This window comes from Molossus molossus, unplaced genomic scaffold (genome assembly GCF_014108415.1).
Source record: "Molossus molossus isolate mMolMol1 unplaced genomic scaffold, mMolMol1.p scaffold_m16_p_20, whole genome shotgun sequence".
NCBI lineage: Eukaryota > Metazoa > Chordata > Mammalia > Chiroptera > Molossidae > Molossus > Molossus molossus.
Window position 1 is genome coordinate 35,239,316 of NW_023425356.1, and position 124,856 is coordinate 35,364,171.

Genomic DNA, 124,856 nt, shown 5'->3' on the forward strand with positions numbered 1-124,856 from the left:
TCCTGCCCCCAGTGGGGCTGCCAGGCCACTGCAATCTTTATTTAATTGGTTTATTAATCTTACAACGCAATACCAGCCTCTTGTCTCATCGTGCCTTTCTAGCTAACCAGCTCTGAATTTTGCAAACATGTTTAATTAAGCTCAAAAGCCACAAGCCTTCTCTCCTCTTGTTGACACTCTCTCACCAGGCCAGACACCAGCCAGAACTCAAATAAATCAATGGCTCTGCCTCCCTGTCCGTCTGTCCCCCTGGGGGTGGTGATGCGAGGGCAGGACATCCTGACGGAACAAACGTCCACTTCATCAGAGGTTTGCTGCTCTCCATGACAGGAGGGCTGCTGCCCTGTGGAGAAACATGAATTAAAGTGCTAGAGGAAAAGAAAAGAAAAAGACGTTATTCAAACTTTTATATAGAAATCACTCCTTCTCCCAGCCACTCATACTTGTTGGGGAGGAGATCTACCCACCACAAAGGAGCAGCCGTGCTCTAGGATCCTGTGAGCTCCTGGAGACAATGCCCCCTGCTGGGGAGTGGGGGGGATGCAAAGCCAGGAGGAGAGGGTGGGAATACCCAGAGGTGGGTCTGGGGAAGAAATGCACTTGTGTGTGTTCTACAACCGTGTTTTAACAGCTGTGTGCACATCTGTCTCACCCAATAAACTGTGAGTCCCAGCTGGCAAGGACTGATATCTGTCACCATGCTGGGCATATAGTAGATATATACATTTTGAAGGAAAATAGTGAGGAAGGCAAGAAGGAAGGGAGGGAGGGAGGAAAACCAGGTGGTCCCAGGCGGTGTGGCTCAGTTGGTTGAACATTGGCCCATGGACCAAGTGGTCTCCGGTTCAATTCCCAGTCAGGGCACATGCCTGATTTGTGGGCTCAATCCCCAGTAGGGGTCGTGCAGGAGGCAGCCGATTGATGATGTTTCTGTCTCTCTCTCCCTTTTCTTTCCTCTCTCTGTAAAATCAATAAAAATATATTTTCTAAAAACAGCAGGTGTGTAGGTGAGGATAGATGATGGGTAGGTGGATGGGTGGACGGGTGGATGGGTGAGTGGATGATAAGGATTTGAATGAGGAACTCACTCACTATTACACAGACCCCATGGCTCCAGAAAACCAAGCAATGGTGTTTCTTCCTCAGGCTGCTCCTCCACGGGCAGAGGCCCTTTCCCGGGAGCACGGGCAGCGATGGCCTCCATGAAGTCTGCATAGCACACGCCCAAGCAATGCCAGCAGGGAGAAAAGAACACCAATCTGTTTTACCAGTTGTTTTGAAGGCAAGATGCTCAACAACTCACTGCTTGGGCTGTAGAGGTTATCTGTACTCATTCAGCTATTTGTGTTTACTGAATTGTGTCCCTAGGGCACCAAGCACTCAGAAGAAGCAAAACCTCAAAAATTAAATCTGTCATCTGGACTTTCCAAAACACCTGGATATTTGGCACCATGTTGACCCCAGCTGGACATCGTGTGGCCATGTAGTTCTAGCCCAAAGCGGCGGTAGGACAAAGAAGGAAGCATGAATAAGGGTGTTTAGAGTGATCATACTTTCTAGAATGCCCATAAACATGCAGATTTCGACTACTCTGGCCCATTGCCAGGCTATGTCCCCATTTCTAATTTGGAAAATATGGTTATTCTAGACACAGGGGTAAAGGAAAGATACTTGGGATGAGGGAGAGAAGGAAGAAATAGACAGGAAGGAGACACAGTGGGGAAGGGAGCTGCGGGGCACCTCTCTAAGCGGTGAGACAGGACAGCTGGAGACTGTACACTGTGCCCCGGGACAGTCCTCGGAGGGTACCTATCCCCAGAGCTACCACCACGGCTAGCTTGAGCCTGCCTCCTCATCCCAAGTCCAAGACCAGGAGGAAATAGCCAGAGCACCAGCCTCTGCTGGAGTTTGTCTTGCGCCAGTGTCAGTGATGCCCCTGCTTTTCCTCACTCCAGCAATGTGGGCAGAGAGAGGAGAGTGAATCTTCCCCTTCTACAGAGAGGAAAGCTGAGGCTCAGAAGAGAACAGAAGTTATCTGGTGATGCGCTAAAGGGAGAGATGAATGGAAGCGCTAAGCTTTCAGGGTATTTTTGCCAGAGGGAGGAGTCCGGAGACGCCTTAACTGAAGTCATTCTCTGTTGCCCAGTGTGCATCCAAAAAGAGGCAGGGTGACGGGGGAGGTGCGGAATAGACGGCATCACTTTAGACATGAACAAGGTGAAGGGATTAAGCAAACACACACACACACATGCATGGGCAAGCAAACAACTCTTAGACACAGACAACAGTATAGTGATTACCAGAGGGAAAGGGGTGTGGGGGGAGGTAGAAGAGGGTAAAGGGGGGATAAATGGTGATGGAAGGAGACTTGCCTTTGGGCAGTGAACACAAAATACTATACACAGATGATGTATTATAGAATTGTACACCTGAAACCTGTAGACTGTTATTAACCAATGTCACCCAAATAAATTCAGTAAAAAAGAGGCAGAATCAGGGGAGAAGCCTGGAAAAAGACTGGTATCACTTTAAATATGACCCAGTCACACACACGCACACACACATATGCACATATATGCCATATGTCCTTAAGGTTCGTTTCATTTTAAACCCATTAAGAGAAAAATATTCTCTCTCCAGGAATCTCCTCCCTGCCCGTCAGCCCTGCATCTTCTCTTAGCTGTTCCAGGCTCACTGTAGCGTGTTTTTGTTTTCTGACTGGGTGATTGATTACAGAAGAGCAAATTAGCTCCCACTGCTTTTAAGATGCATTTTCTCTCTTAAAGAGAAGATGATATGTGTGAGCATTACTCCTCTCCCCGGCTGCCTACCCTGACCGCTGGCAGTCACGGCTGCTTCAGAGAGGCATCTGGAGAGGAGGAGGCACACAGGCTGGGAGCCCACCCTGCTGCCACCCAGACCTGCACCCACCCACCCACCCACGGTCACCTCCTCCTAGCCCCAGGGAATCTCTCTGGTTACTCCAGGCTATTTTTATCCCTCTCTGTGTCAATACGTATGAAGTCAGCTGCCCAGCACAAGGTAGGCAATGCTGAACGAGCGAATGAACACATATATGATGAACGATGTATAAACACTCTCTCAACGAAATGAAATAAATCCATCTCACTTTCTCTCTCTCTCAGTGCTATGGACCTTGCTACTCAAAGTGCAGTCCCTGGATCGGAAGCATGGGCAGTCACCTGGGAACAGGGGAGGAATGACAGGGTTCCCAGGTGACCTAAATGACCTATACACAGACCTATAAACTCGGAGAAATGCTGCTACGGGGTGCTAAGGGGAGGCAGGGTGCTAGACAAGGTGATCTCTTACATGTCTCTCACTCGCTGGTATCAGATGAATATGGTTATGGAAGGCTTAGCTCGGGGTCATTACAGATTAGAGAGCTAGCCTAGGAGACAGAAGGTGGATTTCAATTCCCCCTTCCTTTTGATTGTAGCCCTTCTGCTGTCTGCGCCTCTGGGGTTCCCCGCTGACAGATCCAGAGCACAGCATGGCTTTGCTCTAACCGCCAACAGTTGGCTGTAGCTACACCCGTTATTCCAAAAGGCTCATTAATCTCCTAATGCCGGTGTAGCCACGACTGCTAATGGTGCCTCTCACCCCCCAACACCCCGTGCCCCTCGGGGCACCCTGTCCTGGCCGCACAGCAGTAGGAAACAGCTACCTTCTCAGGCTAAGTTAGTGCCTGGGGACATGGGGCTCAGCTGACTTAGAACCTGGTCATGACGCCCTGTTTATGGTAACACCAGGGGGACAGCTACCTGGGACCTCTTGGATGAGCTGAGTTGCGGGTACAGGGATGGGCTCTACCTTGGGAAACCTTGCCGGATGTCTGGAAACGTGGAAGAGGTACCGTCTAGAAAGCTAATGATGAAGTCGGAAGCACTTCAAAGCCTTTGGCCAAGATTTGAGTCAGAGGTTCAGACGTGTAGTATCCTGTGGCTCTGAGACTGTGATTTCAGTTCCCCCGCCTTTTCCTCTGAGTCCTGCTTCTGTGGCTTTGACGTCAGAACTATGCATCGGAAGGGGAGGGATCTGTGTGCCTCTCGCACCCTGGCCCCCAGGACCCAGCCCTGCTCACCCAGCAGACGCCCACCTAGGCTCACAAATGGGGTAGAGGAGAGCGTGTGAGGGGAAGACACGGAGGAAGAGAAACAGGGAAGGAAAGAGAACAAGTGAGGGAGGGAGCTGATGGGAGGCTCCTCTCTGAGCAGCGAGAATATGAGGAATATGAGGAATAAGATGCTTGATGAAGACTGATGTCACTGCCTCCAGGGGCTGCGGTGAGCCACTTGCTAGGGTCAAGGTGGCACAGTCTATGGCTTTACTCACCTTTTTCTTACACTTCAATAGGTGACTTTTCAGACAGAAAAGGTGAAAGAATTATACGGGAAATGCTCATTGTTGAATATAGGTGGTGGGTATGTAAGGGTCCGTCTCTGTTGCTATTTTTGTTCTTCCAGTGGACCAGACTCTGGCGTCAATTTCACCAGCGTTGCCAAAGCCTACAAGAGCGACTGTCTCCGCAAAGCAGTTGTTGGTGCAATACTGCCCTCTGCTGGTCGTAAGTCCTCATTTCACCCAGGACAGCTCTGCCTGGCAAAGGGCTGGTCCGATTGTTCCCACCCAGCCCTTGGCCTTGTCCCTTCTGTGTCTGCCCTTTGCCGAGGCCCCCCACTTAGTGCTCGTGGGACCCATACAGGCACGGCGGTGGGCACCTGGACTGAACCCCGGCGAAGCTCAGACAATCAATCACTGCGTTAGGCCAGTCAATGTCTTGGTCTTCGTGTTTCTGCAGCCACGACTGCGCATGTGCTGGTGTGAGGCTCAGGGCCGGGCTGCGCGCAGCGCAAAGCTGAGTCTGTGCCGGGGACGACCTACTCGACCCACTCGGAGCCTCGTTTTCCTCCCAGGTGAAATGGGGATCATCCGACTCTTTCTTCCTTGGGGCAAAGCAGGGAGTGAGCAAAAGCACAATACTGTAGACCCAGTGTTTCAGACACACCTGAAAAGAACTAGAAAGCATCCGTCTTCTTAAAGCCACGTGAATCCATGGGCAGGTGGTTTGGTGACATCAGGTAACTACCCTGGGCCTTGATGTGTTTGAGGTTATTCTGAGGTGGCCGGTGCTTAAGTATCACCACCCATGGGAAGGGGTAAAGGGAATGGATCGTCCCAACAGTGGCCACCCATAGGGGTGAAGTGCCCGGCAGCTGGAAGCGGGGAGCAGGGTCCCCCTGCGCCTTGGACCTTTGATTCAGGGGCGGTGTGAGCAGTGGCCCTCAGGCTTGACCTGTGGCAGCATCGCCTGGAGGAGGTAAAAACGCAGATGTGTGGGGTGGAACCTGAGAATCTGCATTTCCAGCAAGTTCTTAGGTGAGCAGAGCAGACAGAACTACGGGGCCAGACTGTGCTATGGTAACAGCTCCTGGACCTCAGTGGATTCACCCATAAACATTTATTTCTTGTTCCTGCTACGTATGGAGTAGGACTCAGGCGGGTCCCTGCAGGACCCAAGCCAACAGATGCCCTGCCGTCTTATCACAGCAGGGGCTGGAACATCTGACCTCTGACCTCCTTGGTTGATGAAGGAAAAGAAATGAAGTGCCTTGTTTGGGTTTTTAACCATCTCAGCCCAGAAGTGATGACACAGACCACGTCCACTTACATTTCATTGACCAGAACTACTGATATGCTCTGCCCACGTTCCCGGTAGACACCTGCTATGTCCCTAGAGGAAGAGGTGAACTGGATGTTGGTGAACACGGTCCATGACACCGCCCAAGCACGTCTCTGCTCACTCTCAAGAACATGTGCAATCAATCAAAACAAGATGGCGGCTCGTGGGGACACATTTTTGGACTTTTAAATGTTGGTCACAGAGCAAAGCTGCTGCTGATGATGATGATAAGTACTGGGTGTTTACTATGTGCCAGGAACTGTTCCTAGTGCTTTTTGTATATTAAACTTGCCCTCACAACAACCCTATGAGATAAGTACCCCTTACATCCCCTTTTTATAAATGAGGCACAGTGTGATTATATCGTTTTCCCAAGTTGCACACTAGGGAGACAGAGCTGGGATTGTAACCAGCCAGTCTGACTCGAGAGTCCATGTTTTCAGTCACTCTGCTCCATCACTGTGCAGGTAACTTATTTTTGAAGAGAGTAGGGGAGATCCTAGTGGGAAGGCCTGGTTTTTGGATAAGCAAATAGTTCAAATCTAAAGGACTGAAATATAAACAGTTCTACAGAGAGAGCATCCTCATACAAGTAACTCTACTCATGATAAACAAAGGAGTCGGCTCAGCCTAGTAGGTTAGAATGGGATCCTCTTCCAATGGAGTGTCTTTAAGGGCACTCACCCAGGCCCTACAAGGCTAGAAGGTGGCGTTTGCTGCCCCAAAAGAACACAGTCTTCCACCCTGGCCGGTTTGGCTCAGCGGTCAGAGCGTCAGCCTGCGGTCCAGAGAGACCAGGTTCGGTTCCCTCTAAGGGCACGTATCTCAGTTGCAGTTTGTCCCCAGCCCTGGTTGGGTCGTGCAGGTGGCAGCCACTCGATGTGTCTCTTTCACATCGATGTTTCTCTCTTTCTGTCTCCCTCCCACTCTATCCGAACAAAAAATGAAAGAATGTCCTTGGGTGAGGATAAAAAGAAGAAGAACACAGCCTTCCTAGTAATTGATCGGTGGTCAGGAGAACGGGACATTTCTTGACTTTCCTCGTAGGATTGCTCCCCATATCATACAGGTCCTCCTTTAATAAAGACCCAGACAGATCCTACTCTCCCCTCCCTCCCTGTTCCCCCAACCCCTCCTCTCGGCCCAACTCCATCCAGAAACACACTGGAAGCTGCGTGGTGTTCCCACCCTGAGATCTGAGCACCTGCTCTCACTCGACCTGGTGGGCTAGTGGCAGGTTCTTACTTGCCAATATCACAGGAAGAGGCTTTAAGTCTTAGTGTTACTGGGGTACAGTCCCACTGAGTAGTGACCAAAACAGTTCCCCAGGGTGGATGTCTACATGCGAAATAAGTCTTCCTCCCATTGATAGTGATATGTTCTCAAAACTTCAGTGAGTTAATGGTAATAAAAACTGTTTCTGTTTTCTGTCTTACCAAAGACCCCTCCCACTCCACAAGAAATTGGGGAAGGAGGAGCTAGGAAAAGATATAGCTGGACACTCTGGATCCAATGAGTTGGTTTAGAGGGCCTCCGGTTAACCCCACAATGGCCAGTAGGAGGCACTGGTTTGATGCCTTCGAGCGCTCCACTGCCCTCTCTCGTCACTCCAGGACATCTCTGAAAGAATGCTGCATCCTCAAGAGGGATCTGTTCAACCAGATGGTCCTTGTCACTGCATCAAAGGGAGCCCGTCTTTGTCCTCAAAATGTCAGATTTCTTCCCTGGGATTTACAATCCTCCTATTTCCTGTGTTTCTTAGTAAAAGTTCAAAATCTCCTTGGCAATGATTTTGAAACACTACAGTTTTCAAGGCAATCTGAAAATACTGTTTAGACAGCTATCAAGGATATGTGGTCAATTATTCCATTTTCTCTTTCTGTCTCTCTCTCTCTCCAACACACACACACACACACACACACACACACACTCACACACTCACACTCACTCAACATTCACAGTTTCTGCTGGCAGCTCAACCCCACATCTGCAGCCTGGGGTCCAACTGAGAAGACAGATGATTGGGAATTAACTGAGCGCTCAGATAAGTTATTCTGCATTGAAGGTCTGTGTTGTAAAGGGTCTCCATCCTATTCAGGAGTGTGCTTAGCACTAATTACCAGGCACAGTTCCATTGTGCAGAGACTAGAGCAATTCTTTCTAGCCGGGTCTCCAGGTGGGAAAAGGCATGAAAACATACCCTTTCTTTCTTGCAAGAGAACCTGTCAGATGGGCCAGTAGTGGGAATCGTGCCCTGAAAACAGGCAACAACTGCTCACTTCTCAACTAATTCTGACATGTGAAGTGTGTGGCACACAGAGCTCCTGGAGGACACCCTCTGGGCTCTGCCTCCACATTGAGAATGAAAAACCAGGGATTGGGGATTTCACAGTTAGCAATGCACGTCTTGAGGGGCAGCGAAGGCGGACGGGATCTTCCATAGCTCTTGTTCCAGACCGCGTGCGGAGGAGGCCAGTTGACCCCGATACCACCTTCCCTTCCCAGCTGCACAAGGATCCTACCCCCAGGGTCAGCCCGACCATCCCTGTGGAGGTGTTTATACTGTCAGAGCTGCTGTAACAAAGTGTCACCAACCGGGGCTTACACAACAGAAATGGATTGCCTCCCAGTCCCGGAGGCTACCTGCCCATAACCAAGTGTTGGCGGAGTTGATCCCTTCTGGGAGCCCTGAGGGAGAGTCTGTCCCATGCCGCTCCTCGTGTCTGCTGTCTGCCAGCGCTGGTTGGCATTTCTTGGCTTGTAGAAGACTCACCCTGATCTCCCCCGTTATTCACATGGTGGCCTCCCGGTGGCCATACCTGCTTCCAAATCCCCACCCTTTATTTTTTTTATTTTTTTTATTTCTTTTATCCTCGCCCGAGGACATTTTTCCATTTTTTGTTCAGATAGAGCAGGAGGGAGAGAAAGGAAGAGAGAGAGAGAAACATCGATGTGAAGGGACACATCGAGTGGCTGCCACCCGCACGACCAACCAGGGCCGGGGACAAACTGCAACCGAGGTACATGCCCTTAGCGGGAACCGAACCCGGGTCTCTCTGGACCGCAGGCCGACGCTCCAACCGCTGAGCCAAACCGGCCAGGGCTATTTTTTTTTTCTTGTTAATCCTCACCCAAGGATATTTTTACATTGATTTTTAGATAGCACGGAAGGGAGGGAAGTGGGGGAGAGAGAGAGAAACTTCAATGTGAGAGATACACTTCAATTAGTTGCCTCCTGCCTGACACCGACTGGGGCAGGGAATCAACCTGCAACCCAAGCATGTGCCCTCGACCAGAGATCGAACCCGCAACCCTTCAGTCCGTGGGCTGACGCTCTAGCTACTGAGCCAAACCAACCAAGGCCATATTCTGCCCCCTCCCCTTTTTTATCCTCACATGAGGAGATTTTTGCATTTATCTTCAGATAGAGCAGGAGGAAGAGAGAGAGAAACATCGACGTGAGAGACACCATACGACCCCAACCGGGGCTGGGGAAAAATTGCAACCAAGGCACGTGCCCTTAGCGGGAACCGAACCCAGGACTCTCCGGTCCATGGGCTGACGCTCTAACCCCTGAGCCAAACCGGCCAGGGCCAAATTCCCCCTTTATAAGGACACCACTTGTTTTAGATTAGTGCCCTTCCTAATGACCTCATCTTAACTGATTACATCTGCATTTACTCTGTTGCCAAATAAGATCACATTCTGAGGTCCTGGGGGTTAGCTGAAGTTTGAGATGGATTTTACACAGATGAAAAAATACAGGATGGGTGTCCTGAGCGAAAGGAGAGCCCTGACATGATCCAGGTCATGAAGCATGACACAGACAGGTCCTGCAGCCACGCAGCTCCGGTTAGATCCTGCAAGGGGAGGGGAGACGTGGGCAGATTCGACAGGCACGCGGGCTCAGCTCTGCGTTACAGCCAGTGACTCTCGGAGCTGGCGAGCAATGGGACTGGGAGAGGGACAACCCTCGAGGACAGTTGCGTCCTGATATCTCCCACTAAATTCCCCACGGCCACACTCCCTGCCAGACTGCCTTCCTGAATCCCAATTTATATTTGTTGAATGAATTGATAAATGACTAGCTGCTATACACGAGGTACTTAAAGACAGTATCTTACGCTAAGGTCTCAACAGTCTGTGAAATAATTTAATAATTGAAGATGGTGACTATAATGGAAGACTGAATTCGGTTTCGCTAAATGCTGCGGAGAGGGTGAATTATTTCGTTAGGGGGGTTTTATGGAGGAGATGAGATATGGGCGGTTCTCGGAGCCCAGTTAGTCATCCTGAGCAGAAAAGGAGAGGACGGTCCAGGCAAAGGCGTGCGGCGTGAACATCTCAGGACCCTCCTTCTCCTGGACTCCCCACTGCTGTTCTCTGCACACGTGTGGTGCCCCGCTGCCTCTTGGGGGAACTTCGGGGTGTGGGGAATTGCTGGACATGGCAGCCACTGCCCATCGCCACCCTCCCAGGGTACTGAGCTCCGCCTGGCCCCGAATCCTTCCATTCTGCACTAGGTTACAGGTGATGATGAGGTCGACCTTATCTTACAGGAAAATGTCCAAAATGATGTGCTCTAAGGGCTGATACTTCCAAAGTATCCCAGGATTGTCGAAGCAATGGGGGCTGCCTTTGCTCTGCTCTTTCCTGTGTCCCCGGAATCTGCCCTGCTGTCCCTAGTCCAGAAGAACAGACGAACTATCTCCTTCCTTCCTCTCTGCCACACCCCATCCTGCAGGCCTGGTCCCCAAACATAACCCTGTCAATCTGCTCATTTAGATCGTCTAGACCCCGAGTACACTGGTCTTGCGGCCAGTGCTGGGAGACAGTCCCTGTCCTCTTCTGGTTCCGTCCCCCAAGGTTTCGGAAACCCTGGGCAGACCATGTTCTCTCTGCTTCCCCCACCTGTTGGGGGCGGGGCTTATAGAAATACTGAAAGTTGAGATCAAAACAGTCCCTGACACTGAATGTCGATGCCAGCCCGCTCCCCACCGCCCTGCTGAGGCCTTGCCTGGGGTGTGAGTGCAGAACTAGCCTTGGGTTTGGAGCGCACTGTGCCTGTTCCTGGGTGCAGCACGGGGAGGGAGTCGGGCCATTGTTCTCCGCTCACAGACTAGCTCTGGTGGCATCGTGCCTGCGTTCTCTCCTTCCACAAGGTTCTTTCCGTCCATCCCTGAAGGTCATGTTTGGACTACAGCCCTGAAAGCAGTCAGACAAGAGATCTGGTGTCTAAATCAAGCCATTGTTTCCTTCCTCAGGAGAAAATGATTCCTGATTTCTACTTATCGCCGGTTCTATTATGTAAATGTTTCATCTCAGCAACAATAGCAGATGAGAACATCTAGGTGGGGGTGCTGCCAGCAGCCTCGTGAACCCTCCTTCTCCCGAAAGCCTAGAAGGGACTGGCAGAAATGGGGAGGCCAGGGAGAGGGGTTCGCTGCTCTCAGAAGGTGGGGAGGCAGTGGACCACTGAAAGAAAGGTTTTCTTTTTGCCATTTTCCCCAGGGGCCCTTGGGGAGCAGGGTATTCCCAGAATACTGTGCAGCTCCCAGGTCCTAGGCATTTTAGTTGTGCAAGAGTCCTGGTTGTCACCCTCCCGAACCCATGATTAAAGAAAGATCAGTCTTTCATCGGCCCCCACTTATGACCAAGTCCACAACGAGGGCATACATTGGACTTTGCTGCTACTGCTGTGCTCAGGAGCTCAGGACTGCTCCCCTTCCTGGAAGACAGTTACCCCACGAGGGGACAGGACCATCCTCTGCGCCTTAGGATCTTAAGCTGAGACCTCACTGTACATGGAAATCCTGTCCCAGACATCTGGTTCACAGGCATGCACGCATGCACACACACGCGCACACACGTGCACACACACGCACACACACACACACCAGTGCTGACACTGCCCCCTCCCTGGCCCCATCTGCTGCCCTCACTCAGCTCCCCTGAGCTGCCTTATCTCTTTATTGATTCCTGCAGACTCTCAAACTGAGTCATGTCCCCAAAGGGCCTCTTCCTGAGTGTTTACCATTTCCCAAGCACTTTCTAACGGTTATCTCAGTTCATGCTTACGACCCTCTTGTTGAGAAATGTATTCCTTCATGCCCAATTTCTGCCTGAGAAACAGACTCAGAAATGAGAAGAAAATTGCCTAGGATCACACCCCTAATAACCGGGCTCCCAATTTAATCTCAGTTCGGCTCTTGTGTGTGACTCTTAACTTTTTTGCTAGAACTCTCCAAGGGGGATGTGCCTATTACAGGACGTTAGGGTCTGTCTGGGGAGGCACTCCTGAATTTGTCTTCACTCAGAAGACACATTCTTCAGTAGATGAATCCTTCCAGAGTGCCTGCTCCGTGCTGGGCACCATGGAGACGGAGATTGGCAGACGGAGATCCTGTTGGGTCCTCTCCACAGAGAGCCCTGGGCCCAGTAATCATCCCTGGAAACTTTCTAGAAGGTTGGCATGGTAGGGATGACTGGTCTGAGACCTCCCCCTCCTAGGGGAATAGGGAGAGCAGAGAGAGACAGGGAGGAAGGGAAGGAGGTCACCTCAGTGCTGGCCCAGTGTCCCCCCGACAGTAGACACCTGATATATACTTGTTGGTTCTTATATTATAGAAAAGGAGCAGCAGTCTCTACCCATATCAGGAATATGGAGAACTGTGAGGCAGGGCTCTTTGAGAAAGAGTTAGTCAGAAACAGTCCTGCCAAGAAAAAATCAGCAGGAGAGGTGGACAGAGCACCAGGTCTGCGCCGAACGTGGTCACTAGAGGGCAGTGGCGGCTCACTCCTGGGAGTGAGGGAGCCCAGATCGCCCATCATCCCGGAGAAGCCAAGAGCAGTCCCTGCGTTGTAACTCTGTCCCTGCAGGGAAGACCTGGGGGGGACACACGACTTCACCTGGGCATAAATGCAACATTACTTTGCATGTTTCATTGGATCCCGACAGTAGACTCAAGGGGTAGACTGACAGCACTAGCCCCATTTGATGTAAAAACAGACCGATCCTTGTGTTTTAGATTCATCCCAGGTTGCTTGGCTAATAAAGATGCTATGGGGACAAATGCTAGGTCCCCTAAACTCCAGTCCAGAGTCAAGTCCAAGACCTGTTTGTGCTGTTGGTATGGGCTAGAGGTTTAGGGACATTCTCACCATCATAATTTTTCCTTTCTAGGCCATTCCCTTTGTTACTTGTTCATGCCCTGGAGGGTTAAGAAGTAATAGGGGGAAAAAGAGATTAGAATTAAATTGGACAATCAGGTACTTTATAAGCAACCTTGATAAAGTTTGGATGAGGCAAGTGATACTCAGGACTGCCCACCCACTGCCCTTGAACTCCCTTCCTGCTTTCGTTCAAGGTCACACACTGGTGGCCTTGGAGAGTCATGGCAGATTCCTCCAGCTGTGGTCACAGTAATACATGCAGGTAATGAGGGACACCGAGAAGAAAGGAACTGTAACCTCTGCCCAGGACCAGAGCAGTTTCCCACTTTAGAATGTCTAGAGTATCAGCCCAAACTCCCCAGTTTGGGCATTATCCTGCCCCGTGGCTTCCTGGAACATGGCCTCAGCCAAGGCTGGGCTCCTTTGGGAATGTGACTCAGGCAACGATGGTGTGAGATTCTTTTAGCACACGGACACACAGCAAACATGTGAAGAGGTGATCAGATGAAAATCTGGTCATCTTACAGACATCTTACCTGCAAGATCCTTTCCACCGCCCCACCCAGGAGACAGCTTGAGAGCCGATGTTTGCTGAGCCTTGGCAGAGGCTGAGGGAGAAGGATCTGGGGAAAGGGTACATGGGCTGAAGGAGTTATGGGCAAGAGGAAAAAGAGAAGGTCCAGGTAGAATGGGCTGATATGGTCTCTTCCTCCCAAGGAGGTGGGGCTCTTGGGAAGCAGCCAGAGATCCTGACTGAATGGCCTACCTGCCATCCAACTCTCTGCAGACTCAAAAGAAATTGGATGATGCAACACAACTCGGAAGATGTAGGCCATTCCATATTCTGGATGCTGCACAGGGATAGGAGGCCGCCCATGCTGAGCCCATAACTAATGCACTGAACTCCTCTGGCTCTCCTCCGTGTCAAACTCAGGACACCCCAGAAAACACTCCTTTTAGGTTTGATTCAGCCTTTGATTTTGTAGATTTTTGTGGAACATGCTCTCTGCCAGTAGTACCGTGGTCATAGGAGCATGATTTCTACCCTTAGAGATCTTGTCTCTATCGGACAACCCTGACATGCATCAGACCAATCTCCACCCCAGGGGAGCAGTGGGGACACCACTGCAGAGCTGGGCTTTGGGAGAACAGAGAAGGTCATCCGTTTGCCTGTGGACCCAGGAAAGGATGCTCAGAAGAGGAGACTGTTTATAGGTCCAGGTCCAGTAAAAAGATGAGCACGACTTCCGGTCAAGATGGTGGGTAGGTAAACGTGGTATCACGTCCTCCCACAACCACATCAAAGTTACAACTAAACTACAGAACAACCATCACTCAAAACCGCCTGACATCCAACTGAATGGAAGTCCTACAACTACGGAATTAAAGCAGCAGCCACATCCAGACTGGTAGGAGGGGCGGAGGTGGACGGGCTGGTCCCACACCCACATGTGGTGGATAAAAATCAGGGGGACACCTCGTCTGGGAAGGTCCTCCCTGAGGACTGAGGGGTCCCCGTCCCACACCAGGTGCCCCGCTCAGGGTTCCAGTGCCAGGAAGAGTAGTCCCCATCACTTCTGGCTGGAAAAACCAGCAGGAACTGAGGCTCAGGGAGGCTGACGCGGCTGGAGCCCCAGGCAGCTCCCTAAGGGGCCCGCGCATGGACTTATCGGACTCTCTCCCTCTAAGCTCGGAGGGGAGGCAGCTCGAGGGGCACCAGAGACATACAGGGAAGAACTGAGCTGTTTGGCACTGGAGTGAGGGCTGGAGAGGGGGCCTTCTCTGGGACAAACGTGCTGTAAGAGGCCTTTGTTCCTTTGGTGAGCCCTTCCCTGGGGCGGCAGACAGTTGCCATATCTGGGACCCCAGCAACCTGGCTCACACTGGTAGCCCCGCCCTGGTGATTCCCTGAGGCCCTGCCCCACCCAACTTTCAGGCCCACCCAAGTTGTTGACAGTTGCTTAACCATAGGATTGGCCTGTCTTGGAACCTACTTCAAGTTTTCTAAATTCTTTCAAACAAGCATCATCTGGTTTCAGTGACCGCCCCATACCTCTCATTAAGCAATACATAGAAATAAACACAGAGAGGCAGCCAAAACGAGGAGACAAAGAAACAGGTCCCAAATGAAAGAACAGAACAAAACCCCAGGAAAAGAACTAAGCAAAATGGAGATAAGCAACCTAACAGATGCTGAGTTCAAAATACTGCTTATAAGGAAGCTCAATGAACTTAGTGAGAACCTCAGTGAACTTAGTGAGGGCCTCAAGACCATAAAAAAGACCAGTCAGAAATGAAGGACACACTAACCGAAATAAAGACTAATTTACACAGATTCAATAGTAGAGTAAGTAAAGCCAAGAAGCAAACCATCAATTTGGAATATAAGGAAGCAAAAACACCCAATCAGAACAGCAAAAAAAAAAAAGAAGCCAAAAAACTGAGGATAGTGTAAGGAGCCTCTGGGACAACTTCAAGCGTGCCAACATTCGCATCTTGGGGGTGCCAGAAGGAGTAGAGAGAGAACAAGAAATTGAAAACCTGTTTGAAACAATAATGGCAGAAAACTTTCCTACCTTGGTGAAGGAAACAGACATACAAGTCCAGGAAGCACAGAGAGTCCCAAACAAGATGAACCCCAAGAGGCCCACACCAAGACACATCATCATCAAAATGCAAAAGGTTCAAGACAAAGAGAGAATCCTAAAAGCAGCAAGAGAAAAGCAGTTAATTACCTACGAGGGAGTTCCCATAAGACTGTCAGCTGATTTCTCAAAAGAAACTTTGCAGGCCAGAGGGAGTGGCAAGAAATATTCAGAGTGATGAAAAGCAAGAACCTACAAGCAAGATTACTCTATCCTGCAAAGCTGTCATTTAGAATCAATGGCCATATAAAGAGTTTCCCAGACAAGGAAAAGTTAAAGGAGTTCATCACCACCAAACCATTATTATATGAAATGTTGAAGGGTCTTTTTGAAGAAAAAGATAAAAAATATGAACAAACAAAATGACAATGAATACATATCTATCAACAATTGAATCTACAAACAAAATGAACAAGCAGAACAGAAACATTCTCATAGATATACAGAACATTTTGTTGGTTGCCAGAGGGGAGGGGGTTGGGGGAATGGGTGAAAAAGTGAAAGGATTAAGAAGTACAAATTGGTTCCTAGACTGACAAACCTCAAAGGGAAATGGGGTTGGGGGTGAGAAGAAATAAACCAAAGAACTTATATGCATATATGCATAACCAATGGACACAGACAACAGTGTGGGAAAAGGCAGGAGGGGGGCGGGAGTGGGGAGGAGGGAGTCAATGGGGGAAAAATGAAGAACAGCTGTAATACAGTCAACAATAAAGATAAAAAAAATAAAAATAAATAAATAAAAAAAGATGAGCACATCGCAGGCTGCAGGAACAATGCACACCAAGGCACAGGCATGTCTATTCCTGGAAGTCCTAGAAATCTGGTGTCTTATTTTTAAAACAAACACTAAAGTATCGAGTCATCCATTAATTCATGCCTGTGTGCCAGCCTGTCTCTATTGTCACATGATTTTGATTCCCTCCCTCCTACCGCCACTGCCTGTGCCTATTCCATCCTGTAATCCGACTTCAGATTGGAGTGTTATGAACTAAGTATCATGTGATCTGCAGTGGGCCTTCTCCCTTCTCGTTATCCTCCCCGTCACCCTTTCAAGGCCGTGTGCAATCTAGTCCTTTCCCACCTCACCAGTGCATTTGGGGCTTCTCTCCCCTGTGTCCTCACTGCTCATTCACAGTGCACTTCTCTCTGTCTCTCTAATAGGTGTGGCTTGTCCACCCCAGGACCTTTACACAGGCTGTTCTTTCATTTCTCTGACTTTTTAAAAACTATATTTATTCATTTCTCGAGAGAGAGGGAGACAGAGAGAGAGAGAGAAACATCAATGTGAGAGTGGACCATCGATCGGCTGCCTCTTACACACCCCCTATGGTGGATCAAGCCCACAACCCCAGCATGTGCCCTGACGGGAATCAAACCAGCAACCTTTCAGTGTATGGGATAATGTCCAACCAACTGAGCCACACCAGCCAGGGCTCTCTGACTTTTCTTGTACTGAATTCTTTTTCCTTCTAATTCCAGTTTGAAAGTCACTTCCTCTGGGATAGGTAAGGTCCCCGTAACATGTACTTTCATAATGCCCTAAACTATTCATAGCACTTATCACAATTATAACGATCTGTATTTGTTTAAAATCTGACATTACTGCTAGAACCTCAGTCATCAGGGCAAGACTGTGCCTATCTTATTTCTGTCTGTTCAGAGCCGAGCATATTGCCTAGGACGGAGTAGGTGCTTACTAACAGTTTGTTGTATGCATGAATGAATGAATGAAGACCGTTTTCCCTTCCCTTTTCTGCCCTGACACCGCGTGACGTCTTGTTGTCATTTGGCTACCTGAAAAGCTCAATCTCAAGATCTAGTTAGATATAAAAGACGATGCAGAGCAAAGTGAGGTGAGAAAGAACTGCTGTCCTCATGATCACTTCCCTGTTCTCTTACATCAAACCATAGAGGACCTCTTTGTGTATTTCAGGGGTAAGCACAACCACAGGGGAGCAGCGAAGGTGAGCACCTGGGAGGACTCTCGGCCACATCTCCCTTTGCCAGCGTCACCTGTCCTTTTGGGTAGGAGAAGCACGCTCCCTGACAGGCATCGGCACCTCCTTCAGGTCATTCCCTTCTCTCCACTCCTGCTACCCTCGTAGTCCAGGCCCTCACCCCTCAGCTCAGAGACTGCGGAGCCTTCCTGTGGACTTCCAGTCTCTGTCTCCCAACTTCAGAGACACAGCGGTTTCCCAACACCCTTACTTAGGAACCGACAATGAGTGACTGTCTGCTGACTTTGTCGCCAAGTGCAAAGCCCTCTGCCGGGCTCCTCATTCACCCTGCCCGGCCAGCCTGACCCCCGCCACATTGCAGGGCCATCTGTCATTTCCAGCATGCATCCTGTGTATTCCAACCTCTGTGGTTCTCCTAATCCCACCCCACTCACCTCACCTCCCAAATCTGGCCCTCTTCATCCTTAAGGCCCAGGCCGAGCTCCATGAAACTCTTCCATGGAAACTTTCCTGATGTCCCCAACCCACAGCATCCCACCCACTTGGCCCCATCTCTGGTGACAACATGAGTTAATAGTACCCTGCTTAGCTATTGATGGATCTCTGATGGTTTTCTGTATTTCAGTCCTATCTTGTCTACAGGGCACAGAGTTGATGTTTAATAAGTATTTGGTTGAATGGTTGATTGGGAAAAATGTAGACATAAGGCCATTAAAAGACTCTGAACCAAACAAAACTGCAAGCATGGGTATGTAAGTGTGTATGTGTGTATATGTGCACTGTACATGTGTTATCATGCCAAGAGGTCCCTTCCACCTCCTTGAATAGCATTCCCAATGCCCCTGCAGTTCTTGGTCACCTGTGCCAGTAATAAAGCAATGGATGCTTTGCCCCCTCTTGGCCTCTGATGTCTGGTGTGTGGCCTGGTCAGCACCTGCCAGGACATCTGCCTTCTGAGTTCAGCATAAAAAGGCAACACTTTTTCCGATGGCATCCAGCGTAGGAGACCCACGCAGGACCTACTTCTGTTTCCACAGCTGTAACTCATTCCTGGCTCTGTGGCTCGCCGAGGCCAGCAGTGTGCAGGTGGACCGGAGGGAAGAGGACGGAGCAAAGAGGACTCTGGTGAGCTGGTGTTGACAGGCAGCTCCTCGCCTGATCCAAACTTGTACAGGGCACATGACAAAGCCCAGAACTGACTTATTTGTGTCCTTGGACAGTAGACGTTCTGTGAGTATAGGGTCTCAGTCTGGTTTCGTGTCCCCAGTACCTAGCACCCAGTCAGTGCTTGATAAATACTTAAGGAACAAGTATACGTATGTGTGTGCTGGAGAAGACGTCCAAGGCGGAATTCAGCACCTGACAGAGATACACCTTCTAAGGTTTGTTGATGTCCACAGGCATTGCTGGACTGTCTCAGGCCGTGATTAAACTCTGCAGCCCCGTGTTCAACAGGAGGACAGCTGCTGGTTGGGATACTATACCCAGAGAATCTAAGCAATGGAAATGCAAAGTAGAATTCAAGGCAGAAAAAAATGAAGAACCAAGAAGAGCTGCCCATGATGAGTCTGGGGAACAGCACAGAGGAAGGAGTGATTAGTTCTGAGAAGGTCAGGAAATCATGGAAGGCTTCATGGACAAGATGGCATTTGATGTAGAGTTTTTAAGTTGATAACATTTCCATGGGCAGAGACTGAGGAAAGAGCATTCTGGGTGGTAGGTGAGCAGAGGCAAAGGCTGGTCTCTGCCGGAGACCAGTGCCCCATGTGCTATGACAGGGGTGTCAGCTGGACAGACGGAGCACCTGAGAGAAGAGGGGAGTTCCGTGCCAGACCCAGGGATGCCTTCAGTGACGGCCTAAGGTGTTTGGCTTTCATTCTACAGGTAACAGATTGTTTTGAGGTGGCAGCTATGTGCTTTATGGAGATAACTATATCAAGAATCAAAGTTGGATTGGAGATAAAATAATCCTATCTCACATTCGCTGACTGCTTACCATGTGCCTGTCACTGTTCCAAGCACATGTATTCTGTTTCATTCCACCCTCCTAGTCTATGAAGAAAGCTCAGCAATTACCATTTTACAGATGGGGAAACTGAGGCACGGGGCAGTTAAGCCACTTGGTCAAGGCCACACAAGTCAATGGATGACCCAGGAGTCCAACCTAAGTGTCTTTTCCGAAGCCTTTTTTAACTATCCCCACGGGTCACCTTCCCTGGGCACCAATTAGAGCCTAGTTTATTACAATAGTACCTCAGAGAGAGGGTGAGGGTCTGAATTAATATAGTAAAGATGAAATATAAAAGAAGCAGCACTTACTTATCGCCTTTTGTGTAAGAAAGGTAGAGCTACATATGTGCTTGTATCCACATAAACAAATACTGGACAAATACATGAGAAACTAATAAAAGTAGCCACCTATAGAGGGCAGGGTAGGGGGCAGGGGGCATGGGGTGTAGAGTGGGCATACACCCCATTGTATGCCTCGTAATAGAGTTCTGAGTTCTGACCCATATGAACATATTTATTCAAGTGGCTGGAAGTGGATATTTGGATGTTGAGATCAAGGTCGACCATCCAGACGGGGGTGTTGATAGGGGACATTCACATGAAGACCCTGTGAGTGTGTAAGATTAGGGGAGAGTAGAGAAGGAGGAGTCAGAGGGCAGAGACGGAGGGTCAAGTACCCTGCACTGAAGGAGCAGCAGGGAGAAGCTGGGGTGGGGACCTCAAGGCCTGGTCAAGGGCAGGACGAAGAGGTGAGTGTGAGGGAGCAGAGTTTCTGAAGGACGGGAGTGGTCTCGTAGGGTCCAGTGAGTTAGGACTGAGAGGGGTGGTAGGTTTGGGGGTGGGAATGTCGTGCTCCTAGAAGTAGGGGAAAGGAGCTGTAGCAGAGATAATGGGTAGAACCATTCAATTTAGGGTCCCCCTTGCAGGACATGCAAGGACTTCTCTGTAAGAGACATCAAGCCAGAATACTGAGGGCTCTGTATTCAGCCAATGTAGAAGCCCTACTGCTCAGTAGGTGTTTTCAACAACACATCCCAGCAACTGAGTGGTTAAGAGGGAAACTGAGGCAGGCAGACCTAGAAAGCTTCTTGGACTTTCTGTTGTCCACCCATTGAGGGCAATGGAAACCTGGAATCTGATGTTTTGTCTTTGCTTTTTATTTCTCCTCTCTCTCTTTTCATCACACACATCAATGCAAACCCTTACACACGCGTGTGCACACACAGAGAGAGATGGCATAAAGACATAAAAGGGCTTTGCAAAAGCATCTTTCTGGATCAGACTAAATACTGCTGGGAGGGAGGGAAAGCAGAGCAGAGGAAAGGAAGGAGAGATGCAAGCCACCTAGCTACTTTTCCTCCCCTTTAAGGCTGCCTGGTTACGGTCCTGGGAAAGAAAACCCCTGCATTCCTCCCCTTTAATTCGGTTTATTGTTAAAGCGCTGGAGCAGCTAATCCTCACAGACCTGTAGGAGCTGGAGTGGGAGCACCGGGAGCACGAATTCTTTCCGAGTCCCTGGGTAAGATGAACCTGCTTCTTTATTGATTTTAGGGGGGGTTCCTGCTTAGTGGGAGGCGGCTGGCTCCTAGAGAGTGGGTTTAAAGAATCACTTCTGTGAGCAACTTGGGTGTTTATTTCAGACTCAGTTCTAGTCTAGCCTGATCCGTGTGGGATCAAGGGTAAGTTGTAGCTGCCTTGGAAAATGAGTCTGAATGAGGTCTGGGTGAGACCTCCGTGGGGAACCGCTGGCATCACTTCAGTGTTGGTTTGAGTGGGAACCTTTTGCACTTCTGGCCAGGAAAAGGGGAGCCACATATCTGTCCATGTCCCCCCTGCAATGCCTGCCTGCAGGCTGCATTCCAGGGACAATCCTCGGGGCTCTGTGCCTGGGAGGGGCAGTCCATCTGCAGGGTGTAGGACCTCCAGCATGCTGCACCCCTGCCCCCTGCTCAGCCTCCATCTCTTAACCTCTCTGACCCCATCTGTCCAACAGGGCAATGCCTGGTCTGCCTACCTGTCTGGGTTGTGGTGAGGATTAGGGCAGCCAACGGGCAAAAAGGTCTGTAAACAGCCTGTGGCTCTGCAAACCCAAAAAAGGTAAACCAGCCTCAGACCCCTGGCAGGGTCCTGGCACAGGCTCCAGCTCCGTCCCTGGCTGCATTAGCATGCAGAGCTCAGCCACCCAGAGCAGGAGGAATTGCTGTCAGTCACAATACCACTCCTTCACCTTCCCCAGGGGTGCGCCCATCTCCCTCCTGTCTAAACTTCCCTAGTTCAGTTCTCAGGGAAAGATACTAAAAGGAGGTCTGGGTGCACCATCGACACCCCCACCCCCACTGTGGCCCCCTCTCTCCACGTAACTTTGACGCACAGACCTTAACCCTGAGGCTCCCGGCAGGCAGCTCGGCCAGGTCTGGCGCTGGTCTGGCTGCAGTGCGTGGCTGGCCGCCTGCTTGCTCTGCAGCCAGATAAACTGATCAGGAGGAAAATCGTCGAGAAGGGTCAAGAGAGTCAAGCAGGTCCCATCTTCCCCAGACCAGAGGACGGAGACAGAGCCTGGCCCCTGGCAGTCCTCCTGACCCAAGCTTAACCAGGGCCAAAACAAGACCCAACAGGCCATAACACAAAGTGCTTAGTAATACCAGATATGGGGACCACACTTCACAGTTCATAGTGTGCTTTTTTAAAATTATCTTTAGGACAAGGCCATCAGGTTTGTGAAACAAGCATTCTTTCTCCTTTAGTATAGATGAGACCACGGAGACTCAGAGAGGTTTAACGATTTGCCTGGGGTTGCAAAGCTGGATACTGACAGTATCCACTCGATGGTTGTAGCATTTGAACCCAGATCTTCTGGCATAGTCAGTGACCTTTCCATGATACTGCAGATAGCCACGGTGTGTGTTGAGGGTTGGGGAGAGGGGTATTAAGACTACTCTTTAGAAAAGGGGGTAAAACTCTGGAAAAGAAGCTTCAGGTTAGAGAAAAGGTCTGAGCTAAATCAGGGAGCAGCTGGGGCAATAGAGGTGCCAGTCCTGCCTCAAGGCCAAGGAATCTGAGTGTTCTGAGTGTTCCAGGTTGCAGCCTTTCCCAGGTCATCAGAGCCACGTGTTTGGGGGGAGGAGGGGAGAGCAGTCAGGTCTGGGGAGTTCACAAAGGCATCCTAAGGATGTGGGCGGAGGTAAGTGAAACCCAACAACCATCTCCAGGAAAGAGGCAACAATGTTACATGGTAGGGGGACTAGGAGGCTGCGGTTGGCCCCTGCTGGAACGTCATTGACCATCGGCTTGATTGGGGGCCCATTGCTTAACGCGACTACCCATCAGCATCCCACCTATAACATGGGTTTAATGATACCTACCTTGAAAGGCGGCAGTGAGGCATTCAAGCAGACAAAGCTGGTCAAGTGCCTAGCACAGTGCCCCGCCCAGGTGATCAGCCCGGGCAGGACTGGAGCGATTCTGGCTGGGCCTGGGAAGAATGCCTCTGCGAGAGGAGAGTGCCTCCCTCGCCCCCTCTTCCCGATTCACGCACGCACATGGCCATAAATAAATTGCCGCACGGAGTGCCTGGGAGGGACGGGCCGCCGCAGCCTGCCAGCCGAGTGAATGAGCTGCAGGATGAATGGGCGCGGAGAGGTGGGGCGGCCGGCTGCCAGGCGGTGCGCGCGCACTACAACTGGGCGCCCTCCTGGCCAATGGCGAGGGGCTGGGGCTGGGGCTGGGGCTGAGGCTGGGGCTGGGGCTGGGGCTGGGGCTGGGGGCCGCCACGGGCAACGCCAGCGCCTGGGGGCCATCTGGCTGCAGGGGCTGGGACGTTTGACAAACCTGGTGTCCTGGGAGGGAAGGCTAGTAAACAGAGCTGCTTGCCACAGCAGTCCTGAGCTCGGCCTGTGCTGCTGGGCGCCCCTCCCCGGGTGGAGATCCCTCCTCTCTCCTCCCGGAAGGCCCAGTAGAAAGCCTGGCTGGGGGGATTTACCGTAATTATCCCCACACCTGTTCCAACGAGGCACCTCTTGCGTGGGCGTCAAGCGCAAAGGCAGCGTGTGGCAGACAGTCAAAACTATTACCCTTGAAAACTCCTTAGAAAGGGGCCCCAGTGGAGATGAGCATATTGCCCACAGGGGAAAAAAACCGACACCAGCAGTGTTTCCTACAGTGTGGCAACAGATCTCTGTTTTCTTGGTTGAGTACCAGATGAAGTAGTTGGTTTGCATTTCAGGGCCGTGATGTATGAGAATTTATATATCTTTAAACACTTCGGAGTCAGAGTGAGGAGAGATGCTCACACTGGGAGAGGCGTGTGGGAGCTGACGGGATAACAGATTCGCATCTCCTGTCCTGCACTCACCCCTGTTGAAATCATCGTTTGTCTCCCTCTCTCTCCCCGTTGCCTGCAGCGTGGGCACGTGAGAGGCTGCAGAGTGCTTTCATGCCCACTGATGCCCTGGACATCCACAGATCATTATTCCCATTCAGCAGATGAGAACACGGAGGCCCACTGTGTTAGAAGCACATTAAGAATAAGTTGCTGCCCTGGCCGGTGTGGCTCACTTGGTGGTGTGTTGTCCTGAGCGCCAAGGTGTTGCTGGTTTGAGTCCAGATTAGGGCACACTCCTAGGTTTCCCAGTGGGGGGTGTGCAGGAAGCAGCCAATCAATGTCTTACTCTCACTTCAACATTTTTCTCTTCCTCTCCCTTCCTCTCTCTCTAAAAATCAATTTTAAAATCTTAAAACTATATATATAGCACCGTCTGATCTCTCCAGTGACTCCTGTGTGTTGACTTCTCAGGCCCCCAGTGAAGCCCTAGGGAATGTTCCTCGTTTCCTAGATGAGAGGCACACAATAAACCTTCGGCAACACGTGAATCCTGGCTTGTCACTGCAGCAGGCGGAATTTGGTTAAACTTAAATGTGGGTTTGAGCCCAAAATAAACTGCAGGAGGCAACTAAGAACCGTCCTTCCTCGGTGATTTTATGAACAAAAACTGCAAGCAGTGTTGACCTTTGAGATAGCAAAATTGGTGGGAAGGCAGGGGATGGAGCCCACGTTCCGTAGAAGTTCTGTCCAGCCAGAAGTCTCCAGGAGGCTTTAGGGTCCGGGGCCTGAGCTCTGGCCAGCTGACCAGCCACTTGAGTTGCAGTCGCTGAAATGGAAACAGATTCCGACAGCGCACACACAGACCCAGCCACGTGTCCGTGACTCTGAGAGCAGGACTGGGAGGGATGGCAGCAGGCTTCTGGAAAACTCATATTGCGCAAACAAACAGAGAATCACAGAGCAATCGAGATGGCCTAGTCCCCGTTTTCCAAAGTGAGCTCTGAGCAATGCTAGGTTCCCCTGGAGGCTAGTAGGTGTTACAAAAGGAAAGAATTTCACAGTCTAGTAAATGTGGGGGATGCCCGGTTAAGCAGCATGAAGCAGGTGTTTCGAATAGGCCCCAGAACCTTGGAATAATCGAATGCGTACATTGACGACACCTGCTAAAGAGGCAGCACCTTCACTTGGCTCAGCATCTCCCGGGACCAATATTCTAAAACACAAGATTCAGGGCAACTTAATCCAGTCTAATCTCCTCTTTTCACCAAGAAGAGAGGGGGAAGCCCAGAGACGTACAGTGATCTACCTAGGGATGTACAGCTGCTCAGTGCCGAGCCAAGACTGGTGTCGGAACCGGTGTCTTTCTAGTGTGTCTCTCAATCCAGAGCCTGATGGAAAGTCCAGTATGGGCCCAAGTCCAGAAAACAGGGGGGCCCAGGAAAAAACAAAGTCTCAGCTTTAGCCTCCCAGCTGCTTTATAACCAGGTGATTGATGTACTGCCATGAAGCCTGTGCCCCAGCCTGGAGGCAGACAGCACATTCTATGACAGGTGATCCAATGGATAACCTCCCTCCAAGACCCACAGGCCTTTCTGAGTCATGATTCAAAGACATGGAAAACCGTGGAAGCACAAAGCAGTCTGAGGGTGACCTGATTCCTGGGAGGTGAGCAAAAAGGCCACATACGGTCCCCCACGAAGGCTCTGAGGCCTCTCACCACACCCCGAGTGAAATCACCCGGGAAGGCGTAGCTCTTCTTGTAGGTGGAGCTGAGAGGCTTTGCCGTGGGTTGAAGGCTGCACAGTTGCTGCTCAAAGATCCTCTCCTGCCCTGGCCAGTTTGGCTCAGTGGTTAGAGCATCAGCCTGAGGTCCGGAGAGACCCGGGTTTGGTTCCCGCTAAGGGCACGTACCTCGGTTGCAGTTTGTCCCCGGCCCTGGTTGGGTCGTGCGGGTGGCAGCCACTCAATGTGTGCCTTTCATGTCTATGTTTCTCTCTCTCTCTCTCTCTTCCTCTCTCTCCCTCCCACTCTATCTGAACAAAAACAACAACAACAAAAAAATGAAAAAATGTCCTCGGGTGAGGATTAAAAAAAAAAAAAAGATCCTCTTTTTCCTTCCCTGTCCCTACTGTCCCCATCCCTCTGCTTTGTTGTGCCCAGTTTAGGAACTGGACTGTGCGGGTTTGGGGAACACATGGCATTGAATTGACCTGAATGCCTCTGGGTTAAAACCTGGTGCTCAGAGACTCTGGGACACCTTATCAGGAGGGATGGCACTCGGGCAGTGAGCCCAGCTGAGTGAGTTACTAAGCACCTCAGAGCAGAGTCCTAAGTGGCTGTGACTCAGAACAGGAAACCTGTGATGAGGAGGTTCCGTGGAGCAAGGCAGCCAGAAGTGAGGGTCCAGAGAGAGGTTCCAGAGCAGTGGGGGTCATGAGGTGGCCTGGCACCTTCGGGGTATGGGGATGACGATGAGGAGGCCACTGAAGGTAAGCTCATCTGCCTTTGAGTTCAGTCTAGGGCTCCTGGGACCTCACGAGCCTGGGAAGGAGAGGACAGGGGCGCCCCATGGAAGAAGCACGTGACGGGCGCCTGCCTCTGGGCTCACAGCCCGGGATCTATCGGCAGCGGCTCATAAGTGGCCAGGCTGGGTGCACGGGGACCGCACAGCCTGTTCCCCGGAGCTCGGAACGGCCTGCTCAGAGGCAGTGTCCACTCCCAGGCTGTGTCCTGCCCTTCAGGAAGAACCTTTTCCTGTGCAGTCTCCCCCAAGCTGTAAACGTTCTCCCCAGGAGCTCAAGAAGACCGTCTAAAAAATATCACTGAGTACTAGCTGGAGCCAGGCGCTGAGCCAGGCCCCAGGGAGGCAAGGAGATGGACCAGGTCTCTGTCCATATGGAGTCACTTTCTAGGGGGGATATGATTTCACATAAAGCAATAGAATTTCAGGTGGTCAGATGTGTTACAGAAGACAGGCTCAGTCTCACATTCTGGAGGAACTTCGAGGGGGAGGAGAGATGACTCTAGATAGAATGGTCAGGAGAGGCCTCTTCGGGTGCCCCAGGAAAGTTATGTTGACCAAGAATTGGACCTAGAGCCCACCCAGGCCCTGCATGGTCTGTCCCAGAAGTGACCATGATGGCATGGAAGGCAAGCTGATTGTGCCCACTCTGCTGCTTTGCCCCAGGCAGAGCCCCCCAGTGGAAGCTTTAGGGAGGAGCTCCTGCCACCCGCCCTGCCCAGGGTGCCCTCTTCCCCACTGATCTCTCTAGAGCAATATCAAGACCACATCTCCCCACCCTCCCATACCCACACGAAGTCCAACTCCTCCTCAAAGCGATCCCTGGCCAAGCCCCCTTCTCCCCCACCCCGGGCTCTCTTCCCTATCCACTCATTTAACAAATACGACCTGGACCCTTAGTATGTCCCAGGCTCAGTACCAGACACTAGAGATTCCCAGACGAGGAACGCGTGGCCCCCGCCCCGGAAGCACCCACATTCTGGTGAAGGAAACCCATATGGAAGCCGTCAACCTGCAGGCAACCGCAGAACCGTTCTGGCCCTGACCCAAGGTGTTCCTTCATTTACCAACTCCCAGAACCGGTCTGTGTTCTTAGGTATGTGTGTATATACCTCTGCTTGGTCTTTTCAAGTTGATTGTAAGGGCTTTCCAGGGTAGCCTCGTGTCATACAAATGTCTGTATTTAGTACAGTGGATATACAGGAGGTACTCAGGAAATGCATGTTGAGTGAAGGAGCATCACCTCCACAACTCGAAGATGGTCCCATGCAATGAGGTCATTTCCTTCGCCAGGAACTGTTGTCAGAATATTCTTGAGGGTCTGGCTCTGCTGAGGAGCGAGGGACCGGAACCAGCTGGGCTGGGCAAGCCACTCTAAATCCCAGGGAGGTCTGCAGTGGCTACTGTGGAGCTGCGAAGCCAATAGAAATCATTGCCAGAAACAGAGAGAGGCAGGGAGTACTTTGGAAACACAGGAGAGTGATATTGGAGCTTCGACCTTCTCAGAACTTGTTTTCTTTTCCTCTGAAGGGGCCTCGACGTTTTTCTGAGGCCAAGCAGGGGCGGGAATGGAGCAGGGCTTCAGATCTGGCTCAGGAGTTTTCCACGTAGCTCTGAGGATGGAACTAAATTGTTAGGATTGAGTGTATGGGAGGAGGGGTGGGCGGGGAAGATGTTTTCTTATAGCCTAGCTGAGGCTAAGAATACTATGTTTTTAAGAAGCTATTTAAAAGAGATGGGAAGGAAGGAACAGTGAGTACGGATCTGCTAATGAGGTGGCGATGCCGCCTGGAGAGCAAGCAGGCCGTCATTCCACGGGGGCGCCACTAGGGGGAGTGGTGACCACCCCGCTGAAGGCCCGAACTGGAGAGAAGGCTTTTGATGGACTCCCTACCGGAAAGGCCGAGTCTGCAGCCCTGCTCTTTGGAAGGGGAAAGAGACTGAGAAGGAGACATACACACTGACCTAGCTGATCTGGTTCCTTTTAATGCCCGCTCCTTTGCCCCACATTATTTAAGACTTCTCAGCCACAGTGTGTCTACACATTCAGACGCATTTGGTCCAAGCCCCAATGCCAACCACTCTGATAAGTGGAAGCTGCTAGATTTGGGGCTAAGAATCTGCAGAATTGTATCTGGCTAAAGATAGCCCTCTACTGTAATATTTCATCCTCCTCAAAGTAGTCTCTGCCAGTCAGGGTCCATTTGTCTCCACCTTGCAGACTGTGCCCTCAAAGTCCAGGGCGGGTCCTCCTCTGACAGTTCTGTGGTCCCTTTGGGCTGCCAAAGGAGCACCTCAACCAACAAGCCACCAGATCCACACTCGGCTGTACCGAATGTGGTTTTCATAACTCTATAGCCAGGATGCAAAGTTACACACTATGCTAAAATGTGCAAAGAAAATACAGATTCTTCATTTCCTATGAAATCTTACCCCGCCAGGCAGCAAACAGGAAATAGGAAACTTTACATCTGAACTTGTCCATTATAACATCTCAGATTTAATAAAGAGTTTCCTTTAGCTTTTTATAAAGTGCCTTTAAGGAAAACACAGCCTGGACAAGGCCTTTCCTCCTCCTGTTCTAGTTCAAGGTCGCAGTTTGCGTTATAAAGTACCCGATCTGGTTTTAGTACGGGAGAGGGGGCCATCAGACTTACCAGGGACCTCGAATCCCAGTTGCCTGGGATCTCCTCAGAAGCTGTCTAGTGGCCTCGGAGGTGTGACTGGTCTCACCTGGTCCGTGGAATGTCATGCTGACACCCTCCAATGAGGGCCCTGATCCCAGCCATTTGCTTCCACCGGAGACTCCCCGAGTGTAGTGGTTTCTTCATCCAGACCCCAGGTGACATTCCCTCTGGCAGCAATAAATCCCCTCACCAGGGCCATGGGCAGAGGGGAGCTGATAAATGTTTTGTTTGTCGATAAATGTTTAGCATCTGGTTCTTGGAGGGTTAGGGGAAGGTGGGGAGAAGCCCTGCTCGTAGCATTTACCTGTTGCCATGGAGTAAATACTCCCTCGACGGCTAACAGCACGAGGCCACTAGCCTGGAACCGAGAAGAGACGTGCACAGTCAGCTGGCACGAGCTGGCACAAGCTGGCTCCAGCCCCCGCATCCCCTGGGCAGCTTCTGCAGGTCGTGCAACTTCGTCTCACTCAGCTTCTCCCTCTCAGCTGGCCCCATCATTACCTTCTGACCTCTTAGATGTGGCTGCAGCCAGAATTCCATCTAGGCTTATAGTCTCCACCACCAGGGTCCTGGGACGCCTGATTCCGGGGTGGATGTTAGCAAAGATGTGTGCTTCTGATGACTGCTCCATCTGTCTCCCCATCTTCTTCCCAGGATCCACTTGGGCCAAAAGTATCAGTCTTCCCATGCCTGTCATCTCTAGGAAGAACCTCACTTACGTCACATTCTTCTTATTCCCAGGGTCTAAGCCTCACAGTTATGTCTTAATGGCAGGAGAACTTTCCTTCTATAGAACAGAACCTATGTTCTGACATGATTCCTCCAATGAAAAAAACATCAGCTTAATACTCCCCAAATATTACCTCTGTCACAACTGTTTAATACGGGTGAGACAATATGCTAACTCTCTGTGTATACAATTTCATTTACTGTTCACCATAACCAGAAGGGGCTTTGTCCCCATTTTACAGATGAACTAATGGACTCAAAGAGGTTATTAACCTTCTTAAGGCAATTTAACTAGTAACTAGCAGAGGTGGGAATTAAACTCAGGTTGACCTCCAAACCTGTGCTCTTTACCTAATGCTAATTTGTGGAGACACAAACGTCCTCTTTGTTCTAAAGCTATTAGAAGACCCCTTGGATTGTACTGCGATTTTTCTAATAGGGAAGGAGGGGCATTGCCCAAGACATACAGCCATTAGACGTGCTCTCCTTTCTCTCTGTCAGGTCCAAGAAGTTTGTGGGAGAAGGATGCTGGCAGAAATGTGTCTCACCCACCACCCCCAGAAACTCAATACCCCTCCGTCCAGCTGCACTAGGGTAGCTAGGGCAGAGTGCCCAAGGAACCTAGTCCTTCCAACCCTCCCAGTCACTCCCCAAGAACATGCTTCTCTCTGGTAATCTTGACCTCAGAAAGGGCACCACCACCCTGGGACTTTCCTACCAGAAGCATGAGAGCCCATCTAGACGCCTCTTACCCCACCGTAGACATATCACCTAGTATCACACAATGCTCACTCATCTAGGTCCATGCGCTTAATCTGTAACAGGTAGGAGAGAGGTTCGGTAGCAATGACTGGGGGTTGGGAGAGGTGGCAGAGCTGGGTTAATAGAAAAGGAAGTTGGGCTGACTCAGCAATGTGAATAAACACCTTGGGGATCACCCAGTAACATAGGAAATGCCTTAGCTCAGCCCAGGTCCCGTCAGGGTGGATAATCCCATATGAATCTATACATGTACGTGTTACTGTCCTTAAATACATATATACAAAGTAGAGTTTCCACTGTAGGCTACATGTGAAACTCCCTGAATGTGTGGCAAGCACAGTAGGTAGAAGACACTCAATAAATTTGTAGTGATTTACAAAGCAGGTGGAGAGAATAGTCTTTTCTTTGCCAATTATCCAGGATTTGCTCTTCATCCTTCTAGCTGTTCCATGAAGGACGCATTTCCGATCCTTTTTACAAAGTACCTCATTCCATGTGAGAAACTCACTGATCAGACCCTCTCTTCCCTCCCTCGAACAAAGCATCCCCAGAAGCTTCAACTCTGGAGGCGATGGGTCGAAAGGAAGAAGATGACTGCAGCTCCTGGAAGAAACAAACCACCAACATCCGGAAGACCTTCATCTTCATGGAAGTGCTGGGCTCGTGAGTGCGGGGCTGGGCGGTGACGGGGTGGCTGGGGCCTCCTGGGCGCTGGAAAGGGGTTGTTCTAGGCCAGCAGGAACTGATAAATTGGGACATCATCTCAGCAGCTCCAGGGGACCTGGGGAGGTGGAGTAGCGGCCTCGTGATGGAGAGGAGGGAAGGTACCTAAGGACAGTACAGAGGAGAGTTTACTACACTGGAGCCCTCAGGGAAAACCAGCCCTTCCCCAGCTTCTACCTCCTGACCTGCCCCCAGGGACCTCTCCCCACTTCCATAGCTGCCACAGGCCTTGAGTTCTCATCCTGGTCGGAGGAAAGAGACTTTCTGGAGATTCAGTGACCCTAGAACTTTCCTGGGCCTCCTCACCCAGCCTCTTCATTTCCCTGAGCAATGCAAGGTCAACCCCACTGTCCACTATAGATGCAAGAAAACATGCTTTGGAGGCTAAGAGCGGGTGGGTTACACACACCGGGGTCAGCTCCCCACCCCACCACCGTCTCTGCTCGATGGTTAAGTGTCATATTGGAAAAATAAGAGGTCAGCTTCCTGGTGTCTGTGCCTGCCCTTTGACAATGAGGACACGGCTGGGGGAGCAGAGCTGGCTTGGCTGGAGCTAAGTCTCCACTTAGTCCTGCCTGTCCTCCGGGAGGGCACAGTCTCTGACGCAGCTGGCAGCGCCTCGGGGTCACCAACCCCCATCCCTCAGAACCCCAGCTGGTCAGCTCATTAGTCTGGGATCATGGGCCAGGGGCCTGGGGAAGTGGGCGCAGTTAGAGGGCTGTCCATTTAAGCCGGCTCTGCTGGGGCCAACCCAGGCCAAGTTTAGCTGCCTCTGTTTTGGCTAGGAGGCAGTGAGCTCAGGCCACGAGGCTGGACACACTCTTGCTGTAGGTGGAGAGGAGCCAGGCATGTCCTGAGAGGAGGCCTCTGGCCTTCCCTGCCCAGGCAGGGGTCGGGCTCGCGCACGCAGAAGGAGCCCAGCAGTGGTCCTGGTCATCAGAGCACTGGCCTCCCATCAGGAGCCTTTGCCAAGATGGGGGTGGCTAGAGAGGGGGTTTTTGGCACAAGAGAGAGGAACAAGACTCGTGCATGAATCAGAAGTGGTTTGCTAAGCAGCTCAAAAATCAAGAGAAGGAGGGAGAAGGAAGCCTGAGTTGGCAGAAGCTGATTCGCCATCTGCCCTAGACTTGTGCCCTGGGACTATCGGAAGACGACACACACGGAGCTCTGTGGGACCTGCCACCGCAGCTTCTGGGCCCAGGGGCACGGCAGAGCCACCTGGGAGCCCAGCCCTCCAGCTGGTCACTGTGAAAATGTTTCAGTGAAGAAAGGTGAAATAACAGGACAGTTGAACACCGACATACCCACCTCCTAAAGTCAACAGTTAACACTTCACTGTATTTGTTTTTCACACACACACACACACACATACACACTAACAATTTGTAAACTGGTTGCAAATGTCACCACACATCACTTCTGAATCCTTCTGTCTGCAGAATAAAGGCATTTTCTTCTATATCCACAATGCCATTTCAGACTAAAAAATAATAATAATAATTCGCTATTATTTTAGCCCAGATACTTTTTTTGAAAAATACAGATTTCTGGCCCAGGCCTACTACACTGGGATTTTGGAAGATAGGACCCAGCAGCCGGTAATCTACATTTTAAGTGCTTCTGGTGGCTCTAATGTACCCACACTGATTTGGGGGAACCAGGAGGACAAGGCAGGGTCAAGTCACGGTTCAGAAGTTAGGGCCGATGAGAAGCTAAAGAGAAGGCGCCTGTGTGGTGCTCAGGACGGGGACAGGAGGCCCAGGCCGCAGACCCCACGACGTACCCAGGGGAGGTGCGATGCAGAGGGAAGCGGTGGACAGAGCAGACGCCTCCATTGGGGATGCACCCAAACCCCAGCACAAAGACCTCTTCTCTCTCGTCCTCAGCTCCTTTGCAACAACGAGCTTTGGCTGAATCTGCCCAGATACCACCCAGGGCCCTGGGACAGCCGTAGCGACACAGCTAGTCCATAGCGGGATGTATGTCACCCACGTTCCAGGCCTCCTCCCTTCACTGCCCAGGAAGAGATTTCTCTCCTTGGTCCCTGTCCCCACCTTCAGCATCACCCAGGCTCCCAGCAGAAGTGAAGAGCTATTCAGAGCAGGAATTTCCAACCGAGTTCAATTGAAGCAATTCCTCCTGGTTGTGAAGGCTCTGCCTGTCTTGCCTTCTGACCTGAACAACCTTGACTGCTCAAAACCAGCTCTCTGCTCTGCATTCTGACAATCTGACAGATGGCACAATTATAAGTCTTCTAATCTCTCTCCTCTGTCCCTGCCCCCAACACACACATGCACACACACACATGCACACACACACATGCACACATGCACACACACATGCACACGCACACACTCAGTAGAAAGCAGCCCGAGGCAGAAGAGCAGTGACATTTCAGATGGCCACAACAGGTGCCCCTGACATATACCTTGATGGAAACAGCACCCCAGGAAGGCCTTCATTTGATCTCACCCCCCAGGAGGACTCAGCTTTGAAATCGGGGATCGTGCATGTGTGGTTGTAAAGGTACAGGTGAGGGAAGAGCCCAGGGTAGATCCTAAAATGTCCCAGCTGGAAGGAATAAGGGCACATGGTTCCACTCTCTCGTTTTAAGGATCAGGAGGGTGGAGTCTCACCCCGACCTGCTGCTCCCACCTTCGTGTTTTTTCTCTTGCTTCTTCCCCAACCTCACCTGAAACATCACTTTCAAGTGTACCTCCCCCCACTGGGCTAACTCTCATTCATTCCTGTAAACTGAGCTCAGGGCGTCCTTAAGTCAGACAGCCGTGAATTACATCCTCCTCGTGGTCACTTGGCACACATCAGGGGGAGAAATCGCCCTGTTCTCTTGCCCGCTGTCTGCTGGGGGAGATGTTGTAATAATTATTAGATGACAGATACTGTGCCTCCGAGATGAATGGCATCTGCGGGGACTGTGCAGTGCACAGCCTGTCCAACCAAAGCCGGGGCCATGTCTTAAGTCTCCACTTTCTGTGGTCTCACGATACCTCCTGCTGAAGCGTCTAGCTCTCACACTAGAGTCTCAGCTAGACCAACGCTGATCCCAGCGCCTACACAGAGAGATTCTGTCGGCACAGCAAGCACTCACTGAAGGTCTGACAACGTGGTTCAGGTTAAATATTAATCGCCTGTTTGTCTGAGTTCTTCACCAGTCTACAGGCAACCTCAGTGCAGAAACGTACCTCTTTATTGCCAGTGTCTGAGACTCAGCAGGTGCTCAATAAATCTTGATTAAAGGAACGAGTGAGTGAATGAATGACTAGACAAGCTCCGAAGGCTCTGATGAACTCCACTCCACGTGCAGCTGGGGGAGACGGGAAACCAAGTATTTTCTAATGTGGATTCTCAAAGTCCTTTCCCCAGCAGTACTGCCATTGGTCTTCATTCTAGAATATCCACGTGGCAGCGAGAGGCTGGCTCGGCTCTTTCTGCACTTAAACTTCCTCCTTTTGTTACTACTAGGTGTCCTCCCTAATGGCATTCAAATACCAATAACAACAATAACAATGATAATATCTAACACATGGAGTTTAATGGAGGTCAGGAATACTTTTAGGCAATTTTATTAACTCCTTTCATCTTGAAAACAACCGTATGAATCAGATCCTCCATATTCACACTTTGCAGATAAAGAAACTGGGTATATAGAAGTTGAGTGACTTGGCACCCAAAAAGCTGAAGTTCTAACATGGGCCAATCAGGCTCCAGCACCTCCTGCTAGCTAACTGCTGTCTGACGGCTTGATGTCCCCAGAGGACCCCCTTCAAGCCAAGAAGCCTGGAACCTGGGATCCTACACTGTGTTGTTATTGGGCTCCATCGTCTCTCGCTGGAGAAGCCGGCCCAGAGAGCTGGGTCCCTCTTCTGTTCTCACAGATGCTACTGAACGAGAGGAATGGTAGCCTTCCTGCCTCTGATAGCTGGTTCAGGGTCGTGATCAACATCTACCGCGGATACAGGAGTCTTTTCTCTCTCACTGTGTCTGAGCCTGAAAGTGCTACTTTCAACTGCCACTCTGGTGTGCCACACTGTGCCCCTGTGGGAGAAGTCAAGTAAACTGACCCTGCAGTGACCTCTCTTTCATGGATTTGCCAAGTGAAGAACGCTCCCCACAGTAAAGCAGAATCTCTGCGAGTCCTTCCCAAATTCTAGATCCCGGAAACAGCGCCTCCTAGTCCCTACGTCTGTAGTAGAGTCTTTTCTTTCCCCTGTGGTGGATGAGAAAAGAGCACAGTGCCATACCAGACAGAGAGGTTCTCCACCAGCAGCTCTTCAGGGGGTCACGGTGACCGTGGGAACTCTTCCTTCATTGACCCTTTGGTTTGGCCTCCAGCAATGTTCTCTGGGCAGCCGGCACTAATTGTTATCTCCCGTGTCTCCCGCACAGAGGTGCTTTTTCGGAAGTGTTCCTGGTGAAGCAGAGAGTCACCGGGAAGCTCTTCGCCCTGAAGTGCATCAAGAAGTCACCCGCCTTCCGGGACAGCAGCCTCGAGAATGAGATCGCTGTGTTGAAAAAGTGAGTGGGTCTTAGCGTTGGTCGACTGCAACTGTGGGATCACGTTTGCTTCACAAATTACCTCCCAGAAGGCCTGGGCTGGGTTTTTCACACCAAAAGGCATGGTTCCCTTTGATTGAGCTAACGGGTCAGTTTGATTAATCAGCTAAGTGGAGCCAGACAGCTGTCTTGGCTGAATTATTCTTTTCCAGCGAATTATCCCGTGAGCCAACTGGTAGCAGAGCTGGTTTGTGCGCATAAACCAGAGAGTAATTATCTTAAAGGAACAAAAATCAATTGCGGGCCAACCCTAGGGAGAATCCATAATTAAGGAAGCAGCATAAAACTTGGAAATTAACCTCAATTTGTTTCCAATCAAGTGTAGGGTTTGCACCCTAAGCATCATGATGGAGGCTACACTAATAATCCGTGTTTACAGAGCAGGACTCATACAACAAGCCCTGTGGGATTCCTTTGGTGTATCAGAAGTATAGTACGCATTAGGACCACAAGGATGAAGCCAACACATTCCTCACCCTCAGGAGCTTGTATTTTCTGGGCAGAGGTACTCATAACAAATTCTATTCCAAATAGATGTGACTCACACTAGCAGAAGGCAGGGTTTGAAGGAGATGGGCATTCATTTTGCCTACGTGTGTGTTTTTTTTAATGAGTATGGATTATTAGGTACATTTTCAAAGAAGAGGGACCTTGGTGGATGAATAACATTTTGTACAGGCACATAGGGCAATGGAGAAAGGGAAAGCAAATGGAGAATAGCATAAGCTCAAAGGTGGAGTCATGAAGGTGCAAGGGATGTTGGGGAAGATTGTAGGGGAAGCCCCTGACCTTGAAGTGAGCATTTTCAAAGGGACAGGAGGTGAAACTAACATGGTCAAGGGGGACCTGATTATAAAGGGTCTTGGACCTCATGATAAAGACTGTTGCCTTTATTCTGTGAGCAAAGCAAAGCCATCAGAGGATTTTAAGTAGGAAGCCACATATCAGATTTATATTTTAAAGCCATCCCTCTTCAGCATGGTGAGGATGGATGCCAGCCAAGAGGATGAAAGACCAATTTTAAGACTTTCTCAATAATCTAGGCAAGAGATGAGGATCAAAGCAAAGTAGCAGCAGGATCATGTAATGGCAAGAAGACTAAGTTGAGGAGGTATTTCAGCGAGAAAGTGATTGGGTTTGGGGTTAACTGGTAAAAATATAAAGGGGAAAAGCAGGAAAAATGACTCTGAGATTGAGTGATTTAGTGGACAGTAGCATCATTGCTTGGGATCGAAAACCAAAAGGATGTGTAGGCTTAGAGGAAATAGAAAGAAATTGATCAGAGCATATTAAATATAAGTATCCACCTATCTCTATGTGAAGGTGTCTGGTAGGATGTTGGCGATCTAGGTCTGGGTTCCAGGGAGATTAAAGCAGAGACAGAGACTCTAGACTCATTGAAAGCAAGGACTGTGGTGGTCTTTGTTATTATTGTATTGTATCATCAGTCCCTAAAGCACAGATACATAAACAGCTCAATAAACATGTGTTCAGTGAGTGAATCATCAACAAACTAACGTTGACTTTGTCAGCTTCCATGTATAATTGAATCCATCAGGTTGCCCCTGAAAGAGGTCTATATTTTTAGAAATGTCTTAAAGATGATAGGTACTATTAATTACGTGTTTACTATTTCCCAGGCACTGTATTAAGCATTTGACATGCATTTTTCTTTTAATGCTGATCTAACCCTCTAAGAGAGATGTTCTTCGGAGACCAGGAAAGTGAGGCTTAGAAGATATGAGTAAGCCAGCCAGTTACCCAATTAGTAAATGCCTGCGCTAGGTCTAAACTCAGACCCAACTGACTTAGAGTCTAAGGTCTTAACCCCCGCGTTGCGTAATACAGCTTCCTAGAGATTTTCCTCCTGGACAGCCCTGCACAGAATTGCTCATCGGAAGGCTGCGCCTCCAGCTAATATGATCACCCTGCTTGCCTCAGCCTCGAGTAGTCCAGACCAAGGTCACGCAGGACAGGGTTCTGAGAAACCCTGAGCCCTACTGACATTTCAGAACAGATACTTCTTTGCTGTGTTGGGGGCTGTCCTGTGCCTTGTAGGATGTTTAGCAGCATCTCTGCCTGTACCCACTGCACGCCTGTGGTGTTTCCCCCGTCCCCAGTCATGACAATAAAAATATGTCTCTAGCTGTCACCAAATGCCCCCTGAGGGACAAAATAGCCCCTGGTTGAGAATCACTGATCTAAGGCTTCCCACGGAACTGACCCGCCACATGAGCTTCTGCCTCCTCACAACATCCTGGAAAAATATTGCAACCCTTCCCCCATGATGACCCACGAGGGGCCTTGCTGGCCCGAGGCCCTCCTGCTGCTGTCCCTTTCCCTCGGGCAGTGTTTCTGAAAGAGACCTGGGTACCCATGTTGTAGACGAACCCAGTGGTCAGTGCTCCCTGAACCTCCCTGCGGTCGTTCAGCGTTCTCTTCTGATACACCTAGAGAGATCCCTCAGGTAACAATGAAATGTGTGTTCCCTGAAGGCAGAAGGATTGATTATCCGTTCAAAACTATGGGCTGAACACCATTCTGGGGACCTTCTCTGGGATTTCTCCGTGACTGCCTGTGTATTGTGAAGGCTTCACAGGGACCCTTTCTTCCTAAACGTTGTCATCAGGCGTCTCTAACGGAGATAAGTGTCCAGTTGGGCTGGGTCCGCATTCTTTGTCTGGACGACCTAGACCACGTGCCTCTCACCATGGCCCTTACGTTTCCCCAGGATCAAGCATGAAAACATCGTGACCCTGGAGGACATCTACGAGAGCACCACTCACTACTACCTGGTCATGCAGCTGTAAGTGAAGGTGACCCGCAGCCCCCACCGATGTCCCGTGGGGCCTCGGAGGCCTGGAGGGGGCTGACTGGTGGGGAGGGAGGGAGGACGATGAATAGACGAGCTCAGGAATGAGTTCAAGAGGATTTGAAATGCCAAGCGTCCTTTCGAGATCAGGATGCCTCTGAGCAGGGACATGTTCTATGTGGACTGAGGACTGCTTATGGTTTGTTTGTTTGTTTTTGTTAATCCTCCCCCGAGGATATTTTCCCATTGATTTTTTTTTTTTTTTTTTTAAAGATAGAATGGAAGAGAGGGAGGGAGAGAGCGAGAAACATTGATGTTAAAGAGACATATCGATTGGTTTCCTCCTGCACAACCCCAACCAGGGCTGGGGATCAAAACTGAAACCCAAGAAATCGAACCCAAGACCCTTTGGTCTGTGGGCCGATGCTCTAACCAACTGAGCCAAACCAGCCAGGGCCCGAGGGTAGATTACTGAGTTGGTATGTACCAGCACAGCCTTACTAGTTGTTAAAATATTTCCTACCAGGCAGCTGTGACCCCAGCCCATCCTCCCTCCTGCCCCGTCCCTCCCCCTCAGACTTTCTGGACCTCCCACCACCCTATAATTGAAAGGACAATGCCTGGCATGGCAGGGGCCTCCAGAACCCTTCTCTGGCACTGTGGCTTGAGTCCATTATGATCAGTCATGTTCAACAAACCGGATATTAAGTGTTACAACATCACTCCAGGGTAAATGACCATGGAAGTAGAAGCCACAGGTAGATAGATTTTAATTCAATATAAAGAAAGACTTTCTCAAAAGGGAGCCACCTAAAGTTAAAAATGGGCTGTGATTGTGAGTGCGTCCGTCCATGTGTGGGACTGAAAGTCGCCTGGTTACAAAGGTCTCCCCCTCACTGTCATGTCCAAATAAGAGTCCTTCCTGCCTGGGAGTGACTGCTGTCGGCTTGGTCAGTGCCCCCGGGGACTCGGCACTGGGCTCAGAGACTCTGCTTACCAGGTCCACACAGACACACAGACACACACCCACAGCCTGCAGCCTCACAGCTGGATACAATGATGTGACGGACAGCTCGTTCCGCAGAAACCCTAAGGCCTCCGCAGCCTATTAACCCCTGGGCTCACCTGAGGCTGGTGACTAGCCTAGCAAGCAGTCAAGGGCATAAGGTTGGGGGAGGGCCCAGAGTGTCACTAACAAGTGAGTGGGGACCAGGTGGCACCTTACAGAAGCCAGTTCATCAGGACTAGCACACTGTCCCCAGATGGCTAAGGGGAGGCAGGAAGGCAGGAAGATTCAGAAGTCACTGACGAATCACCAAGCCTCCTCGTAGCACCAGGATGCTACGCGTCAGGAATTCCTAGCTGTGGACGAAGAGTATCTTTCTCTCGTGGGCCTCCAGGCCCCTTTGCAGAGTCAAGAGTTTCAGGACAGAGACGAAGGGTGTCATGCATTTTTATTAGAGGAATCCTACACCCTCAGCATTGCATTGTCTTGGCACGTACGTGTAGCCGTGTCCGTGTCATAGGACAGTGGGAAGGGGATGGGAACCACCCCCCCTCGTAGTTGAAGTAGTCTGGGATGTTTATCCCTGAGAAGGCCTCAGAAGAGAATCTCACCGTCTGCACATATTCTAGAAGATTCCTGTGGAAGGGTGTTATTTTGTTCTGTGTGGCCCTAATGGTCCTGATGGTGGAGTTAAGTTCTGCTGATAGAACCTAAGGGAGTCGGGTTTCATCACGTAGCTAGAAATATTAGCGACAAAAGATAAAACAGTCTTAGGAGGCAGTGAGTTCTCTGCCAGTTCTTACTAGAAAACTTCTTGGCAAAAATAGGGTAGATGGTGTTGAAGAGACGGGGGTCAGACTTGATCTTAAAGCTCCCTCTGTCCTAAGATACCATACCAGGTGAGCCTCAAACTACCGCCCCATCTCCACCCCATGATTTCACCCTTCGGGAGCCCAGGGTTACAAACGGAGCCGAGAATTCCCGACAGGAGCACAGAAGCCTCGTTTGCACACCTCCTCGCCGCCCGATTACCGCTCCTGCTCTCCCTCCATCCTGTCTCCTTCCTGTGTCCTCAGCCAGGAAGGAGGCAGATGAGAAATGTGACCACGGAAAGGAATTACTGGCTTCCGGTGAAACACCGTGAGGCTGCTGAGGGCTGACCCCCAGCCCCCTTTCCTTTCTCCCATTGAGAGGAAACCTCAGCCCAGGTGTTGGTATCCCGCAGGCATAGTGCTGAGTTTGAATCGAAGGAACCCAGACCTGGGCCCTCAGATACACAAAATGGGCATTTTTCATTTGAAAGGACGTTCCCAGGGAGAGGTCAATGGTTGGCCCGAAGAAATGGCTCCCTAGCGATACCGCTCCAGGCACCCGAAGGAGGTGTTCTGAGACTGGAGGGACTAGTCCCCCTGCATAGTCAGGGAACCTGTCTTCTTTGCCACAGCGGTGTCCCCAGGGCTACAGAGCAAACAGTCACGTTCCTTTGACCTGAAGTAAGAGCTGGATTCCTGCCTTTGCCCTGTGCCCACAGAGTTTCTGGCGGGGAGCTCTTTGACCGGATCCTGGAGCGGGGTGTCTACACCGAGAAAGATGCCAGCCTGGTGATCCAGCAGGTCTTGTCGGCCGTGAAATACCTCCATGAGAATGGCATCGTCCACAGGGACTTAAAGGTGCCAGGGCGGAGCCCGTGTTGGGAGGGAGGGGCAGAGAACTGACCCTTTAGGAAGTGGCATGGGTCACGGGCAGTCTGAGCTCTGTAAAGTGAGAGGGCTGGACTGGTCCACTCCTAAGGCCTTTTCTGAACAGATCGTAGATGAATGAATAATCATTGTCAATTGGCACCTCAGCCTTTTCCTAATCTTTCACGAGGCCTCACCCTTTTTGGATACCAAGATAATCCACAGGTTTCTTGGACTGAGTCAGAGTAATAATCAAATGTAACAAATATTTATTGAGGGTCAACACTGCACCAGGCAAGCACGAGACTTTAGAGAGGTCAGAGACAGTTAACCAAGGGTTAAATTCCTTCAAAAAACAGTCTTAGGGTAGTTGGAAATGAGGGGAGGGAGGGATTAGTACATTAATTAGTACATTAAAGGCTATACAGCTAAGCAAAGTCAAAGCCATAAGCAAACTACAGCACACTGGGGTACAGGAGTTGAGGAGGCAGGTAGGAGGCAGGTAGGAGAGATGAGCCTGGCCTTGAAGTCAGCAGCTGCCTAAGAAATGATATGTTGGGGGCAAGGGGAAGCTGTGTCTTCCAGATGACTGTGTCCTCTGCTACGTGGTATTTCTCTTCTCCCACAGCCTGAAAACCTCCTGTACCTCACCCCCGAAGAGAACTCTAAGATCATGATCACAGATTTTGGTCTGTCCAAGATGGAACAGAGCGGTGTCATGTCCACTGCCTGTGGGACCCCAGGCTACGTTGGTGAGTCTGGGAGAAGGAGGATGACCAATGGGCTACATTTGACCACAAGGATGTTACTCACAGAGTAGGATGTTATTCACAGTTGTGAGGAGACAGGGTTCAACTTCAGGGATGATCCAAGTAGAGTAATCACTTATAAGGTTCAGGGTCAGCCAATCCATTGATCTCTAAACCGCCCCTACTGCTCCTAAGCCTACATCTTAAAGACAGCACCCCAACTTCCTGCCTTTGTCTTCCCAGCTAGACAAGGGGGAGAGACGAGATCACAAACCCAGACACCGTGAGACTGCTGAGGGGTTGACCTCCAGCCCCCTTTCCTTTCTCCCATTGAGAGGAAACCTCAGCCCAGGTGTTGGTATCCCGGAGGCATAGTGCTGAGTTTGAATCTAAGGAACCCAGACGTGGGCCCTCAAATACACGCCCTAGGAAACTGGCAGAGGTGAGGCCTCCTGTCTAAGCAGGAGGCGTCTAGAACCCCCCGGAAGTAAGAGCAGTCAAGATCCCAGGTGAGAGCTTCCTGAGACCTAGGGGGGAGAAAGCTGAGAGAGCATCCCCTCCTGCCCCTTCCCTCTTAGCCAGTCCTCTGGGTTGGGGTTAGGAAGTGGGATGTCGAACCTGACTCACTGGAGGGAATCGGCTCTCTCCCCAAAAGAGAGGTCTGTCACTTACCATTAGGTATTTAGTCCCATTGGGCACAAAGCCCTCGTGTCTATGATAAATACAAAGACAGGTAAGTGCCCCAGAGCTCCCACTCAATGGAAGACATAGTTCATTCCCTCACAGAGCTCACATTCGGGCAGACTAAGCCCCGCCCTCAGAAGGCACCAGAGACTGATGGGCCAGGTAGAGCCTGCCATCGGGAAATGAGGGGGGGGGGGGGGCAGGATTCCTCACTTAACAGGGGAGACTCATTCTCTACCTTCAGGGAGATCCTGGTCTAGTGGGAGAGAGACAGTCCCCAACTTGCAGATGTTCCCATCTCAAAGAGGACACATAGTCCCTGCCCTGGGGATCCCCCATCTGAGTGGGAGACACAGGGCCTGGCTTCAGAGAGTCCTCAGTCCAATGGGCAAGACATAGCCCTGGAAATCTCCAGTCTGATCAGGGAGTCATAGGCCCTGTCATGGGGCCTTCTAGGCTGATGGAAAAGACACAGTCCCTGCCCTGGGGGAGTTTTCAGACTCATAGAAGTCCTCTTCTCTAAGCCTCTTCCTGACCTCCGGTCCCCAACCCACAGCCCTCTCATCTTGCCCCCCTGACTCTGCCTTTGGTTTGTAGCTCCGGAAGTGTTAGCCCAGAAACCCTACAGCAAGGCTGTGGATTGCTGGTCCATTGGCGTCATCACTTACATACTGTGAGTAGAAGCTGTCATTGGCTCTGTTCCTTGGAAATCTCAGAACCTGCTCACCCCATCTTCTCCCCTCCCTTGTCTCAGCTCCTCAAGCAGCATCTACCTCCAAAGCATGTACGTGTACACGTGCGTGCACACACACACTCACACACATACACACACAACCCACTGCTCAACCACATGGTCGTCTGTCCTCCTGTACCCCACCCCCATTTACTGCATGTGTTGAGTCCTGCTCTGTGGAATGAGCAGTGAAAAGGGGAGAGGCCAAGCGAAGCTGGGAAGCCACGTGGGCACAATATTCACATCCCAGACTTTTCTCCTGGTGATCTCAGCCCGAGGCCAGACGATAGCCTGGAGGAACCGGTCACTGCCCCTCTCCACACACCCTCAGGCTCTCCTTTCCAAACCTGCTCATCACCCCTCCCCCATCCCTCATGGAAATCCCTCATGAAACTTACACTCAAGTGGCCATACTACCTTCTTTCTTAAAGACATTGTATATCATGTGAGTCAGGAGAATACAGGAAGAGGTGGTGATGGTTTGGGGGACTAAGGGGCCCCCCGGGGCTGCCTGTTCCAAGTTTTGGCTCCGACATGAACTCTTGGTGGGACCTGCGCTGCTCCTGAATCAGGGGCAGATCCATATCCTGGTCACACTGTTGATGGGGGACCCTTGTTGCCTGCCCGTGTACCCGCTGGGAGGCTGGGCAGAGGGGAGAGGCTGGCCAGGGAGGAAGGGGGAACAGCATGGCCCTTCCTGTTCCCCTGCAGGTTGTGCGGGTATCCTCCTTTCTACGAAGAAACCGAGTCTAAGCTTTTTGAGAAGATCAAGGAGGGTTACTATGAATTCGAGTCTCCGTTCTGGGATGACATTTCGGAGTCCGGTAAGGCCAGTGGGTGTGAAGGACAAGATAACAGGTTCAAGGCAGAGGCTGCCAAGAACAAAGAGCCTAACACACGATGACAGTCCTGGCTCTTGAAAGTCCCCAGGGAATCTTACAGAAAACAGGCTGCCAAGGAGAGTGGAGAAACCTTCATCTGGTTCAAAGGCCAAATACATTATTTGTCTCTAAGGTTCATGTTTTTGTTTTCCTGGAGACAGATCCACAGTCTGCCTGGTAAAAGCAGGTTAATAGGAAGGGCCGGGTGGGGGGGGGGGGCAGAGCCAGGCAGAGGGGAGTCTTCCAGCAGGACCAAGGCCACATTTTGCCATCTACACACCAAGACCGAGACCGTGCCGTGTCTCCGTGTGAAAAGCAATCACTGCGTGTTGTTGGATCCATTAAGCAGAGATCAGAGCTGGAAAAACCCGGCACTCACACGTGTGCCCAGGTGTGGGTGCTGGCCCCTGGATGGTGCAAGGGAGCTCCTGCGTGGCATGCAGGCACGTTGGTGCCGCGTGACGAGCGCTGTGTGTGCAGGGCTACGTGGGTGAGGCTGGGTAGAGCCTCTCTTTGATGCTTTATGGTGGGTTGTTGTTAGGTGGTTTGGATTTTTTTTTCTTCTCTTTTTAAGACTCTTAAAATTGCCTCTCTAGAAGATTAGCTAAAAGATGCATTCACTGCCACCCACCAGCCCGGAAGTGAATTTCCATCAGTCGTGAAATCTGGTCCTTAGCTGCTGTGTCTTTCATTGCTCCTCTTAGCCAAGGATTTCATCTGCCACTTGCTGGAGAAAGACCCGAGTGAGCGGTACACCTGTGAGAAGGCCTTGCGGCACCCCTGGTGAGTGAGGAGCGGGGGGTTCCACGTCCAGGGGCTCCCCGTACATCACGCTGACCTCTTCACATGTCTTTCCCTGGAGTCTGCTCGCCCTGAGCTGCTCACTGCTCTGACATGCCAGGAGCACAGACGTGTCATCAGGTCCAACTAGAGACGCAGACAGCCTTTGATAACGTGGGCTCTGACCCAAGGGTGGCAGCTGGGTTGTCTCGTCAAGTGCAGAGGTCAGAGGCAGCTCTGCCCTGTCCTTCAGAGCATCATCTTACTCTACCCTGGGGTCCAAATCTGTTCCGTTTGAGGTGATTTGAGAATAATCGCAGTTCATAAAGTAGGTAGATACAGTCCTGAAACACTGCCTTTCTCTTACTACACCCCTGCTCAAGAATTTTCCACCGCAATCCCAGAATCCGCCGTCTTTCCAGGCTTTCCCTCATCCGGCCTTCAACTTTATTTCCCAGGACTCCCAACACACCTTTTCTGTTCCAGAAAGACCTGAGGACTATACTTCTCTCCCTGCCTTCCCCTACCCCATACACCCAGCTCTTTCCAAATTACACCCTGGGTTATAGCGTTGCACCACCTAGAACGCCCTGCCTCTTGCCTTGTACGCAGCATCCTTCAGGACCCAGAGCAGGGCCTGCCCCTCCCTGGAGCCTCGGCTCCCGCAACAGGCAGACCTCCCATCTCTCGTTGTCAGTCACACAGCTTTCTGTGCGTCGCTCTCTCTCACGGCATGAAGCGCGGCTCCACACCTGCCGTCCGCCCCTCGGGACCGGGACCACATCTGTTACTTCTCTGGGTCCCTTAGTACCTAGCAAGCCCTGTGCACGTGGCAGGCGTCTGAGGACCGTTCGAGAGGAGTGAATGAGGGCTGAGGGGACAGGAAAAGGGCAGCCTCTTTGGGTGGCCTCACTGAGGAAGGCTTCCAGGAGGAGGTGGTTCTGAGCAAAGTTTTGAGCTAACGGATGGTGACAACCCAGTGCCCTCGGGCACCGGGGCCAGTAAACATTTTGTATAAAAAGCCAGGTAGTGAACACTTTCGGCTTCGCTGGCCATCCCGCGCTGTGGCGACTAGTCGATCTGCCTTGGGACACGGACCATACCTGAGTGAAGGGGCCCGTCTGTGTTCCAGGACGACCTTGTTTACAAAGCAGCAATGGGTAGATGCGGCCTACACACCAGAGTGAGCTGGTCCTGCTCCAAAGCGAGTTTTTGATTTTGTCAAAGCATAGGCCCCAGATGACCTTCCCGGGGGACAGAGGGGCTCTGAATCCAGCCCTTCCCATGCTGGGCCACCCTGTCCTTAGGCACTCCACTTGCCTTAACCTGCACCTACATGCACAGTCTCCTGCCCCACCCCTGGCTGAGTTCCCATAGCCGCCCGCTACCTAGGTGTCCCCTCTGCACCCCCAGGATTAATGGAAACACCGCCCTCCACCGGGACATCTACCCATCAGTCAGCCTTCAGATCCAGAAGAACTTTGCCAAGAGCAAGTGGAGGGTAAGCTGTCCTCCCCGGGAGGCTGGACTGGGCAGAGGCTGGTGGAGGGTTCCCAGCAGACACTGCGGCCACAGGGCAGAGGGCAGAGACGACCCGGCTGGTCTCGTGTGTCCGCAGCAAGCCTTCAACGCTGCGGCCGTGGTGCATCACATGCGGAAGCTGCACATGAACCTGCACAGTCCGGGCATCCGCCCCGAGCTGGAGAACAGGCCTCCTGTGACTAAAGCCTCCGAGGCCTCGAGACCCAGCTCCCCTGAGATCGCCATCACCGAGGCCCCCGCCCTGGACCAGAGCGTGGCACTCCCTGCCCTGACCCGGCTGCCCTGCCAGCATGGCCTCCGGCCTACAGCCCGTGGTGGCAGGTCCCTCAACTGCCTGGTCAACGGCTCCCTCCGCATCAGCAGCAGCCTGGTGCCCATGCAGCAGGGGCCCCTGGCCGTCGGGCCCTGTGGCTGCTGCTCCAGCTGCCTGAGCGTCGGGAGTAAAGGGAAGTCCTCTTACTGCTCTGAGCCCACGCTCCTCAGAAAGGCCAACAAAAAACAGTACGTATTTTCACCCAAAGAAAGAGGCCTCGCCCTCCTCGGCCTGGGTCTGAAAGAACTCAGGCAGCTCCATAGGGTGGGAAGAGCTCTGGATCAGGGGTCAAGGGAAACGCTGCCCTACTGCCCACTAGCTGGGTGACCACTGACAAATCAATGTCTCCGTCTCGATTTTGCTCATCTGTAAAATGGGCTCACTGAGTTATATTTACCTGCCCGGCCTGCCTCAAGGAGGTCCTATAAAAGTTTAGTGAAGCAACAGGAATTATAAACACCTGCAGAAACTGGGTGTCTGTGAATGATGAGCATTCGATTCCTTGACGTTCCAGGGCCTTGGGGTTTGCGGGGGAGGGGGTTTGGTTGTCCTGTTTGTTTTTTCTGCAAGTTCTTGTACTTTCTGAAGCTCATAAAGGAAAGGCCGAGTGGACACCACAGGCACAGAAACTATCTCAGCTCTTCTCCCTTCTTCGAATACATCATAGCCTGCGGCTTCATTTCCTTTCCAGGAACTTCAAATCCGAGGTCCTGGTGCCCGTCAAAGCCAACGGCAGCTCCCACTGCCGGGCGGGGCAGACTGGAGTCTGTCTCATTATGTGATCCCAGAGGCCGGGCCCGTGTCACTGCATTTCCAGGTGAGGGGACGCGAGGCAGGGGGGCCTCTGTCCCAGAAGGAAAGCCCCATCCCAGAGTCTAAATGATGGGGTCTGAGGGGCAGCCCCACCCCCATGCTGATCCCTTCCCTCTGCAGGAGAGCTGGTCAACTCCTCTGCCCTTCCGAACCTGGGGTCTGCCCTGCAGCAGGAGGAAGGGGAGCAAGCAGAGCAGGGACGGTTTCCGGTCAGAAGCAGCCGACTGCCTCTCCCTGGGGCAGACCCTCACCGAAGGCCCGGGCGTGAGCCTCCAGGCGACAAGGCCTCACCAAAGCTGTGGGCAGGAGGAATGGCACCCGCGGCTTCCAGGCCTCCCTGACCTGCTGCTCTGTGCCCTACACCCCACGTGCCGTGGCTCTGTGCAGTGTGCGTAGGTAGCTCTTGCCCAGGTCTGTGTTGTTTGTTGTGAAAAGCTTAACGGGCTGGCCAGGCTGTGTCACCTTCAGAGCAAAGCCATAAGGAACATCTGCCCGGACTCCCTGCTCAGCTCACATCCGCTCCTGCCTCTCGGGCCTCCATCCTCTTGGCCAGGACGGGCTCATCCATGTAGCCACCTGCCCACCCGCATGAATGACAGGCAGCTCCGCAGTCTGCCTGTGAGCTCTCAAAGTTTGGACTTTTAACTCCAGTGTTAGCTCTTAACCGTGCGGAGACCTCCAGCTTCCTCCGGCCACTCCTGAGCCACCTCCTCCCCCCCCCCCCCGCCCCGTCCCCATCCCCGTCCCCATCCAAAGGCACTGCCACGCCCTCCGAGATGCTAAAGGAAGAAATCCAGGACTACGTACTGTAAGGAGTCAGTATCCTGACCAGGTGCCCTCCGCACACCCACCCCTTTAAGTATAAATTGGAAGTCCACTGTTTTCATTTCAGCCAGTCATTCGAATCCTGCCTCTGCTCCCGCCCCTCCCTGAAAGGCAGGCAGGTGCATCGCTCCTGCCCCTCCCCCGTTCTCTTGCCTCCCGACCCCCTTTCAGCTTCATGCTCAGTGTTGTGCTCAATAAAATGGACATATTTTTCTCTATGAGGCTTCATTTGGTTCTTCCCAGAGTCAGAGCAGCTCCGGGGCTTGTGAGCGCGTGTGGAGTGGAACCCAGCGAACGTGGACGGGGAGCGCGGGGGGTGCCAGGGACCCAGCCACAGGAGTTACACGTACTGACAGTTACTCCTCACAGTGACCCCTTGGAGCGCAGTGGGCCAGCTCCAGCGTCCCTTCTCCTAAGGACTGTGTTAGATGAGCATGAAAGTGAGACCCTGCCCTGCCACATCTGTGACCTTGGGGGAAGTTATGCCACCCTTTGTGCTGCCTTGGTTTGCTCACTGGTCAGATGAGGACAACAGCGCCACCTACAGCATGAAATCGTGCAGACCATGAGTCCAGCACAGTGTCAATAAATAATACGAGTAACGATGGAGACGTTCGTGTAGATCAATGTCTAGCACAGTGCCTGGGTTCTGGCAGCACACAGATGCTCTTGCCATTCCCACATCCACCCAGGCACACACACTCACACACACACACACACACAAATACACATTTGTTACAACTTCGGTTTGAGATCCCAAAGCTGTGTGAATTTGGACACCTCGCTTCCCTTCTCTGGATTTCTATTTTCTCACCTGTAGACACGAAACTAGATCATTGTTCAAAGATGAAACAGCTCCTCTGGTCTTTCGAGGACGGAATCCGTCAGGTCCTGGGGCAGAGGGCCGAGTGTCCCTAAGCTTGGGTGATGAGCACGTTGGACTGAGCAGAGCGGGGCAGCCGATGCCCCACTTGGGAGCAGAAACAGTGATGAAGGTTTACTCAATGGGAGGCAGACTAGTTTCCCTCTTTGAACCTCCAGGCTCCTTTCCAAAGAGTTTTATTGGGGTTTTTCACTTGTACATTATTTGGGTTAAGTTTTTGTGTTGGTCCTAGATTCAACCTTAATGGAGAACAAAGAGCGAGAACACTGCCCATCAAGCTCCCTCTTCAGAGCTCCAGGTCACGATGACATGGCTCACCTCCACCACCTCTGTCCCTCCAGTGTGATTGCCCCATCAACTCAGGCTCAGCTGCAACCCAGAGTACCCTTAATAGCTGCACACAGGGGTGGTCCGGGCAGTGCTTTCTGCTGCGTAAAAGGAGCTGGACAGCATTCCAAACCAGGCTGCCCCCCAAAGCGAAGAGGGCAGAGGGGCTGGCAGCTGGAGCGTCACTTGCAGGTGGCGTAGTAGAGCACCCGCTCATTGATGTGGTCGCGGATCCGCTCCACGTGCTTCTCCAGCCCCGTCAGGTCGGCCGAGCGGAGCATGACGGCCTGGCTCCCCTGCAGCAGCTCCGACTCCATGTCTGAGGGCAGATGCAACAGCAGGGGGAGGGGGGGCTGGTGAGAGCCCCGGAGACTCCCAACCCGCCCTGCAGGAGTCACCTCTAGGGGAGCCTCCTCACGGGCAGCCCTCCCCAGCCCTGTCCCACTATTAGAGAAACAATGTGGCAGAGGCCAGACCCAAGAAGCCCTCACCCCAACCATCCCATGGCCCCTACCCTTCTCTGCGCTAGGCTCCCTCTGCTCCCCCAGCCTCATGAGGGAGGCCCCCGGCACCCAGATTACTAACCTACTGCTACTGGACCCAGACAGCGGCCATCCCAGCAGTGATCCTCAAGGGGGCACCACGAAGAGCTGGCTGGGTGACAGCATTCCTCCCCATTTTCCTTCCCCAAAATGCCACTCCAGATACCTCTAGTCCTCTCCCTCCAGTCCCGTCTGCAAACCACCACCAGACTGCATGGAGGATCTGAAGCCTGCCCCCCCTGTCCCCCTAGGCAGGAGGCCCCTCTACCACGTGCATGAGAGCCGGGACCCAGCCCCAGACTGAACATTTCCAGGAAGGGGGCGGAGCGCACTGCCCCCAAGGCTCCGACTTTAGACGCTCCAGTTAGGTCTTCTCACTGAGTCAGAATCTGTCCACCTCCTGCCTATACCCACGTGCCCCAGGTCTATCCCCTGGGGGCATAGGAATTGTTTGCTCTGTCCCCCACATTGCAGTCCTTCAAATGTCTCAGGCTCATCTTTCCCAGATTCAACCTCCTTAACGCCTTCATCCATTCCTTATTTGATGCACTCATTGAGCCCTTCCCTACCTCCCAACCCTGGTCACTCTCCCCCGAGGTCTGGTTTGCCAATATCCCTTCTGAAGGTGTAGCAGCCACCACTGAACACCACCCCCCAGGTGAGATCCTATCAGCAGAGTGTAACAGGTTGTTACTGAGCTGGCATTCAGCCAGTGGGCACACAGATGGACCTCCGGGTTGATAAAATATTGAAATTGTAACAGTTGCTGGTCTGTTCCCAGCCCCCACCCTTAGCGCCCCCTGTGCACGATCATCCCATAATTCTGCAGTTAAAGGTAAACTCCTGCAAGCAGCTGAGCAGCTGTTCCGAGGCTACGACCTGAGCTCCTTCTGATTGGGAAGTGCATAACGCACCAGTTCCTAAATATTGTTAATATCATCCCTGAGCAATTACTCCCTTATTTTGGCTGCTTTATATGTATTCGCTCTTTGGGCAGTTGCAAGACACTTATATCGAGCTTACAGTTACTCAAAACTCGAGTCATTTTCAGGTGAGTAATAACTCGCATTTGCTTTTCACTTACTGGTTACAGTGTTTTCACTACGTAGCCACTTGAACGCCAGGCCTCCCCTGAGCCGTACCTGCGGGTTGAGGCCCAAACGAGGCCCGCATGGAAGATCATTGTTCTTATTTAATCTCAGAGTGTTCCAGCCCATCCTTTTAGGCTCCTGAGATTGCCTTAGAATACGGGTCCTCTTACGTAGTGCATTGACTGTCTGTTGCACACAGATTTGATAAGCATGTTCTTTGTCTTCATATGCAGCATCGATGGACAGGGCCGGGCAGCCACTGACCCAACCCCTGGGTCCCCCCATCAAGATCAAGTCCTCTCGCCTCACCCTTCAGGTCTGGCTGGTCACAGCTTCGTGTCTACTCACTGTTGACTCAACAGCCCAACCTTCTCCATAGTATCCACCTAGTTAGCCAGACAGATTTTTGTCTGTTTCTCTGAAATTCGGAGAAAGTCTGTCTGAGGCATTCACCAGCAAACCGTCACCGTCAGACACCAAGGCTGGTCTCTGGAAACCCCTGTTCTCCTTGCTGAGACGCTCAGAACCCTTTCGAAAGCTCCTCTCATTACACCTCTGCCATATTCTAAATGCGCGAATGGTCCCCTAGCGCCTCCGGAGCTGAGTCTCCCTCCCGTCCGGGCATGGAGCCAGGCGCTCGGACCCAGCTGCGCCGACCCCTTCTCTCCGCTGCCTTCTGAGCCCCATCAGCCCCCTCTCCTGCTGGCTGCTCCTGCCCATCCTCAGGACCCGGCTCCCTGTCTTGAGATCCCTCCCTTTCTCCACAGCCTCTCCCCGGTCTACACCTCCTTCAGGCCCCTGTCTAATCTAACCTCTTCTGAATATTCCCTCCACTGAACATTTCTCCCTGACACTGTTTAGTCCCTGAACCCCCAGACCTCTCATTATTTGGGATACTATCACAGACCCCCTTATGCTGTTAAATCCTGGGTTATGCGTCTCCTGAAGAACAGGAAGAATGGCTAAATCCGGATTGCAAGCCCCCTGCAAACAGGCCACGTCCTGTGCACGTCTCCACATTGCGCACAGCCCCATCGCCGTGGCCCATCTTACTGGGTGCCCGGGCACTCTGGACCGCCCCCGCCCCCTCAGCACTGCCAGTGCCCACCAGCCCCGGCGTGGGACCAGCCTTCAGGGTCACCCGGACCGTGCCCTCACCTCTCATCCTGTCCATCATCTCCACGGTCTCCCCGAACAGCTCCTCTGCCTCTGCCTGGACGTTCTGGATGCGGATGCCCAGCTCCCCCGGCATGGAGCTGTGCCCCAGCCGGTCCTTCAGTTCAGCGTATTTTTGCTTCATTCTCTCAAATCCCTGTAAAAGGTAGAACAGTGTCTGTCACCATCATCATCCCATCATCATCGTCCAAAGCCCTAAAGCCCTGGATGTCACCCAAATGTCACCGAGGGATAAGGTGCCTGCCTCCTAATGTCCCCAGGGGAGTGGCTTTGCCTATAGAAAGACCCCCAGACCACACACTGTATCTTAAACTCCTGCAGGTCCCTCCCCTCATCGGTGGCTCCTGTCATCCCCCGCTCCCCTCCAGCACAGCATCCGGCACACAGCTGTCACTCAATAGTAAACTTGGCAGCGTGGCCATTGTACCAGGATGTAAGTGCTGACGTTCCTGGTATGCTGGGGACATTGAGAATGGCTCTTTGACCTCCTCTCCGGCCTAATTTCGATCACAGAGTGCCGGGGCTCTCGGATTAGGCTAAGTCAAGAGTGGGTGTCTGGCCGGGCAGCCGTGACGGGGGACAGACTCTGTATCGGGCATCAGGCCTGCTTTGTGGACGAGCTTTGCCTTGGACAAAGTTACCACTTAATCTGCAAAGAGATTGGGCTGGATGATTTCTAACGTGTCTGAACCAGCTACGACCGAGGCAGCCAGGGGTAGAATTCAGATGTCTGGCCAGATTTGGTGAACCCTGAAGCCCTCCTGGTTATTCTAGAGTAACTGTCACTCCACTTGCTTTTGAGCCCACGGCTCTATAAAGTGTACAAGTGTGCATCAGGGGTCCTCTCCTGCTCCCCCCCCCACCCCACCCCGGGCCTCCTCGGGCTCACAGCGACCTCTCTGTACCTCCTGGGCACTCAGCGCCCGCTCGCTGGCGCCCTCCGCCAGCTGCCGCGCCTGGGCCGCCTGCGCCCGCTGCTGCTCGGCCTGGCGACGGAGCTCCTCCATCCGTGCCCGGAAGCCACCCAGCTGCCCCGTCATTCCTGTCACCAGTCTCTCCGCTGGTCCCAGGACCTGCTGAACCTTTGTGGAAAGAGGGAGGCCTGGGTCCGTGGCGGGTCTCAGAGGACCGGCCTTGACCCCTCTGTTCTCCAGCGCACCAGGCGCTACAGCCTTCTCCAACCAGACGTCACTCCTGCGCCCCCCAACCCCGTCTGTCCAGTGACACCCAGGCCCCCTTCTCGCTCCCAGCGACCCCCACTCCTTTCTGCACGTGGCCACGGGACCGGAAAACCAAAGGCTCAAAGCCAGGTTCCAGGCTGTCACCCTCCTTCCTTAGGTCCCCAGCTCAGTTTCCACCCAGGTCACTCTCTGGCATCCGCTCCGCCTCGTGCCTGCATCTGTCTGCTCATGCCCCACACGAGGGAAGGGGGCCGTGCCTCTCACCTCGGCGACCCTGTCCTGGATGAGCCGCAGGGAGCGGCTGGTGCCTTGCATGGTGTCCTGAGCCTCCTGCAGGGCCACGGCGCCCTGCCGCAGGTTCCCCACCACGTCCTCCACCTGGCCCTCCACCGCGCCGGCTCGGCTCCTGGGGCCAACGGGGGGCAGAGGGTGAAGAGGTGTGTGGTCCCACCCGCTCACCCGTCCAAGAGAAAATCCTTCCCCGCCAAGACAAGGGGAGTGTTCACTCAGTAGCTGCTCCACCCCAGGACCTGTCCAGCAGACTTGACGAATGAGTCTTACGTTGGAGACACCGGCGGGCACGGTTTCCAACGTGGGAAGGCAAGGGTCGCCTTGAGCCAAGTTCCCCTGAATGCCGTGTCTCACTTTGCCACCCCTCACCACAGTCAGTGCCCCCGCTGTCTCCCAGCCCCCTGCCTCCCTCTGACTTGGAAGGTTTCTTCTCTCCCTTCCAGAAACAGACTTGGGGAGCAAAACCCCAGCCCAACCCTGGCCGGGGAGGAGCTCAGGCCCAGGCTGTACCTGGCCTGCTCGGCCTCAGCCTGGAGCCTGCGAGCTCGGGCGATGTCCTGCTGGGTCTGGGAGAGCACCAGGTCCACGTTGGGGAGCCTGGCCGCGATGGCCTGGATCTCATTCATCTTCCGCAGGACGGTGGCAGAGTCTGTGGGCAGCCACAGGGCCAGCACAGCCTCGCTGACCTCCTGGATGGTGGCGGCGTCGGTGTCGGGGTCTAGAAGACAGAGGTCCATTAGACGGGGGAGCCCAGCCATCTCCCCAAAGGTCAGAGGCCTCCCCGGGCTGAGCGGCAGTTGTGGGAAGCACCCCTGTGGCATCTCTGCCCGGGCCCCGAGGCCCTGCCGCCCCTCGCAGACACATCAGGTGCCCGTTCTCGGAGGAGTTCCGGGAGCCTGTGGGAGGGTGACTGTCAGCACAGCTGTGGCAACTACGTGTCTGGTGACACAGGAAGCTGCAGGCTGCAGAGAAGGAGGTGGTGCCAGACAGCTGGTCCCGAACAATGCCCGGAGCGCAAACATAATCAGCTCTAAATTGGGGAGGGCGGCCAGGATATGGAACGGCTCCTTGGCAATGAGACCCCTTCCGCGCCCCGCCTCAGAGGAGAGAGCTCATTTTTGCAAAGGCAGATGAAAAGTAGCAGCTCAGAGAGGCCACCCCTGGCATCCGGTCCAAGATCCACCCCACACCAACACTCCTGACCTCCTGACCTCCCTTCTCTGCCCATGTCGCCCCCGCGCTCGTCACACCCACAGGCCAGCCCTCAACTCCTTCACCTGGTGTCCTGCCTCTTTCCCTATGAGAACATGAGCCCCATGAAGGCAGCTGTGTCCCCAGCCCCGAGCACTGCCCGGCACTCGGGGTGCTCTGTGTGTGTAGAGTGAATGGATGACGGAAAGGGCTCCAGACCCAGGTGCCCCATTGCTAGCCAAGCAACCTGGGGCAAGTCAAATGGCCTCTCTCGGCTCAGTTTCCTGATCTGTGAAGTGGGAATAAGACCCTCAATCTGAGGGATGAAGTGAAACCATAAGGAGCAAGAGTTTTGCAAACCAGCTCTGGGACAGCGAGTCCACTCAGAAGTTCAGAGACGGCATCTCCTGCCCCCCTTCTCCCTGTTCACTGTTACAGATTCCACTGCTATCGGTGTGGTAGGGAAGGGGGCACCCCCCAGGTGGTGTGCCCTGGGACCCCGGGCCCAGCCTTCCTCTGCAGTCCGAGGGTGTCTCACCGGCTGCCTCACAGTCCCAGCCCCGACCCCCATGTCAGGTGGAAGGACATTCCTGGAAGGGGGAGCCACACCGCCTTCACCTGCGCCCCCCCGAGCCACAGCAGGGCAATGCAGGAGCCCACGGCATCTCTGTGGTCGGGTTCAATGAAGGGGCTTATCCCCAACAACGAGCTTTCCAAGGGCCTCTCCACAAAGACCAGCAGCCTCTCATCCAACCCGGAGTCCTGCTCTCAAAACCAGGCTCCGTATACACCTTCCCAGAAAGCCCCCCACGAGCACAGGCTCAGTGTCAGGGCTTCCGAGTCTCCGGGGGACTCAGCAAACATGCGCTCTGAACAGCAGCACGGGGAGCCGGGACTGAAAATCAAATTAGATCCCATCCCTGCCCTTGTGGAGCTCCGAACTGGGGGACAGACAGGCACACAACCCCGAGTGAAGGACAAGCACAGGGCGCTGGGACCGCCACCGGAGGGGCACCTAGCCCAGCCCGACGGTTCAGGGGGGCTGCCTAGGGAGCGGGAAACCTGCAGGGCTCCCAGAGGATGAGCAGGAGTGAGCAGGTAAGGAAGGTGGGGCCAGGAAGACAATCCAGAAAAAGGAAACACTTTAGCAAAGGCGAGGAGGCAGGAATGTGTGTGCGTGCGCATGCACACGTGTGTGTGTGTGTGTGTGCACGTGCACGCGGGCATCCATCTCATAATGCAATCATCTAGAGTGTGAGCTGCAGAGTGAGATGACTCCTACCCACGCCCTGGTCCTAGCTGGATGCCCTCAGGCAGGTTATTAACCTCCCTGAGCCTACAGTCTGCATCTGCAAGGGGTAGGCAGTCGAGATGAAATAATGTAACATGTGAAGTGCTTAGAACAATGCCTGGCACTTAGTAAGAACTCCGCGAACCTGAACTATTGCTCATCAATTCCATTTGAAGACCTAGGAAAGGCAGCATCTCCTCTGCTCCCTCAGGCCTCCCCCCTCGCTGGGACCCTGGGTGCCAGCAGCCGCTAGTACCCACACCCCCGCACCAGGACTCTGGAGACTAGGCCATGCCATGGAGGCTGGGAGAGCTGTCCTTCTCTCCGCCCCTGGCCTTGGACCTGACCTGAGACACAAGTTAACTGAGAGGACCAAAGGGACCCACAGCCTGGCACTGCCTGCTGTTCATGTGAGCCTTGCACCCCAAGGAGAGACATCCTACCCACCCCCCGCTCCCTGGCAGGGGAGTGGTTGTTCACTCACTCAGTTCGACTCAAGGGAAGGCTTCTTTATGTCTGAGTCTGAGCCCCAAACGTTGCCCTGCCCCTCTGTCCATGTTTGTCGGGCACCATCTCCCTGCACCCCCAGGTAACCCCTCCCCCATGCTGGGGCTGTCTGGGAAGGTGGTGCCGGCATGATCTGAGAGAAGCCAGGGGACCTCAGCGGATCCTTCCTGCCCATCGCTGACCTGCCAGCTCTCAGGAGGGGCGTTGGCCTGTCTGGAGCAGAGGCGGCTCAGTAGTAGCAGGAGAAACCACCAAGCCCTCAGCTCCTTTTAACTGGGCTCCCAGCCAAGCAAATTCCCTGGCAGGGACCAGGAATCTAATAATATCAACTCATATTACTGAGGCACCTTTAATTTTTTAAAACACATTTTACATCGGTTACTCAATCCCCAGAATAAACGTGTGAAATACTACCATCCCGGTTTGCAGAAGCAAACGACGCGGCACAGAGGAAAGCAACTCGCCCAGGTTCCTGAGGCCTGTCCCGGGAATGCTCCACTCCCCAGAGCGGCACAGGAGGGGTCCGGTTTATTCATTCAACCAACACTGGGTGTCTGGCCTTAAGCTAGGTGCTGGTGACACAGAGAACGAGACAGACAGACAGACAGCCACCTGCCCTCGTGGAGTTTATAGTCTAGTAGGGACACAAACGATACGCTCCTAGAACACAGGCTGGAAGCAGTGTCATGGTCGAATGCCGAAGGGGAATGGGAGCAGAGGGGCCAACCAGATTGGAGGGTCCCGGAAGGACCGCACCCCCAGGAGGTGAATTTAAGCTGAGACCTGGAGGGCGAGAATCAGCAGCCCTGGAGAGAGCATCCCAGGAGAGAAAGAGCAGGTGGAAGTCTACAGTCAGGCCAAGAGCCTGTTCAAGGGCAGGGACCAAAGCAGGAGGCCCCGAGGCCGCCCACCCAGGAGGGGAGCAGAGGCCATGACGGGAGCTGGGAGTCATTCCAAGAACAAGGGAAGTCAGTGGAGGGTTTTAGGCACGAACGGGGGTGATCCCTCGTTCACATTTTCCAAAGATGTTCTAGGCTGTTTGGTTGATGCTTCCGGCTGAGGGAGCAGGGGGGAGGGGGCCCCTCGGGCCGAGCCCAGGGGGCATGGAGGCGAGGGAAGGGGTGCTGGCTGTCCGGCCAGGACAGCGAGTGGAAGCAGCGGGGCCAGGCCAGGCTCACCGGAGAGGAAGTCCCGGACCTGCTGCACCAGGAGCCGCGTGCGCCTCACGTCCTCCTCCATCTGCGAGCGGCTGCTGCTCACCTGCGTCTCCAGGCGCCGAGCGTCCGACTGCACCTGTGAGGCAGCTTCCTCGGCCGCCCTGATCTGCGGACGCACGCGACAGGTCAGCAGTCATCACCACCCCAAGACAGCCTCTCGGCAGCCCCCAGGAGTCCGTGGACACCCGCTACCCAAGATCTACCTGGGACACATTTGTAACTAACTCCATTTGGCCCCAGAGGAAAACGATGTGGAGTCAGGTCACTTAATAGCCCAGAGCACTGAGCCAAAGTCTACTTCTCACTCGCTGTGGGCCTGGGACACGTGGCCTGCCGTCTCTGGGCCTTCACCTCCTAACTGTAGAGCGGAATGAACCTCCCTGCGGGCTCTGTCCCCTCGGCCTCCTCCAGGTGCCCGCCTCACCTTGGCTGCACCTACCATCTGTCTGGTCTGCTGGAGCTGGGTGCTGAAGCCCCGTAGCTGGTGGGCCACCTGCCCCGCTGTCCGGAAGGCCCCGCCGGCCTTGGGGAGGGCACCTCTGCAGTGGGAGCCACAGGCTGTGCCGTTGTCTCGGGGACAGAGCTCGCCAGGGCACGCTCCTGGGGTGCAAGCTGTGTCCCTGGAGCCCCCACAGAGCTGTGCAGAGAGGGGCAGTCAGAGGGTACCCAAGGCTCTTCAACAACCACTCCCATCCCACACAAATAGCCAGACATCTCCATGGCAACTGAGCACCAGAAACTCGTTTCCTTGGCAACCGATAAGTACACCCGTGAGGGGCCAAGGGCCAGGATGGGTGGGGGAGCAGGGTAGGTTCACAGAGCCCAACAGGGCAGCCTGTACAAGCAGCGGGTGTGTGACAAGCTGGGGCTCTGGGGCGTGGGGCTCCATGCCGTGACTCACCTTGTTGATGGTGGGTGTCAGATCAGGCAAGGAAGCCATCTCCCGCTTCAGGGCTGTGAGCTGGGGGCCACCAGCTCCTCTTCCGCCTCCCACCTGCTGCTCCAGCCTCTCCGCCTCTCTCCGGCTGGCCCTGACTCGGAGCAGCCGGCGGGAGCTGTCGGAGGCCTGCTGGGCCGCCTGGGATGACCGCTGGTAGGCTGCGGTCAGTGTCCGGAAGGCTCCTGTGGGAAGAAGAGGGAAACGAATCACCCCTGGGCCTGGGGTCTGGAGGTGGACCAAGGGTGCGGTGTGCGGAGTGGGGATGGGCGTGGCTGTCCGAGCTCCCGCTCCTCACCCGAAGGATCGGCGCTGCTGATCTTCTCAAACTGCTCCCTCTTGTTCTGATACAGAACGAGGAGGTGATTGAAGCTTCTGTCCAGAGTCTCCAGGTCTCCTGGGAGGGACAAGATCTCCTCCTCCAGGGGCAGAGTGGGCTGCAGGTCCTGCAGGGTCCGCCTGAGGTGGAGGGGGAGCTTTCACTAACATATAGGAGGGGGTCGGCTCCCCAGAAACAGCCCTCCCTTTGGAGAAACTGCTACCAAGTCAGGAAAAACAGGCCCTCGGCAAAGGTAGCGGGACGGAGACGCCACAGGCCGAAGGAGAGTCTGCTGGGCAAAGGCGGAGGGCCAGCCTCCCTCCCTCCCTCCATCCCTCTGCAGGCCGAGCCAGAAAAACCTCTCCTCCCTTGACTTCTAAGACCCTGACGTCCCCGATTCTCCTCCACCTGCCCACCGCTGGCTTCCGTGGGGGGCACCCTGGCCCTCCTCCTGGGCTCGCCGCACGTGACCTCGGCCACCACCCGAACGGCCGAGGGCCTGAGGCTCTCTTCTGTAGTCCACGCCTGCCCACTGAGCTCCCCCAGCGGCTGCCCGCTGGCTGTCTGCACCCGCTGGGGTCACCTGCCCAGACCCACAGCCTGAGCGTTCGGAGCTCCGCCTCTCCCAGCCTGGCTCTCTCCACCTCCAGGCTTTGCTCAGCAGGGGGCGCCCTCCAGGGGATGCCCACCAGGCCTGCACTTCCAGCCTGCAAAGGCCTACGGACTCGCTCCTGGGCCGCGAGACAGGTCGCCCACACCTGGCCGGCTCCGGACACTGACAGTCATCGAGGGCTTGGGGAGTGGAAACTAACTATAGAAGCTTCCGGAACCAAACCCCACTAAGAAGGCACCTGTGCTGGTAGGAGGGGGTGTGGGTGGGACTGCACGCATCCAAAGGACCATGCACGTTATTTTCAGATCGGCCGCTCTCCAATGCCCCCGCAGGGCGACTAACCCGGAGCCTTTCTCTGGCAGGCAGTGCCCAGCACTTTAAAGAACGCAGGGCTGGAGCTGCAGCCTGTGCTCAGAGTGCCCTCAGGGCCCTGTCACATGGTCTGTCTGTCAGCGTAATGACACTCACCCCACCGGCCACACGGGACCGTGGTGGTCGTTAAAGGACAGTGCACACAAAAATGCTTTGTCAGTGGCCAAGGGCTCTACCAACGTGATGAAAGACCGGGTGCCCCTGGTGTGAGCCTGGGAACGGGGGGGGGGGGGGGGCATAATTAAGTGCTTAGCAGGGAAAGAGGGTTACCTGAGAGAGAAGATGGCACTGGCCACCTGGGCCACCTCCCGCTCCGTGGCCGGGGCACTGCCAAGAATCGCCTGGATCTGCTCAATCTTGCTCTTTGCGTCCAGGATCCTGGAGGCCAGGCCAGGGTCCTGCAGGCCCGGCCCCGGCCACAGGGTGCTGGTGGCGTTGCGGAGGCTGCCGAGGCGGAGGGCTTTCTCCTGCAGGCCAGCGTCATAGGTCTGGAAGCAAGGGTGGCAGGCCACGCACACCGGGTAGCGGTCGCAGTAGCCTCGCTGGCACCGGTCACAGCGGGGCCCGGTCAAGCCGGGGCGGCAGAGGCAGCGGCCTGAGGCCTTGTCACAGCCCGGGCCCTCCGTTCCCCGGAAGTCACAGTCACAGGCTGGCGGGAGGAGAAAGGAGGCTGGGGTCAGGGAGACCAAGGTGTCTAGCAGGGAGAGGCTGACGAGGAGGCCTGACGGCAGGGTCTTTCTGACTTAGAATAACAGACTGTCAAGGCCAGAATATAGCCCTGGTCGTGCCAGGCAGCAGCAGGAGCAAGCCCTCTCTTGGCACCTCTACCTTCCGGGATGGGTCCCAGCCCACACTCAGCACACGGTGACGCATCTGACCTTCACAACCACTCCCGGACAGCCAGCCCCTCGGGCTCCCTCTCTATAGATGAGGCAGCTGAGGCCCAGAGAGGGTAGGGACGAGTGCCCCTTCCCCAGAGGAGGAAACTGAGGCCCGCAGAGGGCCAGTGACCCTCCCACACCCCTCAGTCAGGCGGAGGAGAGCGGACCTGGGCTGCGGGCCTCGCGACCCCCTGCCAAGCTGACTTCGCCTCCCTGCTGTGGCCCTGGAGGTGGCTCTGAGGAATGCTTTCTCAGGGAAGTGGGGTGCAAAGTGGGGAGCAAAGCAGCCCTCATGTCACTGGCCCAGGGCTGGGAGGCGAGCCAGCTGGATGATATCGCCCCACACCGCAGACCACGCGCCCCATGGCAAGCCCACCCAAGTGCTCGCCCCGCCACAGCCTCCATGTCCCCTCCTCGTGGGCACGCACCTCGGCACCCCATGGCGGCGTCTCCGTGGGTCTGGTCGGGACACTGGCGGATGGCTGCAGTGCTGCACGTCAGGCCGCCAAAGCCCTCCCGGCAGGGACACTGCCCTGTGAACTGGAGAGAGCACCGTGAGGCAGCCCCCGGGAGCCCGGCCTCGGGGACCGTCCTGCTGGGACGGCCCCAAACACAGGCTTCCACTCAAAGGCAAGCTCAAGTCAAAGCCCAGATGACCCCGCAGAGGGGTGGTGAATGGGCACTGCCAAGGCTCTGAGCCCCAGAGGAAGGGTCACTGGGGGGCTCCCCAAAGGGGTTGGGACAGAAGCAGCCCAACCTGACTTTGGAAAGGCCCAGAAGGGCCGCAGAAGGGAAGATGGCCGTGTGGGGGGACAAGCACCCCTCGCCTGTCCAGGGGCCCATGAGCCACCCCCACACACACCTGGTTGCACTGGGGGCTCAGGGAGTTGTTTGGGTCGCAGGCACACGGCTCGCAGCCCCGGCCGCTGGCCAGCTTCCAGTGGTAGGGAGCGCACTGGTCACACTGAGGGCCCACCACATGGGGCAGACACAGGCAGCGCCCGCTCTCCTCGTCACACGGCATGTCCCTTCGGGACCCCAGGAGGCTGCAGTCACAACCTGCAGGAGGGATGGCTACTGAGTTTGGGGTTCAGCTCGCCAAAAACTCAGCCCCAGAGAACATGCCCCAGGAGGGTCCCAGCCTGGTAGAAGAACCTGGCCGGGCCGATCCCTCCACATAATCTGGCTGACTCATAAGACCACTGAGGTTCCCACCAGTTCCAGCATCTGCCAGCTTGGCTGCCACCCTGCCTCCCACTGGTTGACTCAGTCCAGCCTTCCAAACTGGGCTGGTGCTGCCACCTGCTGGACGTCAGTGACACAGCACCGGGCATACAGCATAGTGCGCAGGGCCTCATGGTCTGGTGGCTCCATGCAGCCTGCCCCACGTCCTGCCAGGCTGGGCCCCGTACTCACGGTGGCAGCCCTGCGGGTTGGTGTAGGTGAGTCCCGTAAATCCTGGCTTGCACAGGTCACAGCGCTCCCCCTGCACATGCTCCTTGCACACGCACTGCCCAGTCACTGGGTCGCAGGGAACCCCGGGCACTGCCCCATCTGGGTCACACTCGCAGGCTGAGATACAAAAGCAGCCACCACAGTAGGAATAAGGAAGGAAAGCATAGAGTTAAGAGCACATTGCAGGAGCCAGACTTTCTGATTAAAATCCTTGTTCCACCACTTACTGGCTTACAGTCTTACAACCTTCATCAAGTTATTTACCCCTCTGTGCCTGCTTCCTCCTCTGTAAAATGGGGATAATTATACAACCCTCATAGACTTCTTTGGAGGAATAAATGAGTAAATGTAACAGCGACCAGGGCTTGGCACATGTTAACTACTATACACGTTCTGTTATTATTTACTGAACAATTACTATGTACCAAGATCTGAGCTGGGCACTCTTGCATATTGCCCTGGGCAATCCTCATGATAACCATAAAAGATGGAGATGATTGTTCCTATTGTACAGACCAGAAAACTGAGGCTCAGAGATGGTAAAGAACGTACTCGGGTCGCACAGCAAGAAAGTTTTCCATAAGCAAATAATATCAACAGGAAGTGACCCAGCTTTACCACACCCAGACCTTTCTCATGCTTTCAAAACACAGACTCCCTTCATCTAGAACGTCCCTTCTGATTAACCCGGCCCGAGCCAGACGGCTTCGGTCCAGTCTGCTCATTCCTGCGTGAACCACTGGAGTCTGGGGATGCATTCGTCACCTCTGTTCCATCACATTCCATCCATTTCTTTATTCAATAAACATCCTTCGAGTATCACTTACTTGCTTGTCCTCGTGCTAGGGCCTGAGGATACAGGACGTACTCCCTGCCATGGAGGAATTCTCAGTGTTTGGGGAAAATAGAAAAATGGCGAGCGAACCACTTTCCAGCATGGAAAGGCAATGGCATATGTAAGGTCAAAGGGCTTTGCCCCTGCTTTTCCTGGGTGTATGGTTTACATTACTAAGCAGTGTGTGTGCCTCTCGACACCAGGAACTGTATCTAATATTACTTGTTTCTTTCTTATGCCCAAGATAAGGGCTACATATGATTGATGGCTGATGGACTAATGGGCCAGGTGATCTGCCTAGAAGTGCACAGCTAGGATAAAACAAGGGCCCACAAGTCCTGACACCCATCCAAGCCTTCCTACTCCCTGAGGGCTTGTGTGTCCCCAGGGGCGTGTGCTCTGTTGTGTCCAGACTGAAGGGGAGCAGTGGACAGATGGGACCCTGGGGAGCCCCGACTCACGGATACAGGTCTCCTGAATGGGAGCACCAGGGCGCCGGTTCCGGAAATAGTGCAGCTGACACCGCTCACAGTTCTTGCCCTCGGTGTGGTCTCGGCAGCTGTCGCACACCCCTCCGTGCACCCCCTGGCTGCTGGCAAACACAGCTGGGTCAAAGTGACAGGTCTCTGAGTGGCCGTTGCAGTCACACCCTGAAAAAGGAGTTTCCAGCGCTGAGGTGGGGCCAGCAGCTTTGCCATCGACGACGCACATCCCCCGCGACCTCGCCAGCATCTCTCGCTACTCTGCAATATGCTCCGGTCTGGGAAATGGGGAAACCGAGGCCCCAGGAGACTTGTGTAATTTATGTAAGGTTATTTGGCCATTAAAAAGGCAGAATAGAGTGAGAACTCAGGCATCCTGACTCTGGTGTGGGGACTAACCCAAAAGTAATGTCTGTGTTGGGCCAAAGAGAGAGTTCTCTGAATGGTCCATCCCAACCCTCCCCCATTGCCACCATGGATCTCCTGCTGGGTCACTGCTTTTCTCTGGGGCGGGGACCAGTTTCCCTCAGTTATGCAGAGAATGACCCTGACTCTTGGGGACCAGCTGAAGCAGGAAACCAGATACAGCCTACACAGGGTAAGGAAGTGAAGGGCCAGAGGGAAGGGTCTGGAAGAAGCAGCCATGTGGCATCAGAGCCTAGACCAAGCCTTGTCTCTGCAGGCCTGGTTGAGCAGAAGAACAGGGAGACAGAGGGCGGCTGCAAGCCACATGCTGTCTCCATCCCCCCAGAGTAAGGAGAGCTGAAATGGCAGGGATGCGATTAAGACTAACTCTCCATAATAAAGAATACATTCTCCCGGTGTCCCCGGAGAGGTCGCGGAGGCCCCGCGGGTCCAGCACCCACTCAGTCGTACTTTGGCATTCATGGGGGTCCTGGTCACCCGCGGGCCTCCAGGGCCGGTTGTTGTAGAAGGGGGCACAGCGTTCGCAGTGGGGGCCGGCCGTGTTGTGCTGGCACACGCAGACGTCGTGCACCTAGGAGAGGGGCCATGAGGTGTGATCGTCAAAGGAATGGCCCGGGATGGACCTGCCCTCTTCCCTCTGACCGTCTCTTCCACCAGCCAGGGTCCAGCTCAGACCCCAGCTCCTCCAGCCTTCACTCAACTCCTGTGACACTGTGTGTGCAAGCGTGCGCGCGCGTGTGTGTGTATGTGTGTGCACTGCTCCTCTAACTAGGTTTGTACAAGCCCATTCCTTGCACTTGGACACCCCCATGAGGCCCAGTCCACAGCAGCACCCAGCAGGTACTCAGACACCCTTGATTCTGGAAGCTTGCGGGCCCTCTAGAGATTTATATTCTAATAATCTATGACTGGGGTTGTTTGGCTAGAGGACTGCGTAATGAGTCATCCTAGACTCACTGAGGTATAAAACTAGAACAGCCGATGTGTGCTAATTGTCCTCCAGATCAAGGCCAACACCCTCAGCCTGGCATCCAAGCCCCTGCACCCTTGCCCAGTTCTCGTCTCGGCTCCCTCCTGACAGCTCGGCCGAGCTGAGCCTCGGGCGCCAACCTCCGTGAGCCCTCCTGTCCCCACCGTTCAGCTTTCACTGATGTTCCTCCTTCTGCCGGGAACACCCACTGTCCCTGTTCGCCCGCGAAGCCCTGCTGGCTGCCACGGCGCCTCCTTCACGGCCTCCGTGGCCCCTCGGGTCCCATGGATTTCAACCCCGAAGGTGTCTCAGAATCACATGGGGAGCTTTTTAAAAAACCACCAACAGCCCGGCTGGTGTGGCTCAATGGTTGAGGGTCGACCCACGTACCCAGAGGTCGCCGGTTCAATTCCGATTCCCTGTCAGGGCACATGCCCAGGTTGTGGGCCCTATCCCGGGGGGGGGGGGAGTGCAGGAGGCAGCCAATCAATGTTTCTATCTCTCTCTCCCTCTCTCTCTAAAAATCAATAAAGAAAAAAATAAAATAAAAATACCAACAACAGTCTCAATTCAATCAGAGCCTCGGACAAGGGCCAGGCTCCGGTACTTTTTAAAGTGATGATTCCCTTGCGTAGACTTGAGAGTCGGTGGGGCTGGGCGTGCCCCCTGCCTCGGCTCCAGCCCCCAGCACTGAGCTGTGGTCCTTTGGCCCTGGGCCCTAACAGATCACATGTTCCCAAGGCTGGTCTCCCTCGGCCTCCTCTGCAGCCCAGGGCAACAGCTGGCTCAGAAGTGGAAAGGATACAGCTGACTGCTCATTTCACCCGTATTTCTCCCTCGAGCCATGTTACCTGATTTCCTGGTGCCCACCTGAGGACAGGGCAAATCGCATGCTACCATGTGCTAACAACGAAGCCCCCGAATGATGGCTCCTCTGCTCCTTGGCCCAGGGGTCTTCTTTACCCGGGGTTCTCCTGTTTGGTTTCACAGCAAAGCCCCTGGGGCGCTGGGTAAGCTGGAGCCTCTCACCCCCAGCCCCAGGTTCGCCTTGCCGGTCGGGGGCACACTTAGCATCCATCCGTGTCAGACTGCTCTCTCCCCGCCCCATCTCTCTCCTCTAGGTGGGACTTCAGAGCCCCCAGCCAGGTGCTCTCAGCCCTGGCAGCGCATCCGATCGTCCCAGAGCTGCACAGACAAAGGTCGGCCGCCCTTCCAGGAGGTGTCATGCGTGGCCGGGTGAGAAGCACGGCCTCAGGCTCCCCCACGCCACCCCCCACACCACGCTCATGCTTACGGACCTGGAAATGCCACCGTGCAGATCTGAGGCAGCGCCAAGACCTCTGATCTTTAAAATGATAACGCTCACCCTTTCTTCACCCTTGCTAAAATATTAAATACGTCTGAAATGTCGTGCCCACCCTGCCTTACGGGAGCCTCGCAGATGCCCCTCGTTGCCCTGGTTTTGCCCCTTCCCCTCTGCCCTTCCTGCCCTGGATGGTCACCTGCACCGTGGTGGAGGGGCCGGCAGGGACTCCGGGCTGGGGGGCGCAGCGGTCGGCGTGGCCATGACAGAAGCAGCTCCCTCGCAGACGCAGCTGGGACACCGCGTAGTAGGCACTGGGCGAGTGGTAGCCCCTCTGGGGCACAGGGGCCAGTCTGGTGAAGTTGATTCTCAAGTTTGTGATCTCCCCCAGCTCTGAGAGGGGCAAACACAGGGAGGGACGGGGTTGGGAAAAGATGGGAAGGAGAGGAAGTTAGAGGCCATTAGAGTCTCTGTGGACGAGGAAAGAGATTCTGCTTTTACCATCCCTCCTTCCTGCCTTTAGAGGGTTATCCCAGGGGCCACCCTGCCTATCCTCAACCCTCCAAAGCAGAAAACACACACACGCACGCACACACATGCACACACGCACACACACTCTCCTAGGTCCCTTGCCTCCCTGGGGCTACCACAGTGCCCATGGGGTAGGTAGGGCAAGTACTCCACCAGCCATGTTGTCAGAAACATGAAAGACCAGGAAGGGCCCCTGATCTGGGCTCCAACCCTGTTTTGTCCTCCACCCACAGTTCCACAGGCTTGAGGAGGAGCCACACTGACCTTGAATTTTTTGACTTTGAGTTGCTGGAATCCCAGAGGCTAAATTCATAAGGTTAAGTTGGACCTAAAAGAGGAAAGAGGAAGGTGCAGAGGAGGAGATGGAGCGTGTCCCCCTCCGTGCAGTGCCCCGGCCCCTCCCACCACCCTGCGGGCCTGAGAACCTGGAGCCTCAGACCAGCGCGGAGGGGCGTCCTGCTAACGGCTCTCGGGGAGTAGATGACCACTGGGCCCTAAATAAGTGTGTGTGCGCGTGCGCGAGTGTGCATGTACAATCTCTCCACACCTTTGAAAATAGAGCGATTCCCAGAATCTCCTGGTTTCCTGGGGTCGGAAATTACAGTAAGATGTGCAATGTACCCACAAGGGCTCAGGGAATACTAGTTTTCCGAAACCTGGGATAAACGAGAGCATCCAGAGCCCAGGGAGGCATGGATGCAGTGACTACCCCCCTCTAGACCCCAATTTCAACTATACCTTTTCTTTCTAATAAAAATAATTTATTGGATGTGACTTTATCTCATCTCCCAAGAAGAGTTTGCCCATCAACCCTCCACAGATCAGAAGAAAATTCCTGTCTTTTGATCTGGGGTCTGGAGAAGGTGGTCCTCGTGGATCTGGATGATTATGACCAAGGGGCAGTGTCACGGGGACGGTGACCCCCGAAGCACGCCGTGCTGCCCAGTGCAGCTGGGAGGCGCCCCTGAGCCTGGGCCAGCGGTGGGGGGAAGCAACGATGAAAGCAATGACAGCTGACCCGGGCGGGAGGATTCGGGGAGAGGCGTTCTGACTTGTCTCCAGAGGCGGGTCCTCGTCTCCAGCTCAGGGGCTAAGTGTAGGGGACCTGGAGCTGTGGCTGATACCTGGATCTCCTCAAGGGAAGGATGGGGCCAGATGAACAGTGTAAACCAACATTCTCGTGTTAAAGCCTACCACGGTGAAAGCAGAGATTCGCTTACGTCTGCGTAACTGGTCACTTGTCTACGTGGCCCTGGCGCCCGCAAGCCGTGAGCCCTGGGGCAGGAGGCCACGGCAGGGAGCAGCGTGGGGCCCTGTTTCTGAGGTGCCCTTCCCGGGGGGCGAAGAGGTCGGAGAGCTCAGGAAAGCTTGGGGAACACTGCTCTAGGGTGTTCTCATCTCCCCTCAAGGGTCTGGGTGCAGGCGAGAGAGACGCGGTGTCAGAGACCTCCGCGGCTGCCTTTCCAGGGCCCCCCTGCTCACCTTGCCCCCATCCAGGTGCGCGTTAGGCCTCTGGGGCAGAGAATGGCACCGAGCGTCCTGCCAGCTCTGGGGCTGGCCCTGGCGCACACGGGGGAAGGCAGTCGTGCAGTCGGCGGCCAGGTACTGGTACACGTGCCAGGTCTTACCGAAGTCTGAGGAGCGCTCGATCAGCATCCCAGCGGGCATGGGCCCCTGCGGAGACACAGACAAGGTGAGGCCGAGGGCCTGAAGGAAGGGGAGGCACCTTGGGGACACAGTCACGAAATCAGGCTCCTGGGATGTGCTGGTGGCCGCTGCCCCAGCATCCCTGGCCTCTACTCACTAGATGTCAGTATCATGGCCCCTCGTCATGACAACCAAGAATGAATCCAGAAGCTGCCCAACATCCCCGGGTCAAGAACCACCACTGTACACCACAGACCCCTCTGCCGGTCTCGTTGCCGTTGTACCACCAGCGTCCAGCACACAGTCGTTGCTTAGATCACGTTTGCGGAATGACGGGGCGGAATGTAGTCTGCTTCCCCCTCCCCGTTTATATCTGTAAACTCATCTCTCACCAGTGTGCAGCCTTCCACGCCCCCATCTCTCACCACCAACACACATTTCCCCTCCAGACCCTACGTCCACTCCCCTGCCCCCTCCCCAGTGACCTACCTTCTTGCCTCTTGTGTCCTGGTCTTTGCACTTGACTGTTCCCTTTGCCTGGAATGAACTTAGCCCCACCTCTGGCTACTACTGGTCTAGGAAGGGTTATCTTCCCCTGGGTGCATTCTCTGATACCTCCCCAAAACACATAACAAGCTAGATGATCCCCAGAACCTCTCCTTCGCGACATCACTTGGCATTCTCTCACGACTGGTTTTTGTCTTCCCTGCACGTACTGAGGCAACGCGAGGATCGTGACTTAGCTTTATTCATCTTTTACGCCTGACATTGGCTCCAAACCTAACATATAATAGTATCCTCTATGTCTGTAGCAAGAATGGGCATGAGTAGGTGAGTAATGATACATTGAAACTAACAGTAGCCATCCACATGAATGTTACCCTTCAAAGCTGTCACCTTAGAGACTGGGCATTTGCTCAGTGAGCCTGGCATTTCTCAAAACACGTTTGACCTTTTCTTGGGGTGAGGTTCTTAGAGAGAATGTCCTCAGTAACACAAGAAATCTAATTCTATTGTTTTTTATCCACAGCTCATTTTCACTCCTGAACATGGTATTGCCCTTCCTGATCATCTCATCTTTTTTTTTAGAGTGGGACGGAGAGAGAGGAAGAGAGAGAGAGAGAAACATCTAAGTGAGAGACACACACCGAGTGGTTGCCACCCACTCGACCCCAACTAGGGCCGAGGACAAACTGCAACCGAGGTACGTGACCGTAGTGGGAACCGAACCCGGGTCTCTCTGGACCGCAGGCCCACGCTCTAACCGCTGAGCCAAACCGGCCAGGGCCTGATCATCTAATCTTAACGCAAGCTTGATCCTTAAATATTGGACTGTTCCTGCAGAAATAGATAATCGCATCTTCTCTGAAACAAACAAATAATCTTTCACACATGAATGCAGACGCTCCCGCGAAGGGGCGTCTCGGAAGGCCAGTCGAAGCAGAGTCGAAAGCACTGAGAAGCGAGAGCATCAGCGAGCAGTGGCTGACCAGAGGCGGCCGAAAGCCCGCCTGCACGCGCATGCGCGGGGCCGCTCCCGGCTGCTGAACCCAGTCCCATCAGCAGACTTACTAAAACAAAGCGTACCAAGTACACGTGACACAACGTACACGTGACAGGCCCAGTAGGACTGAGTCAGTTAGATGTGCTGAGGATGGGGAGGCAGAGAGGACGTGGATATTAACCTCTGCATGGCAAAGACAGGGAGCCCGGAGTTGCACTGTTCTCGCCGGAGTGGGGCCTCTGCTGTCACCAGGATGCAGGCTCGGGGTGGGTGTCGTCCAGCCCAGTGAAGGGAGGCCCACCACGGAGAACTCTGTGCTCCCCATGAGCCAGCTCACATCTCCAGGGGTCCCCTCGCCCACCCCTTGCCATCTCCAGGAAGCACACCTTAAAATCCATCATGATGTCTCGAAGCAGGAATCTCCTGTCCAGGTCCAGCTGCAGAGAGACGGGGTTCACATCTGGAAGGACAAACAGGAGAAAGTTTAGACCAGAGAATGCCCACCTTCCCAGCCTGAAGAGGGTGCTGGGCCACACCAGCTCCAGGGAGTCACTCTCTACCCTTGATTCTCCGATTACCCTCTCGGGAGGGAAGGACCAGCATGTTTCTACTTAGACCCTCTATTCGAGATCCCATCTGCTTTGGGCCACACTTCCTGCCCACCATGACTTGATGCCCCTGATACCTTCAAGGGATTTCAACTTGTCTATTCAACACAGACCTGTTCCCAAACCTCAGTTCCTTCCACAAGCCCATTGTGGGTACGTGGGGTGAAATACCTATAACACCTGGAAGACCTCAAACCTGGAGACAGAAGGTCTGCTTGTCCATCATCACATCCCAAGCTCCAAACCCCAAGAGTCCCCAGGCACCCTCCAGCCACACCCCCGTGGGCCCTCCTCAAGCTTGGTCCCCTACAGGTGGCGGCCTTTACCGTTCTGTGACTGCCACCAGCGCACGGGGCCTGAAGACGAAACCACATTCTCCACTCGGTGACTGTTGTAATTGTGAGGCAATCGGGAGTCACACTTGCAGCATTTCATCTGCCACTGTGGGGACAGGGAGACAGCGGACTCAGGGATGGGGTCCAGAGAGAGTTCTCCCCTGGTATCCTGAGAGCCCAGAACACTCCCTCCGTGGAAATCCTCCCCACAGGGACCCAGCGATTTCATGAATACACTTGAAAGGATTAACCTCTTAAAACAAGGATATTGGTCATCTTTCCATTTGATTCCTTTGCGTCCATCCTAAGACATAGCTAAGAGAACAGTCAATAGATGTTAGGGTTGAGAAGGAGGTATGAGGGGGTGGAAAGTCGGGTACGTGACATTGCCTCGAAGACAAACTTATAGACGGTGCCAAGAAAACACACATTAATTTAGCATCTAGTATGTACTAAATGCGGCTACAGTTCTCTATCTCATCTCAGTAATCCTGTCAGCCTGGGGAGAACTGTGTTCGGAGGACAGAGGAGAGGAGGAACAAGAGAATTGGGTGGTTTCAGTACTAGCTCTGTTATCTCCCTTTCTGAGCTTAGTTTCCTCCTCTGTAGGTGGAGTGGAGGTTGGAAGTCATTAAGTCATTCGACAGACACTTACGTGTCAGCGTGGACTGTGTGTCAGGCCTGTTCTGGCCTCTGGAGGGATAATAGTGAACAAGACAAAGAGCCTGTCATCAGGGAGCCAACATTCTGCCAACGTTTTGATCGTCTCCAGGACTTTCCAACACTGATGTCCGGGACTCCAGGCTCCTTCCCAGGTGTGGCATTTCCTACCCACAGGAGAGACTCCTGGGGTCCCCAAGCAAACAGGGGGGCAGTCCCGAGCCAGGAACGCACGCAGCCCTGGGGCTGAGGAGAGGGCTCTTCCCCGTGAAGATCTGGGCCAGCGGGCAGCCAAGAAGGAAACAGCCGCACCGGGAGGGCCCCCAAACCACACCTTCCCTGGCCTGCCCGTGTGCAGAGACAAGAGACAGAACTGAACTCATGGGTGCTGCAGGAGGGCCGAGATCACCAAGAAAGAGAACATGGCCAGAGAGCGTGGTCCTTGTCCTTTCTGTTTGTGTGCATGTGTGTGCACACGCGTGTGCACACACCCCTCTCCCCCACAGAGAGAGCACAACCTGGTCCCAGCTGCCCCTTCAACACACATAAAATTGTTCTCTCTGAGTAACCACGGTCCCAAACCTTGTGCCCGGAGTCAGGAACACTTCAGAGGACTCTGAAGTTACCCACAAGTAGATGCAAGGCGTGGACCAGGACCACCCTGACCTGCTGCTCCTTCTGGGTAGAAACAACGGCACCTCCGCACTCCCCATGCCCCTGTTCTCTCTCAAGCCTCCTCCTCTGCGGCCTCCCGCTGCTGACCCCCCGGCCCCCAGCCTCGGGCTGGCTCGTGGGAGGGAGCTGGGCCGTGTCTATTGTAAAGCGAGCTAACGAGGTGAGGCCTGCTAAACTGACTAACCCGACAGCTCGGTCCACAGGGATCAAGTTAATGACCATGCCAAGCCGTGACTTAGCTATAAAAGTTCCTTGCCCAACACCGTCGCTCCTCTGCGCGGCTGACAGCTTGGCACAGGGAACGCACAGCGGGCCAAGTGTCCGGCCCTCCGAGCCTCTGCCTCCCACCCCTTTCTAGCTCTCACCTCCGATCTGCAAAGCAAGAGAATTATCACCGTCCCGAGGCTTGGAGCTGTCCTCATCATGTCCAAAAGGGCTTTTCTAAACAATAACTTGTGGACGTTTCATGTCCCAATAATGGCTGGCACGTGTGCCCTGCATAGAACAGCACCCACTGCCCCGGCCCCCTGGCCCTGTCCGTTCCTTGTCCCGCCACCTTTTCCTTCATAGGACACACCTCCGCTTGACCTACTGCGCATTTATCGTCTATGTATTTGCATCATATTTATTTACTGTCTTCCTCCCCTGCTAGAATGGATGGATACTCCACGGAGGCAGAACATACTTTCCTTTACCACCGTAGTCCCAGTGCTTAGGGAAGTACCTGGCACATAGTAGGTCCGCACTAAATACTTGCTGAGTAAACAGTACATGCTCCAGAGTGCCAACATTTTCGTTATGATTAGTACTAGACACTTCCTTCCTGCACTCAGGAGGCGTGGGGGAGGGGGAGGAGGTAATGAGACATCCATAGTAAGTGATGGAGCGCCTGCCACGTGCCAGGTACTGGATGGGGGTCTCAATACAATGACTGATTGAAGTCTCACAACAACCCTCTGGGGCAGGTAGTATGGTCCCATTTTACGCAGGAGAATGCTAAGGCTCAAAGAGGTTATGTGACTTTCCTACTGACTGACAGGCAGCGTCGGCACCAGAACCAGAGGGGGACCTTCCATTCCCTCTCTCTGTCATCTCTCATTTCCACCAGAAACCAGCTGGGTGCAGACATCACGGGAAGCGTGGTCCAGGGGACAATTTCTGTCTCACCCGAAGGCCTTCTCTGACCCTGAAGCTGACCGTGGGGGGGGCTCCGGCAGAGACAGCACCTTAGGACGAAAGCTGGCTTCTCAGGTTGACCCAGCTCAGTTAACACAGAGACTGCAGATTTGTCGGGGACTGAAATAAACACGAGCTCCTGAAATAATCCTTTCTGGGCAAGAGGAGCCTCTTGCTGGAATCTGACTGCCCTCCAGAACCCTAATTCGGTCCCTGGCAGAGAGTGTGCCCTTCTCCTCACTTTCCCAGCCTCCCAGGGGCAAACGTTCCTACTCTCACCCTCTGTCTGTGCTCAGCACACGTCCACAGACAGCCAAGGGCCAGCCGTCTTCCGGTGGCCTGTCCCCAGAGCTCTGTCCCCAGCCCTGCTGGGAGCGGATCCCAGCCTGTTCCCCGGCCACGAGAGCAGCAGAAACAAGGCTCCTCCTTTCCTTGGGCCATGGGCCACCGGAGCTAGAACAGCTCAGCCTGGACTTCGGAAATGCCCTTGATGTTCCCAAATGATGGGCTATTATGCAGCTATTAAAAATACGGCTTCGAGAAATAGGGGGGAAACACTTACTTATAATGTTTTATTTTTTTTAAGTTGGGCATCAACTTGTATGTACATCATGATCTCAAATGCATATATATATATTTTTTTTTTTTTTTTTTATCCTCACCCGAGGACATTTTTCCATTTTTTGTACAGATAGAGTGGGAGGGAGCGAGAGGAAGGGAGAGAGAGAGAAACATCGATGTGAAGGGACACATCGAGTGGCTGCCACCCGCACGACCAACCAGGGCCGGGGACAAACTGCAACCGAAGTACGTGCCCTTAGCGGGAACCGAACCCGGGTCTCTGCGGACCGTAGGCCGACGCTCTAACCGCTGAGCCAAACTGGCCAGGGCCAAATGCATATATTTTAAAGGAATAGAAACGTGCTTGGAAGGAAATACATCAATATTATAAAATTGCTGCTATTCAGCAGTTTTGAGCTACAAAAATGGCCACTGCGTGCAGTTTCACCGAACATCTCTGGGAAATGGGATCGTAGGTCCCTTTTCCCACATCTTGGTGACATTTTAATAATTTAACACTTTCATACTTTGGCTATACATTAACTTTTATACTCAGGAAGATAGCCATTATTGTAAAATAAAGCAGACTAAAATTGTCCCAGGTGCTCAGTACGGGCTCATCACCCTGCCCCCTCTCTCAGGCCTCACAGTCTGGGGTACCCACACCTTCTCCACCTTCCTTCCACGTGCGCAGGCCTGATGGAGGGGTCGGAGGCCTCGTACACTTACAACTATGTGCTGCTTATCATGGTAACATGGCTAAGGGAGGGATTTATCTCAGTCCTTAGAGACAGGCTATGCCAGCAGGCTTGGGACAGGTATTTTAAGTAGCTCAGCTCGTCAACCAGCGGGGGGAGGGTGACCTGAAATAGAACAGCTTGTGGCAGAAGCCCACATGGAACAAGCTGCTAAGTTCTTCTTTCCCCTGGGGCCTCAGTTTCCCTTCCTATTTTGTTCTTTTATGCCTCTCTGTAGTGTGTATATAAATGTGTGTGTGTGGGGGGGGGGGATTCTCAAGGTGAGGCTCCTTCCCTGGTGTGGACGTGCCTCTGTCCCTCCCGGTGATGGAGGCTCTCAGCTGCAGCTGCGCCCTCTCCGGGGTCACTTGGCCAGCATCCCCCTGGCTGCGCGACCTCAGAGACATAGCATTATTATCAATCCTGCCTGTCAGGCCTCCAGCCAATCTGGCTCCTGCTTGCTCTCCATCTGGAAAGGCTGAGCCTTTTCCCTTATCCAGGAGCCTTCTAGAGGCTCAGCGCAATCTGGCCAGGCGACAAACCCTCCCAGGGAGCTCAGGGAGGGCGAAGGAGAGAGCAGGAGCCTGCAGGAGGCGGAATCACCGTGGGAAGAGGTGGGAAAAGGAAAGCAACGCAAAGCCAAGCTCTGTGTCTTTGCAGAACACAGCTCTTCTGGGGAGAAACAGAAAAACAGGCTCTGGTTAGACATGGCCCAGCTCCTCCCACGAGCAAGCCAGAGGCCACCTGTGCCTATATAAGGAGCTACAGTCAGGGTCATGGCTGGCAGACAGGGCCAAAAGAAAGCGCGCGCACACACACCCACACACCCACACACACATACACACAAAAATCCAGCTCTCTGCAAAAAAACAACAACATTCCCTTTCAACTTCTTCATTGGTTAAATTCAGGGGTGGGATGAGATAACGAAGTTCCTTCTTGCTCTCACATTCTATCGAATTCTCCCCTACTCCATCCGCTTACAGCTCAGAAGTCAGACACTCCAAACAAGAATGCAAAGGAAGCAAGAGAAATACAAGCCATTGGCCAGACCCCACACTGGAGAAGCACTCTTTCTAGCAAAGTGAATAGGACAAGAAAGGGCCCCGAAAGTCTTTGGTCAGCAAGGCCTCCATTAGACCTCACTGGGATCCACAAGCCTCACCATTTCTAGGTTAAAGGATGTTGCCAAGAAAGGTCAAAAGTCAGGGTCTGCTGGGGTGCTGGGTGGGAGGAGCACCCCAGTGCTATGAGGTACATTTAATTCTACTCCCTCCTTATTTCTATCCAAACTAAGTCGCTTGCTGAAGCTCTTACTGAGATGATGATACCCCACATCCAGAAACTGCCCTGCACCAGGCTTTCTCCTGACCACCGTACAGGTGTTACCTCATGCCATCCTTCCAAACCTCCGAGGTAGGTATGTTACATCGCGTGGTGGGTACCCTCATTGTACAGGTTAGGAAAGCGTCTCAGAGAAGCTAAGAAATGGCCAAGTCCATAGAGCTAGAAGAGAGGACACAGGGATTTCTGCCCCAAGCTATCTGCCTCCAAACCTCCTCGTCCTGTTCTGACTCAAGGGACACAGTGGTCACTTGGCAGCCATAGAAAATTGCAGGGACTGAAATTGGTCATCAAGATGTTCTTCCTCTTCTGTCCTGGGAAGGGCAGCCTCAACCCCAGCCCAGACCTCTGCAGAAAGAGGTGCCCCCTAGACCTGGGTGCAGAGAGTTAGTGTGTGTGCCTGGATCTCTGCAGCCTCTACCAGTGACGGCGGTTCCTACAGTCCCTGAGGACAAGAAAACAAGATAGGGCTGCAAGAAATTGCCTAGAAACTTCTAGTGACCCGGACCTCTGGAGCAATGAGGTGAAAGGTCAGGCCAGCGAACCTGTGAGGCCACCAAAGTTCATGCCCAAGCCTTCCAGTCACACCTTTTCCCTCTCATCTCTCCTTTTAGCTCCAAGAGCCACACTCTCAGCTCACAATAGCCAGGACCCAAGGCTCACATCCCACCAACCCACGTTTTACTTCCCTCTGAGGGCACCTCTTTGCTCAGCGTCCCTTTCCGTTGTCTTCTGTTGCCTCCAAACTTACTTGTCCTGGGTCTTACTCTCTTGGGGCCCTTTGCAAAAGCCACAGTTAATTTTCTCATAAGCAAACCCTGGCTGAGATAGGAACGGCTGATAATAGGTTAATATGGTGCCTTTCCCAAGGGCGTTTGCATTTGAAACGAGGACCTCAACAACGCTCCATCCAAAAGAGTCACTCCTCAAAGGTAAGAACTTAGACTTTCAGATCTGCTGAGAGCTTCTGGGAAACAGGAGAGCAGATATTTCGGTCAGAGACAGTCTCCAAGTCCTCTGAGCGCGGAGGGGGAGGACCTCCCCCATGAACGTGCCCTCTGCCTGCACAGTAGCCATGCCAAAGGTCAGGAAGGCAGGCAACCTTTGAAGGAAGGCAGTGCGTGAACGCAGGGGCGGGTTGTTGGGGTGTGTGAACATAAGTGTGGGTGTGTGTGTTGCAGAGGAGAGGACGTCAGCTCGCTACTGCTCCTCAGCTTGTTTCCAAGAGATAAAAATGACAGCTGCTCAGTTTACACAGCTAATTAACCTGAGGAAGGCACTGTGTACGACTGTTATTAAGGCAGCTGGGTAATTAAGTTCTCCCCACCGAGGGAGGGAGTGGGGGATAAGTAAAGCATTTGGGGGAGCAGACACAACATTGGAGGAGACACTGTCAGGAGCAGAAATAGGCTGGAAAGCATCCAGGCGAAGCCCACTGGTACCTAGGGAGCATGCCTCAGCCCACAGATGACCAGAGGGCACGGCTCAGGTCTGCCAGTGCTCACCCTCGAGGTCACACACAGCCCAGCCAACTCCAAGAAGCTGGGGGAGGTAGTAGAGCTGCACAGGTGTAAAGGTTGACTCACCCAGCTCTTCACCTCACTAATGGGGAGATGGTGGTCTAGAGATATGCTGGAGCCTTTGTAAGGTCACACTGCATTCTAAGTGTCAGAGCCAGGACCAGAACCCGTCTTCAACCCCGGTCAGATGGCTTCGCTAAGCATGACTGCCTCCAGACTCTCTCATGCCCACTGCAAATCAGATTGGCAGCCGTCACCTGGGAGGCAGTGGGATGGCCCAAGGATGGGCTGATTTCAATGAGCACGTGAGTGTGCATCCTGACCAGAGAAGTGCTCAGGAGTACGAGTCACGGATGAGGTGGTCTCCGCGTGCAGACCCTGGTCCAGGAAGTGGGAGGGAAAGGGGAGGAAACATTTAGCGTCTTCCCAACACCACACCGGTGGTCACGTGGCTCATTCTTTTCTCTGGTCCTCACAGACTTATTGAAGTGACACTGTCATTACACCCCTTTCTCAAATGAGGAACTTAGGGTCAGGGGAAGTTCGGAAGAGAACCGAGCAGGGACATGTCACAGACATTTTCATTCATGCTTGAGCCTTACGGGACAATGGTGCACAGGAGGTTATCTAGAAGCTGGAGGAAAGAGAACACGGGGGTGGTACTGCAGCCTCAGGCCATGCAGGTAAAAGGCTGCCTGGCCCAAGCGCGGGCAGCTGTGGGTATCAGGTGGGCAGCCTCGGAGAGGGTGGGAAGAAGTGCCACAGGGCAGAGCTGGCCACGTTCTAGGTCCACTGGAAGGACTGCAATATGGACCCCAAGCCCGCCAAAGCTAGCCCTCGAGACCAGTAGGATTTAGCCACTGAGATAAAATTGGGCAGAGGAGGTAACACGTCAACAGGCTAAGCTGGCCCACAAAAGAGGAGACACACTCCGAGACTGGGAGCTGGAACAGACAAGCTTGGAACTGGAAGGGATCCCAATGGCTCCGCACTCCTGTTCCACGCCTGTGGCTGAGGGGTGGGAAGTGAGCATTGCAGGAATGTCCAAGGTCACAGATCCCCATGGCACTTGCAACTGTGCCAGGCCAGGGGCAGCAGCAGGTGCTGGGTGACCTTGTACTGAGCTCAGGGCTCGAAATGTCACCCCTGTATGGAAATAGAACAGAGGCGCTAATCAGAGGCTTTGACTTCAGGAAGGTGTATATATGGGAGTGGGGGCTGGTGGAGAGGACCGAGGGGAGGGGGGGAGGGGGAGGCACCAGCAATGCCGCTCTGTATCATGCCACCCTGCTTTCCAGCTGGGGCTGGCCAGTACACCCCCACTCTTACTGCTCAGAAAACTCAACACCCATGTGTTTCCATCAGAAGTTTAAGGTCCCAGTACACACTCTCCCAGTAGCTCGAGAGGATAACAAGAGCCACCTCATGGCGTATTGTGAAAAATCAACTGAGCCTGGCCAGTGTGCTCACTAGTTGAGCATCAATCTATGCACCAAGAGGTCACTCGTTTGATTCCTGGTCAGGGCACATGCCCAGGTTGTGGGCCCAGTCCCCAGTGCGGGGCATGCAACGGGCAGCCAATTGATGTTCTCTCTCATCGATGTTTCTGACTCTCTCCCTCTCCCTTCCTCTCTCTCTAAAAATTAACAAAGGGAAAAAAATCAATTGCAAAAGTTTATTAAAACTCTTAGTAGGATGCCTGGGATGAATAATATGTGCTTAATAAATTACAGCTGCCATAATGTTTAACAATAAAATAAACTTTAAAACACCGATATTGGAACGCAGCACAGTTAAATCTGGATTCCTAATTGTCATCACCCAGTCACCGCTTACACCCAGCGAGGGCTCAGGGCACCTCTGTGTGGAGGGAGTGTCTGTGCCTCTAGTGTTTGGGTTCCCTGCTGGCAACCATGACCTCTAGCAGGTTAGGCAAGTAAAGGAGAAGCAAAGTGAAATCAGACAAGACAGGGAGGTGGGTAGGGGGAGAGAAGCTGGTCCTCAGAAGTCAGCTCATTCCCAAAGAAAGTTGGAGCAAGGGGTGACCCTAAAGACCATCTCATCTAACACTCACTCACAGAAGAGAAAATTGGGACTGCGAGAGGGGTAATATCTGATCACGTCACAAACAAGTGGCAGGCCGGGGTGACACCCTGCACTCAAGATGCCCTATCCTCTACTCGCTCCAAGAGGGTTCATGGACTTGCTCCCCTATAGAAAAAGGAGAAAGAGTCAATGCTTCTCAACTTTCATAGCAGCAAAATAGCTGAGATGTATCCATCCCCAGGGTTGCAAGAGTCTAGACTTCTCTTTTGCAAGCACTCTGTTTTGCTCTCAAGGGGCAACTTAAATAAAAGCATGGAAGGCAGTTGGCTCCCTGGGGCAACCAAGAGACGCAGAGGGCAGGCCAGGGTAAAGCCCAAAGCCAGGCCTAGAGGGAGAGGGGCTACCCAGACAGGGGGCCTCTGATCTCTCCTTGCTTCTTCTCCCAGAAGGCGGGTCAGCTCAAGGAGGGGAGCCAGAGGTCCCTCTGAAAGTTGTAGACATGGCCCGGTGGCACAGGATTCTGAGAGTATGTGGGAAGGGACAGCCAAAGCCATTCTGTTGCCCAGAAAGCTCAACACTGCCAGGTCCGCAGTGCCTGTGGAATAATCTAACCCACACGGAGGGCTGGCCTGATGCTGGCCATCTTACCCAACACTGTCAAACGCCATTTTCCCATATCCAAGTGGGTGAGGTGCAGAAACCACAGCCACCTCTGCTCAGTACCTCCGAAGGACAGCCCAGTGCCATCTGGGATTCAAAGGTGCCGAGAGAACACTGAGCACTGGAAGGACAGTGAGGTCCAGAGGCACTATCAGATCACCATGGTCCCGAGGACAAAGACATTATAGAAAGAGGAAGCCACAGATACGCCAAGTCTCCTTGGAGGCAATCAACCTCTCTCATTCCCTTGCTCTTCTGTCTCTTTTTTCTTTTACCCCAAAGGTGGCAGAGACTCAAGGCAAACCACACCCTCGCTCTTTCCTTCATCCAAACCTGTATTTTGAGGGCAGAAAACTGGTCCAATGAGATAACAGCTGGGAAACAAGAAAACACTGAATGGTTTCAACCTTGGTGAACACGAGGAGCAGAGGAAGAGCCCAGCCTTGTTGAAGTTCCTACAGAAAAGCTCCAGAGGCGATATAGAAAAAAATCTAGAAGAAAAATCACATCTGCTCTTTGAACAGATCAGTGGATGTACTCAGTGTTGGAGTTCCTGGATTCGCTCAGTGGAGACCCTGCACCTTCTTGCTAACCTCAAGTCCTCAAGTCGCTTCCTCATTTACTTCACTGATCTATGTCCTTTAACAACAGTTTGAATGCTTCCCACTTTGCCTGGGGTGATAAAACCAAGGAGGCTGAGAGGTAAGAGGGTTGAATCTTCACGCATGATCATTGCAAAGCATAAAAGGTCAACTCCCGCCTACAATCATGCATTCTCCTGCTGGCTCTGTCCACAGCCAAGTGCTGGCCAAAGAGATGATGGTAACAGAATGGTCATGGCGCCCCTCAGTTCACCCCCTGGCAAGACACAGGTGGAGCACACACCTCAGCACCTCTGCTCCACAGGCCTTGACTCTGTCCACCAAAGATGGCACATCAGACTCTACATATAAAGGGTCAATATTCACGTGGCTGCCTACCACCAAGACTTAAGTGTGTCCTGCTCATGCTCAAGGGCTGGGGAAAGACTCCAGTTTTATGGAGAAGAGAGACAAAAGCTACTCAGCTACTTCTGAGTACATTTTCTCTTGCTCAGCCTTATACTTTTCTTGCATTTCCCACATCACCAGGGGCTGGGCCTATACCAGTGCAGGCTCACCCACCTTGCCTTCCTCCAGCCCTGGAGGCCGCGGAGCTAGGGCCTACCTGGCCATACTGGGTGCAGTAGGTCTCAGGCCTGGTCAGTCCACAGGTGGATGAAGCGCGGAGATACCGGGTCCTCCCAATGAGCAGGTCCCCAGCAGGTGGATAGCAGGCTCCCCGGGAGCAGGCTTGCTGGGCATACAGGAAGCTGGGCAAGACTGAAATCACAAGTGTGCTGGGACTCAGCCTGGAGAGAAGAGGGTCTAGACGGCCACCCCAGCACCCCTCGGGGAAGCAGACGTCGACAAGACTAGACCCTCTCCTTCCCTCCTGCTCACACTCGCCGGGGAAGGTAATTACTGCAATCCTGAGGCTATTACGTAAAAACGCTGATTTCATGTTCTGTAATCCCCAACTTGAAAAAGAAAAAAGGAGGAAAAACACTGGCAACCCACATCCATGGAAGACTCCGAAATGTGGCTTCTATAGGCGGATTTCCAAGTCAAGCTTCAGGCATGCCCTTGGCCACCAGGACACAGTCCACAGCTCTCCTCCTGGGCAGCGTGGTCTCTGTCAACAGCCCAGAGGAGGGCTGGCTGCGGGCCACTTGTGGCACATTGGGAGACACCTGCATTCTCTCTGCTCCGTTATTTGCAAAGTTGGCCCTCGTTTTGTGAGTGCCCCGCTACAACTCACTGGAAAATCAAGGTCTCAGGCTATGATGGCTGGGACCAAGCTATAAACTGTGCAGGGCACTTGGCGAACCACAAAGTGCCCTCAGGTAGGACTAGGAGGACACTGGGGAGCTCCTCAAGACAGGCAGAAAATCGTCTTCCCCGAAGGCCTAAAGGAGCAGAGAAACCTCAAGGGTGTCCCCGGTAGACAAGCTTTCCAAACCCTAGGACTAAAGGGTGACAGGCAAGGCTCACGTTTTGGTTAATTGTCTTCCTACCCATAGCTGTCACCTCCCTGCTGTATGGCAGGTCCTGGATGGATGGGAAGGGATACTTACCAAAACACAGCAGAAGGACAGGCCTCATCTTCAGTCAATGGGGCGATCCCCAGAGAGGACCTCACCTGGGCCAAAGCAAAGCAGTCTGGGTAAAACAGTATAAACTGCTAGGGCATCCTTTTCTGTTTCTGGACTCTCGATTTGTCAGGAGTCTTCACCTGGGGTCTTGACCTTGGACAATTCTGAGCAGCAGGTGCATTTGGAGCTAAAAGCCTGGAAAACGCCAGAGCCCTGGACGACTGTCCCAGGTGGCGTGTGACTCACAGGGTGTCCTGGGAAAATGTATTCCCTCCCAGACTTCAGCTTCCTCCTCTGCAGCGGCAGGGAGGAGGATGCTCCAGCCCTGCCCGAAGTCACAGGATGACACGGGAGCAGGAAACGCGGAGCCGAGTGAGAGGAGCCGCAGAGCGGCCGGAGGCCTGGCCACTGCCCGAGAACCAGGAGGGGCCTTTCTCAGGGCCCGGCCTGGCCCACGGGTAAGTGGGCTGAACGTCGGGAGGCGAGCCCTCTCCTTCCATCCGCACAGCCTCCGATACTACCGAGGGGCACCTCGAGGGTAAGGCTGTGGTGGCCACCCCTCTGACCTAAGCAGGTAGCTGGGATGTGATGGAGGCCTAGTCATCTTTAACAAGTGAGTGAGGATTTTATCTGAACTGGAAGCAACTCAAAGGTCTCTGATGATGGGCTGGGGCTGTGCGGGAGGGGTGGGGCTGGGAGGCCACGGAGCAGGGATTCTGCAGGAGACTAGGGAAGGATGCTGGAAGGGTCCGAGAGGCAGGCATGCCTGCCCTGCTCGTGCATGCCCAGCACTGCCTGGGACGGAAGCTTGCTCTGCTCCTGCAATAGCCACAGCTCCTCTGGCTGGGGTCGGGGGTGGGGGTTGGCAAGGCAGGGCCAAGACGGAACTGGGGCTCTCCTGGCATCTTTAAATTATGCATGCTCATGCTTTGAAACTGTTCCTTCCAATCAGTTCCCAGAAGTGTCAGGGACCCAGAGGAGACAGGTGGCCTGAGGTCACACAGCTAAGCACGGCCCAAGAGGAAGGCCCATGTCTGGTTTGCCTCCAGGGCCACGTCTGCCCACTCACTCCCAGACAGGCATTCTGAGCACCTCGGAAGAGCTCGCCCGAGAGCCCACCCTTCCCGCTGCTCTTTGTGCTCAGTCCCGAGCTCAGCTTGCTCTCCCCAGACCTTATCAGATGTGAAAAGGCAATTCTAACAGGGGCAGGCATTCCATCCAGCCTTTGCAGGTGGCTCATTCAGGTGAGCTCACAGGAAGAGGAAAAATCAGCCCTGCAGCCAGGCCCCAGACGCCCAGAGCTCAGCCCTGCTCCCCGCCCCCCACCGCGCAGGCTACGGCAGGTAACATACCTGGGTCCCTGCTGCCTCTGCTTTCTCCAGACTACCTCTGAGAGCACCCTTGAAGGTGGGGGTCTCTGCTCCTGGCTCCCAGCTTTTAAACAAGGGCCTCACCTCTGGAGACTCCCGCTGGGCGTAGCCCACTGCAGGGCGGGTCTCAGGAATCTGGCAGCTGGCACGCCCATCCGCCTCACGGCTCCCTCACCGCCCCAGGACAGGACTGGGCAAGTGGGTCGGCCCAGAGGCTCACCGCAAGCCTGGCAGTGCCCGCCTGCCTGTGGGTGCCTTGGGGTGGAGGGAAGCACCAGGTAAATACTGGGAGTCATTCCAGACCAGGATTCGGAGGCTGGGAAGGGCGCTGGTGTTTGTGTCAGGCATTCTCCTGGGCATTTCTCAAGGCTCATAGGGGTCAGCTTCCTCTGTGTCCTAGACCACCCTGGACAGACGAGCAAGCGGAGGACACAAAGATCAGGGCTTGTAGCTGCGGTGACAGCCCCAGACCTGGCACCAGGTTGGAAGGTGAGAAAACGCAAACATCCAGGACCCTGGAAAGCACCAGGTCCTCCACTTCCCCAAGGAAAACAAAGACCGTGGAAAATCCCCGCCTCCTGGGGAATTCAGAGGAGCCTTAAAAGGCCACAGCGCATCAGGAAGGGGTCAAGGCCCAGCGCACCCAAGGAAAGCTTAAGAGGAATAATAAGCAGGAATAAACTCTAAATGCTTCCCCTCCGGCTCCCTCCCTGGGTTGGCAGGGAGCCCTGGGACAGGTAACTAACTGTGAGTCACTGTCCCCAGCTTAGGAGGAGGGCTGGCCTCCTAGCCTCTCCCTCCCTGGGAAGGAATGCCAGCCTGAAGGGCCAGAAAACAGACCTGACCACAAACGGTGGAAGGCAGGGCTGAAGCATCACCGATCCACTAGCCCTAGCCCCCCACCAGGCCTGGGAACATAGCTTCCTTTGTGGGACCCTGGGCAGGCTCCTGGCTCAGGGCCAGGGGGCTGAGCCACTGTAAATGGCAGTAACAGGCCAGACAGAGAGGACACCCTTCCCCCAGGTTAGGGTCAGAGAGTTTGGAGGGATCTGGAAGGTCACCCAGTGCCTGTCTTGGCCCTGGAGGCCTGCACTGGCATTGTGCGGGGCCAGGATGGCCTCAAGCTTGCTATTTAAAGGAGACACTTCATCTGCCATCCTGGCCAGTCAGGAAGTTCTCTCTACAATAGGAGGGCTAAGTCCAAGAATCCGTTTGAGAACCCTTTAGGAGAAAATGTAGCATTTCATGGAGTAAGCTGGGCATTTCTAACCCTCAGTTTCTCAGCCCGAGAAATTTAGGTGGGCAGAAGAAACGCTATACTTAGCAAATGAGCCACAAGTTGCTTAGATGCATGATGGAACTTCCAATAAACATTAGTGCCTTGACCCCTGGGAGCACCCCAGGGAAACCTAGCTTAGCTCAGCAAGCCCAAGTCACACACGCCAAGCAGCCTCCCTTCGTGGGCCCGGCCTCTGCGGCCAGAACACAGGGACCCTCATCGAGTTCCCCAGAGAAAGGTCATTGCTCACACCCCCTGGTTTTGAGGCCACCTGCCAGGTCTCTTTCTCTCCACTTCTCCAATTCTCTAAACCCTGGGCTTCCAGGAAGCTGTCGCCCTCCTGGAACTGCCTGTCGCCTGCCCGCCATCCGGAAGGAGGATGGGACAAACCACTCCTAGACGTTAACGCAGCAGAGGAGCCGGTGATGCAATCCCGGATCCCCAGCCCAGGTGGGCCGGCAGGTGGTGGGCCTCACCTTGAAGTCCCCCTCCTCCTCCCCCATGAGGAGGCAGGAGCCAGGTAAATAAGCCTTCGGTGCCTCAGACATCACAGGCTGGGGCAAGTCCCGGGAGTGGTTTGGCTTCGAGGGAGGAAAACGGCAATTGCTCTGTGTGGGCCCCCCACGCGCCGCCAAGGCCGGGACGTTATTTCTACGGAGCTCAAGGGTCGCCCAGTCAGCCTCACTCTCAGGGACCCTGAGAAGTCCCCAATGGAGATCTAGTGTCCCCGGGACTGCAGGGCCCCCGGCACAGGCTTCCAACTTCAGAACTCATTTGTTCAGACAAAAGAAGCCTAAAATAGAGCCAGAGGCGGGGTAAGGACCCAGCCAGGGCTATGGGGAAGCAGGGGCACGGCTCCAACACTGCAGCCTCCCTCTGCCCACCCTTCCTCTCTCCCCGCCTCCACTGTCCTGCTCCAGAGCCCTCGGCCCTAGGTGTCCGCCCCGAGCCTTGGCGCATTTGAACTTACCCCTCGGGAAAGTGGCCAGCCAAGGCCCCCTTGACTCCTGACCTCTCACATCAACCTGTCAGGCAATTCTGCTGGCTCCCCTTCCAAAGGCACCCAAGACCACTTCTACCCTCCTGGCCTGAGTCTCTCCCCCAGACTCTGCAGTAGCCTCCCAGCTGGTCTGCAGACCAGCCCAACACACCAGGTTGTGGCCTTCCCTGCTCAGAACCCTGTGCCAGCTCCGCATTGCAGTCAGGTACAAGCCAGAGCCCTTAAAGAGGCTCCGCAGGATGCGACCCCCTCCATTACGTCTCCACACAACCGATGCTTACTCCTCCTCCTCCTCCCTTTCCAGCCACGGGCTCCTCGCTGTGCTTCCGAATTACCAGGCTGCTCCTGCCTGAGGGTGCTGCCCAGTGCTCTCCCCCGGGACCACTCTTCCTTCCTGTCTGCAAGGCGAACTCTCACCTCCTTTTAGTCTCTGTTCAAAGCCCACATCCTCAACGAGGCCCACTCTGACCACCCTCTTTAAAGTGACAACCAAGTCAGGTGGGTACAAGACTTTTCGGGGGTGGAGGTCACTTTGTAAGTCACATACTGTCGAACTACTACGCTATACACCCAAAACTAATATAATATTAAATGTCAACTGTAATTGAAAAATAAAAAACAATAATAAAATGACAGCCCAGCTCCCTGCCCCATCCATGTCCCCCACCCGAGCACCCCAACCCCACCTATCTTACATTTTGGCAGGTTGGGATTTGGGGTTCTGTTTGTGTGTGTGTGTTTTTCAACACGTACCTCCTTCGAACTAACTACGTAACTTACCTGATTATCATGCTCACTCTCTCTCCCTGCAGCAGAACGTGACATCCAAGAAGGCAGAGATTTCCGTCCCTTTCGTTCACTCCTATTTTCCAGCTGCCTAGACATCATGCCTGGCCCACACGAGGTGCCCAGCACGTGCGGAATGGTAGACGCACACTGACGTGTAAATTAGCACTCGAGGTTAACGAGGCTCCGTGCTCTGGTAGGTGTAGTTACACTCAGAGGGCACAGTCTGGGCTCCTGGTCACAGACTGGAAGGTCACAGCAGTGGCCCATACATCCGTCAGCTGCGGGGAGCAGGGCTCCTCTTTGGAGGGGCTTCCTTCAGAGTACAGAGCTGTCACCCTGTGGATAGAGCAGGCTCCTCTGCCTGATCCTCGGTCACCCCTGGCAGTGTCTCTCACAGGGCGTGGAGAGGCAGCAGAAGCTACTGTCTCCATTACCACCTGTCACACTTAAACTGCCCAAATGCCCGCGAGGTCAGTCAAGACCTGTCCACGAGACGGCAAAGGATAAGGCGTGAGGAAAGGGGGCGAAAGGAGAAAGGAGGTGCAGAAGAAGAGAAGGGCCGGCCCAGGCCGTGAGCGCCGACACTCGGGTTGGAGGGAGGGATGCTGGGTGACTAAGGCGCAGGCATCACCTGGATACAGTGAGTCACAGCTGAGTCCCTGTCTGTGGCACAGGGTGGGCTCCAGGAGTGGCCCTGGGTTTGCCACGTGACTAAGCTGGCGTGGCCTCCAGTCCAGAACAGCTGTTCAAGTGCCCAGACAATCAGTCACTGTCCTGTGTGCCTCCCGAGAAGCAGAGCGAGCGGGTCTGTTATGTTCCTGAGCAAACAGGAACTAGCCTCAGGGAGAGGCCAGGGGTCACAGAGGAGGAGCCTGGGCTGCCTGTTGTGGGGTGACTTTCTTCCAGCCCCCTCTCTTCCCCCACTTTCACCCTCCCCCCCGACCCGAATGTCTGCCCAGTGGACAGCTGTGCTCACTGGCCTGGGCCTGAGGCAGCCCAAACTGACCGCAGCCAACATTCCGCCGAGTGCGTGTGTCAGTACTGTGCTGAGCCCGTGTACAGATAACTCATTTAACACCCCCACATCTCTGTGGCGCTAGACACGTAACCATCCTCCCTGCGCAGATGGAGAAAATGAGGCACGTTTTCAGTAACTGGCCCCAGCTAGTAAGGGGTCCCTTGAGCCCAGACCAGTTTGCTCTGGCACTCATGTTCCTAACTGTAGTCTAAAGACAAAAGTGGCCGAAACTCCCTGACACCCTGGGGAATCCTTGACCAGAGTCCACCAGACTGCAGACTCCGTGTTTCCCGAACCCAGTCAAGACTGGGTATATAGCCCTGGCCGGTTTGGCTCAGCGGTTGGAGAGTCGGCCTGCGGTACAGAGAGACCCAGGTTCAGTTCCCGCTAAGGGCACGTACCTCGGTTGCAGTTTGTCCCTGGCCCTGGTTGGTCGTGAGGGTGGCAGCCACTCAATGTGTCCCTTCACATCGATGTTTCTCTCTCTCTCTCTTCCTCTCTCTCCCTCCCGCTCTATCTGAACAAAAAATGGAAAAAAAAAAAAGACCCGGTATATAAAAACGTTTCTTTGAGCCCTTGCTACAACTCTTGGAGCTCTGGTGTGACTGTGGGCTCCTGGGGAGACAGTGTAGAAACATCTAGAACAGACCCCATATTTTGTTGTTTCCCACACTGACGGCCTCTCCTGTGTGGGCACGGGGGCAGAAGGTGCTGGGCTGCAGCGCCCTCGGGCCAGAGACTGGCACGTCCCAGCAGGGCCTCCCCTCACACCAACAGGAAGCTGCTGAGTGAGGACGTGCACCCTAGAAGGAGTGGAAGGAGAGGTGACTGGACACACGTCACGGCGCACTGACAGGATCACCCAGAGGGCATGATGACACGATGACACGACTTCCTCCTCACCCCAGGAAGGGGGATCCCCTCCCGAGGTCAGGCTCTCGGTCACCTTGGGGGAGCCTCAGCTCCTTCCGTCTTCCAGGGTACACCCCAAATGTCCTACCCCCGCCTTCCCACGGGGTACAGCCCAGCGCAGCCTGCAACTTGGTGGAGTGAAATGCTGGCGCATGGCTGGCTGGCTTCCCAGAGAGGAGGGAGGAAGAGCTTGGTTATTCTGCCAGGGTCACTGCCCTACCTTCCTCTGGCAGACGGGCCAACTCATGACCACGCCCCCTCCCCCCCCCCCAGCCACCTCTACCGCCCAGCCAGCGCTCTGGGAATCCGGTTCTCCAGACCTAAGTCCAACCTCTGTGACCTTTGAACACTCTTAAATCCCAGACCTAGTTCCAACACTGCTACTCCATAGAAGCATACACTTGGGCAAGCTCCTCTCTGGGCCTCAGTCTTGTCATTCATAAATAAAGGTGTTGGATTTCACTGGTTCTCAACCCAGGCTGCCCCTCAGAACTACTATAGAACTTAACCGATCAGATCCTTAAGCCAGGCCCCTCCCAGGGATTTAATTGGCTTGCAGAGGGGCAGGGACATTCCATATGTTTTCCAAGCTCCCCTGAAGCTCCCCCCCACCCCCTCCAACTGTAAGATGCTGTTCCCAGGGGCTGGTGGTTTTAGCACAGCAGTTAAAAGCCTCGACCTTGGAGTGAGAGAGGTGAAGGTTAAAGTCCGGTTTTACACTCACCAGCGGTGACTTTGGACGACCACAGCGAGTTGCCTCCAGTGGGAGCAGGTACCAATCTCCCTCGTGGTCCTTGTGAAGATTCAAGGAAACGATGCAAAGTGCCTGGCCAGGGGCAGCTCCGTGATGGTTCTGCGTCACTAACCGTGTTCGGGGCCATGATCAGCAGTCTTCACAGTCCTTGGTAACGAAAAGCAAATACCGCTCTCCTGCAGGTGTTTCTAGTTCACTTAAGAGGCAGTGAGCGGCGGTGCGGCTCCCCTCCTCCTCCCGCACGGGGCCCAGGCCTCAACCTGAGAACATGTGCTTTGTGCTTTCCACCTGCTCTGTCAGGGCTGCAAGCGCCCAGGAGCCAAAGCCTGCACCAGAAGGAAAAACGGAGAACTCAGGGGACACCCTGAGCTGAGCTCCCCAAGAAGGGTGATGCTTCTGGCCTTTCTGAACAGGGAAGAACAGAGAGTAGGGTAGGGGTTGTTTACAAACAGAAGACAGAGGAGCAAGGTATGTAGGTGACATTGTTTTATGGCTGCAAACATTAATAAAACCGGAGCTCAACTGCTGATTAAGACAGGAATCAAAGCAAGTCTGGACAGTAGGTTTGCTACTCAGCGTGGGGCAGATGTCCAGCAAGTCTGAGGGCCACAGAGAAACGGCTCTTTCTTTTCCTGGGCCTCTGCTTACACAGACCGAAGCCCGGTCAGCGTCCTCCCAGACAAGGGTGATGAGTCCTTATCTGATCTAACTCCTTCCCCTTAAAACATCGTTCAAAACGGACTCCCTTCTGGTCATCTAAAATACTGATAAAGAGGTTTAATGACCTGGGAGAATGTTTATGAGATACGATTAACTACTGGAGGGAGAGAGGGGTCAGAAACAAGTGTACAAGAAATCTACTTTATATAATTCTTTTCAAAACATTCAGCGAGAAGACAGGGTGAAAATATCCACTACGCTAACATTTTTCCATCTCTGTACTTCTCTGTGTCTTCCAGAATGAGCATATTTTACTAGAGTGATCAATAAAAATAAAGAAGTTTCGGGGAGGAGAGTGATTTCTCACCACCTACAAGTTACTAATCCTTCCTCTCTTTGCTCCCTCCTTTGCCCTGAACCCCTTCCACTAGCCCCACAGACTGTCTGAGAATTTGCTACAAGTTTCCAAATCATTGTAGATTTTGTAAGATACGGTTTCCCCTTCTTAAAAAGTCCAGTAGTGTTGCCTCTCGGGGCTGTTAGATTTCTTTACTCAAGAAAGCTCTTAGCATACTTTCTCAGTAAATGTATGCACTCGGGCTGGGGAGGGCAGGAAACATCGGCTTCCTGCTTGTATGTCTTAGGGCGAATGGAAAAGAAAGAAGAGTCTGTTCTCATTTACCTACATTTTTAAGGGGAGAGAGGAACTGAGGGTAGCTAAATATTTTTATTCTCACCCAAATGTGCCTCTCCCATGCAGCTGTCCCAGGACAATGCCACCTAATTCTGAGCTTTCCCGTCGCTCACGCAGAAATGTGTATACCCATCGGCTCACAGTGTTCAAGTGCAAATATGCGCTGGGGTTCATGAATGTGAGGTTCCAGCTCTGTCTCAGGGGTGCACTCTTTCCAACCAGAGACATCGCTCCTCGTAAGTAGGATTGACAGGTAAAATAGAGGGATCCCAGATAAATTTGAATCTCAGACAAACAAAGAACACCTTGTCAGTATAAGCAGACCCCAAATATTACATGGGGCATACTTATGCTAAAATGGTATTCATTGTTCATCTGCTATTCTAATTTTACTGGGCTCCTTCTATTTTGTTTGCTAAACCTGGCAACCGTACTTGCAGTACATTGTTCACCCATTCCCATGACTTCTAGACTTTTCCTAACCGAGTCACCTTCCTCTAGAAATTTCCCCATCTGTCAATAATCTTCCTGAAATATGATGCTTTGACGTGAACACAGGTGCCCTGGTGTCTGGATGCCTGATATCATGGTGGCCTCCTCTGGGCATGGGTCCCTTTACCAAAGGCCACTCCAGGTAAAGGACCAAGAGCTGAACTCGCGGTGCAGGGCTGGGCCTGATCCCCCGTCCTCTGGAGACTACAGGTATGCTTCCCTGGGCATTACAGGTTGTATTGACTCCTTTGCTTGATTTCTGCTCCAGACATAAATAGCTATGTGCTGCCCTGAAAGGACAGAGGGGAACAAAATAGTGTGCTCGAGGCACCATTCTGAACACTGTCTCCACAGTATCTTGTCAGCATCACAGCTTTTTAGAAGCTTCTTCAGGGAGATAGTGTTCCCATTTTTTTACAGTCTCAGCATGCATCATTAAGTAGCCTGCACAAGGTCACTGAGCGTTATGGACTGAATGTGCCCCACCCCCAACATTTATTTCTTGAAGCCCCACCCCAATGTGATGGTATTAGGAGGTGGAGGGCTTGGACAATAATGGGGTTTAAACGAGGTCATGTGGGTGAAGGCCTCAGAATGGAATTAGAGCCCCAACAAGGAGAGGAAGCAACACCAGAGGCCACCGCAAGAAGAAAGCCAGGCACGAGCTGTCACCAGGAACCCAGCGTCTTGAGCTTAGGCTTCCAGCCTCCAGAACCACGAGAAATAAATGTCTATTTCTTAGGCCACCCAGTCTGTGGTATTTTGTTACATCAGCCTGATGTGATAAAGACACAGAATTTGTGTTTTAGTCGGATTAGGCTAGGCTATGCTGCATGAATAAATTAGCCACGAAGTCTCAGCAGCTTAACACAAGCGTTTTTGTGTGGCTCCCTTAAACTGAGATGCAAGGCAGTGGTGAGGGGAGAGGTCCTCAGTTCTACACGGTCCCGCAGGGACTTCGCCGCCTGGGAGCTGCGCCCACCAGGACACGTGGCCCTATGGTCACAGCAGCAAGGTTAGAGGAGCATGAAGAACTCTCTCCCGTTATTCCATGCTTCAGCTCTGAAGCAGCAAAGTCACTCTGCTCACAACCTATGGCCCAGAACTACTCGCAGGACTCCTGGATGCCCTTCCTGTGTGCCCAGAAGAGGAGACGGAAGCAGGACGTAGGGACCACCTGGCACTGTCGACCACAACTACTGTATGGTGAAGCCAGAATCCTCTGCAGATCTGTGAGCTTCCAAAGTCTACGCTCTTTCCACTACCTTTGATCTGCCCAGACTGAAGGAAATCTCGCCAGAGGATAATCTGCAGCATGTGACCTCAAGAAGAAACAAACAAACGAAACAAAAGAACTGGTAGAAAAAATGGCCATGGTGAATGGTTTAGAGTTACAAAACCTAAAATATCATAAGATTGCCCTTCTGGAAAACTTCAGAAACATAGATGATGAGCTCTCTGGAAGTTATACCCGGAGGGTAAATATCTAGGAGACAAGCAGGCATTCCAGGCTGCGGGTGGGGCAGATCTCCCAGGAGACGATTCGGGTATGATGTAGGGTGACCAACCATTACAGCTTGCCAACACTCTCCTCACTTAAGCTCTGAAAGTTCTACGTCCCAGGACACATCTCAGTCCCAGAGAAGTGCCCGGTCACCTGGTTGACCACTGATACATTTTTCCCTCCCAGACAACTCTTGAAAGTATCACTCATTGGCTCAGTAAGCTCTGCTGAGATGCGCAGTGATCTGAGAAAGTGAACTTGGTTCTGAGTCCAGGGAAAACCTGGGTGTTAACAGCACATGAGAGTAAAACTGTCCCACAGGAAAGAACTCGGGAGGCTCCTGTACACATGTTGGCAGTCCTCTTCGTGGACCTGGGGGGAGGAAAGAGGACCCCAACAGGACTTTTGTTCTGCCACTGTGGACTGATGACAGGAGGCTTTTCCCATTTAAAGCACACCATGGACCCATACTGCGCTTACAGATGTATGAACATCTCTGTCTTTTTTGAGTCAAATACTGTTCAAACAGGTGTCTCACCTGAATTGGGGCTATTCTCGGGGTGGGGGGGGCATGCACACACACACACACAGGTATGCATGTAGATGCACTCATGCCCTTGCACTTTTACCCATTGCATATTGTCTCATTAGCTTTGCCCAAAGCTCCACGAGTTAAGTTGGATTCAAAACGCACTTTGACCTGTACACACGTCATTATCTCCAGATTAAAGTCCAGGGTTCAGAGCCAGGCACACAAGGTCCTGCTGAAAAAAAGCTGCATTTCTGGCCCAAATTCACACCGCCTTCTGATCCAGCTGCACTGCCCACTTGACCACACTTGGACTTGAATCATCTGGCTCAGTCTGCACTGCCCTCTCCACCTCTGTGTCCTTGGCTAAGTCCTAAATCTGAGACTCATTTCAGATTCCTGGGTAAGTGATAGCTTCTCTGCTATTCTCTGTCAATGCTTCCCAAACTCCAGCAGCCGACCTTACCGATACAATTTCATTAGCAATCAGTTCTGTTCTGTTTTATAAACCTCTTCTATCTCAAATTGACATAAAAGTTTTGCAACTTTTTGTCATTTTGTGATTTGTCTCCATACCTGAATTACAAACTCCTCGAGGACAGGGACAATTCTTGCTCACTCTTTTGTCTGTCTGTTTGTTTGTTTGTTTATCTTCACCCGAGGACATTTTTCTACTCTTTGCTCAGATAGAGTGAGAAGGAGAGAGAGAAACATCAATGTGAAAGGGACACAGCGAGGGGACACATCGAGTGGCTGCCACCCACATGACCCCAACCAGGGCTGGGGACAAACTGCAACTGAGGTACGTGCCCTTAGCAGGAACCGAACCTGGGTCTCTCTGGACCGCAGGCTGATGCTCTAACAGCTGAGCCAAACTGGCCAGGGCTTACTCACTCTTTTTATCCCCTAGTGAAGTACATAACCCAGTGTGTGCACATAGTAAGTGCTCAATAAATAGATATTGATTTATTAGTATAGATCCTTAGGGCAAGGGAAAACCTAACAAAAAGTGTTTGAAGAATATAATGCCACAAATATGACCTCATAATTCCCTGTCAAGACAACAAAGAGAGAAAATCATCTGAAAAAATAAATATTCCCCGCCTAAGAAGTGAAACCTGTGAAAATTCATGAAGAGGGATCACTGATCAGCTGACTTCCAAGGCTACGCTTCCTGCTCCATCTACATGGCTGGGACTTGGGGACACAAAAGCCAGGAAATCAAGCTGGAAGTACTTTTACTATTTGGAACTGACAGACTTCTGGGGTCAAGCCATAGATCCAGGTCCTCGAGGATGTGTATACCTGGAAGTAGAACAAACCGGACCTGCTGAAAAACTGGCGGAGAGAGACGAAGAAGAGAAGGAATAAAAGATGATTTCCATGTTTGGGACTTTAGGATTGGATGGACAGTGATGCCATTTACCAAGATGGGAAAGACTAAGAAAGGAACATGAATTTTTTTAAAGGAAAAAAGTCAAGAATTTTACTTTACGTCTATTAAGTTGAAGACACCCATTAGATATCCAAGAAGAGCTACCTATTTGACAGCTTAACACGGAAGCCTAGAGCTCATGAGAGAGAAACAAATTTCAGAGCCATTATCGCATAGAACTGTGCTGTCCTGTCCAATACGGTAGCCACTGGCCACACTTATGGCTTAAATTTAGATTAATTAAAATGAAATGAAATTATCCATTCCGCTTGCCAGTCACGTCAGCCACGTTTTCAGTGTTCGACAGCCACATGCAGCCAGTGGCTCCATGCTGGACCGTGCAGGTATGAAACACCTTCGTCACTGCTAACGTTTCTATAGGACAGCACTGGGTCTCAAACCACGGAACTGCAGGAACCGGTCTAGGACGCGGTCTACGGCTCTGGCTGCGTGATAGAATCACCCCAGGAATGCAGAGTGATTCATCATGGGGGGCTCCCAGGCAATGGCCATTTATAAAAGCTCCCAGAATGACTTCAGGGCTGGGCACCACTGACCTGGGAAATCACGTAGGCGGAGGAGAGGGAGCATGGTAGACCCTGGGGTACTCCAACACTAAGGGCAGCGATTCGCCACCGTGGCTGCACATTGCAATCACCGTTAGAGTTTTAAATGTTACTAATGTCGCCCAGGTGGTGTGGCTCAGTGGACTGCACACTGTCCCGTGGACTGAGAGGTCCCAGTTCGATTCCTGGTCAGGGCACAGGCATGGGTTGCGGGCTCAATCCCCAGTAAGAGGTGTGCAGGAGGCAGCCGATCGATGTTTCTCTCTCATGTTGATGTTTCTGTCTCCTTCTCCCTTTCTCTCTCTCTAAAAAATCAATAAAAACATATTTAAATAAATATATAATTAAATATTACTGATGTCTAAGCATCCTACTTAGAGGGATTTCTGATTTAACTGCGCTTAGTGTTCCCTGGTTTTCAGAAACTTAGAAAGCTCCCCAGGGATTCTAATGGGCATTCAAGGTTGAGAAACACCCACTGAAAGAGGTAAGATGTAACAAAGGAACCTCGGAGGAAGGAACTAATGTGGTAGGATGACAACCAGAGAGTGCAGTGGCCATAAAGCAATGAGTAAAATATAAAAATAAACAGTGTTTCCAGAAGGAAGAAATGGTTAAATCTGTTGAATACTAAAATTCAGTTCATTCAATAAGCAGCCTACAGTCTACTAGATTTTGGTGGAGTGGTGGGAGTGGAAACCATATGGCAGTGAGTAGAAAATATGAATGGTTGATGAAGAAACTGATGCAGTGATTGAAGACAACTGATAACAGTCTTGGTTATGAAGAGGAGCAAAGAGTCATGCAACAGAGGAATAGTGATTTGGGGTCATGGACTAGACTTTTTAAGATATTGGACTATGTACATTAATGAAATACTATAATAAAAGGAGGAAATAATTATTTAGGAAAGGGGAGGGATCTGGCAGGAAGTTCACTGCCTATCCAAAATCTATACCCTGTTTCCTCCTTGCTCGAGACCCCCAGTGTTTTTCAAGTATTCAGGGCAGCTGTCCTTTCCCCAGCTCAGAGATGAGCCCAAACCTATGGTTTTCAAGCTTTAGCATGCACCAAAATCACCTCGAGGACTTTTTACAACGAAGGTAGCTTGTTCTGCATGCGGAATTTGATCCAATAGGTTTGGAGTGAAGCTCGACAATCTGCATTTCTCTCCAGCTCTCAGATGATGTTGCTGCTGCTGTTCCCAGGGACAACCTCTGAGACCACTGGTCTAAACTCAGATTGGTAATCCGTTCCTTCGTAAGTAGTCTTAGGGATGGGCGTTCCTCCCGGTTCTGGCCAATGAAAGGAAGTCTCTCAGGGGATTCTAGGCAAGGTTTCTTCAATAAAAGCCTCTCTCCTTTCACTGAATGTTGTCATAGTGAATGAAATGCCTGGAACTCTGGCAACTATCTTGGAGCCATAATGTGAGCTAGATTATAACAAGTCTCCATGCTGGAGATATAAGATTGCGAAAATGGAAAGAACCTGGGTTCTTGACAATGTTACACTACTCAATTAACTGATCCTGAAATCCCTGTTTAGTGAGGTCATATATTTTTCTTATTGTTTAACCACTTTGAAATAGATTTTCTTACCTGTAGCCTAAAGCAACCTGAGTTATTCATGGACTCCCAAGATCTTAAGCAGATGAGTCAGGATCAGGGCTTCCTCCCTGATGATGTGACACAAGGTAGAGTTGACAGATTTGGTGGTTGGAAAAGTAAGTCACTCCTGTCTGATTTTTTCTACTTCACCAGGTCATGAGGCATCAGGGAAGAAGAGGATATAGCCAGTTTATGAAAAAGTCTTTTTAGAGAGTAATAAAGATAATTGACTTGGGAAACACAAAAAATTATAGCAGACTGCCCATTTGAAATTTGTGGTCTTTTTTTTTTTTTAATCTTTATTGTTGAATGTATTACAGATGTTCCTCATTTTTCCCCCATTGACCCCCTCCCGCCTTTTTCCACACTGTTGTCTGTGTTCATTGGTCATGCATATAAGTTCTTTGGTTTATTTCTTCCCACCATCTAACCCCCTTCTCTTTGAGTTTTGTCAGTCTAGCAACCAATTTGTTCTTCTTAATCCCTTCACCTTTTTCACCCATTCCCCCAACCCCCTTCCCAACTGGCAACCAACAAAATGTTCTCTGTATCTATGAGAATGTTTCTGTTCTGCTTGTTCATTTTGTTTGTAGATTCCACTGCTGATAGATATGTATTCATTGCCATTTTGTTTGTTCATATTTTTTATCTTTTTCTTCAAAAAGACCCTTCATTATTTCATATAATGACGGTTTGGTGGTCCTGAACTCCTTTAACTTTTTCTTATCTGGGAAACTCTTTATATGGCCATCGATTCTAAATGACAGCTTTGCAGGATAGAGTAATCTTAGTTGTAGGTTCTTGCTTTTCATCACTCTGAATATTTCTTGCCACTCCCTTCTGGCCTGCAGTTTCTTTTGAGAAATCAGCTGACAGTCTTATGGGAAGTCCCTTGTAGGTAACTGCTTTTCTCTTGCTGCTTTTAGGATTCTCTCTTTGTCTTGAACCTTTTGCATTATGATGATGATGTGTCTTGGTGTGGGCCTCTTGGGGTTCATCTTGTTTGGGACTCTCTGTGCTTCCTGGACTTGTATGTCTGTTTTCTTTACCAAGTTAGGGAATTTTTTTGCCATTATTGTTTCAAATGGGTTTTTGATTTCTCGTTCTCTCTCTTCTCCTTCTGGTACCCCCAAAATGTGAATGTTGGCACGCTTGAAGTTGTCCCAGAGGCTCCTTACACTCTCCTCAGTTTTTTGGCTTCTTTTTTCTTTTTGCTGTTCTGATTGGATATTTTTTGCTTCCTTGTATTCCCAATCGATAGTTTGCTTCTTGGCTTTACCTACTCTACTATTGAATCTGTGTAAATTAGTCTTTATTTTGGTTAGTGCCTCCTTCGTTTCTGACTGTGCATCGATCATTTCTGACTGGTTCTTCTTAATGCTCTTGAGGCCCTCACTGAGTTCATTGAGCATCCTTATAAGCAGTATTTTGAACTCAGCATCTGTTAGGTTGTTTATCTCCATTTCGCTTAGTTCTTTTCCTGGAGTTTTGTTCTGTTCTTTCATTTCGGACCTGTTTCTTTGTTTCCTCATTTTGGGCCTCTCTGAATTTGTTTCTGTGTATTACTTAACAAGAGGTATGGGGCTATCTGAGACCAGATGCTGCTTGTTTGAAATAATTTGGGAAAAACTTGAAGCAGGATCCAAGACAGGCCAATCCTATGGTTAAGCAACTGGCAACGCTTGGGTGGGCCTGAAAGTTGGGTGGGGCGGGGCCTCAGGGAGTCAGCAGGGCGGGGCTACCAGTGTGAGCCAGGTTGCTGGAGTCCCAGATATGGCAACTGTCTGCTGCCCCAGGGAAGGGTTCACCAAAGGAACAAATGCCTCTGACAACACGTTTGTCCTGGAGAAAGCCCCCTCTCCAGCCCTCGCTCCAGTGCCAAACAGCTCAGTTCTTCCCTGTATGTCTCTGGTGCCCTCGAGCTGCCTCCCTTCCAAGCCTAGAGGGAGAGAGTCCGATAAGTTCGTGCGCGGGCCCTTTAAGGAGCTGCCTGGGGCTCCAGCCGCTTCAGCCTCCCTGAGCCTCAGTTCCCGCTGGTTTTTCCAGCCAGAAGTTATGGGGACTCTCTTCCTGGCACTGGAACCCTGAGCAGGATACCTGGAGTGAGACGGGAACCCCTCAGTCCTCAGGGAGGACCTTCCCAGCCGAGATGTCCTCCTGATTTTTATCCGCCACACGTGGGTGTGGGGCCAGCCCATCCCCTCCGCCCCTCCTACCAGTCTGGATGTGGCTGCTGCTTTAATTCTGTAGTTGTAGGACTTCCATTCAGCTCGATTTCAGGCGGTTTTGAATAATGGTTGTTCTGTAGTTTAGTTGTAACTTTGATGTGATTGTGGGAGGATAGGATACTGCGTTTACCTACCCGCAGTCTTGACCAGAAGTCGAAATTTGTGGTCTTAAATTTACAGAAAATAAACAGTCAGCCTGATTGGGTAATTTACTCCAACAATGATCAACTGCTTGGGTATAGGTGCATATAGAACAGACATCTGACTCCAATCATGGTTAAGTCTTTCTAGGTGAATATAAAAGAAACAGAGAAGGTCAAGGGAGTACAATGTGTCTGCAAAGAAGTGCTTATGATGATGCACCATGGAATCTAAGCCAGGTTCTTTCCATCCTGGTTAGTCTTCTTAGTTTTTGTCGTTTTGAATGGGTTTTCTCCTGTCAACCCAGCAGGAGCTCCTAGCATGCAGCTTGTATTAGTTTTCAATTGCTACACAACAAATTACTACAAACTTAATAGCTTAAGACAAAATGCATGTATTGGCTCACACTTCTGTAGTCAGATGTCCGGTACAGCGATTCAGGGTCTCACAAAGCTAATAGTATCAAGTTGTCTGGTGAACTCCGCTCTCATCTGGATCTTCTTTCAAGCTGATGTAGTTGTAGAATAATTCAGTTCCTCATTGTGGTAGAAAGCAAATAAAAATCAAAGGTACTTAAGAGGTAGAATGGCAAGTCTTGGTGATAGTTTCCATGAGAGGTAACAGAGAGAGAGAGAGGAGTCAAGGATGTTTCCAGGCTTAGGATCTGAGCTACTAGATAGACAATGAAGCTGAAACTAAAAATGCTGGGGGTGCAAGTTTAAGGGGTAGAAATATCGAATTGGGCTTTAGACGTGGTAAGTTGGATACGCGCAAGATCCCCAAGTGGAGACGTAGCACCGACAGGGGAGGCACAGGCCTAGAGCTCAGATCTGCATGTCTGCTCAGAGGCAGTAGTGGAGGCCTTGGGGGTAAACAACTCAGTTTAGGTGGTTGAACCTAAAGAGAGCATGTAGAATAAGAAAAGAGGCCCCAGGCCTGAGTCCTGAGAACTACTGACATTTAGAGGTTGTATAAAAAGCAAAAGTGAGAAAAAGAACTGGGGAGTGTCCAAAATAGGGTAGGAGGGGAACTAGACTATGATATCACGGAAGCCCAGGAGACTGTGTTTCTAGACAAAGGGATGGTCAACAGTTCCTAGGTGCGGCATATGAGCTGGTCCATACAACCATTCACTATCTGGCTCCTGCCACCACTGCTTCATTTCCTGCCATTCCCCAAAGCCCATAACTTCTCCCGGACCGCACAATGCTTCTCTTGCACCCCCCCCCCCTTTTCATACGCTGTCCTTTCTCATTCCAGGCCTCCCCAACCCTGAATGCCCACTCTATCCCCAAGTTACCTGCTGAACACTGTCCACTCTTTAATGCCCTAAGCCGCCCAGGCATCACCCACTCTTGGGCCTTCTTTGACTACCTCCTTCCCAAATTGAATCAACATATTTCTGATTCTATTCTATTTGTTTACCTGGTATATATTTCCATTATTGTGCTTATCCTACTATAATATAATAACTTAGTTAATATCTGTGTCCTCTACTAGAATATGAGCTACTTCAGGGCAATTCTGTATTCTGCTTTCTATAACTACATAGGCTTAACACAGTATCGAATGCATGGCTAGCTTCAACACGTGTTTTTGGACCTTATTGCCGCCTGTATGTCACCTAGGGAATGTGAATGTCCTGAGCTGGGATAAAGGACTGTGGGAACTGCTGACATGGAGCAGGAGGTAAAGACAACTGAATAATAAAAGAATAATAACTGAATCAATAGCGAGTATCGATTGCTTCCTTTGTGCCAGACCACTACGCCCTTCATAATGCTCTAGCTCACTCCGTCTTCACCACACCCCATTTAATAGGTGCTATTGTCACTCTCACTTTACACCTTGGGAAATGGAGGCTGGAGAAGTCTGGTCAGGTCACTTTTCCAAGGTCAGACCCTGGTAAGAGGAGCCAAGGCTTAAACAAACCCAAGTCTGTTCAACTCCAGGTCCCTGCACTCGCAAGTCCAGATAACAGCCGAGCTTGGGGGAATTCCCGCATGCTTACTACAATCTGTAGAGCACAGGACCGTGGTTTAGAAGCGGTACATGGGCAGCAGCGTGCCCATGGCTACCCAAGGCTCCCAGCACATCTTGCAGGCACCGGCAACTGGTGGCTCCGCTTGACCAAAAGCCAGGAAGGACAAAAGCAAAATGTCTATGAAGAGTCTCTTCCTCCGAGTTGATTTGACAAGGGCCTGGTGTCCCAGGGCAAGTTGGCGGGATGCCCGAGAGTGAGCCAATCGCTGCAGCGTCAGACACTAAGCCGGGAGTGCAAGTGAAAGGTGAGGAACCCAGAGTGGAGGGAACTAAGCCAAGCTGCCAGGACTTGAGCAATTATAACCCCAAGGACAAACCACTCTGCCCAAAATAGCCTCCCAAGAGAGTTTTAACTGATCATTTTGAGTCTCTATCCCAGTACTGACTTTCAGGTCTGTGTATATAGCATTGATTGGGCCCCTATTATATGCTAGCACCATGAAAGGTACAAAGATATGGTCTTCCACACAGACAGGGCAGACCCACGGAAACAATGGAGAGCTGTATGCCAGTCCACAGCACAGTGCCAACCTGTGCAGTACCAGTCACAAAGGCAGTTGAAATTCACAGAAAGGTACGGTCAGGGTGTGCTGCCACAGGCGGTGGTGGCTTCCTGGAGAACATGAAATGAAGGAAGGAAGACAGAGTACAAAGAGAACAGTATTGCAGGAAAGAAAAAGAGTATAAGCCAAGGTGAGGAAGCAACAATGACCTCTTTGGCCGTGGGAAGCCCACCTGTGCAGCCAAGGGTTCTTGCTGGAGACGAATGAGAGAGCAAGTTAGATGAGTAGAGACGATGAGATCATGGAGGCCCTGGATTCCAAAAATATTGGCCGAGAAAATTCAATAGGCAGAATCCAGGAATTCATCATATGGGTGAGAAAGCATCCCAGGCTTTAAGAAGGCAATTAAGAACAAAAAATGTAATTTAGGAAGATTTATGTGGTGGTAGTGTTTGAAATGGATTAGAGAAGGAAGGACTAACAGCAAAAAAAAAAAAAAAACCTGTCCCCCAGCCCTGGTGGTTTGGTCAGTGGTTGAGCATCGACCCATGCACCAGGAGGTCGCCGGTTAGATTCCCAGTCAGAGCATACACCCAGGTGGGCCAGATCCCCTGTGGGGGGCATGCAGGAGGCGGTCAGTCTATAGTCTCTCTTATATCTGTGTTTCTATATCTCTCTTTCTCTCCCTCTCCCTTCCTCTCTCTCTAAAGTCTATAAAGAAAAAATATATTTTTTAAAAAACTGTCTCCCCTCCTCCCAAAAATCCTGAATACTTCTTTGAACATCCACTAAAGGTCTTACTGCATGCACACTTAATAAACATGGTTCTCCTCGTGCCAGGCTTCACAGTCCAGTGGGGATGACATTCAGTAATCCCATAGTTACCTATTAAGTACCTCCTATGTACCAAGGAATATACTGGGCCATGGAGATACAGGGAAGAACTAAACAAAGCCCAGGTTCTCATGAAGCTCATTTTCCAATGGACATGGAAGACAACACAAAAAGAAAACCAATAACTATATCAATATAAAGTCAGTACTAAGTGCTACTGAGAACAATAAAGCAGGGCACTGGGTGGAGGATGGTGGGATGAACTGGTTGGGGAAGGCCTCTCCAAGAAAATGCCACCATATTTCAAGCCCAGAGAATAGGTAAAATGGAGATGCCACTGCTAGAAATAAGGCTATTGAGAAGGTGACTTAGTGTGTACGGGGAACATGGGGAATCTTGTTTTAAGTGTGTCAAGCTTGTGATAAAAGCAAGATAACCACACAGAAATGTCTCTGGCTCTAGAATGCTAATCTTCAAGACCAGAGGAAGGTAAAGGTTAACTACGTAGAGTTAATAATCCTTCTCTCCAAAACAAATTTACATGAAGTGAAAGTAAGTCAAGGACTGAAAAAAATTGGCGTGTAAGATACACACTGGTTTTATGTGTCCCCTATGATGATCCTCTCCCTACAGCCTCATGGAGCCCCAGGGTGGGCAGTGACTCCAGTCGGCAGCAAGCAGCTGGTTAGTAAAGTACTACTAATAATAATTGAGATTCATACACAACCCACCCAAAGACCTCTGTCCTCTGCTCCTTCAATCTCCAACGCACAGTGGTAGGGACAGCTCTATTGTCTTCTGAACTTCCCCCTAAGACCACATGTCACCCCTTTGGGTTGTTTCCTTTGCAGATGGCTCTGGGTACTTCAATGTTTGGAAGAAACGGATTTGGAAAGCAAAATCAATTTTAAACTGGCCTTCTTTGTGTTCCTAGAAATGTTAAGAATTACATATTGGGGAAGACTCAAAGGTAGGGTTTCCAACTGTCCCAGCCTGCCTGGAATGGTCCCGGTTTCAGCACTGTTAAGTCATGCATCTTGGGGAAATCCCTCAGTCCTGGGCAAAGAGGGACAGTAGGTCAAGGAGGCTGGTCAGACTTTCAGAGCGATAACCCCTGTCTAACCTGTGTGATGCAACACAAGGCTTTACATCTCTAAAGTGACATCAGTGCTGTGAAGCCTGGGCTTAGTTTTCCAGGCCCTACCTAATCCCTAGAGGCTGGGTTCTCGTTCCCCACCCAGACAGAGACAGTCTCAGAAATTCCTAAGTAGGAGATGATCCTGGATTCCTCAGCCTCCTATTTCCCTCATCTCTCATTCAGCCCCAGCTAATACCTAAACCAAGAACACCAACTCCACAGGCAACCCCAATCCATGCCATTTTCTGTCCTCTCTGCCCAGCCCTGGCCAGCAAGCAGGTGGGGTCTGGGGGTCAAACTCTGATGATCAAAGAGGGAAAGCGAGGTGGTGATGTGCTTTACCACCAAAATTCACAAGAAAGGGGAACCCCAGAAAAATTACACAGTCTGCTGACCTTGAAAGACACATGGTTTGCGTCTTTGAGTTACAGAAACACCGGAAATACTTACTGACACCTTTATTTCGAAATGTGGGCTTCAAAGCTGGGCTGACTCACCTTCAGAGCATAAATCAGGTAAAAGCCCTGATATTAAGATGCACGTAATATATTCTTCCAAAAGCCACAATGTTTGCAACACTCATAGATCTTGGAAAAGCCTACAGATCATTTCTGCCAGTCATTAGAGACTTCTCCAAAAGTATAAGGAAGATTCAAAGAAAATGCTAAGACTGACATTAATCTCTTGCTTAGTCTCTTGTTATGGAATTTTCCTGCCTGACAAGGTTAAAAGAATAATAACCAAGAGATCCAATCTTCCAGAAATAATCCCTATTTGGCTCCTTGTCACCTTGACTGCTTGTGGACAGACAAAAGTGTAGACTGTTAAATAAGCTATTGAGCCCTGGCCAGTTTGGTTCAGCGGTTAGAGCATCGACCTGCGGTCCTGATAGACCCGGGTTCGGTTCCCGCTAAGGGCATGTACCTCGGTTGCAGTTTGTCCCCGGCCCCGGTTGGTCGTGCGGGTGGCAGCCACTCGATGTGTCCCTTTCACATGGATGTTTCTCTCTCTCTCTCTCTGTTCCTCTCTCTCCCTCCCACTCTACCTGAACAAAAAATGGAAAAATGTCCTCAGGTGAGGATAAAAATAAATAAATAAATAAGCTATTGAGTTAACCTTGCCCAATCTTCACAAACCAATCCTATATCCTGAACTATGAATAGCCAAGGCAAAGAGTAGTTGTATTGTTGCCTTTTTAAACTGAATTGTCCGGGAAATTGCCTCAGACCTCCAAAGAAAGATTACTGCTAAAATTTTCAGAGATTCAAATTTTTGATCCCTAAAACAGCTCTTCCTCCTGTCCCTCCAGAAGGGCTCAGCCCGAAGGATTGTGACAAGCTGTTGCAAGATTGCATCACTGACCTTTGCAATTTTCTGGCCAGTCTGATTTCCCCCTTCCTTCCCCTGCCCTCTCCCTTTGGCCTACCAGTTTCTCTTGTTCCTGACTTACTAACTCTGGCATATGGAGAACCAAAGCTAAATCAGAATACCACACACACACACACTCACACATGGCGATGGTGTTTAATCCTAATCACAATCAATCCGAATATCCTCACACTTCTGAGAGTACTCTCCAGTCTTTAACTTCTTACCCAAACTCTCTACTCTCACCCTTCTGCCCCTAAACTGTTTCTTTGATAAGCCCAGCTGGCACAGTGGCGCTGTACCCCCGGATCCTGGGAAGTGGCAAATAATGTTTGAGGACAGCATTACATACTTACATTCCAGACAAGCAAACTAATTTTTACTAACAGCCTCTCTTTTTTCTTTACCTGTCCCCCAGTCCCCAACATCACTTCTTAATTGGGAAGGGGGGTGGTTTGGATTTAATGGCAGTTCCCTGATACACAGAAATACATACACAAATTCCTGCAGAAACAGAGACTGACATCGCACACACACACCCGCACACCTGTGCATAACAGGGCACCTTCAATGAATAGTTCTCTATCTGGTGACCCTCACAAGGCAAGCACCTGTGCAGAAAACCAGTCAAGCCAGAAAGAAACGTTGTCAGCACACACTGCCTTATGTAGAGCCTGGAGACAGGACCTGTTCTTTACCGGGACCCCTCCCCCCTAGTCTTCTCCCCCACGGTCCCCCCAACTGTGGGAGGATGACAGCCCTTCTGAATAAAAACCAGTCGTTTTTTCGTTAGGTGGAACCCCAGATGTCCTCAATAGGGGATCCTTTTCAGGCTGCCCGGGAAGAGGGAGGCTGTGCACCCGCCCACACCCCTGAGAGTCAGGTCACAAGTGCGCGCAGACACCTCCCTGGGCTCGGGTTCTCACCCTTGCGTGCACCTGGCGCGGACCTCCCCGTGCAGGTCTGCCCTCCCCGGCACCCGGGCGGGGCCTGCCCCTCGTGGCCTTCCCCTGGGGGGCCCCCAGCTCACACCGCCCTGGCGTGCACAGCTCGTGGCCGCCGGCTCCTCCCCTCCCCCCTCGCTCCCTCCTCCCCTCCTCCGCCGCTGGCTGGAGCCGGGCAGGCCCCAGTCGGGGAGCCCGGGGAGCCCAGGGGGCGGGTCCAGCAGAAGGATTTAAGCGGCCGGCCGCGGGACGCTGACAGGGTGTCAGCTGCGGAGTCTCCACCTGGAAGAGCCGCGGCTGCCCAGGAGGAGGAGAACGCGGAGCCGCCGGACCCACGGACGCGCCCACTGCCCCCAGCTCGCGCTGCCTCCTAGGAGCTCGCTGCCGGTTCAGGTGAGCCGGCTGGGGTGGGCCCGGCGGGGCGCGGGGCCTTCCCTGGGGCTGAGGGAGAGGTGCTGGGCCGCTGGAGCCACCTGCAGCGACTGACGTCCCTGGGCCGCTCCGCTCCTCCCGCAGGTCCCTCCCGCAGGTCCCTCCCAAGAGCGCAGAGCCGGGATGGAGACGGTACAGGAGCTGATTCCTCTGGTCAAGGAGCTGATCGCCCAGAAGCCCAACCGGAGGCTGGTGAAGATGTACCTGCTGGGCGGCGTGCTGGCCTTGCTCAGCGCGGTGCTCTGCCTGGTGGGGACGGTGTGCAGTCCCTTCACCGCCGCCAGCCGCCTGCAGGACGAGGAGGCAGCCGTGGCCGAGCTGCGGGCCGCCCGGGAGCGCCAGGCCCCTCAGGCACAGGCCCTGCTGGAGAAGGGCAAGCAGCATGAAGCCATCGCCTGCAGCCGGGCCCTCGCCAACCGGCAGCACGCCTCCTAGAAACTGGGAGACCCGCAGTGGGGGAGAGGAGAGAGAGCGAGCCTGAGAGAAACAGAGACTGAGACTGAGACTGAATCAAGTAGGAGAGAGCAGGAGTCCTGTGCTGTTTGGACTTACTTCTGTGGAGCCACTGATTTCTAGAACTGAACGAGCTCACAGACCCACCGAAGGGAGTTTGGGAAGAGTTTTGCTGCTGTGCAGCACTGCTGATGACACGTGCATCTGTGATTTTGCACGAGGGCAGAAGGAGGAGAAATGCTTTTTATATTATTAATAATATTATTATCATTATTATTATTATTATTTTTACAATGACCACCATTTTGCATTTTGAAAAAGAAAACGTTTTGTAATGTATCTGTCTCTGGTTCCTGAGGGGCATGGTTCCCTGGGGTGGGGTGAGGGGCAGTAGGGGGGGCATGCTGGTGAAAGGGTCTCACCTGAGTGAGCACTGGAGGGAGCAGCTTCCTACAAGTCAGGCAACACTTTCTTCACTGCTAGAGACTCTGATATTCATATTCCAACCTTATTAGTCTGTTGAGGATTTGTTTTCGTTTCACATTAGGGGTAGAAAGAGAGAAACTTCCATAAGTCCCACCAGACTTAGCATTTTAAGATCAGAAGATAAATCAGCTTCTGAGCTAGAGTACCTGAATGGGAGATCATGATCATTGCTAGTGCAGGAAATCCATTTGTCATTTAACACCTGTGCACCAGAGGCTCCTCCGGCTGATACCCCTTCTTAACCATATGCTAGCAAGAGAAAGGGGGGGGGGGGGAAGGCAAAGGGGAGGGGAAAAGCAGCTAGCTGGGAGGAAAAGAGGGAAGGCAAGCTCTCAAGAACCATTGGATGTCTAGTTCTACCCAGCCTTCCTCCTTATGAACTCAAGTCACAGTAAGAGAAGCTGTAGGTTCGAAAAAGAAAAGACTAAAAAAAAAGAAAAAGAAAAGACTAGTTGTCACAGACCTAAGTCTTCTTCCTCCAGGGAATGAGATTACTTTGCAGTAATAACTAATTCAGTGTGTCCATAGTGCTCAATAAAGGACATTTTGAACAATGGCCCTTAAAGAGGTAGCTAGGGACATGGGTCTGATGCCACTCTCCTTGCAGTTGTAAAATGTCTCCTGCCCGCCCTGGCTGGTTTGGCTCAGCAGTTGGAGCATCAGCCTGTGGACCAGAGAGTCCTAGGTTCAGTTCCCGCTAGGCCCTAGTGGCTAGGGGCACATACCAAAAATAAATAAATAAATAAAGTAAAATGTCTCCTGCCCTAGCCAGGTACACACTTTCCACTCTTGTCATCAATAGCTATGTGTTTTTGCCCAACATACACGGTTCCTGTCATTGCCTCTGATCAGACTCTCTCCAGCACCACCACCCTCCCGCACACCCCTCCATTTTATTTCTGCCAGCTCAAATCCTACCTGGGGGATCCTGGCCCCAATCAAATGTCATCTCTCCCTGAAATGTATCCTTATCACTCCAAACAAAAGAACAATCAGACTGGGGTGAGTTAATCAAGGGCAAAGAGATGTATATATAGAGGGAGAAAAGAATATCAACGGTACCACTTTCCTCCCTGTTTCCAAATTGGGAAGTTCACCCCTATATTAAGACATAGCCTAACCTTAAATACCCAAGAACTTCTTAGGAATTCACCCAATCTTATTCTTCCAGTTGGTATTCCCAAGAGCCTCTTCTTTTATGTTAATTATTCCTCCCTCCGTTTAGCCACCACTGTGTCCAGCTCTCAGCAGCTCAAACCACCCCCTTGGACATTTGCCCCAAACCAGTCCACTGCCAGACTGCTCTTCCTTCATGCACGGAACCTACCTGATTGAAACTAAATAGGGAAGAAGATACAGCACAGGATTTCATTCCAAAAAAAGCAATTGCATGGCCGCAGAATTATGAAGGATTATTCTAGCAGCAGAGTGAAAAAGACACCAGTATTTCCACCAATTACAAGTGCAATGTAAGCCAACAAGGGCTTGTGACAGGGCCACTAAAACAAAATAACACCTCATTGGTAAAAGGAGAATGTCCAGAAAGAGGGAAGAGGAGGTGGTTTTGTTTTACTTGGCAGCCTGGCAGGTGGGAAACAAGAGAAGTTCAGTCCTGGATTGCTTGGGTCTGCATTCTGATTCCCTGTTTGTGAGCTCTCAGGCCTCGAACAAGTAAGTTACTTATAAACTGGCTGCCTCGAGTACTTAAATTATTTTCTCGCCTATGAAATAGTACCTTCCTCATGGAATAATTTTGCAAATTAAATGAGTTAAGTGCTTAGAGAGTACCTGACATATACAGTGGACACTTGAACAACGTAAAGGTGCATGGACTTCTGTTGCAGTTGAAAATCCACGTATAAGTTTTGACTCCCCCAAAACTTACCATGAGGGATTGGTTCCAGCCCCTCCCCCCACCTTGTGGATACCAAAATCTGTGGATGCTCAAGCCCTCTCTATAAAATAGCATAGATCAATGTATAAAGTAGGTCCTCCAAATCCATGGACTTCCAACCACGGATTGAAAACGGTATGAGTATTTATTGATAAAGCTCTCAGCCCTGGCCAGATGTTTGGGTTTGATTTCCGGTCAGGGCACATACCTAGGTTGCAGGTTTAATCTCCAGTCAAGGCACATATAGGAGCCAACCGAACAATGTTTCTCTCACATTGATGTTTCTCTTTCTCTCTTTATCTCTCTCCCTCCCCTTCCTCTCTCTGTAAAAATCAATAAAAACATATCTTCAGGTGAGGATTAAAAGAAAGAAAAGAAAAAGGTCTTGTATAAGTAGACCGATACAGTTCAAACCCATATTGTTCAAGGATCAACAGTAGTAATCTTTCAGCAACGACAGTTATTGTTATTATTGTTGTTGTCATTGTTGTTATAATTTAAGACAAAACTGCTTTGATTAGAGTGACTTGGGCAGATGAAGTCCAGAAACCCTGTCACACACAGAAGAGTCAAATGGATCCCTAGAGAAGAGAATATACAGTAGTGTCACTCAACAATTGCCTCCAAATACCTGAAGGGCTACCATATTGGTTTAATAAAATACAATAAAATGGACTTGTTTTACATGGCTTGAAAGTGCAGAACTAGGACTAGCAAGTAGGAGTTCAAAAAAGCAGACCGTAGGTCATTAAGAAGTCAGAGCATTTCAAAACATAATGAGTTGGCTTGTGGTGTATAGTAAGAGCCTCATTACTCAAAACACCCAAGCAGAGGTTAGAAATCATTCACCAAGGATGGTATAAACTGGGGAGGAAACTTCTGAACTTGGAGGGAGGTTAGTCTTATGACCTCTGAGGTCCCATCCAATTATAAGATGCTGGGATTCTGTTTAGTACAACCACCAAATAAGGATTGCTTCTGTAGGACCCACCTCCCCCTCTTCTCTCTGTTTCTAGTGCCTTGTTCTTTTTCTCAGCATGTTGACAAATATTTTTTTTTCTTGCTGGATGACCATTAAAAGTAATGAGTTTTGCCTGGCCAGTGTGGCTCAGCGGTTCAGCATCAACCCATGCACCCAGAGGTTGCCGGTTCAATTCCTGGTCAGGGCACATGCCCAGGTTGTGAGCCAAACCCCAGTGGGGGGCATGCAGGAGGTGGCCAATCGATGTTTCTAACTCTCTCTCCCTCTCCCTTCCTCTCTCTCTAAAGTCAATAAAGAAAAAAAAATGTTTTTAAGTAATAAATTTAATCCTCAAAATAAACTATTCCCTGATTAAATTTATCTAACTAATATTCTTGTCTCTGAGAAAATACCTAAACCTAGTGGCTGAACCTAATAGTTCTCAAACTCTGTCATAATGAAACATTTATTAGCCACCTTCCTCCGTACAAAACCCCACAGAATCTGTTCTATGAGTATAAATAAATATATTAAATATATATGTGTGTGTGTATATATTAGTTTATGTTATATCAGATACCAATTTGCACTATGTTTTGGTGAAAACAAATAGTAAGAATCAACTAAGAATATTAAAAAGTTAACACATTCTTGGAGAAAGTTTGATTGTTCTATAATCATGGTACCCAGAATTAGTTCAAAACCCATTGGCTCACCCTGGCCGGTTTGGCTCAGTGGTTGGAGCATCTCCAGAGAGACCCGGGTTCGGTTCCCGCTAAGGCCATGTACCTCAGTTGCGGTTTGTCCCCGGCCCCAGTTGGGGTTGTGTGGGAGGCAGCCACTCGATGTGTTCTTTCATGTCAATGTTTCTCTCTCTCTCTTCCTCTTTTCTTCCCACTCTGTCTGAGCAAAAATGGAAAAATGTCCTCGGGTGAGGATAAAAAAAATAATAATAGAAAAATGAATAAATAAAATAAAACCCATTGGCTCAATCAATGACAACTCACTTCAGTTAACACACTTGTACAAGCCAACCGTAGCCCTGAAGGTCAGCCAACCAGGAACTGACTCACCCATAAATACATTTCAGAGTGCTAGCCAATCAACAAATAAATATGCTTCCATAAATGAGGTCAGCCCATTTATGTCTGGAAAAGGACACTAATCCCTGAACTCCATAATTCCCAAATATCAACAATGTACTTACTGAGTTCCTTGGACCCAAACCCTATTTGTCCTTCAATCTGCTGCCAGATAAATCAGACCCAACACCAATCTGTACCCAGCTGTTTTCATTGCGTCCTCACCACTTCTATGATTTCTAACCAAGTAGGTCATTGTAGAAAATCATTAAACTTCAATCTTTGTATAAAATAAACAGAAATGTTATTTTGCAGATGTGCATTCTGGTAAATAGTTGTACCTAGACTTTTGCCTAAGGTCATTAGACATGTTTGGAAAGTATATCATTCAGTAATTAGACACAGGTCCATATATTTTCACTAGACCTTTTGTTTTGGAGGTGTACCACTTGACAACCATTTTAGCCATTAAATGACTTATTCTCCTGGTGCTCATTTTGCTTTTGCTTTTGTTTGTCTCTCTTACAGGGTCTTATGTGTTTGTCTTGTTCTGGAAAGCCTTGTTTCTCATGGGTGAATAAGGGAGTTCCATATGGAATGGCCCAGTAAGCCGTCAATTTAATCCATGCTGGTCCTAAGGGATAACGGGGGAGGTCCATTAGAATGGTGACCAGTTCAGGAAAGGGCAATCGGTCAAACTTAGCTTTAGGCTCCACAAACATTCATGAGGGCACTGTGTTGTCAATGTGTGACAGGTTACTTCAGGGTCAGAGATTGCATGGCCTTGCCTAACCTTTGCTTAGACAGGGAACCCAAGATACCATTTGCAGGCACACACTCTTACTAAGTAGCCTCTTGTCTCTCTTGGGTTCTTCTGTGTCAAAGCCACAACTTCCTCCTGGGAGAACTGCTTTCCATATAAAGTTGCACTGTAACCCTAATTCTTATGCTTACTTTGACAAAAAGCAAAATTCTTTGATTTAGAATGACAGTGGCCATCATGGAGAACTTTCGGCATGTCAAAACCAATAAATTAATTCATTGACAAGGGACCCCAGAATAAATTAAGACATTTAGGAGGAACCCCAGGAATCTAAAAAGTCAGTGGTTAGCTTCTTTAGGTAGTATGCTGAGGTTTAAAACCCAAAACTGGAACTCCAACATGGTCTTTCCAAAGACTCTGAAACCCAGGCTCTTTTTATTTCTCTCTTTCCACTCACCTTCACCTGACCTTCAGGTGAGCCCGTCTTTCCAGAGCTTTCCCTGGGGAAAAGCAATCACATTATAAAACTGTTAAAACAGAAGGCAGCCCTAAAGAAGTTGGATGAACTGTTGGTTTTTGTTTTGTTTTGTTCCAGTTTAAATAAATGGAATTATTTTTTAAAAAGAGTTCAATTTAAACCTTAGTCTGCAGCTATATTAAAAGTTGTTGAAGTAAAGGAAACTCGTCTTTTTTTGTTGTTTTGTTTTGCTGTTGTTGTTTTTGGTTTTTTTTTTATTCTAATGGGTTTATATATGAATGAGAGGATTTAATGAAGAAAAAAATTTAATTGAAGTCCAAAACGCGCAGTTTAGAAAATATTCAGGATGTGGGGAGACATTGTTAGAGCACCTGAGAAAGTAAATGAGCTGGAAATCTCCAGGTAAAACAGCTGGCTCCTGAAAGAAAAACTAACAGGTCTTCTAGCCTCTATGAATTGGGAGACTTTAAATAAGTATACTGCAGATACTATAAGCAGAAAGGTCATTGGAAGAACCAATGTCCCTTTTTGCCTAAGAAACAGAAAGATGACTATCTAAAATCTGTCTGATAATGCTGCTCCAGAGGACACATTAGCACCCAACAATTTCAGTCCTTCCTCTAAATTGATGTCCCCAAATCTCCGCAGCCCCAGTGTGCAACCATATCAATTACATTCTCCATCAGGGTAGAACTATGTCTAGTTCAGCTTACCACTCTATTCCCAGCTGCCTGGCATGGAGTAGGTACTCATCAAATATTTGTTGAATAGTGAATACATAAATGGATAAAGAAAGTGGCCTCTTCCCTGCCAGGGTGGCTCATTGAATTGAGCATCGCCCCATGGACTGAGAGGTCCTGGTTTGATTTCCGGTCAGGGCACATGCCCTGGTTTCGGGCTCGATCCCCAGTAGGGGGTATGCAGGAGGCAGCTGATCCATGTGTCTCTCTCACATCGATGTTTCTATCTCTCTCTCCCTTTCTCTCTCTCTCTAAAAAAATCAATTAAAAACATTTGAAAAAAAGGAAAGTGACCTTTTTGTTGACACACAGTTGCCCATGCTTTAGTCCAAAAGAACAAAAACCTCTGAAGGGGGTGTGATGCTCCATCATTAATTGGTGTAAATCAGGCTGGAAGTATTGTCCCTGCCTATGGAGCCCCTACCCCACCTGGATCCTGTTGGAGGCTCTTGTCTCCCCTCTACCACCCACGATCCTGCTGATGAGATCATCATAATCGAGAAATGTGTAGACACACTGCCTCACAGAGAACACTGGCTCCCTAGAGTCTCTCCTCGTGGGAGGGAAAATCTGCCCGAACCCAGTTATTTCAGTAATTTTCTTTGAGGCAAAACCAGGGATCTAAGAGTAGGTGCCTGCTGAAGGTGGGACAGGGTTCTGCCCGGTGGGCCTCCAGCCGTTTGGAGCTAACAGTAGTAATGGATAAGTCTCCAGGGCAGCCAGGACCACTTGCAGTCATTCAGGCCCTGAGTAGCCTCGGGAGGTCCTCTCTCCTTTGGGGACCGCTGATGCCTGCCGCCCAGCATTGGCCCACTCTAGCTTCCCTTAGAGCTAGCTCCTCTCCCAGTGCCTCCTGGCTGCATGCTTGGTCCCAGCCTAAGGCCTTCTTCCTTGGCCTGGGTTTCACCTTCTTGTATCGGGTGGCAGACCAGCTGGTTCCAGTCCTGAATCAGATCTTCTGACTTCCCAGAAACCAACCAACTTCTGAGCATGAAATCTTGCCCCTCCCCCAAAGTGGGAAACCGCAGAGGAAGAGAGTGATGACACAGAAGGGAATGCAGAGAAGAGAGAGAAAGAAGCAAAAGGAAAAAAGGAGAACCATAAAAAGAAGTAAAATTCGGTTGACACCTCAAGGTAAGACTTTAAAAAAATCCCGTTATATATTATAGCATCACCGTGGTGCCAGGGCCTAGGTTATAGTAAGTACTTACAAAAACACTATTGAAATAATGCATCTATTGGAATAAACTAGAGGGCTGGGCTGAAGAGTGATTTCAATGTCAGATGCGGGTCAAAGAAAAAACGAAAGAAATGCCCAATGAGTTATGAAATAAATGTGGAGGTGGGAAGACATAAGACGCAGATGGAACCAGACGTCTGTTACTGGCACTAAGACCTTTCTGATCATTTTGGGACAGAAAGTTAAGTTGGAATTAAAAAGTTTCAAAAATAGTTATTCAAATGTCTGCAGGTTCTTTGAAATCATACAAAGACGGCAGGTCGTAAGCATTTTTTAAAAACTTGCTTTAACCCGATGACAGAGCACAAACATCCGGCGGTATCTTGGAAATTGCTTAAAGTGCTGATATCGGCATCTTGCATCCAATCATCAGCCAGTTTAACATTATTAATATTGAGATCCGGAGCTTTGAGAAAGGCTCATTTTATTTCAAGAAGTCTTGTTCAGTGGACCAAGGGAGGCTTAACGTTGTCAATCAAAATTCTTCATGTGCTCTTCACTTGGTCCTTCAGCCCAGTCCTGCCTGGCTGCTCAGGACACCGACCTCTGAGCTTTAAAAGGGCCTGTTCAGAAAGAATCGAAAAGCACTTCTTTCAGCTCAGTTAGAGAAACCCTGACAGGAACAGGAAATGCCATTCCCCACTCCCACCATCCACCCGAGCCTGCACTTGCCATCAATAACAGTACCGTGGAGAAGGCTGTGGTTTCCTGCTGCATCTTGGAGGGCTGAAAACAGCCAGACTGGTGCTTTCGGAAACGTTTACAGGTAATGGTGATGTGTTCTCATGACACTGGGCTTTGAACAGTCCTGCTCCCCCAACGTTTCCAGCAGAGCTTAACAATTCAGAGGGACACACTTGACGCGGGTTTTTGAGTACCAGTGTTTCTCGCTGGGGCTCGTGGGAGTAAATCAAAGTCAGGAGCTGACAGGAGGGCGGGAGAGGTCCGTAGAGATGGAACGACTCACTGCTGCTTGCTCGCCAAGATATAAAAGGAATTGCCTTGCCCTCTTCTGCATATGAAAATAAAACCCCAAAATCCAAGGTTGCTCTTCCGGACCGCAGGTGGGCGCTCTAACCGCTGAGCCAAACCAGCCAGGGCAAAGAAATTCTTTTTTTTTTTTTTTCCTCACCCGAGGACATTTTTCCATTTTTTGTACAGACAGAGTGGGAGGGAGAGAGAGGAAGAGAGAGAGAGAGAAACATCGATGTGAAAGGGACACATCGAGTGGCTGCCACCCGCACGACCAACCAGGGCCGGGATCAAACTGCAACCAAGGTACATGCCCTTAGCGGGAATCGAACCCGGGTCTCTCCGGACCGCAGGCCGACACTCTAACCACTGAGCCAAACCGGCCAGAGCCCAAGGTTGCTCTTGATATGATTTCAGTGCAGCTGAAAGCCTACTGCACCCAGTTTCTGAGCCAGAACAAGTCCTAACGTTAATCTAATTTCATTCCTCTTAAATCCAGGTGAGAGGATTAAAGCCAAGGCAAGGGAAGGGCCTGCTCAAGGTCACATATATGTCCCTGGTAGAGGGGAGGGCAACTCAGTTCTCCTGAGCCCACCCAGAGGTCTTTCAAGAAACCACCCAGACTTTACAGGAAGGTATCTCAGATGCCCAAGGACTCATAAATATGGCATCGGCTGATTACATAAAATATTCTGTTTAAAGTTACTCAACTAATCCTTGCTGAGACGACATAGAAAGAGGTAAAATATTTGCCTGACAGTTAAGAGTTTCTTCCAGAATCTGTCTTGTAACTGTCAGGGGACGAGAGACCATAGAATAAGGGTTTAATCAGCATGAGGATATAGTGTACAGCACAGGGAATACAGTCAATAATATCATAATAATTTCGCACAGTGATGGGTGGATACTAGAATTACTGTGGTAATCATATCATAAGACATATAAATATCTAATCACTATGTTATGCATCTAAAACTAATATCATAATCACTGCTGTGCATCTGAAACTAATATATTTTATGTCAACTACATCTTAATAAAAAAATTTAATTTAAAAAAAGAATAAGAATTTAAGGCAGGTTTGTCATAAGAGAACTAGAATACTTTACATTCCAACCATTAATCCAGCATTTTCCCTACCTCATCTCTTTAAAAAATCTCATAACATCTCCACTTTGCAAATAATATTTTTTAAATGTTCTCAAATGCACAGAGGGAATAACATATCATTATTTCTGCATCTCTCATTAGTAGGCCCAGGATCATGCTCTGGACTAACATAGATACTAATAGTTCATTGACCATTACATGCTTACTCGGGCCATTCCCCAGTGTGGACCTTTGCTCCGATTTCAATCTACATGAGGTTCCTCTGATGTGTCATGCTCTTTCTAGACCCCTTGCCTGAACACATGAGTGCCCTTTGCTTGGCATGCCCTTCCTCCACTTCATCTCCATAACTTGTATTCATCCTTCAAAACTTAATTCCGGGGCCACCTCTCCCAGCAGCCTTCCCCCCACTCTGGGCTGCTTTGGATGGCCTGTTCTTACTCCTGTAGCATCTTATGCACACCCTTATTATAGTATATTATTAGCTATTGTGACTTTTAAATCACTTGCCACCTTCCTTATGTTGAACTACAACCTCCTTGAGGGAAGATACTAATGTTGCTCAGCTTTGATATTCCTGGCACCTAGCAAAGTTTGGTGCTCAATAAATGTTTGGAAAAACTGGACGGATGAACAAATAACATATTTTCCCTCCTTTCCGTCCATTAAAATGATGTAATAGCCTGCCCAGTGTGGCACAGTGGATTTAACGTCTCCGCAGTTTGATTCCTGGTCAGGGCACATGCCTGGGTTTCGGGCTCGATCCCCAGTAGGGGGCATGCAGGAGGCAGCTGATCCATGTGTCTCTCTTACCTCAATGTTTCTATCTCTCCCTCCCTTACTCTCTCTCTAAAAAATCAATAAAAACATTTAAAAAAAATATTTAATAAAAAGTCTTATTTCCACACTCTTGACTCTTGGGTAACTTAGGGGGGGAATAGGTGTCACTATTACAAGCTTCCCTTTGTTTCAAGCCCGACAGTCTTCTTGAAAGAACGATCTAGGGTTAAACCTGGGAGTTGAAAAGTCACATTAATTTCTGCCTTCATACAAAATGCATTTATCACAGTAGGAGAGTTTACATGCTTTAAACTGCAAGGTCAAGGAGAACTGGAATGGAAACAACGGCAGAGGAGAGATGTCAACACCCTTCTGGAAGATGGAAAGTGAACGGACAAGTGGTACGTGACTGAGCTAACTGGAGCCTGCTGGAGGAAGCCCAAGTGCCGGTGACAGGAAGCCAACGAGAAGCCACAGAGCCCAGGAGAGTCTCGGGGGTCAGGATCTCAGAGGGAGAAAGGGGCCAAAACTAAGAGACGCTCCAGACCCCCCGCCTGCCCTCCGAATGAAGGAGAAAGGTCTGTTTTCGGGCGAAACGGGCCTGAGAAGCAGCAGGTCCAGCAGAGGGTGCGCGTAGGCATGGAGCTGGAAACAGAAGAACTGGAGAAAGGCTCCATCCTGAAAGGTGAGATTCCCCAACCCCTTATTCTGGCTCAGCTCCCAGAACACCAACAGCCTGGTTTATATTCCTCTCCATTCACCCTACTGCAGCCCACACTAGGCAGAAAAACTAAGGATTCGTCTGTGTAGAAAGTATTCAACCAAAGGGGCAGGGGGGACTACCGGCACTGATATTTGGGGTCCTCCAATGAAACTGTCCAGTACCCTCTGGATTATCCTACAGTAGAGCCAGCAATTAATAAGCCCTGCCTTTGCACACAAAGCTTCCAACAGCCAAGGAACGGACTCCAAGGATCATCAGTCATGGAATAAAAGCCTCTGACATTGCAAGTAAAAACTCCAAAATAAATCAAGAGAGCGGAAGAAATCGTTTATTAACAATAGCCATGACAACATCGAAATTACCCCTGAGATAAGGGAAGACAGTGCCTCTTAATGAAGACCAGGAAACCAATGTTTTTAAAAAGTAGAAGGGAACAAGAAAGAGCTTTGTAAAATGCAACTCGAAATTTAAATTAAAATGAGGCACTGGAAGATAAAATTGCCAAAATCTCCCGGAAAGCAGGTCAAAAAGCAAAATACATTTTAAAATAGGACAATAACAGTAAGAAACTTACAGGACCCATCCAGGAGCTCTGGCATCTTCTAATATGAATTCCAAAAGGAGAGCACAGAGAAAATTGAGGGGAATACATTAATCAAAAACAATAACTCCTCCAAAATTTTCCATAATGAAAGATTTGCATTTCCCTATAGAAGGGACCCAGTGGGTGCTCAACACAATAATAATAAAAAAAAACTTTCCCCAAAGTACATGTTAGGACCCCAGCAATAAAAGGACCCGAAAAGTTCTCAAAAAAAGGAAACCAGTTCACAAACCAAGGCTCAGGAATCCAGGCAGCAATGGGATGACTCAGGATCAACACCGGAAGCTAGAAACTGAAAGGCAGTACGGCAATGTCTTCCAATCCCATGAGAAATCATCTCCAATCTAGAAATCCTTACCCAGCCAAACCATGAATCAAGGAGAGGGTACAAGAAGGACAGGCGCACAGAGCTGCCACCCTGGGGTTTATGTGGCAATGATCTGATGGATTAATGCACACGTAAAAATGTTAAATGAAAAATAGCACTCCTGGATCCAAGTCTCAAAAAAATCTCCTTACCATTTATGAAAAGTCAACCAAGAAGGAGAGAAGTTGGATGCAGAGCATGTGGATGGCAAAGGGATGTCCCAGCTACCAGACTATCAAGCTCCTCATGCAAACTGGAACAGGATTGGGGGTTCCAAGAGAAAGCTCTCCAAGGCGGGTGGGGAGGAACAGATAGATTATCCAATTAATTTAACCAATTTATTTTTCTAGTTCATCGGAGAATTTGGAGAACATGGACAACCAAGCAAGCAAATGAATGAAAATGTGACTGTAGACTCCAGCAGGGAGGGTGGGAAGACTAGAAGAAATGAAACGCCATCACAGTACATTACATCGCTGAGCTGTAAACAGTTAGTCATAACAATATGAACACTGAGTATTGATTTAATTAAAATCATGAAGTATCCCTGGACGGTTTGGCTCAGCGGTTAGAGCGTCGGCCTGTGGACTGAAGGGTCTCGGGTTTGATTCTGTTAAAGGGCAGGTACCTGGGTTGCAGGTTTGATCCCCAGCCTGGTCAGGGTCTTGTGGGAGGCAACCAATCAATGTGTCTCTCACATCCTCCCATCGACTTTTCTCTCTCTCCCCATCCCTCCCTCCCTCCCTTCCACTCTCTCTAAAAATCAATGGAAAAATATCCTCAGGTGAGGATTAACAACAACAAAAAAGATGAGCCTGACCAGTGTGGCTCAGTGGTTGAGCATCAACCCATGCACCAAGAGGTAGCCTGTTCAATTCCCGGTCAGGGCACATGCCCAGTTTGTGGGTCGGATCCCCGGTGGGGGGCATGCAGGAGGCAGCTAGTGAGCGTTCTCTCTCATTGATGTTTCTATCTCTCTCTCCCTCTCCATTCCTCTCTCTCTAAAAATTGATAAAGAAAAAAAAGATGAAATAATAGTATTAGGAATCTAGAAGAAAGGAAATGAGTGTCTATATGTATTGTCAAAAGAGCAAAATCCTAATATTTCTTAGTAGGAAATCAATAAATAATTTCTAAAATTGTGAAATCAAAAAATAGCAGTTAAAACATGTTGTTTAAAAATATGTGGTTAAAAAAACAATAATAACAAAAAATGTGGTTAATTCTCAGAGAAAAAAAATAAGATTTTAAAAATGGGGTCGCCTCTGAAATGAGGTCAGAGCATGGAGAAAGGAGGAATAAGGACTATTGTTACTCATAAGCTTGTACCACATACCTTTTTAAATCCTCCTCATGTATTATACTGATAAATATGAAAGTTAAGTTTTAATAAAGAGAAAGAATGTCAATCATAAGGATGGGCTCCCATGGATTGCATTCAACCTACCAGACAACATGTTGATGCAAGGAGCCCTTAAATTAAATCTCAGAAAAGCTATAATTAAAGAACTTACCTAATTACCCAGAGCAGTTCACTAGTCTGTCTGTTCATAATTTGCTTCAAAATCACCTGGGGAGCTTTGTAAAAATACATATTCCCAGGTCCCATCCTGATGGTTCTGGTTCAACAGGCCTCGATAGGGTCTGGGAATCTGCCCTCCGTTCCCCGAGATGATTCAATGGCACAGCAAGGTTTAGGGACAGGGGACTACAACAGAAATTGTGAGTGTGCCTAGAGGGGTGAGGTGGGGGGTATATGTGATTTGTGTGAGTGCAACTGTTTCTGTGGACATGTCAGTGTATTGTGAGTCTATCTCTCCCTTCCTCTCTCTTTCACCCTCTTTTATTTGAACTTAACTCTTAAATCCCTCTGGACTGCTGAAAATATTGCCAGAAATGAAACCCCCATCCTGGTGACATTTTTAACCCCCGCGACCTGAGCTCTCTCCCAACCCTGGGGCTCCCTCTGCTGACAGAAGCCTGTTAAAACTCTTCGCATCCTAAACCTGGACCACTCTCCTTCCGTTGCTGATTAGGTCATTTTCCTGGGCTGTTTCCAGCCCTCACACTTCATGACCCCTCCCATCAGGCAGGAAAGAGACAATTCATCCCACCTGTGAAAATGTAAAGATCAGGAGGGAGGCTGATGAGGCAGAAATGGGAATGAGAGGTACTTACTGCAGGTGAGTCTGAGGAAAAGACCTGAGGTTCTACTGCCCACCTTCTTCTCCTTACCCTCACCCTAGAAAGATGGATGGATGGAAAACACACACCTCTGCCTTCCAGAAATCAAAGGAAGGAAACATTAGGCTGAAAAACGCACCAGATTTGGAAGCAGAAGACAAGGTCTGACATCCACCCTCACTTCACGCCCTCCGTTCTCCTTTTCCAGAGCCATGCTCCATTATCACCAGAGCCCACAAATCATGCCCCTCCAACCATTCTGTCTGGGGACCCTGTTGAGCCTTTCCTGCATGCTGACAACACGCTCGGCCCGGCTCGGTGTCCGGCATGGAAAAAAATGCTCGGGAACATTTTAATGAAAACCTAACTCATTGCTATACTAAAAACCAAAACCGTCCTTCAGATCTACACCCTCTCAAGCTCCTCAAAAATAGTCCCTCTGTGCCCATACTGAGCATTCATTCCTCGTGCAACCTCACTGTCCAGGCCATAGCATCCAGCTTTAGCTCCTTCAGGTCTCTCTGGCTTGGGTCCCCAGTGATGCCTACATACCAGACCCAGGGTCTTCTTGCCACGTCTCATCCTCCTTGGACTCTCAGGAGCTTCAAAGCTGTGACCTCTCCCATCTCAATGAGACCCGCCCCTCCTCCCTTCCCTGTTCTCTCAGGTCGTCCTGTTCCGATTCTCTTGTGTTCTCCTTCACCGGCTCATCTCTTCTGCCTGACCCACAAACATTAGTGTAATATCCCCCTTCTCTTCCTGCCTTCACCATCTACTCCCATGGTTTCAGCTTTAGCTTCTATGATTTAATTCCTCCAAATCTGTCTCTCTACCCGAGACCTTTCCCCCGAGCTCCAAATCTATACCAGACATCTTTACCTAAATGTATAGGAATCAATTTCTATTAAACAGCTGAAAAATGGTTTCTGAGCACCTACTGTATGCCAAGTACCATGCTAAGCACTGGAGATACACTGGCAAGATAAACCAGGCCTCTGTCCTCCCAGAGCTCTGTGTAATGGGGAAAACAGAAACATAAGCAGCTCTGAATACCAAGTGATGGTGATACTATTATTATAACCATTTTTATTAAATAATAGGAAAAGAGTAAAGGAGAGACTAGATAATATAGGCATGCCATTTGTACAGCTTTGCCAGGAAGCTGCAATTAACACTCTCAGGTCTATTGCCCACAGATCGCTGGGGCAAGAGAATGGACAACAGACGCATTCCCAGTGAGGTCGGGGTAACGTGGGAAGATGCTTACCTGTTAGTCACACCTGGAAATAGGTAATTGCATGGCCACACCAGAATAGGCATGGCCACTACAAGGGCACAAAATCTGAGATATATAAGCTCCTAAACAAAGGAACTGCTCTCTCTTGGTTCTCTTGGCTCTTTCCCCTGCTGCCCCACACTCCTGGTTCTCCTGTTGCAGGGGGTGTGTTTCTCTTCATTCGTCCACGTGGCTCACGGCCTTGTGGGACCCACACAATGGACTGATGGACTGAATCTAGCCTAATGCTCTGCCAGACTCAACTCCACCATGGAATGAAAACTCTGGACACTGGCCCTGCTTCTAGCTCTGATGAAGCCCCAGCTGCATGTCTTCTAGGACTGGCTTAAGGGAACTTGGACTTTGCAGCCCAAGGAATGTAACTCCACAAAAATAAAGCATTTTATCACATCTCATTCTCCTGTGGGGCCTCCAGAAATGCTTATTCCAGTGGTGCCCCAAGAACCCATTCCCACTAGTGACAGAGAAATCCAACCCACTCATTTCTCTGGCCACAATGGGAGCTATGGTAAGAGAAATGCCAAGGGTTTGGGGAGCACCTCGCCTGGTCTGAGGAAGGTGACTTTGAAGGCTAGAGCCTGAAGATAAGGAATAAGGGGAGGGGTGGTGAGAGGTTCCTGGGAACAGATTTCAAAACTTAGGTAGAACTTATAAAGCTAAAATAGTGAATTTGAACTTAATCTAAGAACAACAGGGAACCACTGAAGAATTGCATGAATAGAGACCACAGGGCACTTCCACAGTGTTGGCAATAGTCAAGTTCTCAGGTGGGTGGCAGGCCCCTAAGGCGTTCACTTTAGTATTACCTCCCAAAGTATCTATGGCTTTCTACATCCTTTTGTGCACATCACATTCTACAACTTCTTTAAACAAGTACATAAATGGACTGGAGAAGGTGAGACAGGCAAAGAGAAGAGTGAGAAGGTTACTAAAGCAGAAAATAGCAGTGGCCTGAGTTAAGATAGTCATAGCAAGGGTGCAGATTTGGAGATGGTTCAAGAGGTGCTTAGGAAGTAGAACCAACTGGGCTTGGTGAGTGATGGAATGTGGGGGTCTGCAAAGGACTGCCAAGGTTCCGGAGTATTAATTAACTGGGTGAATGGTGAAGCCATTGATTGAAAGAGAGATCACTAGGAGATGGTGAATGAAAACAATGAAGTCACTGGAGAACAGTTTAGCAGGTTCTTAAAAAGTTAAATATAAGTTTACCATACAATCTAGCAATGCATTCCTGGATATGTACCCAAGAGGAATAAAACAATGTTTAGACAAAGACATTCACACCAGTGTTTACAGCAGCACTATAAATAAAAGTCAAAAAGTGGAAAATTCTAGATGTCTGTGAATGGATGAATGGATAAACAAAATGTGGTATAGCCATAC

The 124,856-nt window shown here is 51.4% G+C and overlaps 3 protein-coding genes across 4 annotated transcripts; 2 read left to right on the forward strand and 1 right to left on the reverse strand.

Moving 5' to 3' along the window:
- Positions 1–20,958: 20,958 nt before the first annotated feature.
- Positions 20,959–48,490, forward strand: CAMK1G (calcium/calmodulin dependent protein kinase IG). The gene is made up of 13 exons (XM_036272733.1): positions 20,959–21,015; positions 31,059–31,179; positions 35,647–35,775; positions 38,546–38,620; positions 41,164–41,302; positions 41,940–42,063; positions 43,342–43,417; positions 44,189–44,301; positions 45,063–45,141; positions 46,552–46,639; positions 46,757–47,181; positions 47,685–47,810; positions 47,927–48,490. Exons 2-12 carry the CDS (start codon positions 31,088–31,090, stop codon positions 47,773–47,775), a joined length of 1,431 nt encoding a protein of 476 aa, XP_036128626.1. The 5' UTR covers positions 20,959–21,015; positions 31,059–31,087; the 3' UTR covers positions 47,776–47,810; positions 47,927–48,490.
- Positions 48,491–50,003: 1,513 nt separating this feature from the next.
- Positions 50,004–90,256, reverse strand: LAMB3 (laminin subunit beta 3). 2 transcript variants are annotated; one of them, XM_036272654.1, is made up of 23 exons: positions 90,191–90,256; positions 83,081–83,145; positions 82,132–82,286; positions 71,538–71,652; positions 70,990–71,063; positions 68,935–69,126; positions 67,717–67,780; positions 67,121–67,314; positions 65,099–65,219; positions 64,202–64,390; positions 62,867–63,022; positions 62,313–62,509; positions 61,879–61,990; positions 60,840–61,218; positions 59,564–59,724; positions 59,230–59,450; positions 58,768–58,965; positions 58,290–58,434; positions 54,633–54,840; positions 54,096–54,237; positions 53,556–53,732; positions 52,633–52,786; positions 50,004–50,160 (listed from the first exon to the last, which is right to left on the reverse strand). In XM_036272654.1, the coding sequence occupies exons 2-23, from the start codon at positions 83,106–83,108 to the stop codon at positions 50,024–50,026; spliced, it is 3,519 nt and encodes a 1,172-aa protein (XP_036128547.1). In that variant the 5' UTR covers positions 83,109–83,145; positions 90,191–90,256; the 3' UTR covers positions 50,004–50,023. The 2 variants fall into 2 exon arrangements, with proteins under 2 accessions (XP_036128547.1, XP_036128546.1); XM_036272653.1 differs by lacking the exon at positions 90,191–90,256 and adding an exon at positions 84,451–84,492.
- Positions 90,257–107,181: 16,925 nt separating this feature from the next.
- Positions 107,182–108,083, forward strand: G0S2 (G0/G1 switch 2). The gene is made up of 2 exons (XM_036273366.1): positions 107,182–107,299; positions 107,423–108,083. Exon 2 carries the CDS (start codon positions 107,462–107,464, stop codon positions 107,771–107,773), a length of 312 nt encoding a protein of 103 aa, XP_036129259.1. The 5' UTR covers positions 107,182–107,299; positions 107,423–107,461; the 3' UTR covers positions 107,774–108,083.
- Positions 108,084–124,856: the final 16,773 nt, after the last annotated feature.

Excerpts from the sequence above, each read along its gene's own strand:
- CAMK1G (XM_036272733.1), top strand. The coding sequence starts at position 31,088 with ATGGGTCGAAAGGAAGAAGATGACTGCAGCTCCTGGAAGAAACAAACC. Across the intron at positions 35,776-38,545 it reads GAGATCGCTGTGTTGAAAAA|GATCAAGCATGAAAACATCG; the intron begins GTGAGTGGGTCT and ends ACGTTTCCCCAG. Across the intron at positions 41,303-41,939 it reads TCGTCCACAGGGACTTAAAG|CCTGAAAACCTCCTGTACCT; the intron begins GTGCCAGGGCGG and ends CTTCTCCCACAG.
- LAMB3 (XM_036272654.1), bottom strand. The coding sequence starts at position 83,108 with ATGAGGCCTGTCCTTCTGCTGTGTTTTG. Across the intron at positions 61,219-61,878 it reads CGCCGCCATGGGGTGCCGAG|CCTGTGACTGTGACTTCCGG; the intron begins GTGCGTGCCCAC and ends TCCTCCCGCCAG. Across the intron at positions 54,238-54,632 it reads GCTGAGGCCGAGCAGGCCAG|GAGCCGAGCCGGCGCGGTGG; the intron begins GTACAGCCTGGG and ends CGTTGGCCCCAG.
- G0S2 (XM_036273366.1), top strand. The coding sequence starts at position 107,462 with ATGGAGACGGTACAGGAGCTGATTCCTCTGGTCAAGGAGCTGATCGCC.